Source organism: Artibeus jamaicensis, unplaced genomic scaffold (genome assembly GCF_021234435.1).
Source record: "Artibeus jamaicensis isolate MK-2021 breed Jamaican fruit bat unplaced genomic scaffold, CSHL_Jam_final contig_465, whole genome shotgun sequence".
NCBI lineage: Eukaryota > Metazoa > Chordata > Mammalia > Chiroptera > Phyllostomidae > Artibeus > Artibeus jamaicensis.
In genome coordinates this window covers 12,514,063-12,635,958 of record NW_026521843.1, presented here as the reverse complement: position 1 = coordinate 12,635,958, position 121,896 = coordinate 12,514,063, and the positions used below count along the sequence as shown (strand labels likewise).

Sequence of the window (121,896 nt, the reverse complement as noted above, 5' to 3'; positions counted from 1 at the left end):
GACCAAGGTGTTCCTACCGCCCAGTATGGGGTGGGGGGTTTGCTCTCCAGTGTGGACCGGGGTAGGGACGCCCCAACCTTGTTGGCTTTTTCTGTGTATCACGGAGGCGGGTGAGGAACGCTGGATGGATGACGTGGGGTACGGTTAGCCTTCCTGGGGTACCCGGGGAAGGCCCAGAGACCTGTAGCAGAGCCAGGAGCCAGGGTGGGAAGGACCACCCCCCACCGCACTCCCCCGCGCCCAGGGGCTCGGGCTCCAGGTCGGCAAAGAAACCTCCGCGGGTGAGAAGGCTCCCGAGAGAGCCCCGGCCCGAGTGCGGCAGGCCCGTGCCGGATGCTCGGCCCTTCCCAAAACCTCGGGGTCTCTTGCGGCAGGAAACGCACCACCCAACCTCGACGAGTCACCTCGGGGAGGTGGAGCCAGGTGGGTCGTCGCAGCTCCGTGACGGGCTGCAGGTCCGGGCTTCCAGGGAAGAGGACCTGACCCACGGGGTCGCGGGTGTCTGCGGGTGAAGAGCCTCGCCCCGGCCAATTTCGAGTCCGCGAGGGTGGGGTGTCGGTGCCCGGCGCGGGCGGGCGGGCCGGCCGACAGTCAGCTGCCGGGCCCATCGCCTACCTCCCCGCCCCCCGGCTTCCTGCGGAGGCTGCGGCCGCCATGTTGTAGTGGGGCTGAGGCGGCGCCGCGAAGCGCGAGCGGCCGTGACAGGCTGCGCAACAGGTTCGCAGTCGGCGGCCCGGTGACGATCCCGGCGGCGGCCGAGCAGGGTCTCCCGACGTCCGCCCGCACCCGCGCTGCCGGGGCCGAGGGGCGCGGGGTCGCGCCGTGACGTGTTGGAGGCGCGGCGGAGGCGCCAGGTGGGTGCAGCGGCGGCCAGCAGGCTGCGGCGCGCGGGGCAGGTGCGGGCGCAGTCGCTCCGGCCGCGGAGGGCTCGTCGGGCGGGGATGGGCGCGGGCGGCGCGTGGACGCGTCCGCCGGAGCCGGGGCTGCCCCCGAGCTAGGCCCCTGGCGGGTTTGGCGGCGCCGGGCGGAAACCTCCGGCTCCCGGTTCCTGCCCTCAGATTCCTTCCTCCGCCGCGGGGCCGGGGCCGGGCTGCCCCTTCTCGGAGCCGAGCCCCCACCGCGGCCTCTCCTGGCAGGTGCGGACGCCGCGGAGGGTCGGGGGCGGGGCATGGCCCCCTCGCCTTTGGGGTGACGGCAGGACAGATCTCTTCGGGGCGCCCGCACGCTTGCTCGGGGACCCATTTTCTTTTCCCGGGATTAACACTTGGCAGTGCTTGGTGCGGAATCAGGAGAGCCGCATCCCGGTGCGTCAAAGTCGCCAGAGTCCGGAGAGGCCAGCGGGTGGATGCTCGGCGTCCACCGCTCGCCTTAAACCAAAGTTGGGAAATGTTACAATTTGACGTCAGCGTTATTGACTTTAGGGTATACAGGAAGCACGGAGAGATGCAGCCTCTTAGACCACAATAAAGTTTACTGCGAATTATTATTTTTGAAAAGACACCTGCATGTGCGTGGGGAATGGGTAAACCGAGGCTGAAACTACAGATGGCTTTGCATTCTGTGAAAAGATGCTGTGCTTTATCGTTAAGTGATTGCTTATGGCTGTTGTGCTGCATTTGAGGCTTGTGTTCATTTTGGAATAGGAACATTTTTAATAGCGGTAATCACTTTATGATAAGAATTAAGGTGAAGATAAAAAAGGATTGCTTTACTAAATGGTGTAGTTTGTTACTAGTGTTTACATGCTCACCCAGAAATAGGTGAGGTGCTTTTTTTAGTCATCTTAATTTAGGGAGCATAGACTCTGTAGGTTAAGCTCCTTAAGCCTCTTACGAAATTTTTTTGCCTCTCTCCCTGTGCAGGTTTCCTGTATTGTTAATCAGTGACAAAGCCTAAACGCGATGTAGAAACGTCACCTTTGCATAAATTAATAATGACGTCCCTCAGAATTTAAAGATGGTAGCAACTCTGCACATCTTTAGGTTTTTGGGCTGTGCCTATGATTCCCTTGTAATTTCTCCCCCCCCCCCCCAGCTTTATTGAGATAATGACTGACATAGAGCCGTTGAAATTTAAAAAGTGAGTAAGGTGGAAGTTGTTTAAAAGCTTCGTTTAAGAGCAAGCAGAATTTCATGTTTTTGAAGGATACGGGGGAAAAATGTGCAAGGCTGCTGTTTTAACGTAATGATAATGAGCAGCATTAATTACTCTTTAATCCGTGTAAGTAAGTATTCCTTTTGCTCACTTTCATAATGAAAGGCACAGTTGTCTGAGAAAACTTGACCTGCGCTGCATTATTGAGCAGGGAGGTGCTATTGTTAGTTCAGCTTATCTCAAGGCTATCATCCTGATCTGTCTTAAATCTGAGGAAATGTGTTAGGCATGCTCTGGGATTGGAATTACCCTTTAAAATGTTACATTTTCACAAAAGTAGAACAGTATAAAGAACCACGAAACACCCATCACCCAAACTCAGCAGCTTTCCACATTTTCTTTGTGCCTCTTCTTTCCCTCCTTTCTTATCTTGACTGTTCGGTCATTTCACCCTATATACTCAATGTCCCTTTCTTTTAAAAAGTGGAAAATTTCTTACATAAGTTTAGGATTTTTAATTTTTAATGTATCTTTAAAGTTTCACAAATTCCCACCTCTCTAGTAAGACAGAACGTGTATTGGCCATCTCCTTGAATGACTTTCTTCAGTATTGAAATATGTTTGCCATGCCTGTCATTTATTTTACATATGCTTTATATGTATGTATTTAAGAGCTATTTACCATGCATGTCACTTACCTCATACTAATTCCTGTGCTGTTTACGGAGTCATTTAAAGCTCACAGGGACTGTGAGTAGTTATTTTCCTCCCATCACACAGATAAGTGAAATGTTAACCTGCAGGGTAACTGATGACTCCAGGTCTCTGAGCCAGGTTTCAAACCAAGATCCTTCCAACTTCAGCACCTGTGCAGTTATCTGGCCCACTCATCTTAGTTCAGAAGTTCTTTTTAAAAGAACCTCTTTGGGGATTCAAGAAATATTTGTTGAGTAAATGAAGTACCTATTAGTCCATTGATAGGTACTTAGCATTTTTATATACTATATTTACTTATAAAGCATTTATACTAACAGTTTCAGAAATAATTCAGAGTAATTACATTACTAAAATGTGATATTTATTACCATCTAACTGCATTTGCTCGTTTATTTTTATTCTGATCTTTTTTAATACCTTATTTATGAAAAACTTTGTGGAATAACTGTTTTTGGGAAAAGGCTAAGAAAAAGGCAGACTCTTTTAGTGTACAAATTGTTGAAGCCAGGATTCCAAGTATGAAGTAGGAAGAGGTTTAGAATTGTGTAAATGAGTAGATCTAGAAATTGAGTAGATCTAGAAATGAAGATGCCGGAGAGATGATGTATTTTTTACTTGAGTTGACTCTATACCATCCTATAACTGCAGAGCACAGAGACTGATCTTAGAGCCCTGTGGGCCCAGAGTGTGCCTGTAGGTATTCTCGAGAAGGAGGAACTGAACTGGCCTCAAGGATCTGAAGGCAGAGAGGAAGTGGGGGAGGAGGGGAGGAAACAGAGCAAAAATAGGACAGTGAATGCATCAAAAAATAATGTATTTTTACAACGCCAAGAGGACAGCATATTTCATTTGCAAATGCGTAGTATTATTTTGAGAAATTCACTTCAAAGTAATTTCTCAGCTATATCAAGACACTGAATGATTTATGTACTTGTGGAGGTATTCGGAGTGGTTATGGTAGACATGTAGGGATGTATTACCAGATGGTAGACATTTAACTTGTTTCATTTAAGCAACTGTTTTATATTTTCTAGATCATTTTCTTTGCTCATGCTTATTCATTTTAGGAAAGTATATGCGGTTTAATAAAATTTTATCTTCATCATTACTATAGTAGATAAGGGTACAGACTTTCAAGCTCCCAGATCCAACGCCAAATGGTCATACAATCCTTATTTTAATTCTATATGCTTGTTTCCTCATATGTGAAGTGGAGATGATAGTAATAGTACTTAGGTCATAGTATTATTGTACATAATATGAAGCGCTCACTCAGCACAGTGACTACCGCTTAATATATTACTTAAGAAATAATACCTATTATTATTCCAACTTACTTCAGTGACATATTTCAAACTAAAGTAGCCTACTTCTTTTTTTCGATCTTTTTAACTTAGTGAAAAATAAAGAAATTAGGTTTTTTGCCATTATATTGTAATCTTAGCTTCAAAACAATCCATATTGTTTTGAAAAGAGTAGAAGAACTGACCCACAGTCTTTTTTAAAATATTTTATTGATTATGCTATTACAATTGTCTTGATTTTTTTTCCCCATTTGCCCCCCCTCCACCTGGCAACCCCCCTCTCACTCGGGCAATACCCATACTCTTGTTGATGTCCAAGGGTCATACATGTAAGTTTTTTGGCTACTCCCTTTCTTATACTGTACTTTACATCCCCATGGCTGTTCTATAACTACCTATTTCTTATTCCCCTCTCTTTTCACTCATTCTCCCACACCTCCCTCCTATCTCATTTTGGCATTTTAATTATGATGTGTCTTGGAATGGGCCTCTTTGCATCCATCTTTTGGGACTCTGTGCTTCCTCGACTTGCATGTCTGTTTCTTTCATCAAAATAAGAAACTTTTCTTGAATTATTTTTTCAAATAGATTTCCAGTTTTTTATCTTTCTCTTCCCCTTCTGGCACCCCTATGAAGCGAATGTTGGGTTGCTTAAAGTTGTCTCACAGGTTGCTTACACTGTCTTCATTTTTAGGGATTCTCTTTTCTTCTTGTTCTGATTGGTGGGTTTTTTTGCTTCCTTGTGTTCTAAATTATTGATTTGATTCTCAGCTTCATCCACTGTACTGTTGTTTCCCTGTAGTTTGTTCTTTATTTCAGTTAGTGTATCCTTTGTTTCTGACTGGATCTTTTTTATGCTGTTGAGGTCCTCACTAAGTTCCTTGAGCTTCCTTATAAACAGTTTTGAACTCTGCATCTGATAGATTGCTTGTATCCATTTCATTTAGCCCTTTTTCTGGAGTTTTGACCTTTTCTTGCATTTGGGGCGTGTTTCTTTATCTCCTTATTTTAACAGCCTCCCTGTGTTTGCTTCTATTTATTAGGCAGAGCTGCTTTGACTCTGTGTCTTGGTAGTGTGGTCTAATGTGTCCTGTATGGTCCAGTGGCACAGCTTCCCCTGTCACCCAAGCTGTGTACTTGAGGTGCACCCTTTCTGTGGGCTGAGTATTCCCTCCTCTTGTAGTTGAGCCTTGGTTGCTGTTGGCAGATCAGTGGGAGGTATTTACTCAGGCCATTCAGCTGCAAGGACTGGTTGAGACCACTGACCACCAACCTCCAACCTCTGCCTTCCATGGAGGATCAGCTGTGCAGGGACAGGGTGGGGGTATTTCTATGTGTTCTGTAGCTATCCACTCGGTCGCTAGCCCTGGGGTTTTCCAAGTGTTTCAGGCCCAATTCAGCCAGGGCCACCCTGCCTGGGTTATAAAGCAATCCGAGATGGCTGCTACTTGTGCTGGACTTAAAAATTCCCAGGGGAAGTCAAATTGTGGATCTAGGCTGGCTGCTGCTAGTGCAGCTGCTGCTTGCAGGCCAGCTGCTACTTGTTGGAGAGGATTTAGGAAGTTTTGAAGCAGGAATCGAAACTCACCATTCATATGGAAAAGCAGCTTGGGTGGGCCCATAAGTTGGGTGAGGTCTCTGGGGATTTCCAAGGCAGGTCAAACAGTGTTAGCCAGGTGGATGGAGTTTCAGGTATGGCACCAGTCTGCAGGTTCAGTGTGGAAGTGGTTTCTCTAATTCCATAGTTCACAGACTTCAGTTCAACTTGATTTCTGTTGGTTCTAAGTGCCAGTGGTTCTATACTTTAGTTGTAATTTTGTTGTGGTTATGCAAGGCTTATGCAAGGCAGACATGGCTTATGTCAGCCTATGCCACCATCTTCACTGGAATTCCTTCTGACCCTCAATATTATCTCTGAACAAAGAATCTGACTTTTAATTCCCCCTAATTTGGGGGTGGAGGCACCAAAAACAGCCTAAAAAAAAAGAAAAGCTCTCTCTCTTAAAAAGAAACAAACAAAAGCACAAAACAGAACCTACAGTTTTGGATTATTTCTTCAAAGTCTTAGAATCCAGGTGCTTAAGTAACTTCCACTTATTGGGGAGAGTTCTTGCCTAGTGTGAGGTTGATAATGGGAAAGAATGGTCTGCAGCGTCAATTTTCAGATCCTGCATAGATAATGACTTAGCAGGACCAGATCCGACACTGGATTGGCTGTAGTTTGGAGGACACTGAGAATTGTTGCTTTATCATTTCTTCTTGGTTAAACAGGTTGGCATAGTTATTTGGACCCTTCTTACCACCCTACTCCTTCACACTTGACCACAGAAATATAAGAATTAAGTAGGTCAAGTTAATACATCTCACAACTTATGTAACATTTAGTGAGTATAAAATACTTTCAGTGAATATAAGTGAGAATTTCAAGATTAGTGAAATTTGCGGAGAATGATGCAGACTGGGAATGCTTGTGTAGCAGCATTCATTCTCTGTGTGCGGTAGGTGCTGAAAACCTAATGGGAGAAAGGAGGCACTTTTCTCACGTCATTGGCATGTTCATCTCTTGGTTATTTCTAAGAATTCCTTACATGTTAAGAATAGTGACTCTTTGCCATATAGGTGTAAATATTTTTCCAAGTTTGTTTTTTAGTTTTGTTTATAGATTTTTATAGTACTTCCTATGTATAGCACTATTTGAATTCATTGTATTTATTAACTCATTTAATTTTTAAAAATTCTTATGAATAGGCATTTTTTTTAGCTCCATTTACAAAGTCCTTTGACATTGTCTTTTATGTTCTCAAACAGCTTTTTCCTCTGTGTTTGTCCATTCTTGCTCTCAGGTCTTGAAAATCTTTTTTCTCTTCCTAGCCCACCAGTTTGTACATACCTATTTAGTTCTTCGTTACTCAGTGTAGGAGTCATTTCCTCTGGAATTTCTCAGCTAACAACTGTCTAGTTGACTAAGACAAAGCTAAGTGCCCATCTTCTGTCCTTTATATCTATAGCAATTATGGAATTTTAAGTTAGGTCTGACTTCTCTTTTGTATTTCCTGCTTTAATACTTTTTTTAAAAAGATACTTATTTTTTAGAGAAAGGGGAAAGGAGGGAAAAAGAGAGGGAGAGAAACATTGACGTTCAAGAGAAAGGTCAATCAATTGCCTCTTGCAGGCCCCTAGCCGGGCACCTGGCCCTCAACTCGGACATGTGCCCTGACTGGGGATCGAACTGGTGGCCCTTTGGTTCTCAGGCCGGCACTGAATCCACTGAGCCATACCAGCCAGAGCAGATGTTACACATCTAATGACTCGGTACATATTTGTTGATTTGAATGAAAGGTGTTCATGGTGATATCAAGAAAATAATCAGCTTTCCAAGTGTGTAGTAAAATAGGGACACTTACACTAAGGAAGTAACATTGGAACTGGGCTTTGAAGGCCAGTGGGAAAGGAGGCACAAAGGGAGGGGCCTAGAGACTAAAACTGAGTAAAAACAGACATGGAAATTTCATTCTAGGAACAGTATGTTATTTAGAGTGGTTTTGGGGATTGTTAATCTTGCCTCTGGGAAAATCCTGATGAAATAAATCCCTCTTTCTTCCCCAGTGTACCTTTTCTAGTGTTCAGAAAAATCTTAATTTTCCTTCTAAGATCTCTCCTTATGAAACAGGGCTCAATTTCTCATCTCACTTCTCCCTTTTCCAATTTAATGGGGGAAGTTGGAGTGTCCTGATGTAATCTTGATAAGATTCTAAAATGCCCAGGGAACTTTGGTAAACTGGAAGCCTTAGGGGAAAGAATAAACCCTGAAGCTTTTGTCTTTGAAGACTTCAGGTTGCATTCACACCTGTCCCTGACTGTTAACACATTCGATTAGACCTCAACTACTTTTCTCTCCAGCCTTCATTATGTTTGTGTTCTAGCTGTGATAAAAGACATCATTCTCATAATTTACTGGTTTAATTTTGAGGTATACTGATTGCTGGTCTTAAAGAAGAATGGATAAACCCTTTATATATTAACAGTATAATTTATTTGTCATTTAAAGTATTTTTCCAAATTCTTTTCCTCTTTAACTTTATTTCTCATTATGTAACATAATTTTTTTCATTATGACAATAATATATACTGATTGAAGAAACTTTGTAAAATCGGGGGGAGGGGAGGAAAAATTCATTCTAAGTCCAACAACCAAAGACACATGTTGGCATCTCCTACCCACCTGTCTTTTCATTTTGTTATTACCTATAAATTACTGTACATGTTTTCCAATACAACATTATAGCTAGGAACATGGCTTTTGCTGTCCGATTAGGACTTTAGTTCCAGTTTAGCCTTAATTAGCTTTGTGAATATAACAATCTCACTAAGCTTTAGTTTTCTCTTCTTTAAAAAGTAGAGGTTTTATAATAATGTTTATCTATAGGGTTGTTATGAGGAGATAATATACAATATGTCTAATGTGACCCTTTCATAATAAATTCTCCACAGAAGTAACAATAATAATCAAGGGCCCTTTTCTTTTGGTTGGGTTATCGAGGGTGGCTGCTCTGACTGTGGGTGGAGGGATGGGGTGGGTCAGGGGCACTGTTACTTTCTTTATTGAAATAATTAAAATTCAATTTCAAAAACCATTTCTTAACATTCTCAAAGGCACTGTGAAAATTTGTATAGTGAGTGCTCCTTTAAAATGTTACTTGTTTTGGTCCAGCCTCATAGTTGCTGAGGGGCCCTGGGCCATCGACCCTTCTAAAATGGCCCTGAGATTGATGAAAACAATGATAAAATAGAAAGGCCTGAGTGTAGGGCTTGGCATTTGATAAGTATTCAGTAATTGTTGGCTGCTGTTTTTATTTTCATAATGCTAAGTACATATATATATATATTATTTTTTTAAAGATTTTATTTTTATTTTTAGAGGGAAAGGGAGGACAAAAGAGGAGGGGAACATCAGTGTGTGTTTGCCTCTCACGCCCCCCACTGGGGACCTGGTTGGCAACCCAGGCATGTGCCCTGACTGGGAATCAAACCAGTGACCCTTTGTTTCGCAGGCCAGCACTTGACTGAGTGTGTTCACTGTGGTGAGCCTCTCCAGCCTGGGCAGCACATATTATATAAATCATATATTTCAAATTATAAGAACTTAACCAGTTTCCATGTTATTACATGGTCTCGCTGAACTTGTTTTAAAAAGGTTTATGGAAGTATAATTTATATATCATATATTTAGGTGGCAGCATAATACTTGGCTCAGTTCATTCTCCCATTATTGGACTCATTATTTCCACTTTTTATAATAATAATAATTATAGTGAATATCTTAATAAACAAGGCATTTCCCATTTATTATTATTTCCCTGTGACAGATTATAGTGAATATCTTAATAAACAAGGCATTTCCCATTTATTATTATTGTTTCCCTGTGACAGATTCCCAGAAGTGAGATTATTGACGTACAGGATGTGGATATTGGTAGGATTCTACATTTTTCTATCGCCTTCTGAAGAGCTGTGCTCGTGTGCACTCCCCTGAGCTGCGTCTGCAGCGCCCACGTCCTCTCGCCTTCGCAGCCAAGGCTTGTATTTTTAAAAAAATCAGTGTATAAGGAGAAGGAAAATAAAACATCATTTGCATTTTCTTGATTATTAGTGATATTAATATTTATTAACCAGTATTATTTCTTCTTTGAGAAAGTGTCTGTCTATTTGAGGTCTTAGTGTTTTCATTATCTATTTTAATACCTCTCTGTACATTAAAAATATTGGCCATCATAGTTGTTGTGGTTTTCCCCCATTTGTTTACTTTTGAATCTTGTTTTCAACAGAAGTTTAAAATATTCATTTAGTTTAGTCTGTTTATTTTTTTCCTTTGTGTTTTCTTGAATGGCTTCAGAACTTAGAAAGTTATCTTTCTTTCAAAGGGATATTTTATTTGAAGGTGAAGCATCTACAGTGGAACCTTGGTTCTCCACTTAATTCATTCCAAAAAACTGTTAGAGAAATAATTTGTTGACAACTGAATCTCCTTTGTTTGTTGTCTGTGAGAATGTTTGACTAATCACCCAGGTATCAAAGGGTTGTCGGGTAGAAAATCGAGACCCAAAGTTTTTTTGTTAGACAACAAAGACATTTTTTTCTGAGAACCAAATTGCTTGAGAACCAAGATGTTCAAGAACTGAGGTTTGATTGCATATGAAATTTTTACTTCTGTACTTCTTATATAAATTAAGTAAATAATTTTGCTTACTACTAAGTCTTGATATGAGACAGAAGAGAACAGGCTAAATAGCCAGTGCCCCCCACCCTTCCCTGACAACAGCATGGGCTGACTCACAAGCTATTCTTAGGCTTTTTTCCCCATTTGTGTGGTGAATTGTCTTGGTCGGAGCCGTTGACTGATTCTTCTAAAATTGGTTTAATTTAAATCTTCAGTATAATTGGAGCACTAACTGCCCTCTTGGTTTATTAGTTGATTCTTTGTAAGCTAAACTTAATGTTTATAAAAATCCAGACTTATAATTTTTTTAGACATCTTAAACCGAAGCTGCAAAATTACAGAACTAGAAGAACTAAGTTTGGAGAGAAGAGTTATCTTCTTTAAAGCTTTTAAGTCTGGACGTGCTGTGTGAATTTGGGGCCCTAGGCCTCTAGGTAGAATAATAGTAACCTTTGTCACAAATATTGATTAAATAAAAATATGCCTTCTTTTTAGCAGTAATTATACAGCTATAGGTTGTTGTCCCAACTTCAGTGAAGTCAAGTTAACTGTTTTAGTTGAAAAGAATGTTGAAATAATAGCAGTGATAGCCATCATATGAGCATCTTTGAAGTGCCAGATGCTTTACATACCTGATATCTCAGCCTTAAAACAACCTGGCATTTGGGTACAACTGTCCACATTTATAGGTTAGGAAATTAAAGCTAAGTCATGTGGAAGTTCACAAGGCTAAGGAGTAATTTGCACTGAGATTCAAACTCTAGTTGGCGATCTGTTTTCAGAGTTCATGGTCTATCAGCCTGCTTGTCCTCAGTGCAGTCGAATGAATGCTAATCTCTCAGAGTCAAAGGGTTTGTGTTTGTTAAAGGATATTTTAGTGCCTGGCTGAGTGTTAGGTATATGAGAGTGAGACATTCACAGGACCACACAGTGTAACAGAGGTGGGCAGGCATGAAAACAAATGTTATAGTACTAGGTGATAAATAGTTTAATGGAGATAAATATACATTGAAATGGGAATGTGGCAAAGGAAGCTTTTGTAGGTAGAAGTGTCACTGAGAAGCAAGTAATCCCACAGGTTCACAGGTGGAATGATAAGATGGGGAGAAAAGGTATTCCAATGCTGTAAAAGTAGGCAGTGGGTAGACCCTAAAACATCTTGTATGCCATGTGAAGGATTAGATTTTTAAAATAACAACTGTTTCGAAATACAATTCATGTAACATTAAATTCACCCTTTTAAAGTTTACAATTTTGTAATATTAGTTAATTAACATAATTGTATAACCATTACCATTATCTAAATTTAGAACACTTTCATCATCTCAAAGAATGCCCTCCACATGCATTAGCAGCCACTCTCTCTCCCCAAGCACCCCTAATTCTAGGCAACCACTAATCTACTTTCTGTCTCTTAATTTGCCCATTGTAGACACTTCATAGAAATGGGAACATGCAATATGTAGATATATTTTTGTGTGACTGGCTTCTTTCACTTACTATAATGTTTTTGGTGTGCATTCCTGTTGTAGCATGTATCAGTAATTCATTCCTTTTTTAAGGCCAAATAATATTCTATTGTATGGAGGTACCACATTTTGTTTAGCCATTTGACAGACATTTGGGTTTCTACTTTTTTTTTACTATTATAAGTAGTACTGCCGTGAGCACTTATGTATTAGTTTTTGCATACCTAACAGTGTGGTATTGCTGAGTTATATGGTTAACATTTTGTTTAACATTTAACATTTTGAGGAATTGCCAAATTGTTTTCCAAAGCCGTTGAACCATTTTACATTCCCACCAGCAATGTATTAGGGGTCCAGTGAAGGAGGTTAGCTTTTACACTGTTAGTGGATTATTACATAGAATCATAGATGAAAATGTTTGAAATCATTGGATTAGATTGTTGCTTCCTAGTATGGTTCAAGATATGTGCTAGGTCAGGAGACTTCCCCCAATGAATGAAACCAAAATGCAAGTCATTTTCTCAATTCTTAGGGGCTATTGCTATTCCATTCCCATAGTCTTCAATTTTTATGTATTGGGTTGGCCAAAAGTCCATATTTTTTCCATAAAATAAAAGACACATTTTTCATTTTCACCAATAACTTTATTGACTTTGAATATGTTGGCCAGCTCCTGTGTGTTATAACATTGATTGTTCTCAATTAATGTCTCTATTTGATCGTTATCAACATCAGCTGGTCTACCTGACCATGGACCATTGTCCATGAGAAATCTGCAGCACAAAACTTCGCAAAAACACCTTTGACACATTTGATCAGCCACAGCACCTCCTCCATACACTGCACAAATCTTTTTTTTGCATTTCAGTTGTGTTTTTATCTTTCTTCAAATAATAAAGCATTGTATGCCGAAAGTATTGCATATTCCATCTTCAGTATTAAAATGGCTACACAAAAATTCATCAATTTTGATATTTTTTAAAATGCATGCTGATATGTCAGCTGTCACAATACAATCTAACAAAATCGTTTTAAATGAAGTTAAAAACAATCAACCACTACTAGAGCCATTGTATGGAAAAAACCCAGTGAACTTTTTGGCCAACCCAGTATTAGTACGGGCTACTTAGTGATAATCTGAGTTATGAAGGATTACTGAAATTCAGTATTCATTATTAGCAAGTACTAACCTAAAATTAGCAAATTTCTAGAGCTTACTGAAAGCACTGATTTAGTTTCCTTTTAATACATTTGTTAGATATACATTGCTTTGGAAGATTTGAAAAATTCCTGCTCTGCATGCTCACATTCATATGGATACTGTTTTCAGTGTACTATTGATGATCTTGTCTTGAGTTTGATATGGTTCCAGTTGCTGCTGTGCTTGAATTAATGCAATGTTAGAATTAATGTTAAGTTTAATTTTGTTGATGGTTTTGCTTTTGTGTAATTAGTGTTGCATTGCTATAATTCTTTATCATAGAGTTATTTTTCGGCTGGAAAATAGAAGTAGGTAGGGGTAGGTTGGCCCTCTGGTTCCACTCTGGTGGGCCATGGTTAGACTAGTTTGAGAATGAATGGATTACATAACTGGAAAAGATTCTTTCCCAGTCCAGTATCTTATACGTTTCTGAAAATGGGAATTGTATATTAAAGTTAAGGATCGTAAGTACAGCAGACATGAGTCCTCTGAAAGTCCACAGATTAACTTTGGAGGTCTGAAACCTTTGAAATTGTATACCACATTTTGTGCATTTGTATTTTTTCCAAAGAGAGCAAACTGTAGGTTTGCTAGATTTTTTTTTTTTTAAAGAAGTCCACAACCCCTCAAAATTAAAGCATTCAGATTGGCGAAGAGAATTTGTGATTTGAAGTGTTTGGGGACTCCTCTGTGGCTAGGTGTCGCTGCTCAGTGGTGGGCACTGCCTGGGTACATTGTTGGTTTTCGTGTGACCAGTTGTTCCATGTTAGACCGTCTCTCTCTATTCTTTCCTGGTAATTTTTCTCCCTGTCAAAACTTGGAGTTGGCTTTTAAAAATTGCCTTTCCACATTTATTATTTCATATTAACTTATTCAAATGTCTGGGAAGTTCTACTTATGAGCATTGTTTTTTGCAGGAGTGAAAGTATGCTTTACTTCCAGTAATTGAAATGTGGTGTTTTTTTTTGTTTTTTGGGTTTTTTTTTAAACAACTTTAAATTGGCCTGAGAGAATAGAAATGGATGAATGCTTTTCTGTTTATTGGCTATTAATTTGATTTTCTTTCCTCTGCTCTCTCATTCTGTTGTGTTTTGGTTGGTTGAGGCTGCCAATTACGAGTCACAGACAGGAGCTCTGCAGGCCCTGCTGGAGCATGGCATCAGTTTGGATGTCAGTTTGTTTAGGCCTCCGTGGTGGGGAGTAGGTGGAGGGAGGGTACTTTTCCTCTGTAGTTTTTTATTTTATTTATTTATTTTCAGAGAACGGGGAAGGGAGGGAGAGAAACATCAATGTGCCAGAGTAACATCAGTCATTTGCCTCACACACCCCCAACTGGGGACCTGGGTTGTGCTGGCCCACAACCCAGCCACCTGTCCTGACCAGGAGTCAAACCCGTGACCTTTTGGTTCGCAACCAGAGCCCTCTGCAGTTTTTATTATTGGGTATAGCATGGCTGTATTTAAGATAAGATTGGTCATTTCAGTTTACTGTTTTTGGTAAAATAGACTTGTTATTTAGTATTGTTCATACTAGACTAAAAAATTGACAAGGGCAAGGCTCTGGGTGATACTTGTTTTTGGGTTAAAAGAGTCTGTTTTCAGCCCTGCCCTTTGGACTGTTGTTTGGGCCCAAGGAAAAGAGAGAAAGCAGGGTTGTGAAGAAAAGGTGTACTTTCTCAACTCCTTTTTCTTCTGCTTCCAAACTTATGGATATCTTCATGCATCCTACTGCCTTTCCTGTTGTGTGTTCAGAGCCAGAAATGTCTGTCCCTTTGTACTCTAGGACTAACTTGACTTTCTCTGGACCCTAACTTTCATTAGGTAATCTTTCCTTTTGCCTTTTGGAAATTAAATCTCTTCCTCTTCTAAAAATGGCCTTTTAACATTGCCTCTTTTCTGAGGCCTCTTGTCTCTCCTCTAACCCTTTCTTCCCCTTCTCTTAACAACATACTTCCAGAATCACCCCCACTTCACCTTCCACTCACTGCTTTATCTATTTCAATTAGACTTACCTAGCCAGGTCAGTGTACTGGAACTGTATTCACAACAGACTGCAAAAACTAATGGCTTACTCTTGACTTCTGTGACATTTGGCCGAACTGACCATCATCTCCTTAAAACACTTTTCTTACCTCTAGACCCTGATGTCTCTCCTTTTCCTCAATGTCTGTTCTGGTTGTTCTCTTTGTTTTCCTGCACATGCTTTCTGTGGATACTGTCATTCACTGACATGATTGCAACTATTCCCAATCCCTGATGACTACCAAATCTGGGTCTCTAGCTTGAGTGGAATTGATACCATCTTTTGAAGGTATCTACTTGGATGTTTTTGTAAGTACATCAGAGTAGTTATGCTCGAAAATGAACATTTTGTTGCTCACCCTCTCAAAACTAATATCCAAATCCCTACTCTCTTGGAGCTTCTGTCTTAGACCTTTCTGCAGTCACTCAAGACAGAAATTGTGATGCTCTTCTTCTATCTTCTGCATTTAGCTGATCAGAAAATCGTGTTCATTTTAACTCTGAAATGCCTGTATTCTTTATTGCCCAAGTTCAAATCCTCACCACCTGGATTATGCCAGTTATTTCATAACTGGTGTCCCTGTCTCCCAGCACTGAAACCCAGTTCATTTCCTATACTGTCTGTCAGAATTCTCTTCCTCTGCCTTTCAAAGACTGGGCTCTTTTGTTTCTCACATGTGCTTTTCCTGGATACTGTCATTCTTTAACAGATGACAGCTATTCCCAATCTCTGGTGACTAACAAATCTGGATCTCTAGCTCCAGCATATACTGTGCTTTAAATACTGGCTCTCCATGATTTGTACAGCGAAGTTCAGAATCAATAGTATGACGTTCTTTGTTTCTTAAATTGTGTGATCTTGGCAAGTTACTTCATTACTTTGGTTTTCCCTTTAATTGTTTTTAACATAGAGATGGAATTCAGTATGTTGTTTAACTCTTTGTTAAATCATTAGATGAAATTATTATAAAGAAGCCTCAATATATAAAACACAAAAACAGAGCTACTTTTATTAAAGTTGCTATCCCCTCCCAAACCTATATTCCTCCTCCCTACTCTGCTACTCTTGTATCTCCTTAGAATTTCTGGAACTCCAAGGAGTGTTAAGTTCTCTTTTAACACTTAAGATTGAGTTATTTGAAATCACATAACTTTCAAATCACACTGTCTTTGAATGGGAAAGGCTCTACTGTTATACTGGCTGTCATACATTTCTTCTTTTTACCTCAGATTCAGGCGCTTTTCCTTCCTTTGTGACAGTGCCTACCCACACACCTATACAATGTCTTTTGCTCCGAGGGCACATAGAATCCACTAATTTTGCCTCTGACCTCATTTTAGACAAGTCTTACACAGATATTACCTCCTTTGTGATAGGTATTGTACTTTGGTTTATCTGCCATTAGTGTTCTGTCTTTTGGGTTCTCGTAGCATTCTTCAGGTACTTATAATCACAGTTAGTGTATGATGAATAAATAGGTGAATGAAAGAAAGAATAGATGGGAAAGAGATAAGGGGGGTATGTATATTCTGTGAATTTGATCTTATTGTAGGAACTATAAAGAAGTAGGCAGTCTTGCTCCAATCATTCTCTCATGGAACTGACCTTGATCTCCTTGGGAATTAGATGAGGAAAGAACTTTTCCCAACTGATCAAGTCTGGAGAGTCGACCTGTGAATGTAGCATGTAGAGTGGAGAAGGGACTGAGGAAAGTTTTAAAAGGTAATGCCCTCAGGAACTTGATTATCTTGCTTTTGAATGTCAGACCTTCAGTCCCGGCTTATTTAAACTTAACCAACATTTAACCCACATGATTAGAAGTATAATTAAAAAACCCAGTTCTTCCCTCCCCCCACTATAAAGCTCTCAGAATTCAATGGGAAATAAACCTTTAGCTCTAAAAGTATACTGCAAAGGAAAAGAAAAACAACAAATTACAGAAGGGCCATGTTGCAAAGGACAATTTGGTCAAAAATCCATGGTTCTGATGCCTTCAGAGTTTCAAGGAGGAAGTTTGGAGCCTGCTTTGCTTTTTACATTTCTTTTCTCCCCCAATTGTTTATGCTGGTACAGTTATTCCCGCCTTTTTTCTCCCTTTTCCCACCTCCATGCAGCCCGTTTCTTCTCTCCCTCAGTTGGTCCCCTGTCATTGTCCTTGTCCATGGGTCGTGCACATGTGTTCTTTGGTTAATCCCTTCACCATTTTACATCCATTACCCACCCTCCCCTCCGGCAGCTGTCAGTCTGTTCCATGTATCTGTGCTTCTGTTTCTGTTGATACTTTGTTCATTACTTGATTGTGTTCATTAGATTCCACATATAGGTGAGATCATGTGGTATTTGTCTTTCCCTGACTTTGCTTACAGTATTTCACTCAGCATAATGTATGCCAGGTCCATCCATGCTGTCAAATGAAAACCACAGTGAGATAACACCTCACACCTGTCAGAATGGCTACCATCAATAAATCAACAGACAACCAGTTTCTTTTTTATATATTCAGTTCAACATTGCCTCTCTCCATGCTTCCCTTGCTTTGTTTACTGGGTCGTTTTCTTTTGTAACATCTCAACCATATCATTCATTTACCGAAGTCATTTGTTCAGCAAATATTTGTTGAGCATTTTCTCTGGGAGATCTGGTAGGCACTAGGCGTACAGGGGTAGGTAAAAATGGTTTCTGCCCCGTATAAGTAAACGGGCAAATATGTGAAATGTGAAATTGAAGTGCACTATAATAAAGGAAGTTACTGTGGGTTGAATACATTTACGGACATAGCTGGAGGCGGTAACTAAATACCTGGGAGGGCAGAAGCCTGTCAGAGGAGAGGTGACATTTGAATTGGGGGTTGAAGAATGATAAAGTGATGATGTGAGGAACAGGGGGGTGAAAAGAGCATCACTGTTTCCAAGGTTAGTGTACTTAAGACACCTGAACCAAGGGGAGGTGTCTAGATGTGAATGTAGATTGGAGTAAGGTTCTGAAGGGTGCCGTGTTTCATAGAAGCTTGGTTGTAACTTGTAATCAGTTGAGGAATTTAAGCAGAGGAGGGATATTAGTGGGTGTTTTGGAAGAAAAAACTAATAGTTTTATGGAAGGGTCTGTTAACCAAAAAATAAAAGGCCAAAATGAAAGTCGAAACATTATTTATTTATTTGAGCACAGAGTAACTTGTTCAGGAAGCATCGATGCAGGTAGAAGCCCAGATAATATTCGGATTAGGAGTCAAAGGAAAAAGGTATTTATGAGAAAGCGTAGGGGACCAATTACATCAATAGAAGGAAGGTATTTCTGTTGGTATAGATAAGCTAACATAGTGATGCTAATTCCAAACAATGTTTTTAATTTTCGGGTCCAGAGTCATCAATCTGGTAGTCAGAATATCTGCTTTCTTATCTTTTTTTAAAATTAAATTTTCCAATTACTGTTGACATATAATATTATATAAATTTCAGGTCTACAAGATAGTGATTAGACACTTAGATAACTTATGAAGTGATCATCCCAATAAATTTATACTCATCTGACACCATACATAGTCATTACAATATTATTGACTATATTTGCAGACAGTTCTTTGGGGCACAGTGTTGCTTGAGGCTGTCTCTGTCCGAAGGTTATTGTGCCCTGTTTTAATCTTCCATAGGTTTGGGGCGTCCTCCTGCCAGTCAGTTCCTCTGCGATGGCAGCTCTGGCAGCACTTCACAGCTCCACTGCGAAGTGACTCTATTATTGTTTCCCAGGTCTCAAAGCAGGAAGGACATTTAAGGAGGCTCCTGCCCTAGTTCACATCATGACCTTCTGAGTCGCAATCTTCTAGTGATAAGCCTCAAAATCTGTAGAATTAGTAAACGTCCCAAGTTACATGATCAGGGAAGTTGGGGAACTTTAAAAAAACAGGGCACTGGATGTAAGAGATGAGGTTTCTAGGACCAGTTCTGCTATGACTGTGAGGTCACACAAATTTCTTCCTTTTTACATCTTGAAAATTGAGGGCTTTTGATTAAATGATTACTGTAATTCTTTTATAATTCTGTGCTTCTATACAAGCAAAAAAATCTAACCTTAATTAAGCTGCTTTTTACCTATCATAGCTACATTTTTTTCTTTTTCTGGGTCTTACTGACCTTTTGAAGAGGATTTCCTACTCCTGTTATAGCATTTCTGCTTTTCTTTGCCTTAGTGTGATTATATTTCCCACATTCTCCAAATTTTGATTTACATTAAATCAAAGCAGTCTTTGCCTTATGCCTGCTTTCTACCATACATATCTTCTTGGTTTCTAAAAAGGTACCAATGCCAGTTCTCCATTAATTTACAATGTGCAGGCAAATCTTCACATAAATATTATAAAACCATAGGTAATTAACATAGTGGTTAAATTATATGATAGCTTCAAGCTGCCGAGATTGCCAATCTTTGCATGTTACCCCCCCCCAGGAGTAGAAAGGTATCTGTTGGATACTGACTTCAGTCACGCATGCCTAAAACAGGCATCAGGCATGTAACTCAGGAGACGCTTACCCTTTTCCTCCCCAAAAGGTTTACCTAGAGGTAAGAAATAATTAGCACTTCCTAATTTATGTGTGTGATTGATTTAGACCCAAAGGCTTGTTTTTCTCTACGCCTACAAATGTACCAACATTAGGTTGACCTGCTGCTTGCAGGAACCTGTGACCCACTCATCATTAATTATTATTCCCATTTAAGTGAGGAAGAGGCAGATAAAGCCCATGGCTTTAGAATTAAACAGATTTGGGATTGCATGCTGGCTTCATCACTTACCGAAGTTAGGCAAGTAATTGAACCTTTCAGTTCTTCAACTGTGAAATGAGTCCTATATCATCTACCTTGCTGGGATATGGTGAGGATTATTAATATTATCAAAGGGATCTAGCAGCATCTGGTACCTGGTAGACTGTAGTCTACAAGCTCCTGTGAGTGTGAAGCTCCTCCTTTGATAAAACCTAGAACATAATGGAGATGGAGACGGTTCCGGCCAAGATGAAGGCGTAGTCAGAAATACTTCACTTCTTCGTGCAACCAAGATAAGGATAACAACCAATTTAAAAACAAAGAACAACCATAACTGCCAGAAAATCATTTGCATGGAAGTCCGACAACCAGGGAGTTAAAGAAACATTTATCCAGACTGGTAGGAGGTTCTGAGATGGGCAGCCACAGCAAGGAGAATACACAGCGAGGTGGTGGATCACATGGGTGATCTCATGCAATTGTGCGTAGATAAGCCTGGGGCAACAACGGGGGAGAGAGACAAAAAAAATTCAAGGTTTCAGCACAGGAAACTAAAGGCTCAAAATCCCTGTTTGTAAAAGTTCTGTAGGGATTGTGGTGACAAGGGAAACTCCCACTCTCACACGAGAGTCATTTGGAGAGGCCCAAGGGTCCCAAAACATATACAAACCCACCCACCTGCAAGTCAACACCCGAAAGGGCACAGTCTGCTGGTAGGAAGCGAGGGAAGTGACAGAAAGTGGGACGAGAGCTGAGCAAGTGGCATTGTTCCCTCTCTGACCCATCCCCCACATACAGCAAAGAGACTGCCCCACTCAGGTAAGTACCTTAGGTTCCACCCCTTACTGTGTGCACTAAGACAAAGAAATATGGCCCAAATGAAAGAATAGATCAAAACTTTAGAAAGAGAACTAAATGACAAGGAGACAGACAACTTATTGATGCAGAGTTCAAAATACTGATAATCAAGATGCTCACATAATTGATTGAGCTTGGTCACAAAATGAAGGAAGAAATGAAAGATAAACAAAGTGAAATAAAGGCAAATATATAGGGAACCAACAGTGAAAGGAAGGATACTGGGGCTCAAATTAATGGTTTGAAATAAAAGGAAGAAATAAACATCCAACTGGAACAGAATGAAGAAACAAGAACTCAGAAAAATGAACAGAGGCTTAGGAACCTCTGGGACAACTTCAAATGCTCAAACATTTGAATCATAGGGGTACCAGAAGGAGAACAGGAAGAGCAAGAAATTGAAAACTTATTTGAAAAAATAATGAAGGAGAACTTCCCTAGTCTGGCAAAGGAAATATACTTTTAAGAAGTCCAGGAAGCTCAGAGAGTCTTAAAGAAGGTGGACCCACCCAGGGAAGCACACACCAATGCACATCATAATTAAGTTAGCTAAGATTAAAGATGAGAGAATCTTAAAAGCAGCAAGAGAAAAGGAGACAGTTACCTACAAAGGAGTGCCCGTAGACTATCAGCTGATTTCTCAAAAAAAAAACAAAAAAAACCAACCCAAAACAAAAAACAAAAAAAACCTTGCAGGCAAGAAGGGGCTGGAAAGAAGTATTCATGAAAGGCAAGGACCTACATTCAAGATTATTCTATGCAGCAAAGCTATCATTTAGAATGGAAGGGCAGATAAAGTGCTTCCCAGATAAAAAAAAGTTAAAGGAATTCATCATCACCAAGCCATAATTATATGAAATATTAAAGGGACTTATCTAAGAAACAGAAGATCAAAAACTATGAATAGTGAAATGACAAACTCAAAATTACCAACAACTAAACCTAAAAAACAATAAAAACCAAGCAAACAACTAGAACAGGAACAGAATCACAGAAATGGAGATTGGTTATCAGTGGGGAAGGGGAGGGGGAGAATTGTGGGGAAAGGTACACAGAATAAGAAGCATAATTGGTAGGCATATAATAGGGGAAGGTCAAGAATAGTATAGGAAATGGAGAAGCCAAAGAACTTACATGTACAACCCAAGGACATGAACTCGGTGTGGGGGGAGGCTGGTGGGTGGCAGTGGTGCAGGGAGGAGGGAGATAAAGGGGAGAAAAAATGGGGACAGCTGTAATAGCATAATCAATAACAAATTTTTTTTTAAATTTAGAACATAGTGGACTTCCAATGAATATTGAGCATGACACATAGTAAGGACTTAATAAATGCTAATTATTATTACACAAAGTGAAACAGTTTTACTTTTTTAAAAAGTGGAATATACTTGTTGCATTTTTCATCATTTCAATTGTTATTATTTCTCTGCAAGTAGATCAGTAGAATTGTTAAACGTGAGGTATGCTTTAGCGGGCCAGAGAGTTGATTTGATGTAAATGTAACAGGTATGAAACTATATGCTTTAAAAGTTTATTGGTCCCAACAAATTGTTACCATGGCCAGGTGTTACACCCATTCTTCCATGTGTCCCTGTTATCATAGGGTACCTGCATGGTGTGGTACATGGGTGACTGAATCCCATGTACCAGGTGAATAAGGTTCCGTAATACTAGTACCCTAGCTTCACTGAAGGGATTTGCCTTCTCTGCTCATTATTTGATTTGATTCATTCTTTGATTTTATTTCAGGATTATACCTGTGATTATTAAGCATCTATTATGTAGCATTCTGTTGTGTTTGCAGAATACATGATGACTAGCCAGAGGTCCTAGGTAGATATCTAAGAGTTTGTGACTATGGGATCCTATTTCTTCCTCTTCTTTTTTTAATCTTCACCTGAGGACATTTTTAATTGCTTTTTAGAGGGAGTGGAAAAGCGTGGGGAGGGAGGGAGGACGGGAGAAGGAGAGGGCAGGGAGGGGGAGAAGAGAGAGAGGGAGAAAGAGAACACTGGGGATCTAGCCTGCAACATTTTGGTGTATGGGACAACACTCCAGCCAACTGAGCCACACTGGCCGGGATCCTGTTTCTTATTTGTCTTTCATAAGTCTGTGCTTTTTCTCCAAGGGATCTTGGTATTTTATGCAGTTATAAAATGCATTGTAGATAATGCTTGGAGGATTTTCTCCCACATTTTAAAAGTATCTCTGTGTTACAGAGACCTAATATAATAGGAGCCCTTAGTACTGCATCTTCATAAGTAAATCGTTTCTTTGCAGGCATATAGCTTATTTTGGTTTAATGTTACTTATGATAATTTAAAATTGGGGAAGTAAAAGTGTTATGCTTATCTGTAGAATTTCTATACTTGAGGAAGTTGTAGTCATAACTTGCTTTATAAGGTTTCCTTCTGTGTTCACTGTCCTTTTTATTTCTTTAAGTTGGCAAGTCACAGTTCACCCAGTCTCACAAACTGGGAGAACTACAATTCTGGGAGTCATCTCTGATTCCTTTTACTCCATAATGCCCCGATCTAAACAGTCCCTGAGTTCTACCTGTTTGAAGCCATTCATTGTTTCTCCAGTTCAATCCATCTCTGTTTCTGCTGCCACTGTTGTAGAATAGGTGCCAGATAGTGTTCTCAGCTCTCCCCTAGCTGATCACCCTGCTTCAGGCTTGCCCCCTTTTCACAATGACTCTTTAGTGAAATATGACTTCTTTTCTGTCAGTCACAGGTTCAAGTCCAAGATTTTTAACATTACATTTATAGCTCATTCTTACCCTTTAAATCTCAACACAATATCTCCTCAAGGAGTTCCTGATCATCCTACCATGGTTTATATTGCCTTTGAGAAAAAAGTGAAGAAAACCATCTTGCACATAGGTGAAAGTTCCTCCTACTTTAGAAGAGTATGGAAACAGATTTAAAGCTCCATTGCAGTAAAGGTTACATTTAAAGAATGAATGTGCATTTTTAAAAAACTGTATTTTGTTCTTAAGATGCTATTTATTTTTTTTTAGAAAGTAAGGAAGGGAGAGAGAAAAGTGGAATATCAATGTGTGAGAGATACATCAGTCAGTTGCTTCTCACACACCCCCAACTGGGGACCTGGCCCACAACCCAGCAGTGTGCCCTGGCAGGGAATAGAACTGGTAACCTTTCTGTTCGCAGGCTGGTGCTCAGTCCACTGAGCCACACCAGCCAGATCAAGAATGTATACTTTGAGAGGAACAAGTGTAAAGGACACATGGACAAAAACTAACAACGGTGGAAATGGGAGGGAGGTGGGCAGCACTGTGGGAGGGGTGGGCTGGGATGGGAGTAAAAGAAAACTGTACTTGAACAATAATTGAATAGAAAAAAGAATGTATACTTTGAGAGGAGGATGATACACAGTGGTAACATACAGAAAAGCTGGGAATCGTAAAAAAGTTGGGAGTGCCAAAGCATTGTTGGAGGTTTGTTCATTCCTAGTGCCCAGTTCTTGCTTATTCCTGTTGTGTAGATAAATGTATCAAATTTAAACTTTCTGATAAACCTCCTTTTTATCAGAAAAAGGAGGTTTATCAGAAAAAGAAAGTTAAAGCTTACCCTTAAAACTTTCTAATCACAATTGAGCCCCTTTGCTCAATTTAGTAGGTGGTAGTTGGCTTTATAGGAAGAAAAGCTGCTGTTTGTTCTCTTGGGTTAAATTTCTCATTGTAGATGAATGAACTTTGGATTTATATACCAGTACAGTTTTTTTGTTGTTTTTTTTTTGCTGGTTTGTGTGACTCACTCTTGGTAGTTATACTGGTACGGTCATATTTTTTCTTGAGCACACGCAGTTCACGAAGATGTGCTCTGAAAACGCTTCTGGGCAGCTGATCAGCCACCTGCTTTGGTAACACCATCCACCACCATGTGCAACTCACTATGTCTCCTTTGATCAAATAGCTGGTGCAAACATTTTTCGTTAGGCTTCTAAAAATATTAATACTTAAATTATTTGGGCAAATGGATAAGCTACTGAGTAGTCTCTTAATATACTAATATTTTCCTACAATGTTATAATTCATGGTTTAAATTACTAAGTACATTACTGTAAATTTGCTAGGTCTTCACACTCCCTAATTTATCATTCCCTCGAGTTTCAAGGAAAACATTCTGAACTTACTCATAGTAAATGAACGAATTAGGGTTCAAAATTACATTGTGTTCTTCCTTTCTGGACACCCAGAAAGCCATTTATCAAAACCCTGTTATACACCAGGCATTGTACTGGATTATGTTCAATACTTTAAAAAATACTCTTGCAAAGTATTTTTACAGATGACAATGAGAGTCAAAAAAGATTAAGTAACTCTTTCATGGTTAGAACTAAGGAACTAGCATAGTTGGGATTTGAACCCAGAGCTATTAAATTTCTAGATTTTCTTCTCTTCAAGTGCAGAGCACTTGCCCAGCACATTTAATTATGTTTAAATGAAACACATATATTTTAATAGTTACTTCTAGGCCATTTTTATAAACCTGTGAAACTTGATTAAATAGTTATGCTACATTTATTTTGGATTTTTTTTGTTTGGGAGATTTTTTTTTAAAGAAGAGTATTGAAGATTTAATTGTTATTTACATTTAACTTACAAAGTTGATTTCTCTGAAATAAGTCATTGCCTAGTTGTAATAACTTTCCTCTTTTCCACATTAATTTCTACAAAATGAGTTCGTGCCAAGGGTTTCTTTATTCAGTATTTGCTATTAAATGTGACTGTTTTTCTTTTAAATGGTTCAGTTTAAAGGCAGAACCATTACCCAGCAAACTCTCCTACCCTTCCCCAAATGTCAGTTCTGCCCGTTCAGCAGCAGCAGAAGCTCTGCATTGTTTTCCGCTGGAAGTGTGAGCTGAAGGGACAGACATTCCCACTACTTGGCGGGTGCACTAAGCTGTGATCTGCCCTTGTTGTATTATTAATGGCACAATGTTTTTATGTTGCAGATGGCTGAAAGCTAGCAAGGAAAATTCAGGACCATGATGGCTCAGTTTCCCACAGCTATGAATGGTAAGCAGCTTTGTGCTTGAGGGAAGATAAAGAGGTTATGGGATTTGGGGGGGGGCGTTGTAGAGGTTATAAAATATTCTTTTGTGATATTTTTCTTTCAGCTTATAAATGCAAAATTTAAAAGTACTTTTGTTGAAAATATTTGGGCAGTTTATTTTAAAACATCGCGTATACTTCTGTTAGAATATTATGCAGTGAACCCTGCAAGTCAGTATTGGCGTGTTCCGCAGTATCATCTGAAATGTGTGTTTGCCTTTGAGAGGTAAGAATAACTTAAAGCCACGTTGCAATTGATGTATAAAACGGGAGGACAAAAAGCAGAGTGCTACAAGGTGAATATATTAAAAATGTTTTTAGTAGCATGGGGTGATTGTAAACTCATTAAGCCAATAAAGATTCATTTAGTAGTATGTATAAAAATTAGTTTTGTTTTTCTTTTACATAGGATTATGTATGTCAATACACATAATTGTTTAATAGGAATAATTTTAAAAGAAATTATTTAATTTCAATAATAAAATGTTTTTAAAGCTTTTTTCCCGATTCTAGTTTTAATTCATTTCTCAGATACAAATTAACCACTTAATAAGTATTAAGTTAATGTGTATGTCATTTAGAATTGAGAACATGTATTATATTATTAAATCATTAAAGAAATCTAGGGTGCTGAGTTGTTAATTTTGAGGTAAATTTTATTAGCTAATTATAAGTAAATATAAGGAAATAGTGAGTCCAGTTGATAATTCTTTAACATTAAAATTGAAAATGTTAAAGAACATTTTTAAAAAAGGGAAGAATGACCAATGATTCTACCACCTTGAGAAAGCAGTTCTCTTTTTAATCTTCACCCAAGGATATGTTCATTAAGTTTTAGAGAGATGGGGGGAGAGAGACACATCAGTTGGTTGGCTCTAGTGTGCTGCCGGACCAGGGGTTGAACCCCACAGTTTTTTGGTGTATAGGATGATGCTCCAACCAACTGACCTACCTGGCCAGGGCAGCAACTCTGTTTTAATGTCACCATGTATTTAGTCAATTACATCTTGTTTCAAACATGTTCTCAATCACTATGAAAATACATGTTGTATACCTAAAGTTTTAAAACTAGATCGACTTTATGAGATTTATAAGATTTTTGGAAAAATGAATGACTTGCATAAAAATAAATTCTGATGTGTGGTAGGATTCTGTCATTTAAAGATGAACTCGAGGTAAGGGTTTTGTTTGTTTACTTAAAAAAATTTTTTTTAATTTAATTGTTCAAGTACAGTTTCTGTCTTTTACTCCCAGCCCAGCCCATCCCCCAAGTTGTTTGTTTACTTTTTTGCCTTTTCAGAACCCTTATTTAAGGGTTAATGTGAGCATTGCTTCTATGTAGAAATAGTGTGGAATTATAAAGATGGGCAGTTTTTTAAAAATTAAATAATATTTTTTCTATAATGAGTGATAAACGTAGGTTTAGAATCTGGATAATAATTGTAGTAGTAATGTGTTCTACCTAAATTTGAGAATTACAAAGTAATATGCATTAAATACAGTTTAGTTATAAACTTCAACATGTTAAGTAGGTTTATAAATAAAGTGAACATAAAAGAAAGCAGTACAGCAGATCCTCAAATAATGTCTTCTCATTCAGTCTTACAGTGTTGAGGAGAAAATTAAAATGGGATCTGACTGGTGTGGCTCAGCGGGTTGGGCATCATCCCACAAACCGAATGGTCTCCAGTTCCATCCCCGGTCAGGGCACATGCCTGGGTTGGGCGCCAGGCCCCCAGTTGGGGGACATGCGAGAAGCAACCAATACATGACTCTCTCACATCATCGTTTCTCTCCATCTCTTATTCCCTCCCTTCCCCTTTCTCTATGAAATAAAAAGAAAAGAAAAGAAAATTGATTCCCACCCAAGACCACTCTTTGTGTGGAGTTTGCATGTTCTCCCCACGTTTGCCTGGGTTTTCCTTGGGGACTCCGGTTTCCTCCCACACCCCAAAGATGTGCATGGGAGCGCACTGGCGTGTGTAAATTGTCTGAGTGAGTGTGGGTGTGTGTGGCCCTGTGCTGGGGCGACTCCTGTTTGGGGCGGGTCCCACCTGTGCCCTGAGCTGCCAGGAGGGGCTCCAGCTACCTGGGCCCCTGAACAGGAATAAGTGGGTTGGAGAAGAAGTCTCTTACTTGTTTTTATTCATTAGAAATGAGTATTTTAAAAATTGTTCCAAATGTTGGATGATTAATTTAGGAGTAGTGTGTAGTGTATAGGAATAGAGGTAGAAATTTTTAAAAACTTTTGAAGAATTGATAGCAAATGTAGACTGTGATAACTTCCTACTTAATTTATAAAATAGCTAAAGATTAAACATAATCTTGTATATATCTAATTTAAGTTCAATTTCAAATTTTCAATTTTATTGAAAGAAGCATCCATGTATAGCACAAAACCTTCAAAAGCAGCATTTGTTCCTCCACTAAATCTTCAGTTACAGATTATGTACATTTTTTAATACCCAATACTTTTGGAACTTGCCTCTGAGTACCCTAGACCAAGCTGTTTGTCAAAATGCTTCTGACATATTCCTCCGATTTTGTCATTTCTGCTTTATCATCCCACAACTAACCAGACTTTTTAGACTTTGGTTCTTACAGAGCTGCATTGTCCAGTAGTAGCCACAAGCTACTTGTGGCTATTTCAGTTTCAATTAAATAAAGTTTAAAGTTCAGTTCCTTAGTCACATAGCACATTTTTTACCTTTATTGGTGACACTATTACAGATGTCCCCCTTTCCTCCCACTCTGCAACCTCCACCCAGCCCCTTCCCTCCCTCCCTTCCCTCTGGCCATCACACTGCTGTCCAAGTCTGTGGGTTATGGATGTGCAATCTTTGGCCAATCCCTTTACCTCCTTTCATCAGCCCCTCCTCCATGCTCCCCTCTGACAGCTCTCAGTCTGTTCCTTGTATCCATGCTTCTGTTTCTATTTTGTTTGTCAGTTTATTTTGTTCACTAGATTCCACATATAAATGACATGGTGTTTGTCTTTTTCTAACTGGCTTCTGTCAAGTGCTCAGAGCCACACTTGGCCAGCGGCTACTGTACTGGACAGTGCAGACACAGAACCCAGCACGGGTTTTTGTTTCCTCACCTGAAAACGAGGATACTGGTAGTACCTGATTTATAAAGCAATAAAGTCAGTGAGTTGCCGCATATAAAGTACCTGAAGGATTGATTGTCAGGGCTCAAGAAAGGCTAGTGTCATCCTTTGTCATCCTTTGTCGTTGTCGTCACATTGGATCATCGTGATCTTTCCAAAGACGGATAGTAGCAAACCAGTCTGTAGCCACACTACTTGCTGTACTAATCACAGGACTCGTGACAGGTTAATTGATTTATTTTATAGTAAACTGATAAACCAAGTAGGTTTTGGACTATGAATGAAGTATTTATTTAGAAAGTACATAGGTTTAGCTATTTTAGGTTCTTAGTTCTTTAGTACCTCTGTTTCTTTCCTTCTAAATCTAATCTTAAAACTTGTCTTTAAGAGTGGATGTTTACAGATTTTTTAAAAATCCAGTCATTTAGGGCTAATATACATTTATATATATATATATATATATATATATATATATATATATGGAATAAAATATTGGTTAATAAAATTATGTAAGTCACAGGTGTACAATTTTATAATATATTATGTTATATTGTATTGTGTGTTCACCACCTTAAGTCAGGTCTCCTTCTAAGTATTTGTTAAATCAAATCTGTCTTAGCATTTCAAATTATAGTGGGCACCTATATTTCTATGATATTCATTCTTGCAAACAACTTTGTAAGGGAGATTTTTATATAATGTGGCAGCAAATATATATGAGCTTAGACACCTAAACATACTTGGTTTCTTACTGACAGAAGGTGAGTCAACATGAGAAGGTCAGCAGTGAAGTGCAGGTGGTTATTACCCATGTTGAGTCTGTAGCGATTTGAAGACCCCCTCAGAGGGCTGATGTGGCCGCCTGTGCAGGGCAGACCATGCAAAGATTTGTGACTGACTTTTGTGTTTCCCCCGAGTCCTGATCTTGCTTCTCGTCTTGTTTTCTACTCGCTCTTTTATTCATTCACATGTCGATTCCTTAGTCACTTTTAAGTGTTTGCTCTGTGCTTCGTGCTCTGCTGGTTCTGAGGATGGAAAGATGAACACACAAGGCTCTTGCTCCCCAAGGGCTCTAGTCTAGCAGCACAGATGGACACAGAGCAATTATAGCACCTAAGTACTCTGTGGAAGCCTGGAGTAGCCTCTTGAGAATCTGGAGGAGGAAGCAATTAATTTGACCTGCAGGTGTTAGTGACCTCCTAGAGGAAGTGACATCTGCCCTGGGTCTTGAAAGATAAATTTGAAAGAGAAGGGGGGTGATGTGAATGCCAACCTGAGTAAAGGGAATGCAAGTCACCGGAGGTGAAAGAAGATGTTACGCTTATGGGATTTGGAAGGATTTATTTGTCTGGGATAGGGATGTATTACCAGCATTCCTTTTACCCTAGGTTTTTGTTTTGTATTGTTTTTTTCTCTTGTTAAATATTAAAAAAATTTATGTTAGAGGTAATGTCATAGTTAACATTTTTTTCACCTATTTGATATATAATCAGTGTTCAGAATTTTTTAAAGGTACATTATTCCAAAGGAAAATTTGGTTGCTTTGACATGTAAAGAGACCTATTTTTATATTTAAATATCAGTTTAGATGTGTCTCCTTTACATTTTGTTACTTATTTTCAAATGACAAAAGTAATATCAAAGTAATCAGGGAGGTAATGCAGGGTGGTAATTAAGGGCATGAATTTTGGAATTATATTGTAAAGTACAAGAAAATTCTAGCTACAGATTCGCTGCATGGTATTAGGCAAGTTATTTAACCACCCTACACTTCAGTTTTTCCATCTGTAATATGTGTAAAACCTAGTCCATGGGAGTTGTGAAAATGAAATGTGGTGATGTTAATATACTTAGCATGAATGCTGGCATAAAGTACTGTATTTTCCCATGTATAATACGTACTTTTTTGCCCAAATTTTTTAGGAAAAAATAAGGATGTGCATTATACATGGACAGTACCTCAAATACCTTGTATCTGTTCTTGTGTTAAAAATAAATAAATAAATAAATAAATAAATAAATAAATAAATAAATAAATAGAATTCAAAAATTAAAACAAAATTTTTTCCCTGAAACTTTGGGCAAAAAACATGGGTGCATATTATACATGGCAAAGTACAGTAATGCTCAGTGGATAGTAGTTGCTGCTTCTACAAAGTACTACTATTGCTCTGCTAATGTTGGACTTTAAAAATCAGTGACAGAGAAGAAGGTTGTTTATCTGAGATAAGCCAGTCAAGAGTTGAAAGAGCAGTATGGTAAAGGGGGTTAAAAAAATATATGTTTCCATTTGAGAGAAAGTGAGTTGGGTGAGACTAACTCATTTTAACAGGGTAGAGTTGAAGGATATATGTATCATCCTTAGGAGAAAGAGAATTTCCCAGGTACTGGACCATATGATTCATTTCAACAGCCACCAGTTGTTGCATTTGGACAGCACTGTTGGCTAGCTGTCCAGAGTTAGCTAGGAGGTAAAGATGGAGCAGAATATTCTGCAGAGGGACAGAGAGAAGAGGGGGCAGTGTGCAACCCTGGTTTGTATAGGACCGTGGTTTTCAACCATGCCTGCACCAAAAAAATTGCCTGGAGAGCTTTTTAAAATTAGGAAGTTTGTGCTTCATCACCCAGAAATTCTGATTTAATTGGTCTGCTGGAATAGCTTTTTCCCCCTAATTATCCCCAGGTGATTCAGTGCAGGGAGGGGGGGGTGAGGTGAATGCCTCTGGTGTAGGACATTGGCTAGTGAAGTATTGCCTGGGATTACATACACTATTCTTACTAGATAAGGACTAAAGGATGAAAAGGGCTCAAGACCTACCTAATTCACCACACTGGTAGCGTGCAGACTGGAGCAGAACCTCCACTGTACTTCTTTATTTCTTTATGCTCCGGTGTGCTGTTAACTGTCAAAGGAAGAGCGTGAAGGTGTATTTGGAGATGGTGGGAAGTTGAGAGACTGGTCTCATTTTTAGAGCAAGTGGAAGGGATTGTTAAAATCATCGTTTGCTTGTTTTTCATGGTTTGAGAGAACCTCAGAAATGCTCAGGCTTAAGCCATCCTCTGTGTTAATGCCTCTGCTGACAAGAAGAATACCCTCAAGGCAGTTGATTCCTCTTCAGTACAGCACTAAGTTTCTGACATGGTTGTCTTATTCCTAATTCCTGTAAGGATAGCAAGTAACCGTATTCTACATACCTTAAAAAATACTTAAAGTTGCTACCATGTCTTCTTTAATCTTTGATTCCTCTGGCTTAATACGTCAGATTTTTAACTGCCTCATAGAAAAATATTTCTAGACCCCTAATTCTCTTGACCACCTTTTTTTCTGGAGCTGCTTTGTTGTTCCCGCTGTTATGTTCACTCATGACAACACTAAGTCTTGTTTCAAGGTAGTGATTTAAATTCTTACTTTCTTTTTTCTGGATCCCATTTAAGTTATAAGAGAAAACCTTTTGTCTTTAATCTGAAGTAGCTTTAGGAAACAGAAAAGGCAGTCAGTGTACCAGAAACTTTGAAGAGTTACCAGAAGTTAAGGGAGCAGAGTAAACTGGATTCAGTGTAGGCATAGGAGGTCCGTGTCTAGACTGGCGTTTTCAGCAGAGCTCTAGAGTAAAGGAGGCCGAAGTTCAGAGTGGACTGTGGGACAGATGGCAAAGCAAAGGATTTCCTTGTGCCACCAATGCAGTTAGAACAGTTTTCCACAGAATTCAGTCTCAGACTTTGTAGATGCAAACAGGTCTCTAAATAAAGTGGGGGGTTTTACAGAGTGTAAAATGTTGTTACAGAAATCAGTTAAAGTTATTTAGAATGAAACCAAACAGCAGATGAGAGCTAGCATGTCAGTGTGGAATGACTGTGGCCACAGACTCGAGGGGAGTTTATACTTAACCTCAGGCTGTTTCCTCGAGGCACCTACTGGGTTCTTGCCAGAGGGACTGGGGACTACCACAGAGATCAGAACAGGCCCCCACCTCAGTGTTGCAGGCAGCTGTAGGGGAACAGGCACAAAATGCCATGCTTTTTTCTGCATCCTTCTCTTCTATTAAGCACAAGTCTTAAGCTACTGGGGGTCACTGGGAGGACATTAGCAAAGATCCCAAGGACACAAGCTGAGACACATTGTTCCTGGGGAAAGGGGAGAAGAAAAAGCTCTCTACCACTGAGGAGGGGAAGGGACCTTTTGGGCCTAAGATTCAATATTGATACCACACAGAGGTGCTGCTCCTGCTGCTGCTTGGGGGGTGGGCCTTCCCAAGACCGAGGAGGAGGAGACACAAGGAGGAGTTTGGATGCTACAGAATGGAGGGGCAGGAACGCAGAGAAATCCACACCCCCTGGGGCCCAGGTGCACAGGGCCTGCCTAAGACTGAGTGTGGATCAGGATCAAATGGAAGTCAAAGCCATCTGGTAAGGGATGGCAGGCTCAGCAGCCAGTTGAATTGAAGGTGCTACTAGCAGTTTAGGAGAAGTGCACCAGGACATTTTCCTTGGGGAAGAAGGCCCCAGGGCCAGTTCTGAAAGAGCACAGGTCCTTAAGGCCTCTTCCACTTATACCTCTTTATGTCTAAGGTGCTTCCTCCTCAGATACCTGGTTGTCGCCCTCTGCCACCACAGCATCTGCCACCATTTGGCTGGAGCCTCACTGTGACATGGAAGGGTTAGATGCAAGAGGGTCTAGGATAGTTTTGTACACCAAAGCAGAGTTAACTCTGAATGCTCTAGGTCCCATTTTAGCTGAGCTGCCTGGAACTGGAGGATGTTCCAACCAGGCCTCCCTGTACTTGTTATTAGGGGAAAGAAAGATGTGTCATGTCTAAGAATGGTCAAGGCAGAATCCTGAATTTTCATGAATAGGTCTGTATGTCCCCTATTGTCCCACCACCATCACCCTTTTAGTCTTCATCATTAGCCTGGAAACCCCTAAGAGGTGATGGTTTTTTGTTTCTGTGGATAGCACATTCAGTGGCCAAATTGTCTTCCTTTAAGAAATGTGGACCAGGAGGAGATGATGGAAGTAGAGTCAGACATCGGTGTGTTGTTGAGGAGCTTTTGTGATAAATGATACAATCAGTCTTAGTGCAGATAATTCAGAAAGCTGAAAACAAAGTACAGGTTAGTTTTAAGGACCACAATAATAATGTAGGCATCATTGACTGATTGGTAACCTGAAAAAGTGTCAACCATTTGAGGCACCACCAATAGCCTGAGAGAGGGTCAGAGATGTGATGTCAATCTGCCAAAGGGGGCAATGCCAGTGAGACTGCCCAAACCTCCCGCCCCTCCCCATACACATCCACACTCAAACAGGAATCACAAAGTGGCATCCTCTGCATTACACAGAGTAGAATTTAATCAGCAGCTTGATTTCAGTCTAAATCAGAGAATGGGCCCTTACCACGGGGAGCTACATTAGTGACTCACACCATTCAATTAGCAATTACAGTTTGTTTTCAGTTTGCAGCCCCAAAGAGGGTGCCTTTAATCTGTCAGTTATAATTTTCCAAGTGGCAAACCAAACAGATGGGCTGTTGGCCACAGCCCAACAGTTTGAGTCTGCCCACTGAACAGAATGACCGTGTCACCTTTTGGTCCTGCATAGCTCTGAGACTGAGCGGTCATAACAGCCCAGTGGACACTGTTGGCTTCAGCTTCTCTGAACCATGAGTGAACTAGTCCCAGGCAGTTTGGGGAACCTCACTGATTCGGTAGGATTGTTTCAGACAGTGGAGTAGGAATAGTTTCTCTTTAGAGAGCTAGCCGCCCCCGCCCTTTTAAAATGTAAAGCCAAGATGCCCTTGGGCCAGGCTGTCTGTATTCTTAACTATATGATTTCTATTTGACAGGCTGGGCCTCTGGATTCTTTTCATCTTTTTAGTGGCGGAATTCAAGTTCACATACTCCAAAATGGGACTTTAAAGTGGCAATCACTAGATCTCCATGAGTCAAGCATTGAGGCCCCAAAGGGCAGCTTCAGGTGGAGGCTGCTTCTCTTTAACAATGTCTCCAATTGGCAGAATCCTCAGTCACAAACATTGATCTTCAGTACCCAGAGTCAGTTTTGTTGGGCTGCACCAGCTAGTCCTGCTGATGAAGGTTTTTAGTTTAGTGGGGCTAATTTATTTATTTCGACAAAAGTACTACAGTTATGGAAATTGTTAACACAGTGGAAATAGAGTGATGGGCATATAGGGACTCTTTACTATCTTTGCAACTTTTCTGTAAATTATTCCAAATCTAAAATTATTCCAAATTTAGGAGGTTATTTTAAAAAGTACTAGATGGCTCTCCATAACTTACAGGGTAAAAGTCAGACTCTTGAGAATGGTATTTAAGACTCTTTACAGTTAATTCCTCCCACCTGTGTCTTACCACTCGCATGGCGCTCTAGCTGCCAGTCTACTCAGTGTACTTTCTTGACTTCTGCTGTGCCCCGTTGTGTGAAATGCCCCATTTTGTCTCTTCACCTGACAATTCAGACGAAGCTTCAAGGCTCTGCCTCAGTCTTACTTCTATTGTCTCACTCTTGATGCTTCTAACTCAGTGTTAGCACAGCTTTTATATACAGGGTGGGCAAAAGGAGGTTTACAGTTGTGAGTATGCAAAACAGTTTATTCGTGTACTATTTATTAATTACTGAGTTATTTATTTGTATTGCAACTGTAAACCTACATTAGCCATTTCCTGTGTATTTCTGCCTAGGATGCTTCACAGTTCAACATCTAAGTAAGAGTTCCTTGAGGATGGGAATAATATTTTACTCATCTTTTTATTTCCAGTGAGTAGTGTTCAGTAGCTTTCACTAGATGTTAATTGGATGAATGAATGAGAAGCCTTAGGGGTATGCTGTATTGTTCATGATAGAGCTTTACTCTTTGTAGTCACTCAGGTGTTATGTACTGTCATTGAAACGGACGTTTGTGACTCATATTTACATTTTAGAGTTTTATGTTGTAAGCATTCTCATACATACAGTATAATTTCTTTGTCTTCCATTTATGTTTTAGGAGGGCCAAACATGTGGGCTATTACTTCCGAAGAACGGACTAAGCATGACAAGCAATTTGATAACCTCAAGCCCTCAGGAGGTTACATAACAGGTTTGTGTTTATATTTTATTTGTGAATTATACTTTATTTTGTTTGCCATTGTACTTGTGTTATTAAATGATAGATTCATATCAAATGAACTATTGTCATTTGTGACAACATGGATGGATCTTGAGAGTATTATGCCACGTGAATTAAGTCAGAAAAGGATGAGAACCATATGATATCGCTTACATGCAAGTTCTAAAACAGAAGCAACAAACTCTTACTAATGACACAGCTGACAGCGTGAGCGTTGCCATGTTTCTGTCAACCTCCTTTGTCCCAAGTCACACAGGGACCATGTAGAGATCCCAGAAGGATGCTGGAGGGAACCCGCCATGTTTTAGTATGTGGTAAGCCAGCTCATTCTTTGTCCCGGAGGGAAACATTACCCTGTCCCTCAAGATGGCTCACTGCAAACCCAGTTCTGAGAAATGACCAGGTAGAGAGCAGTTAGTATCTTGCATTCTTGGCATGCACAGCTGGGTATATAGGGTTGTGAGAGACCTGTGGGTGGCTGTGCCTCTCAACATCTGGTGTTTTTTTACTTAGAACTTTTCTAGGGAATAGTGTTTTTAACTCTGAATTTTGTTAAGTAGAAATATTATCAATTAAGACTTCAATTATTGTGGAAAAATAAGATGAATAATGAAATCTTTTGTCACTGATTAATTTTATAACCAGTTGCAACTTTGTTTAAAACATCTAAGTCTTAATAAAATGTAAATAATTTTATATGTATATTTCTGCTTAATGTTTTAATGATTGAAGTTAAAGTTATAATAAATCAGTAACATAATTATTATTGCCTATTATTATTCACAGGCATTGGAGTAATTCCTTTTACTAATATGCTGCTTGATTTTTGTTTTTATGGCTTTCAGGCGACCAAGCACGCACATTTTTCCTACAGTCGGGCCTGCCAGCTCCTGTTTTAGCTGAAATATGGTAAAATTGTTTTGGAGATGATCCAAAATTATTGTATGTCTGGTTTTATTTTGTTTTTAATGCAGTTTAACATAAAATTGTTTTTACTTGTGGTCTCAAATTTTTGTTATTTTGTAGTTTTATTTATTTCATCACCTATAAACCCAAAATTATTCCTTCTATCCCGTTCCTACCTTAAATAAATTGTGCTTTATAATACTTATAGTGTAACTTTTTTTTAATGTATGCATGGTAAATATCAATCCCTACTTCATTTTCTATCCACTTGGAATATTCCCATGTGTGGCCAAGTGCCAGGCACATAGCAAGCATTCAATAAATACTTGAACAAATGAGTAAGTTTAGAAGAGTTATACTTTTAAATCATTTTTTTTCATTTACACTTGTGAAATTTATCCCAGAGGTCTCTAGATTCTATATAGAATGGCAGCATTTTATTAGCTGTATCTCTGGTCAGTATTTCTTAATGTGTAGGTTTCAGCTTTTTGAGGTACACACATAACATTTTAAAATGATAATCGACGTGTGAATGCTCCCTCATTGTTTTTATTTTATCATCATCCTCAAAAGTAATGTTGACCCGACATACAGTCTACCCACCCCATTGTCCTTTTAGGGCTTTGTCAGACCTCAACAAGGACGGGAAGATGGACCAGCAGGAGTTCTCCATAGCTATGAAGCTCATCAAACTAAAGCTGCAGGGCCAGCAGTTGCCTGTGGTTCTCCCTCCTATTATGAAACAACCTCCCATGTTCTCTCCGTTAATTTCTGCTCGTTTTGGTATGTATTTACGGATTTAATCACCTGCCTCTGACAGTTATTTAGTGATCAGAAAAAGATATGTCGGCATAAAATGACAGTTCCCAGACTCCAAGTTAATTTTCATGTCTGAAATAAGAAATATTAAATTTGCTGTCATAGCTAGGGTGCTGTGTATCCTAGTTTCCAGGGACAGTTCTCAGGTCTGTTGTCCTGGAATCTAATCTGGTTAGTGTGCCCTTTCATAATTCCCAGTTGGGTGAGAAACTATATGATGTCCTTTGTTATAGCTGGTCCTAAATATTAGTTTCCTCTATACTTTGTATGAGTAACAGAAAAAAATGTGAACAATTTAAACTCACTTGAAATAGTTTAATTTGGGGATAATTTGAAATTATACATAAGTATAATTATTTTTATAAAGAAATTTCTTTAAAGGTTAATTAGCCAGCTAAGTTTAGGGCTAAAAGTTGAAGACTTTGTGCTGATTAGTTTACATATTCATCAGAGATAACCAGTATTTCATTAATTTTCACTAACCGATTTCTTACTAATTGTATGTGAGAAGCACTCATTGAAATGGAGTGTCCAGTTAGACATCTCTGTATATCTGAAACATGTCCCTATATGCCAGATGATACTGACTTCTTTTGCTATTACAGTAAACACAAGAGATAAAATCAAAATCATTGTGTGACTGTATTTATATAATATAACGTACTTAGTTTTCAGCAGTTTACTTAGTGAATAAGAGTCGTTACTTTGTTCCTTTGAGTGAGGGCAGTTTGGCTGTGTGTGTGTGTGTGTGTGTTCAATAGCACTGTATAATCCTCACACAAAATCCCACATTTGATCTGGTACTACATTCTCTCTGAGGTACTAATATTTAATTGGAAAAGGCTGCTTGATTTTGTTCATGATGCTGGAAGAGAATTGTTAACTTCTTAGAGGCATTTCCTTAGTTCAGATAGGTCACAATATTGATATTAAAAGCAGTAGTTTACTTCCCTCACTGCTGGGTCAAGCTGCTTTTGTGAATTTTTTAAGACTAGTTTGCCCATGGTATTCCTATAAATATGGGGCATGCTCACTGTACTATAGTTTTCTGGCATGTGTTTTATGATAGGTTTACTAGCACTAGAAAACGTGGTCTGTTTTGTCTTTAGGAATGGGAAGCATGCCCAATCTGTCCGTTCCGCAGCCATTGCCTCCAGTCGCACCTATAGCAGCAGCCCTGTCCCCTGCGACTTCAGGGACCACCCTTCCTCCCTTAATGATGCCTGCTCCCCTCGTGCCTTCTGTTAGCACTTCATCATTACCAAATGGAACTGCCAGTCTCATCCAGCCTTTATCCATTCCTTATTCTTCTTCAAGTAAGTACTGTGTGTCTAATGAGTCAGTATTTCATATGAAGAAAGAAATCTTTATGTTCATGCTCTAATAGAGGCACGTTTTCTTCATAATTTGTGATCATTGTTTAGTGTGAACCTTTTTCATTTTTCTTTTCTTTTTTCCTTTTTTAGCATTGCCTCATACGTCATCTTACAGTATGATGATGGGAGGATTTGGTGGTGCTAGTATACAGAAAGCCCAGTCTCTGATTGATTTAGGGTCCAGTAGGTATGAATACTTAAAATTCCAACTTGTTGTGCTTTTAATAAGGAATATTTAACAAATGGCTATTTGTTTAAAGCTCTGAACTTATCCAGAGTTTACTTTATAATGACGTGATGTAAATTTATTATTCCTAAGTTAAAATAATTTTTTTAATGTTTAGAACTATTAAATGCCTGTGGTATTTTACTTTTGAAAAATGTTCCATGTATGCCCTGACTGGTGTGGTTCAGTGGGTTGGGCATCATCCTGTAAACTGCAAGGTCGCTGATTCCATTTCTGGTCAGGACACGTGCCTGGGTTGTGGGCCAGGTGCCCAGTTGGGGGGCCGTATGCAAGAGGCAACCATTGGATGTTTCTCTCACACTTCGATGGCCCTCTCTCTCTCTCTTCCTCCCTTCCCCTCTTTCTAAAAGTAAATAAATAAAATCTTTTAAAAAATGTTTTGTGTAAACTAAAAGTATTTTGCTATATTTTTAATCAGTTAATTTTTTTGCCCAGAACTACATGTTTTTCCTTTAAATAATATATGTTTCTTAAAACATCTTATAATCATTTTACATGATTAATTTCTTGAGCAAATTCTCCTGATCCTTTAATCCAAATTCTGAGTATCCTTTAATTTCAGAAAGCATTAGTGTTTACTCACTACCCCTTGTATAAATCACAATAATACTCTTTTATAAATTAAAAAATTTTTTCAGTTATAGGTAACTTTCAGTATTAGTTTCAGATGTACAGCACAGTGCTTACACAGCTTATGAAGTGATCCTCCTGACAAGTGCGGCAGCCCCTGCCACCATGTGTAGTTATTGCAGTATTATTGGCTATATCCCTGTGCTATACTTTGTATCCCTTGGACCAGTTTCTAACTGCCAATTTATTCTTCTTAACCTCTTCACCTTTTTTGCCCAGCCCCAAAACCCACCTCCCACCTGGCAACCGTCAGTTTGTTCTCTGTATAATGAATTTTTCTTTTTTGTTTGTTCCTTTATTCATTTTTTAGATTCCACATATAAGTGAAATCATATGGTATTTGTCTTTGTCTTATTTTACTTAGCATAATACCCTGTAGGTCCATCCATATTGTTGCAAATGGTAAGGTTTCATTCTTTTTTATGGCCTAGTAATATCCTGTTGTTTACATATACCACTTTTTCTTTATCTAGTTTTCCCCCAATAATGCTCTTTAAAGCACTGACCCAGAAAAATCTTTGTATCCTAGCTTAACTACTCACTGTGTAACCTTTTTTCCCCTCAATATTATTAAGCCATAGTTCACTGATATAAAAACTGAGACAGTAATATCTTTTAAGTTTATCAGGAGGATTAGAGGTAATTTTGAAAAGGCCCCAGCATAATAGGTTCCTGATACATGGGAGTTCTATACTTCATATGGTATTTGCTTTCCTAAGAATAAGAATAATTGCTTGAATTTTTAATATAAAATACAGCAGCAGTTACTATTGTATTTAGAAGGCATGATTCTTAATTTGTCTTATAAAGTTTAACTAAATGTATTTTATTTAGTAACATAAAATTTTTTAATAAATTTTATTACAGCTCAACTTCTTCAACTGCTTCACTCTCAGGGAACTCGCCCAAGACTGGGACCTCAGAGTGGGCAGTTCCTCAGCCTTCAAGATTAAAATATCGGCAGAAATTCAATAGTCTTGACAAAAGCATGAGTGGATACCTCTCAGGTAAGTGGCATACGGTACTTAAGAATGTGAGAGAGTTGAAGTTTTTTATGTGGGCTTTTGTTGAAGAACTTTGATTTGATTTTATGCTTTGTAGCTCATCTAAAATTTTACATCAGAAAAATTTGATAAGTGTTGGATAAATACAAATGTAAGTTACATTAGAGTTCAAAGGTGGATATACCATTATTTTCTTCAAAGTTCTTGCGAAAAAAATGAGCACACAGATATACACTGAAAGGACCTCGCCCTTGAGAAGGTCAAACCTCGTCCTCCAGGGTAGGGAGTAAATGGAGAACCTTGCCTGGCAAGAGGCAGTATGTTGGACTTGGCCTCACAGCTCAGTTCCCTGAGAATCCCCCTCCTCACAGGTCTTCTCTATCTGCTCTTCCTAAAACCTCACGTGAGCATCGCTCATCCTTTAATGCTTGAACCAAAAGGTACCCATAAAACTTGACCTTAGATCCCCATAGAATATTTGAGTCCATGCTAGAACAGACATTTGGACTTTACTAATTGAGGATAGTAAAGAGCATGTCAAGAGAGGATAATAGGCAAGTAGAACTCCTGCCTTCTAACTTTCCTCTCTCTTTACTCATCAATGAATTACAACTTAGGCAAAGTAAAATAAACGTTTAAAAATAATAGAGCTTTAAAATGCTAGGGAACATAGGATGGAATATATTAATACTAATGAGATCAGATAAAACAGCTTATAGGAGGAGAACATTTAAGCTCTATCATGAAAGAAAGAGTAAGGATTTGGACAGCTAGAGATTGAAGATGAGGGCATTTGAGGGTGACAGAAGAATCCTTAAGAGCAAAAAGTACATGGCATGTTTAGAGAATGAAAAGAAGTCTGTGAAACAGAAGTATAAGATCTCTAGTTGCTCAGTGGGTCAGGAAGCAATGAGGTTTTAGGAATTGTTGGACAGACAGAAATATGCAGCATTTTCTTTAAAGATACCTACCTACCTACCTACCTATGTGGTGAAACCTTTTTTTTTAAGCAAGGAAATAAGCACACAAAAATCAGGGGAACACAGCTTGAAAGCATTTAGTAATGATCTAGCTTTTAAGTTGGGTGTTAAGTTCATGGGCGACTTAGTCTACCTTCTAACTTACAAATATACTGTATTTTACGTGTATCAAATATTAATAACTAAAATTTTCTATAATTTTATGAAATTATGTGAAGCAAGGTATACTATATTTTTAAGTAACCCTTTTAAAAAACAAAATAAAACATTTAAACCTCTCTGAAATTGGAAGGTTCCCATCAGTAGTGTGTTAACTCTGTGTCATGGTTTTATTATCAGTGGTTTTTTTGTCTTAGTGTTATATAAAATAATGGTGTGTCTTATAATCGATGGCATCTTAGCTTCTGTGGAATATGGTATTCAAACATACTTAAGATTAATATAAGGTTGTGATTCTCATTCTTTGAAAAAATGAACTTTTGGGGCCTTATTTGGCATTAAAGAAGTTTCTTTATTCAAATTAACAAAAGTAGACTGAAGTCACATGTATAAAAATGTTCATGGCAGCTTTATTAAAAATATCCAAAAAAGAGCCCTAGCTGGTGTGGCTCAGTGGATTGAGTGCTGGCCTGCAAGCTGGAAGGTCACTGGTTTGATTGCCAGTCAGTGCACACACCTGGGTTACAGGCCAGGTCCCCAGTTTGGGGCATGCAGTAGGGAACCAGGCGATGTTATCTCTAGCACATCGACATTTCTCTCCATATCTTTCTTCTTCCCTTCATATCTTTCTGAAAATAAACAGATAAAGTCTTTTTTAAAGTATCAAAAAAAAAACTGGTCTAAATGTTCACCAACATGAGAATGATAAATTGTCATGTATTTTTATAACAATGCAGCAGTAAAAATGAATGAACTTCTGTTCCTTGCAACAAACAACATGGGTGCATTTCACAGATACTGTATTGAATGAAGGAAGCCTCACACACAAGATCCACACTGTTTAATTCATTTATGTGAGTCTGGAGAACAGAAAGCCCAGTTGGGAGTGATAGAAATCAGAGTGGTGTGGTTACACTGTTGGGAAGGGGCCCTTCCAAGACCCCTTGGGGTGCAGGAAACGTTCTGTATCTTGCTTGATACAGGTGTTGGCTGCATGTGTGCATACCATGTAGAAACCCATCCCGCAGTACACTTGCGATTAGTACATTGTATGTATGTGCTTCCAACATACATGTAAACAAAGGTGGGTTTGTGTTGGAATATGACAAAAATGATCTCCTAGTGTTACTTTTAAAGGTTGTGCAGTGTTTTATTTTTAGTGAATGTTACTATTCTTAGATCTATTAGAGTAAAGCTGTATATCCATAGTTAAGGGAAGGATTGGTGTTTTTTTTTAAAGAGAAGTTGCTTTCAGTGTCCCCAGGTATATGAGGACAGGGCTGACCTAGCCTTACATGTTATGCTTTATTCAGTGAATGTTGGTGGTCTAATTTTTTCCTTTTATTGTTCCTCTCCTCCTCCTAAATCTTATTCATGATCTATTTAAATTAATTCATTGACTCAAATATTTCTTGAGTCTCATATCTCCCAGACACTCTGTGAGGTACGAGACTGCAGAGAGAAAGAAGACATGGCCCATGTCTTTGAAGAGCCCATAGCAGTAGGTCACATAATCACAGAATTTGATTAGTGGCTTAAAGGTGTTGTCATTAATATAGATGAGAAAGTAACTAGCTCTGAGGATATAAAAAAGAGTTCCATGGAAGAGATGACATTGGAGCTGGATCTTAGAGGATAAATAGACTGCCAGGTAGAGAATGGAGGGTCTGGCATCATAGCCACAGGAGATAGGATGTCTAAAGGATCAGCAGACCAACGGTGTACCTGTTCAAGTGAGCTTTTCTTAGGAAAGCACTCTGCTGGCTCTCAGTAGCCCGTTGTCTTGTTCAGACTTTGCCTGCACACATTTAAACCTCCCACCAGTGTGCTTTTAACAATTTACACTCCTTCCCTCCTTCCTCCTGTTTGCTCTGTCACCTAATGCTAAGGGATCTGCTCTGCTGTCTTTGTCCAAGAGTGAAACGTTAGTGACTGAACCCTTTCTCATGCTTGAAATAGCCTTCCATTTCTCTGTATTAGAGGAATCTTTCCTTTAACACAAAAACATCCTCAAAGCTGACTGAGTAATAATTAGTTGGGTGATGCTCTGAGCTATCTCCAGTGTTTTTTCCTTATGTGATTTCTATTAAATGGCCAGCTTTTTTAAAAAGAAGAACGAAAGTTTTTAAGTGATGTAATATAAATATTCACTTGCATAGTACATGGTATATTTGTGTTTGTTCTACATAGGTAGCTTTGATTAAGCAGACCTGTGTTCAAAGCTCAGTGAAATATTGGGTTTACTGGTGTTCGTGCTACTTTTGTAGTGGGAGCTATTGCTGAGGAATATTTCGCAGAAGCACTGCTTGCTCCTTCTGTACAGAGGCATTAGGACCAGCCTCAACTCAGGCTGGGCCCAGAGCAGGGCCCGACTGCTCTAGTGCTCAGGGCTCAGTCAGCTGAGGGTGAGAGTTGCAGCAGCTGCTGCGCTGACTAGAGACCTTCTCCACGTGATTTCACCCATAATCAGAAAACCTCTTATTAGTGCACCGGGAGTGAACGCTCCTCTTGTGCAGACAGGGATTTTCTGTTCTGGAGTGTTTTCATTAAAGATTAGGAAGCCTGTAACAGAACATATTTTGGTTTGTCACTGATGGAGAGAAAAGTTGGACAGTTTACTGTACATAGTAAGCATCAAGTGAATGTTAACCATTATACTATTGGATGCCATCACATAAGTCCCCACTGCACCTTAGATAAACAACTTGGATTAAACTTTATTATTTTAGCAAATATTTATTGAGCATCTATGTACCAGGCATGGGGCATACATTAGTGAATAAAGCAGTCACAGTTTTTGTCTTTATAGAAGTTAGCATAATAGGGGAAATAGACAAACAGCTAATGAGTAAATGTTACATTACAGAATGTGATATGAGATATGAAGAAAATGAAAAGGAAATGATAGGGTGGACAGAGGAAGCCTTCTGAGAATGTCACATTAATTTGCGACTTAATGGGCGAGAAGGGCCCAGATGCATAGTCTCTTAGAATTGTAAGACTTGATGCCCTGGCTGGTGTGGCTCAGTGGATTGAGCATAGGCTGAGAACCAAAGGGTCGCTAGTTCAGTTCCCAGTCAGGGCACATGCCTGGGTTGCAGGCTAGGTCCCCAGTGGGTCCACGTGAGAGGCAACCACACATTGATGTTTCTCTCCCTCCCTTCCCCTCTTTCTAAAAATAAATAAAATCAATAAAATCTTTTTAAAAAAAGAATTGTAAGACAATGTTGGGTGTGACTATACAGGAGAGGGAGGGCTCAAGGATGACTCTTTGATTTGTGGCTTGATCCGCTCACTGAAGGGACAGTGATGCCACAGAAGGGAAGACAGGAAGAATGGTTTGGGTGAAGATTAGGAAGAAGCATATGGATGGGGTTTGAGAGAGTAGTTTTATACATATTTGGTTTCAGAATCTTTGTGAAATACGTAAGTAGATTTTTCAGTTGCACATAGAAGTCTACACTTGGAGGAGAGGTTTGGGCTGGGGGTATTATACCTTTGGGAATCACCAGCCTCTAGGTGCTATTTAAAGTCATAGGAATGGATATGAATAGACAGGAAAGAATGTCCAGGACAGGTCCTTGGGGATGCTAGCATTTTCAAATCGAGAGGAAGAGAAAGCAGTGATCAGAGAGCAAAGAGAAGGTCAGAAAATGCTAAGGGAGCTGTGCCTCCAGTGGCATTGGGTGTACCAGGAGTCCCTAGAACTTGGCTTCTCAGTGCTTTCTGAGCTGGTGGCTCAGTTCTTTGTGTCACTTTTGTACTGTGACCTTCCGAAAGGATGGGGGAGCATGTGGCTCCACTAATTCTAGATTTTAAGTTGCTCGTGGGCAGAGAAAGTATTTGTTTTGATTACGACTTTGATGTTAAAGTTCCCAGGATAGCAGCAGTGTCATTTTACAGGTACAGTTTAGTATTTTGTGTGACTTTAAAGAGTGTAAAGAATTTTCCTTTTTTAAAAATGTTTTTCCCACGCAATCAGGTTTTCAAGCTAGAAATGCCCTTCTTCAGTCAAATCTTTCTCAAACTCAGCTAGCTACTATTTGGTGAGTTTTCCTATTAATTATGATTTTTAACTATTTATCCTCTATTATAAGAAAGGTATTGTTTCTGTAAAAGTTTGTTCTCAAAGATATTCCATAGAAGTAACTATTTGAAAGTTAATGCAACTTTGGAAGCAAATGTAATTGTGCAAAATGTTATTATTCTTGAGAATTTGGCACTTAATTTTCTTACAAGTAAAACTAGTGTACTTTTATATAATGCCTTCTGTGGAGAATTAGAGACTGTCTCATTTTTAATGTAGAATTAAATGTGATTTAATAGGTGAATTAACCATGAAAAAAGACATAACACCTTTTCAGAAGGAGTAGTTTTCTTTCTGTTTAAAAGTTTCTTTCCTCTCTTTTGTGATATGAAATGAGGGATAAAAATTAGCCCAATTCTCTGTATCCCTATACATTTCACTAAAATATGTTACAGTAACTATATTCCTATCATTATTTTTGTCTTTAAAATTAAGAAATTGAATTCTTTTGAAACTGTGTTACTCCAAATTGAGATTTTCTTTCTCAGCTGTAAATTTTCACATTTTCTTTAGGACTCTGGCTGACATTGATGGTGATGGACAGCTAAAGGCTGAAGAGTTTATCCTCGCGATGCACCTCACTGACATGGCCAAAGCTGGACAGCCTTTGCCCCTGACGTTACCTCCTGAGCTGGTCCCTCCGTCTTTCCGGTGGGTGCCTCTGGGGGGGGAGGGAGATGGCAGACATTAGTATTACTTTGGGATTTCCACTGGTTTAGAGAGAGTTAAACATTTACATTGATATTTGATTTTGGAATTTAATGAATTATGCCAAAAAGGAATAGGTATTAGAAGTAGGTATGTTTTCATTGTGTTATTGATAAGAAAGCTGATGACTGAAGAGGTTTAGAATAAATTTACCCAAGTATAGCAAATGGCTGAACCTTGATTTGAATCCAAATCTTTCTGGTTTGACTCCATATACTGCTGTTCACTGTAATTATGTATGGACCATACTGTGTTTTAAATGTTTTAATATGGATAACAGTATTCTGAATATTAACCTGCTGTGGTCATTGGAAGTCTATATAGTCTAGTCTAAAAATTACCAGTCTAAAAATTTAGCATGTTGCTAAATTTGTTTGTTACTTGCTTTTCTTAGAGGAGGAAAGCAAATTGATTCCATTAATGGAACTCTGCCTTCGTATCAGAAAATACAAGAAGAAGAACCTCAGAAAAAATTACCAGGTAACATTGGGTGTCTGAGTTGTGTATGTATAGCGAGTTGTCTTAAATTTTACTTTGAAATGTAAATGAATATTTAGAATTTTTACATTTTAAATATTTTACATGCTATAAGAGAAGCTGTTTCATGAATGGGATGGACTTTGACCTTGATAAAATGGAAAGAAGTATATATGTGTATATATGGCAAGAAGAAGAGACAGTGTGTATATATGGCATAAGAGTATGTGTATTAGACATCTTAGTTTAAGTGTTCCCTCCACTTTAGGAGAAAATATTAGAGCAAGCTTTATAATGAAATCTTTAGCTTTAAAAAAGTTTAAATATTGGTTGAAAAAATACATGCGTAGATATTTTAAAATATTAAAAAAATAATGGCACATATCAAATAAAAAAAATACACAGCCAGCCAGCTTTGGTTGTCCTTGAAGAAAATGCTGAGAAAAAAGTTGAAAAGTATTTTTATTGGCAGGAATAGTTAAAATCACTTCTCTCTTGGGTGGATTCAGACTTACAAAATTTTTTTTCTAAAAATGACTATTCTTAGAACAGATATTTTACTATTTACATTTGAGTTAAAACTTTTCTTAGGAGAAGTATGCAAAGAGTAATAGCACTCAAATGATCACAAGACATGAGGATGTTGAAAATGGAGTGTGCAATGTGTGGGCTCTCCATGTGTAAGGATGCTTATAATTTACCTCATGTAGTTACATTTGAGGACAAGCGGAAAGCCAACTACGAGCGGGGAAACATGGAACTGGAGAAGCGACGCCAAGCCCTGATGGAGCAGCAACAGAGGGAGGCAGAACGGAAAGCCCAGAAAGAAAAGGAAGAGTGGGAACGAAAACAGAGAGAATTACAAGAGCAAGAATGGAAGAAACAACTGGAGTTGGAAAAACGCTTGGAGAAGCAGAGGGAATTGGAGCGACAGCGGGAGGAAGAACGGAGAAAAGAGATAGAAAGACGAGAGGTTATCTTTAAGTTATTTTATTTCCTAAGAAAGTCATTACATTTAATAAGTGGCTATGTTTCTTTCAATTTAAAAAATGGTTGGTTTTGTTGTGGCTTTTCCTCTGCCTCATACTTCTTGCTTGTCTTACACAAACCTGAATGTTGGCCGCGGGGAGTTTTCAAATGACACCCCAGAGGAGAATTGATTGCAGAGCAGAGTAAGGAGTTAGGGTTGGTAAGCCAGAGGAAGGGGTCAGTTTGATCAGATCATAAATGAACTTAAGCTTAGGATCCAGAGTTAAGTGAACAAGGAATTTTAGAGAGAGAGAGAGAGAGAGAGAGAGAGAGAGAGAGAGAGAGAGAGAGAGATGAGTCAAAGGTCTGGTGAGGAATTAAGAGGCTGGGCTTGTGCAGATCCTTGGGATAAATAGTGTTGTGAGGGGTTCCTAGGAGGGCTGGGTATGTTTAAAGGGCTGGGAATGGAGCCCCATAAATTACAGTAACACTGAAATATTATGAATAGAAGTTGTTTTCTTCCCTGGTAACCAGAGTAAAGGTGTAGGTATTCCTATTAACATAATATTTTTTTTAGGAAATTATCCTTTTGTTTAGTAAGAGAAAAGTAACTACAACAAGATGAGGGTCCTGTGAATCAATCAGTAAGTCTGATGGATGAAGTCACTTTTGTGGAAGTTCTTCAGTTTAGGCCCGTTGATAGAACTAGGTCTGCCCAGTGACCCATTGGCATTCCAGTCCTGCCTCACTTTTATTTTGTCATCCCGTCAGTGTTTGAATGATACAAAATTGTTCCTTTAGAAATTAACTTTAATTCATTATTTCAGGCAGCAAAACAGGAACTTGAAAGACAACGTCGTTTAGAGTGGGAGAGGATTCGTAGACAGGAGCTTCTCAATCAGAGGAATAGAGAACAGGAAGAAATTGTCAGGCTAAACTCTAAAAAGAAGAGTCTTCATCTCGAGTTGGAAGCACTGGTATGGCTAACGTTTAATAACTGTAATTTATCTGAGTGATGCTAGAATTACCTGTTGAAAAATGTCATTGTTTTTTAAATCTACCTCAAGAATACATTATGTTTTAATGTAATCAAACAGTTATATTTTCATACATGCTTTTTTAACTGGACAGTATAGTTTAAGAAAGGATAAGTGACTCAATGCTGAGAATCGTGTGGTCTCAGATCAGATGCTGATAAACCATGCCTTGTGGGCAAGATACTTCCCTTCTCTGGGCCTCACTTTGCCCATCTGTGAAATAAAACGTGCCCTCTCAGTACCTTTCTGTTTTCACGCTGGCCCCTGGAAGGCAGCCCGCGGAGGGAGGAGCTGAAGGTGGGAGCAGGGAGCCACGACGTCAGGGCAGCACCTGCTTTCCCCAGCTCTTCTGCACTTTGCAGCAGGGAGGTGACACATCTCTCTGCTTTCCTTTTCCTAGCCTTTTGTTTGAGATTTGCTTGGAAAAAAGGGTTCTACTGCTAAAAAGAAAAAATGATTTGAAACTGATGTCATAAATGATCTATAACAATTCCTTCCAGTTCTCTAGGACTGACAGTGAAGCTAATATTGGCCATTATACTTACTAATTTTTACACACCGGATGTCAGAGGGTCAGGTTGTTAAAAGACTTTGAAATGCAAGGCAAGAAGCTATAATGGGTCTGGGTAAGACATACAATTCTACTACAACCCTATAATTCCATAACGTAAAGGGTCTGCTCTGGCTGGTGTAGCTCAGTGGATTGAGCATGGACTGTGAACCAAGGAGTTGCCAGTTCTATTCCCAGTCACGGCACGTGCCTGGGTTGCAGGCCAGGTCCCCAGTACAGGGCGCGTGAGAACCACACATTGATATTTCTCTCCCTCTCCTTCCCTCCCCCTCTCTCTAAAAATGAATAAATAAAATCTTAAAAAAATGTATTCTAAAAAAAAAAAAGATAAAAGGTCTGGGTAAGGTGTACAATTTTACTGTGACCCCAGATTCCATAAGATATAAAGGGTCTGGGTAAGGCATGCTATTCTACTATGACCCTAAAATCCCAAAAGGCTCATCTGGTAGTACAGTAAGGTTTTGCAAAAATGCATGTGTAGCCATGTGGTAAGAGCCCAGTTCAGGTCTTACCTAATTATTTGGTGGATGACTCGAATTACATTTTTTAAATTATAACAATATTTTTAGTACAAAGGTACTATTTTATGCCTTCAAATGGATAAGAAAGCACACCACAATTATTAATCATGTCACAATGCCACAAAATAGGCCTAAAAAACTTGAACTTTTTTGTGTAGCTAATTTGGGTATCTGTCTAAAGTATCATCTTGTCTATATATTTTTCCTTAAAAATATAATGGGAAGAGACCTTAAGGTGGATGATTTTTCCCTCAAGAACCGGGGCAATGCACCAGGCAGTAGTGTCGACTATTGTGCAGAGTCTGAAAAGGACCGGGGCCTGTACTCCCACCTGCTGGGGAAGATAACGTGAGCTGTGGGATGGACTCAGCGTGTTCCCTTTGATTGTGTTCTCAAGTGAAATCTGGATTATCAGTGTTTTAAATCAGGGGTCTATTTCTCTTCCTCCACTGTAATAGTTTGCTAAGGCTGCCACAACAAAATACCGCAGACCAGGCGGCTTAAACAACAGATATTTATTTTCTCAAAGTCCAAGATCAAGGTGTTAGTGGGTTTGGTTTCCTTTCAGGCCTCTCTGCCTGCGGATGGCCACCTTCCTGCTGTGTCCTCACTTGGTCTTCCCTCTGCCTCTGCATCTCTGTTTGTGTCCAAATTTTCTCTTCTTATAAAGACACCAATCAGATTGGAATAGGGCCCATTCATATGACCTCATTTAACCCTTACTTGCTTCTTTAAAGGCACTGTCTCCAAATACAGTCACAGTGTAAGGCACTGGAGGTTAGGATATAACATGAATTTGGGGGGGCACAATTCCACCCATAACACCTCACCCTTCTTTTCAGCCTCTGCCCAGAATCTCTGATTTCAATTTTCCCCCTACTTCTCAGAAATAAGGGAGAAAGGAATATTATTATAGGAAAAGAGAATTGTAGCCAAAAGCCCTCCTGGACATTGTTTCATTAGAGGAAATTAGATAGCAGCATTGAGGGTAGAAATAGAAACTTAAAGAAAGTATGCTAAATGCCACATGCTAAATTTATTCCTTGTTCTTTGAGATTATCCATATTTTAATATTATGAATTAATGCTTCAGTACTGAACTCAGGAAAAATCTTTGCAAGCTGTATTTGTGCTTACTCATCCTACTATATGGGTTCTTGTGCTCTGAAAATGGTACATTTCTGCTAACAATTCTCTTAAGTCAAAAGATACAACTCAAAATCATATTCCACTTGGTTTTAGGTATTTATCTTAGACTGAGTATGAATGACATTCAAAAACTTAAGTAAAAATATTATTTCCCTGGTAACATTTTTTGTTGGCATTTTACCTTACCATATATTTGTATGCTCTTTGTCTAGAATGGCAAACATCAGCAGATCTCAGGCAGACTCCAAGATGTCCGACTCAGAAAACAAACTCAGAAGACTGAGTTGGAAGTTCTGGATAAGCAGTGTGACCTGGAAATCATGGAAATCCGGCAGCTCCAACAAGAGCTTCAGGTAAGTCCTTTGCTTCTGAATTATCCTTAAACATGAACCGTTATTAATAATTCTTCCGAATAGAGTGGTTTTTGTTTTGGGGTCAAGAATCCCTTTGAGTCTCTAACAGACCCGTCTTCCCAAAAGGATGTGAATATGCACAATCTTGTGTACAATACTAGGAAGCTTGTAGACCCCTAAAACTCTGGTAGACGTCCAGTTAATATTTATTCATAAATGGACATTTATCATTTTGTGTCTTAGGTTTTAAATAAATACATATATATACACACATGTTAAAATAAGGTTATTATTGCTACTACTCTTAGGAAATTTTTTTTCTTTTTCTTTTTTTTCAGTATTTTGTTGAGGATTTTAGTGTCTATGTTCATCAGTGATACTGGCCTGTAGTTTTCTTTCTCTGTTGCATCTTTATCTAGTTTTGGGATACTCTTAAGAAATTTTGAAATAGCATTATTCTTTTCAGAATTATGGTATGCTAAGTTTCAAGAGAATGTTGAATATGTCCCTTGGGGGCCTGGTAGTTCTTCTCTTGTGCATTTGGATCTAGTCCATGTGCTAGAGTTTGCAGAGTGGGGACTCTGGAAGCATTCTGTGTCTCTAGAGTCCTCTTACCACTTTTTCTCTGTATGTGGACTGGCAGTTAATCAGCTGTTTTTTCACTTTGTCACAGCAGATATAGGCAAAGGCCAAATAATATTTGCCGTCCTACTTAAACCTGCTTCCTCGGTCATCCCCGAGTTTTCAGTCCCTCTTTGATTTGTACTAATTGATTCTGGAGTGTCGTGGCCTGCTTACACATGCCTCGTAGCACAGACACCAGAGGCACCTCTTAGCCTGGCCCCCCTGTTGTCCATCAGTGTGCTGAGCATTGTAAGGCTTCCAGGTGAACCCCATGGACAGAGGCTTTCTTCACCACCCTTTAATTTTAGCCAGTCATTTATAAATGGATTTATGTTTAAATATTTGTGTGTTCAATCCTGTGTACTTCCATTCTAGTTTATTCATAAGTAGTGGGCAGTTTACAACTACATACTATTTTTATACTGAGTTTCAAGAGTAATTAAATCATGTTCTGAAGTTTGTAAAAAATGTGTAGACATTACAAAGTTAATTAAGCACTGTGTTTTTTTTCTATAAGGAATATCAAAATAAGCTTATCTATTTGGTACCTGAGAAGCAATTACTAAATGAAAGAATTAAAAACATGCAGCTCGGTAATACACCTGGTAAGTCTCTAAGGTTTGTTTTGCCTTTTATTCTCTCCTGACTGACTGTATCAATCATATTCTGTTACTTTTTAAGATAGCATAATTCTATTATAAATAATGTTTTTCATCTTTTGTTGAAAATTTCAAATTAATGTGAAAATATCACAGATGTTAGAGTATTATATTAATAAAATTAAATTTAAAAAGCATTAATTGTGGTATGTCTGTCTTCATAAGATTTTCATTAATATATTTCAAATATCAATCAAATAAAATGTTAGACTACAATTAAACAAGATCTAAGTTTGACTCTAGCTTAAGACTATATGTGCATTTTAGCCAAATCCTGCACGAATTACAAAGAACTGTTTGGGAGTAGACATTACTGTGTGGCTAAATCTGTGGGATTCTGGGGTGCTAGTGTACAGTAGTGGTAGGCCTAAGCAGAATGGTGTGCCCTTCCCAGATCTCTTATGTCATCTAACTCTGATTCACGTAAAGAATTTTACCAGCCTGCCCCTCTGATACCTGTGGAACAAAATATGCTAATTTGTGGGAATGTAACATTTTTCTTGATTCAAGTCCCAATGAGAAATGATTTTTAAAAATCTACATTGAATAGAATTGCCAATAACAATGTATCCGAAAGGTTTATTTAAAGGAAAGTCAATCTGCAAATGTGTTAGAACTAGCTACAGTATCCCAAATATCTTCCACTGAATATCTGATTGAGTATCTGTTAGTCTTTCCCCTCTAGGGCCCTTTATTACATTTTTGGCTGTTTAGATGTTCCAGTTAATAACATCCCTCTTTTTGCCCAAGTTCTCAACAAATTAAGAAATAAAGCAAAGGAAAAAGACATATGAGAGGCCAAAATATTACCTCATTCTTGATGAAGCTGATATAGGACAGCATGGCTTATCTGTGAGTGGAACAGCTACACCCGTAAAACACTGGCTGCACGAACACAGTGAAATGCAGGTTTCCTGTGGGCAGTTCAATCTCAATAAGGCAACAGCACAGACTCTGTGTGCCCAGTTCCCTATCTTGAGTTCACCAACTAATGAAGGGGGTGGAAAGAAGCTGGGAATAGTGTGCTGGTGAAGGACCCTTTACTGCATGAAAGAGACACCAGGAATAGAGAAGTTTGCTCTTTTGAACTGCTCTTTACTGCGTCTCCCACCTTGCAGTGCTACGATCTGTCCATGTCTTTTCTCAGACCTTCTTTCTTGCATGTGATTCTTTTCTTGGTTGTGCAAAGTGTATCTGCTCCCACCTCACCCTTCACCACCCCCCCATGGGCATTCCAGAGGCAGGGTGAGCTACCCCTCCAGATCTGTGCAGTGGCAGAAGGTGTATCAGTACTCTTGTCATTGTTAGTATTTGGATTGCGAATGGGTTATTAAAGATGTCTTATTGGGGACCTGGTAGAGCTACTCTTTCTCTGTATACTGTGATCCAGTTCAGCTTTTTATCTATTTCTATCTGTCTATTCCTCTAGTTCAGTTCAAAATACTCAGCTTTTGCTTGGAATTTGTAGAGTGCCCTGTATCTCTTAGATTCCTCTCTCCATACAGTTACTATTTAAGATTACCAACCATGTGCCAAGCACCATGATAGGCATTATTTCATACATTATTTTCTTTAATCTTTACAGCAGCCTTGTGAGGTGGTTGTTATTCCCATTGTGCAGCTTAGGAACAATGAGGATCAGAGAGATTAAATAGGTGCCCAAGATGGTGCAGTAGTAGTTGTGAAATTCTCATCTGTTTGACTCTGAAGCCCACTGTGCTACCATGTTGTCTCTCTCTCTTCCAGTTGCCTAACACAGTGCTCATAGACAAACACAGTATTCACATTCAGTATTGGTATGTCTATTAGTAGTGGTGTTCCTTTTGAGAAGTACTCAGAATGCAAATGAACTGTTATCTTTTATGTTGCTTATGTCTCAACTTAACTAGACTCTGAACTACTTGAGAGGATCCATGCATTAGCCTTCTCCTTTTCTTACCTACAGTTGAACATAGTGCGGTGCCTTGTACATAGTAGAAGTGCAGTTTAATGATTAAATATTTGTTGAAATACTGGAGAGCTATTAGAGCTATAAGAGAATTTGACAAGGTGCCTGGATTAAAAAATTCATATAAAATTTAATAACTTTATATATCAAAAGTATTTAATTAGAAAGTATAGTGGAAAAGGTCTTGTTTACATTAGCATTCTCATTGTTATGAATAAAGAAGAAATGTATATTTCTAAACATTTACTTATAAAAGATTTCTGAATAAGTAGGTACATATTGTGTTCTTGAATGAACTGGTTCAGAATTATAAAGATGTCAGTTCTCTACTAATTCGCCCATGTATTCGGTTCTACTCAGATTTCTTGAAGTGAAACTTTCAGATAATTCACAGATTCATGTGGAAGAGAGTGCAAGATTCGGCAAGACTGGAAAAGAAACATATTGGTGGGCGGAAGAGACTCTATCAGATATTAGAACATGTTATGAAAGCTGTAGCACCAAAAATAATGTGTTATTGTTCAGAAATAAAAACATAGAACAGTGTAACTGAATAGAGAATCAAGAAACAGACTTATGTATATGGCAATTTAGGATAAGGTAAATTTCATGTTTAAGAGGCAGTGGGAAAAGGATGGGCTTTCAATAATTACTATCATTTCAGTAAGTGATTTGGGGGATAGTCGATTCTCTAAAGGGAGTGGGAAGCTCTTTACCTCACTCTACGTACAGAAATAAATCCTGGATAAAATTAGAAGCTGAATGAATAAAATAATTCTAGAAAAAATGTAAAGAGAAAAAACAGTTGTATAATCTTGGTATCAGGAAAGTCTTCAGTATATAGAGCTATAAAGGAAAATATTTATATAGATTTGATAACATAAAAATGAAAAGCTTTTTCATGATGAAAGACATAATAATAGGAAATTTTTGAAATATACACCTAGTTATAATAAGAATTTAGAGTTTTACAAATCACAAATTAAGATAACCCAATAGGGAAAAAATGTGCAAAGTATGAAATGAGGCAATTCAAGATGATGGCCAACAAACACATAAGTAGATGTTACTCGATTTCAGTAGTTATCAAGAAAGTACATATTAAAGTGATACTTATTTTGCTTCCAATTAGCAAAAATGAAAAGAAATCAGTAATATCCGCTGCTTATGAAGGTGTACAGAAACAGGCCCTTTGTCATCATCGTATATGGGTACAGTTTTTTGGAAGGGCCATTGAGCAGTTTCTCAAATTTTAAAGTGTTCAAGTTCTTTAACATGGCAATTCTTTCATATCCTAGCCTTATAAAATGTTTTCAGATAAGCATTAAAATATATGTACACAGATATTTATTGTAGCATTTTTATGTAATAGTAGAAAGTTAGAAATGACCTGAATGCCGGTCAAAAAGGGAATAGTTGCATAAATTACAGAAGAGCCATACTGTCTGTGGCTTACCATGCAGCAGTGTTCAACAGTGAGCTAGACTTATATGTCTCTCTTGGTAAGATGTGTTATTAAATTTAAAACAAATTGCTGAGCAATGTAGACAATATGATCCCATTAAAATCCCATGGAAATTAATGTTGATTATGCACATATCTGCATGTAAGTGCCTGAGAGAGAAAGTAGCTGGGGGTCGAGGTGAAGGGAACTTTTTCACTTTTTACTGTATATGCTTCATTTTATTTTACATTAGCTTTTAAAAATATTTTTATAGTTTTATACCAAAATTAAAATATATATATAATAAAGTTTAAATATGTACTTAGAATGGTTGCTGTTTTGATTTACTGTAATGTAATCTGCATTATATATTTCCATCTAGTTTCTCCTTCCCTGCCTATTTACGAAAGGGTTATACAAAATGAGGCTCTCCGTTCTTACCTCCTTAAATAATATTACAAAATAATCCAGTTAGTAATATTTATTGAGTCCTTACTGTGAATATTCTCATATTCTTGGAAGCACTAAGAATAAATAAAAAGCTACTTTAATAGTAGTTGCTATTAATTGAGTATTTATTGTCAGCTAGATTCTGTACTGATGGCTTTATAGCTATCACCTCATAAATATAGGGTCCAGCACAAATAATGCCTCTGGTTTTTATTACAAAATTATAAGCATGTAATTCTGTAACATAACAATATCATACCCAAGCGCACCATGTGCCATTTTAGGTGAAATGTTCAAATTAAAACTATAAATTTTTACCCCCATGTTATTAACCTACCAGCCACACTCAAGCAGGTGTTACTTCTGCTGACCCTGTAGGTGATATGATCCCCACTGTATAGAGGCAGAGCTTGAGGACTGGGTTGGTGAAATGCCTCAGCCCAAGTGGAGCATCACTTCACATCCTGGTCCTTTCTGAATACTAAACCAACTTACACATCTATATGAAGATCTTCCTGGGGTCTGATTTATAAAAGGCAAAGACTGTTGAGTTTTTTCTGTTTAAGTGGATCAAAAGTTTGACCCACATTTTGCATGTATACCCTTGGTCTTTCTCTGGTTACACCAATTGACCAAACAGTAAGTGTCAACTGCTTGTGAAGACATAGGAATTTCTACCATATGTAAACTGTCTGATGTCTGTATTTCAGATTTAGGGGTCGATCTACTTCATAAAAAGTCATTAGAAAAGGAAGAATTATGCCAAAGACTTAAAGAACAATTAGATGCACTTGAAAAAGAAACTGCATCTAAGCTGTCAGAAATGGATTCATTTAACAATCAACTAAAGGTATTTATCTTCTATTATATTCATTTTTAGTTAGCTGCCTTCTTACATTCCTTATTTTGATGTAATAGGATGAATAACTGAAGTGGTTATTTTTATAAGTAGTGCATTTTCATAGTTTATTTACTAATTTGAGCTATACTAGAATTGCAAGGCTGTTTTTAATGTTCTCTGTAGATACAAACATTGTGTTGTATAACTAAATATCATTTACCATAGTTTTCAGCTTTTGATGACTGCTTTTATTGGCATTTATACATTTTAAGAACAATTGCCTTTGTTAGTATTAGACAACTGATCTCAGTCAGCATGATCTTAGGCAAAGTTCTATAATGGGGAATATGGCAAATTTGTAATAGTCCTGGTAGCAGAAGCTTTTCTAACATACTCAATTCTTTTTTCTTCTTTGTTACAATTTAATTTAATTAAGCCTTTGTGAAATAATGCAGTAATCACTGAAATCTAAAACATATTCTGACATTTTAAACTTTGCATGAAACTTAAGACCATGATTGACTATTTGCTGCAGTGCAGAGCAGAAATCCAAAATATATGCTGTACACTTATCATTCTGTGCAGAGTTAGTTATATACTGAAGCCATACCTATGAAAGAAGATATTAAAAGATAAAAGCAGACTGACAGCACATCATTCAAATTGGGAGTAGTCTTGTTATTCTTTTTCGAACAGCATAAAATTTTCAGAGCATAAAGTATTACATAACCTTTCAGACAGCTCTTTGACTTTTCTCCTGCTGGCTTTTTAGGATAACATTACACAAACTCCAGAATAAACAAATAAAGAAAAGAGACATGTGGGTTCAGTTAAGGAGGAGAAATTTGAGGTGCATAATGTTAATAATATGTTCACATAAGTATATATTAGTAGAAAAAAGTTTTGAACCCAGTAATTTGTCATTGGTGGACAGACAAACCAGACAAGTTAACTTCCCTACATTATTTTTTTATTTGTGCATAGTTTAATTGGCTTTTTATCTGCCTTATCTTACAGTGTGGGAATATGGATGACTCTGTTCTTCAGTGCCTTTTGTCTCTGCTAAGCTGTCTCAACAACCTCTTCCTCTTACTTAAGGTTATTTTCTAATATCTAGCTGATTTTCTTTGCGTTACTTTACTGTTTTCTTTTAAAAAAAAAGAAAGCCTAGACTATTCTTTGCATTTATCTGAGTATCTTTGTTGAAATAACATATACCTTATGGAGCTTTTTTTTTATTTTCTGCTTGCTTGAATGTCCCTCTGCTGTCTAACTGCCTGTTTGAGTCTAATGCCAGAAATCAGAATGGCTGCCCAACATAACCGTTCTCATGAAGAGGCCAGTACACTTAGAAGCATCACCTGGTTCCCTTACATTATCTCTGTGAGTTAACTGATTAGGTGATTACTGATTGAATTAAAAGGAAAGCTAAAAGCATATGAGATTAAATCATTTAGCCATATCACTAAAAATCATTGTTTAAAATAAAACTTTCATTCTCTGACATCTAAGGCAAAGTTATATCATGTATATACCACCTTGCTTCCTAATACTGCTACATGGGAAAATCTTAACCAGTAATGCATGGGCAGCTCTAGTTCCATCAAGCTGCCAGGCTTCATGCTTAGACACTCTTGTACTTCAGATAAAAATGTTTAAATCACATGTATAAATAAATGGCTCACTTTATCACATACAACATACAGAGCACTTAAAACATTCAGTGAATTCCCGTTTTAATATGCAGCGTGCCCCAAATTATTCAGGGCCGTTCTACTGTAACATTGATGAGGAACTTAACTCTTGTTTATAACAATTAGCCTATGTTAAAATTGGCTTTCTTATATGTAGTTTCGACCAAAAGTCAAAGACCCTGATGTTAGTGACAACTTCCTGTAGTTTAAAGAAGGGAACTTTACATTTACCACTTGCTGACCATGGTAAACTTTGACTGCACCTACTCGGGACCAAAATGGTTGGCGGTAGGCAGTAGCATGCTTGTGCACAGTGCAGACGGGGGTGTGAGCCGTAGCACTCATTTGTTGCAGAAGCTAAGATAAGGCAAATTGGAAAGACAGTGCCAACTTTCACATTATTGTTTTAGCATGAGTGACCAATTATCTGATTTTAGAACTTTTGCTACCGATTGCACAAAAATTTAAATCTAAGTTTCTTCACCTGTAAAATGGGGTTTGTGGATTATGCGTAAACACATAAATCTGATTCTTTCACTTAGCATTTGATTCTCCACAGGCCAGCAGATTATTCTTACCTCTTGTTTTACTTTCTTCCTTCTGCTTCCTGCCAGAAGCCTTTCCCTGCTTCCTGATACTTTCATCAGGGATGACTAGGAAACTAAAAGGTGGTGAGACACCTGTACTGTCAGAGTGGTCAGGAGATGTGTTCTGGTGTCAGTGGCTGTGATGTCACAGAGAGCAAGAATAGTCTTAATCATCCAGGTAAAGTGATACTGAGCAGTCAGTTCACGGAACAATGAAAAATACCCATTGAACCGCCAACAAGCAGACCTTCGAAGACCTTTCTGAAAGTGCCGTTTCAGTTGAGTGGTGAGCAGAAGCTGGAGTGCAGCAGATCAGGAATGGACAGGAAGGGCTGAGTGTGAACAACTCTTAGGAGGAGAGCGGAGACGGCATGAGGTCAAAGGAAAACTTTTGTTTTTGGAAGAAAGCCTTGAAGGACAAGGGTACAAAGTCCGGTTATGCGAGAAGAATAAGTCCTGGGATCTAGTGTGCAGCATGGGAACCATAATTAGAATATCGTATTGTATACCTGAAGTTTTCTAAGAGGATAGATCTTAAAGTTATTACCACTGAGAGAGAGGTACCTATGTGAGAAGATTGCTATTTTAATTAGATTGATTGTGGTGATCATTTCAAAGTGAAGATGTATATTAAAGCATCAAGTTATACTCCTTAAATATATGCGATCTCTCCAAAAAGTATCCAGCCATGTTATATGAAAAATAGAGACATTTATTGAACAAGATACAAGAAGCATTATACAAAGAGCAGTGACGCTTCAGTCCCCTTCAAAGTAGATACCTTGGAACCTCACACAGTTCTCCCAGCATCTCTGTTACTGTTCAAAACACTGCAAAAATCTTTTACCGGAATTGCCATCAGCTGCCCTGTATTTTCCTGAATTGCACTGATGATCTGAAATCTCTTCCCTTTCAAAGGTGATTTTAGTTTTGGGAAAAGCCAGGAGTTGCAGGATACCAAATCTGGGCTATAGGGGGGCTGAGTCACCTGGGTGATTTGATGTTTCACCAAAAACTACTTAAGAAGTGATGCACAAATGGGCGGGTTGTCGTGACAAAGCTGCCAGTCACCAATTACCCATAACTGTGGCCATTTTTGTCATACTGTATCTCTCAACTGATGAAGAACATTGAGGCAGTACTTATTAATTGTTTGGCCTAGAGGGGCGTACCCATGATGGATAACACCTTCCCAAATGAAAACCACAGTTACATAAGCTGGAAGTGCAAAGGCCACCCAGTGCATATGCTCACTCAATGGCATCTACTGCCTCTACTGACTAGTACAGTGAAGTTGTCATTGTTCGCGCATGTGCATTCCAGTCCACTCGCAGCTGCCAGGTTACATCATTGTCATGCAAACCGTTCTCATTATATTAACAGTGGCTGGATTTTTTCCAGACAGGCCTCATTTACAATTTGTATTTGTCAGTTATACCTCAATAAATTTGGAAGTAGGGAAGCAAAACTGGATCACCCTTGAAGATGGTATCAGCTTTCTGTGAGGCATGTGGCTACATGGTGAGGAGACAAGTTCTGTTAGGACAGAAGAATGGAAGGAGATGGTGAGGCAGCTGTATCCAACTCAGTGTCTTAATGGTGATCACCTGACTCAAGCCAAACGTTTTCACTGCCAAATTACCAGCACCTAGTGCATGGAGCATAGTGGGTGGCAGTAAATATATGTTTTGAATGTTCTCAGTCAGAAAATATGCAGCACTTGGTGTTACTGTGTAAAGTTTATGAGCCAAAAACAGAATTAGTCAAAAAACAGCAGAGAACCATATATTTCAAACTTTAGGAACACTTCTGATTCTGTGTAATTTATTCTTTTTAAGTAAAGGCTGTTTTTTTAATTCAAAAGGAAGGGAGGAAGGAAGACAGATTTGAGGAGAGGAGAAAGGGAAGGAGTAGGAAAGTGAGAAAGATTGAGTGAGATTGAGTGTAAAATGGTGGTTGATAGAGCAAAATCCCTAGGGAGCAGATTAAGATAATTTGAGCATAGATTGAAGGATTAGATAAAAAGAGTATTTCCAGTTTAACACATTGGGAAAAGATGGGTGTGAATGCAGCTGAATTTGTTGGTGGAGAGTGGGAAGTTGACAGCTTCAGGACTTAAAATCAGAAGCAGGTTGGACCATTACGGGAATCTTTCTTATGGAGTAACTCAAACTAGACTAGAAGAAGATGGGTGCAGATGCAGGAAATTTTATTGATTTTGAGATGGAAAGATGATTCTAGTCTCATGGTTTGATGAGGCACGGTTACTAGCTGGTAATGAGGAGAATGAATGGAAGATTAGGAAATTTTGGGAGAGAGAAGTAAACATTTCTGTGGGGGTGGAGTATACAAGCTTAGTGCAGGAAAACAAGGGTGTGCTGAGCATTTTTTAAACTACAGTCCTTAAAAAAAAGATGAGACATTTAATAGCATTATTCTATTAAGGAAATTCATGCAATATTGTATCTTCAGCAGTGAGGAACAGTGAAAAAAGTACTGGCTTAGGAATCTAAAGGAAGGTGTTCTGGTCTTATTCATTCCACTTGCTGGTTGTGTAACTTCATCATTTAACCTCCAAACTTTGCTTTTTTCATTTACAAAAGTGAGCTGGCAATGTCTGCTCTTCCTTCTCTGCAGAGTCTAGTGATGGCTCAGTGAGAGCATAAATATGGAAGTGCTTTGTGAGCCAGTGTGTGCTGTACACACATTTTGTTGTTCTCATCAGGGAAGAGATTATCGTGACTCTCTCAGATATCTTTAGTGTGTTGACTTTGGTTGATTGGGGAGGTACTTTTCCCTAGAGGGAAGGTAGTCTCTGTCAGCACCAAAGCTGTGGCTTCCTTCCATCTCCCCTGGGAGCCTCCGTTCTCCAAGGTGGGGTAAAACAGTAGGAGGTGTGGACTTGAAGAGCTGCTGGGCGACATTGGTAGTGAGTGTTTGTTTCTAAAGCTGTGGTTCGCAACCATTTTTGTGCCCTGGACTCTTCAACAGTTTGATAAACTCTCTGGATTCCTCAGAATAATGTTTTGAATGTGTAAAATGAAATACATAAGATTATAAAGAAAGTTAATTGTAAGAGTCACAAAATATTTGTAAAACAAATTTGTGCCCGGGCCAGTGTGGCTCAGTGGGTTGAGTCCCGGACTGCTAGCCAAAAGGTCGCCAGTTCCATTCCCAGTCAGGGCACATGCCTGGGTTGTGGGCCAGTTCCCAGGTTGCAGCGTGTGCAAGAGGCAGGCAGCCAATTGGTGTTCCTCTTACACATCAATGTTCCTTTCTCTCTCCTTCTCCCTTCCCCTCTAAAAAATAAAAATCTTTAAAAACAAATTTGTGAAATGGTAATTATGTACTTCTGTATTAATGAACTAAATAACAAGATCTGGTGACATATAATAATGTAATTTTGAACACAAGATGTACTATAATATGAAAATATCTGATTTCTTTTGGTGAAAAATATCACCAGTACAGCTGATATTACCATGGTTTGTTGCTTGTATTTAAAGTTGAAGAAAATGCTATGTGTCAGATAGAGGTTAGTGAAAGTAAAGATTCACTTTGTTCCCTGAATCCCATTAACAACAACAACTTGGGACTGTTGGTGGCCTTCCTGTGACGAGTGAAGACAAGGAGATTGGACTTGCGCGTTTCCACATCTGCTGTCAGTTACGGGGATTAGTCCGAGAAAATCTTCCACTGTGATTTGGGATTGTCTTTTCCTCTTCCATTTCTGTTAGATTATTTTTTAAAAAAATACATTTTGAGACTGTGTTATTAGGTGCACACAAATGCCCAAGGTCACAACACTAGTAAGTAAAAGAGCAGAAATTCAACCCAGATAAGTCAGGATTTGACATTAAATGGTTATATTAAGAGAACAAAACTGAAAATTTATGAATGTTCAATGTAAGAAGCTATAAAAGACTAACATAATCCAGCAAAAAAAGTAGAAGGAAATTCCTGAAACAGAAGACAGATATTTAATACAAAGAATCAAGAAAGCCAGAATTTGACTCTCTTAAAGACTAATAAAATTAACAAACCTTTGGCAAGACTGATTTTAAAAAGAGAGAAGAAATAAAGAAAATTGGAAGTGAAAAGGAAATATGACTAAGTATGTTGCAAATGTGAAAGAACAAGAGGATATTATGACAGATTTTTGCACATGAACGTAAAAATGTAGATAAAATGAACAAATTGCATTGCTGAAAATGACTCAAGACTGGCTCCCCAGAAGAGAATCCAGACCCTGAGTTTTTACTGAAGGAACGAGTAATCCCAGTCTCACACAGCTGTTTCACAGTGTAAAGAGAGTAGTCTCCACTCACCATATGGAGCTTGCCAGGTGTCACCATATCATTAACATAACAAGATCTGATAAGAGCCATAGGAAAAAGGATAACTATAGATTAGTTTAACAGATGCAGAAATAAAAAAACAAAATAAAAAAGTTTAATACAAAATTGTTATACAAAAGATAATCCCTTATGACCAATGACCAAGTTGGATTTATCTTAACTTAACCATGCAAAGATGATTTGATGTGTAAAAATCTTCATTGTAATTTGACATTGAACAGAATAAAGGAGGAAAATGGTATAATCCTCTCAGATGCAGAAAATGTATTTAATAAAATTTAACATCTATTTGTGATTTTAAAAGTTACTAGCATATTAGGAATAGAAGAGAACTTTCCGAAACTGAAAAAGACCATCTGTGAGTCTTTTAAGACTGAGCAGCTCTGTGTGTGGGCGCCAGTTGGTTTACTTGTTCTCAGTTAACTGATCCAGTTGACCAGGACCTCCCAGAAGCAGTGACTTAACCCAGAGGAGTGAGTCCGATGGTATGTATTAGAGGAAATGTCTTTGGCAAGCCTTGTGGTGCTCTTCAGATCTTATTAATATGCGTAGACTATTGTTTATGCACTGCTGTTTACCCAGTAAATACTAATTAAATGTCTCCAGTGTACCAGACCCTGTCTTGGGTGGGGACATCTTGATGAAAGACAGTCAGTCCTGTTGTCAAGAAACTCACTCCAGTCGAGGAGGCAGTGGTAGGTGTTTGGCTGTGATTGAGGAATGCACAGAATGCCTTGTGGAGTGCAAGGACGCCCATCAATTAAGACATTGAAGGGATGGAGCTGAAAAAGGAAGACTTGGAGCAGTATTTTAAAGGATAAGTTAGAGGGCTAACCTTGCAGCCATGTTAAGGTCAGATATTAAGTTGGCTCCTCTTTACTCTCCTTTTAATCCTACAGTTCTCATTTATGATTTCAGCCAGTAATCTTATGTGCCCTGTGCCATTGTGAGCACTTTACTGTATCAACCCATTCAATCCTCACGATACTATGAGGTGTGTCTTGTAGTTAGCCCCATTTTACAGATGAGAAAACGGTAACATAACTGTCCTGGGTTTACTCAACTAGTCCCTGACAGAGCCTCATTTGGACTTGGCAGCCTTGTTCCAGACCTCTGCTCCCAGAGTCCTTGTCACTAAACCACACCGCTTCGCTGTAGCTTTTACGCACATTCTTATTGTCAACAGAATCTAGAGGGAGGTGCAACAGAGAGCTGTGGAAGCTGGGGTGTGCTGAAACTTTCCTATGAATGCAGTATTTACTGGCTGGCTTAAGCTGCAAGTGTTGACCTCAGACATTTTAGACATAGTCTCAGGACACCACACCGTTAGATCAGCTCTACCATTTCAATCAAGTTAAAAGGGTTCACCTATAAAATACTTTATTTCCAAAAAAGAAGAGAGTTTGGGGTTTGGTGGGGGGTGGTTTGTTGATTGGTTGGTTATTGTGTGTAAGTAGGTGCCCAACATTTTTTACTAAAACATTCTGTCTAAATACTAAGTTCCCACCTTGGCCACGAAACTTGTTTTGATAACTTTAGGGTTTGATGGGATTTTGTGGGGGGGGTTCCCTCTTTTTGACTACAGCCCTTTTCTACTCTCTTGTTCACGGTTCTGTAGATTCAAGGTAAAAACCACTCAGTTCAAAAATAGTTAAGTTAAAGAGTTATCTAAAGAGTGCTCTAGGACCACTCACCAAGACAAGGGCAGTCAGTGCTGTTGGCCGGCGCAGTTCCTAGTCACTGAGGATGGAGACGGGAGATTCGGTCCCTCCGAGACTCCCTCTCTCTGCACCTCTGTTCCCAGTCTTTGCTTCTCCCTTTCCTGTGTTGATTTCTTTCCTGTCCCTGATGGCATCACTGGGTGGTGGCAGCTCCCGCTTTATCTTAATTTCAGTTTAATGAGTTTAGGGAGAAAGATTCCTTTCTCTCCTCTTCAGTAATCTGAATCCCAGGAAAGGATTTGGGCTCTTCTGGGATCATGTGCTTGTCCTTTGGACTGATCATTCTGCCAGAGAGGTGCAATGCTGTGATTAGAGCACTGAATTTGTCAGTCATCACAGCCACATTGAAGGGGGATTGGTTTCCCAAACAGGGAGGATGTTGTTAAAAGAGGAGGGGAAAAAGTGCTGAACAGATCATCACAAATTTCTGCTAAAGCACTTAGCTGTATCCCATATTTTGGCACTTTTCTCAGCTTTGAGATTGAGAAGTCTTTAAAAGCAAATACTGTATCTGGGAGTTAGATGGCTTGGATTGGATTCCTTGCAAGTCTTTACAGCACTTTGCATTGAATTAAATGCTCAATAAGCACTTGTTTATTTCAGTTCCTGTTTTGAATACTTTTCATTATCTTGACTCATTCTAGTTAGGGTTTTAGGTAGATATTATCTTTACAATTTTTAATTCTTAAAATTATTTACTAATTGTTCAAGATCTTGTTGGATTAAAGTTATGGGTACTTGATCAAACTATATAAGTGTCAAAAATACGACTGAATGAAATTCCTCTTAAATGTTATAGCAAGCAAATTGTTTTCCCATAGGTTTTTTTTTAGTTGTTGTTCAAGTACAGTTTTCTGTCTTTTACTCCCATCCTACCCCACCCACCCAGTACTCTCCCCCTCCCTCCTATTTCCACCCCCCTGTTTTTGTCCATGTGTATTTTATACTTGTTTCTGTAAACCCTTCCCCTTTTCTCCTGAAATTCCCTCCCCTCTCCCCCCTGGACACTGTCAGCCTGTTCTCTATTTCAGTGTCTTTGGTTATATTTTGCTTGCTTGTTTGTTTTGTTGTTTAGGTTTCTGTTAAAGGTGAGATTGTGTGGTATCTGTCTTTTACCGCCAGGCTTATTTCACTTAGCATAATGCTTTCCAGTTCCATCCATGCTGTTGCAAAGGGTAGGAGCCCCTTCTTTCTTTATGCTGCATAGAATTCCATTGTGTAAATGTACCATAGTTTTTTGATCTGTTCATTTACTGTTGGGCACCTAGGTTGCTTCCAGCACTTGGCTATTGTAAATTGTGCTGCTATGAACACTAGGGTGCATAGGTTCTTTTGGATCGGTATTTCAGGGTTCTTAGGATATAATCCTAGCAGTGGAATTTCTGGGTCAAAAGGCAGATCCATTTTTAGTTTTCTGAGAAAATTCCATAGTGTTTTCCATAGTGGTTGTACCAGCCTGCAGTCCCACCAACAGTGAACTAGGGTTCCCTTTTCTCCACAACCTCTCCAACACTTGTTTGTTGCTTTGTTTATGATGGCCATTCTGACTAGTGTGAAGTGGTATCTCATTGTGGCTTTAATTTGCATCTCTCTGATAGCTAGTGATATTGAGCATCTTTTCATGTGTCCTGGATCCTCTGTATGTCCTCCTTGGAGAAGTGTCTGTTCAAGTCCTTTGCCCATTTTAAAATTGGGTTGGTTGTCTTCTTAGAGTGGAGTCATGTAAGTTTTTTATATATTTTGGAGATTAAACCTTTGTCTGAGTTATCATTGGCAAATATGTTTTCCCAAACAGTTGGTTCTCCTTTTATTTTAATACTGTTTTCTTTAGCTGTGCAGAAGCTTTTTATTTGATGAGATCCCATTTGTTTAGTCTTTCCTTTATGTCCCTTGCTCTAGAGGACATATCAGTAAAAATGTTGCTGTGTGAAATATCAGATTTTCTTGCCTATGATATCCTCTAGGACTTTAATGGTGTTACGGCTTGTATTTAAGTCTTTTATCCACCTTGAATTTATTTTTGTGTATGGTGTAAGTTGGTGCTTGAGTTTCATTTTTTTTGCATGTAGATGTCCAGTTCTCCCAACACCATTTGTTGAAGAGGCTGTTTTTACTCCATTTCATGTTGCTGCCCCCTTTGTCGAATATTAATTGACCATAGAGACTTGGATTTATTTCTGGGCTCTCTGTTCTGTTCCACTGGTCCATGTGTCTGTTTTTATGCCAGCACCAGGCTGTTTTGATTACAGTGGCCTTGGAATACAGCTTGGTTTTCCCACAGTTTTAATACATTGTTTTTATATCGAAAATGAAGTACAAATTCAGAGAATTGACTTGTTAAGATTCCGTGTTCCTTACAAACAGATTAGTGCAAAAGTAGATGATTTTAACAGGTATTTGTCCTCAGTGGCTATGTGGTTTAAAAAATATATATTGTATTCTATTATTTTAAAATAATTTAATATTTTAAAACTTTTAACCTTTTTACTCTAGTTTAACTTGCTTTAAGATTTTTTACTTTTAATGCAAATGACACATCATATCAGAAAATTCTTAAATCAATGGCATAATTGACTTATTTTTATTTTCTCCTTAGGACCTGAGAAAAAGCTACAATACACAGCAGTTAGCCCTTGAACAACTTCATAAGATCAAGCATAACAAGTTGAAGGAAATTGAAAGGAAAAAGTCAGAGCTAATACAGAAAAAGAAACTAGAAGATGAGGCTATACGGTAATGGAACTGATAAATTTATTACACTGTGTTGCTATTGGAATTCTAACTTCGTGGCCTATATTATATCTCTAGTTTGACTAAAAAAATTTATCGGGAGTAAAGGATAAATAAAAGGATAACCTAAGATACTAATTAGATTCTAAATTTTAGAAAGTCAGTACTACTTTTAGGGACTGAATTTACAGTAACCAATTTTATGTTTCATTTGTGAAAAATCTGGACTTTGGAGTCAGACCTAAAAGATGAAAAAAACTAAATACTTAATTCTGTGGAGTGATAAGACTGAGTGTGGAATCCCATGTTGTGCAGTTCTGTTTCTGCCACGGAGATGTGTCCGTTGCCTTTGTTTACAGCAAAGAGGAGGAGGGCAGTGTGCTGTCTGAAGCCCAGAGCCATTCATTTAGAGCGGCAGTTGTCAACCTTTGTCATCTCACATCACAGATAAATTAAGTACTAAAATTCGGCACACCAAAAGTACAGATATTTTGCTGATCTGACCAAAACAATAAGTATAATTTTGATTTATTCATAATGGACAGCTATTGTTGTGCTGGCTGTTGTCATTTTTTATTTGATAGTCTAAAATACAGAGGTCAGTACTGCTGACTAATTGGTCAGGTATTACATGTTTCAAAAAATCTTGCAGCACATCAGTTGAAAATTGCTGGTTTAGAGGCTTTGCATTATTATTTTTCTGCTAGCAAGAGCCTGTTCCTAATATGTTTCTGTTTTTCTCAAGTTGTCTAGTGTCAAAAAGTAGTATAATTAACAAATATCAGTGAACCAGCATTCCTTTTCTTTGGAGTACAAGAGTGATATCTACAAAAGAGCTAATAGTTATTGGGAGGCAAGAAGGACACATTACCATATAGCAGGCCTCTTTTTCTCTCCCCTCCCCGCTTCGCCTCTCTTCTTCCTCACCCAAGGACATTTTTTCATTCCTTTGAGAGACACAGGAGGGGGGAGAGGATGGGAGAGAAAGAAACATCGATGCGAAAGAGAAGCATGAATTGGTTGCCTCCCATATGCACCCAAACCAGGGATCATAAGTGCCCTGACTGGGGAATGAACCCACAACCTAGGCATGTGCCCTGACCAGGAATTGAACCCTTAACCCCTAGGTTATGTGACAATGCTCCAACCAACTGAGCCACACTAGTCAGGGCCAGGCCTTGGCCTTTTTGCTTAATGGCTTCAGAATGGCCATTTCCAACACATTTTAATTTGAGTGGGCGATATAGTGTGTGATACAGGTAGACTCTGGGTTACTTTTACTCCTAGATTTCATATACGTAATTCTAGTAGGAAATTCAGACAGCTAAACAAATAGCTATACTACTCTTTACTCCAAGACCCCTACATTTGTGGCCCCTAACAAAAGGTGCTAGAATAATAGAGAAGTAGAGACAATGAAGTTCAAACTGTGAAGGCTCTTACTTGCCGCTTAGCTGTGCCTTGTAATATTACCCAAGGGAACCATGCAGTGGCCGAATTTTCTGTTGACACAAATGTCTTGTTACCACTTCATCGACGCTCGTAGTGTCTTTCAGGGCAACATACCACATTAGTAAATACACGTTTTCATTTCACTCATTATCCTCAGCCGTTATTCTACTTGTAATGGAGGAAAGAAATCAGAACAGAGCACATGTAGGGTCAATCCAAAGCTGGGTCTTAATACTACATCTTGTCTGTTTCCCTCTTGTCTCAAGCTATTAGTAATAGTCAGGTTTTCACCTTATAGATGTGACCTTTTTGCCCTTTGTCCAGCTTCTGAGGCATTTTTCAGTTCTGGATAAGTTTCTCATCCACTAACTCATACATAAGAAACTTTACCAAAATTTAATTTTATATTCTCTTAACTCTCTAGTGTTTTCTTTATCCCAGTAAATATGTGCCAACTACTCTGACAGTGGTGTTTATAATGCTGTGGGAATCCAAATAGAGGCTAAATTGGGTCATCCTAAGCTGGGGACAGTATCATGGAAAGTTACTTAGGAAGTGGGAAAGGGAATTTTGGTTGAAATCAAGAACTACAAGAGAAGCATGGCATTCAAGTTACAAAAAGTGCTGGGGAGCATTTTGTGAAGTGACAGAGGGTATAGGAGGATTTGCAATGGGTTGACAGGAAGCTGCTTAAAGTTATAGGATAATGAACCAGGAGTATTGGAGAATAAGACAGTTTGAGGATGAGGGGGAAGGGTTGGTGACTCAGTGAGTCTGCAGGTTTTGGAATTAATCCAGGATTTTTAAGTTCCTCCAAGGGATTATAGGCACAGAAACAGAATTCAGCCAAGTTTTCTATCTTGCTGGAGCATAAAAGGCCTGCAGGTCCCTGGGATGTTTCTAAGTTTTCAGTGCCCCATTAGTGTGTGCTGAGACTTGAAAATTTCCTAAATTTAGTGGTGACAGTTCTGTCTCCCAGTAATTTCATAAAAATATGTGCAAGGAAGAACTATAGTGAGCATTAGTTATAATACTAAAATAACAAAGTCAGCACAGATTACCTTGACCAGCTAGAAACCAAGCTGTAGGTTCATTAGAACTTATAGAAACATGTACACAAGCATGGACTTCTAGAGGAAAAATGCTCTGTTATCTCACAAGTGAAAAAGACTGAAGTGGTAAAATAAAAAGGTAGTCTCTCTGAGCCTTTCCTGTTCCCACAGCAATGACTAAACCCAGGCACAGGGGTCAGCTAGGACGATGGGAATAAGAGCTAAAGGCAGTCCTCATGCAGAATCTGCAGAGAAGGGAAGGAAATTGAGATACAATGTATAGATTTTTGTGGGGGGGAAGAATTCCATTTCAATTCTTTTCCTCTTTTGGAGGGGAGTGGCTTGGGAGGTTGGCTGGCAGGAAGGAGTTTGAGGGTGTGGGGAAATCGTCAGTCACACTCCTCAGCCATCTGCTTGTCCAAGGCTCCTCAGTTCATTGGTTTTCCCTTTCACTCTGTTTCTCCATATCCAGCTACTCATATCCCTTTGCTATGTAATAAATAGATAATTATATAAGATTATATATAATATGTATTGTATCTAAAAGAAATACTGTTTAAGTTTGACAGGAGCAAGATGTATTATGTTTTTATTTAAAAAAATTTTAGGACATTGTGCAAACTCTTTCTCTTTTAAATAAAGGAAAGCAAAGCAAGGAAAAGAAAATTTATGGAGAGAAAATCTTAGAAAGGAGGGAGAAGAAAAACAAAAGCGACTCCAGGAAGAAAAGACTCAAGAAAAAGTCCAAGAAGAGGAAAAGAAAACTGAGGCAAAACGATGTAAGGATAAAAATAAAAATAAAAGGTTTTATTTTTCTGAGACAGAGCAACAAAAGAAAAACAGATTCTGATGCAAAGCAAAAGAAGAACAACAGATGATTATCTTAGAATCAGAGAAAAAACTTCTAAATTAAACTTGGAAGAAAACTGTGTAGGCTCATTCAAAGAGACTGAGGGTAGAAACCCTAAAACAAGGTTGAGAAAAGAAAGTAGTCATCACTGTGAACAGACCAGGGCCATGGTTTTCATAATTGAAGTAAACAGTTTTAAATATTTTGTTCAGCCACTGTAACTAAACTGTTTATTTTAATGAAACAGTAAAATTTTAACTCTTCATACATTGAAATATTTTCAGAACATATACTGTTTTCGACATACCTCGGAGTCAATTCTTAAAATACTTTTTTATTCTTTAAAAAAGATTACATTTACTTTTAGAGAGAGGGGAAGGGAGAGAAATATCAACTGATTGCCTCTCACATGCTCCCCACTGGGGACCTGGCCCACAACCCAGGCATGTGCCCTGACAGGGAATTAATTGAACCGGCAACCTTTTGGTTAGGACAATGCCCAACCAACCCACTGAGCCACACCAGTCACAGCTGCTATTATTTTTATTATTATTATTACTATTATTATTATTTCTCTTTCAGATATACAAATAATTAAATCCTTAGCAGTTCAATGAGTGGGAAATTTTGTAAGCTACAGCATTTATTCTGTGAATGAACGAAGTAAAATATTTTTAGTCTTATCAAGTCTAGTGTATCTGTGAATTCTGCTGTTCTTTTGGAACCACCGTGACATGTACAGATCTTCCTTTGGTCCACCCTGTTTACTTGCTGATCTTCTTATGTGTGGCCTTCCTTTTTGTGCTCTTCTTCCCTGTTATATTCTCGACTTCACGGATCAAAGGAAGCCTCTTGCTCCTTAGTCTCCTTCCACTTTGCAGGGCTCAGCCTCCACCACTCCTGTAGATCCCCAGGCACGGTGAGCCCTGCAGGTTTTCTTTGTTTTACTGCCTCTGACTTTACAGCAGAGGAACGTCCATGTTTGCTTTGATAGTGACTCTGTGACGTCAAGATATTTAAATCCTAACAAGACTGTACAAATGGATTTTCATCACACTGTTTGATGCTTAATTTTTTCTTTTAGGTTTTAAGTGTTCTTTATTGAGTCAGAGCAAAGATGTGTACATGAAAGTAGCAAATAATGACAATTATCTTCTCCTTAGGTGAGCCAGCTAGTGATTTAGTGAATTACAGAGCTTTGTATCGCTTTGAAGCGAGGAACCATGATGAGATGAGTTTTAATTCTGGGGATATAATACAGGTAGGAAACAAAGTCTTTTTTCACATATGCTGGGTACAATGTAATGTCTTTGTTATCTTTAGTTTCACTTTTGTGATTTCAGTCACCCATGGTCAGCCATGGTCTAAAATTAGTAAATGGAAATTCCAGAAATAAACAATTCATAAGTTTTAAATTGTATGCCACTGTAAGCAGCACGATGAAATGGCACTGTGTCCTGACTGGGACATGAAGCTCCCTGTGGTCCATCATGTCCATGTTGTATACACTGCCACCCATTAGCCGCTTGGTGACCATCTTGGTCATCAGATCAGCTCTTGCAGTGTCTCGGTGGTTGTGTTCAAGTCCGAACTTGAACACAAGTTGTAAATGTGTGGCTTTCTAACCACTTTTAACCTTTTTTTTTGTTGTTTCCATAGGTTGATGAAAAAACCACAGGAGAACCTGGTTGGCTTTATGGTAGTTTCCAAGGAAATTTTGGCTGGTTTCCATGCAACTATGTAGAAAAAATGCCATTAAGTGAAAAATCTGTATCTCCTAAGAAGGCCTTACTTCCTCCTACAGTATCTTTATCTGCTACCTCACCTTCTTCTGAGTAAGTTTTTAGCTAACAGTGCAATTTATATAGCTCTGCAGATGCATGAATACCTAATATGTATTTACGTCCGCCTGCTACTTACTCATGTTTTAACCTGGACTGGACTCTCCAAGATTACCTCCTGTTCCAATTTTAATAGTGAAATTGATTAAAACATAGGTCAGTAGTTTGTTCATGAATTTTTTTCCCTCAAATTGTGTTTAAATATTATGTATATTATATAGAAATTGACACATTGGTAGTATTTCATTAGATTTTAAACAATTAAATATACTTATATCAAAGTGTTATATTTACAGATCACAGTCTTCAAATCAGCTGGCATCCATGGCTAATTATCAAAATGTATCTCTTTCAAACCTAACTGTTAATACATCATGGCAGAAAAAATCAGCTTTTACTCGCACTGTGTCCCCTGGTTCTGTGTCACCTATTCATGGACAGGTATGTGTCTATAACTCTGTGTGCTTTATTCTTTGACATTGCTGCTGCTTCATGTAAAATAGGAGGAAGATTTTTGTACAAAGGCATCATTTACTCATTTAACTAGCGTTTGTAGCATTCAGTTTTGTTCTTATCATTCACATGGGACATGAAGAAATTATTATTACTTAGAGGTTTTTCAACAGTTCATTCTCATAATATCAAGTTGATAGCAGCTAAGACTTCCACGCTCAAAATACCATTTTTACAATCGGAGTATGGTGTTCGTAATTTATAGTTGTCGTAAGTAGAGATTTGGGCTTGGAGGTTTTAGGGGGTTTTTGTTCATGTGTTTTTTTTCTTAAGTCATTTGTGTGGAAATCGTAGTGTATATATTTAGCTTCTGGTTTAGATGTAACCATTGCAAGCATTGTTACATTAACATTATTTTTAAGAATCGGAGACTTCATCAGTTTTCACTCAGATGATGTTTATTTCAGTTTCACTCAGTGTTTATTGTGCGAGTGTAGGTGCCAGTCATTTTATTGTGTGCTACAAATTTAATGGAAAAATCCCTGCCATTAAGAAGTCATAATCTCATGAAACAGACATATAAATAATGGTAAAGTATGAGAAGTAACAAAGGTATTTTACAACAAGAGTTGTTTATCATGTGGCTAGAGTGCAGGATTCCTGGAGAATGGGTTAAGAAGTGAAGTTAGAGCTAAAGGTTGAGGTTTATTTGTGAAACATGTAATACCATACTAAGCAACTTGGCGTTGGAAAGCCCCAAAAGGTTTTTAAGAGAAGAGTTAGATGTATGCTTTAGAAAGGTAACTCTGGCAGTAGTATAGAGGCCTGATTGGTGGAAGGAAGGAGAGGAAGCGGACCAGGTAAGGGAGGATATTACAGTAGCTGAGTAATAAGAGTTGGTGTAATGAATCAATGCCATAAAGGACAATGTACAGGGGAGGAGATAGATTTTAACAGCATTAGGGATTGACGTAAAATTGGTAGTTCATTGAATGTGGAAAGTAAGGAAGAAGTTGGAGTTACAGATCCCTCTTCAGGATCTTTAGTCTGAGTATCCGAAAGGGTGGAGATTATCATGCCTTGGGTAGTAGTCATTGTAGGAGAGGTGAGTGTGGTAGGTTCTAACCCTGATTGCTTTTCAGACTTGCACCTGTATTAAGGACATCCTGGTGGGAAAGCCCAGTGGGCAGTTTGATTTTCAAGTCTAGATAAAGTTACAGTTAAGATGTAGATTTGAGTAGTCAGAGGCATAAATAAAATTGTTTAGGGAAATGACGTGAAACAGGAAAGGAGCTGGACCAAAGGAGAGCCATCAGTCACCAGAGAGTGAGCCTCAGGAACCCCATGGATTTTAGTATGTCAGCTGTTCAGAGACCAGAGAAAATGAGATTTGGGTGAAGCTTTTGGCTTTGTTGTTATCAATGACCTTGTCAAGAGGAGGCTCAGTAGTATAATGGGTGCAGAACCTAAATTAGAATGGGTTGAGGGGTGAAGTTGGAAAGCAAGTTCAACACTGTTCTGTCTTTTAAGAAGTTTGGAAGAAATAAGTAGTAAACTAGAGAGATGGAAGATTCAAGAGAGGCACTTCACAGCATTACAAAATATTTTTAGAAAATGGGAGGGCATAACAGAAGATTAGAGCAGAGGTGAAGAGTTAGCCTTGTCAACCATCCAAAACCACTCCTTCTCTGAGAGAGGAGGGAAGGAAAGAAGAATGAGTAAGGATCCAGAGAGGACACAAAGCAGAAGAGTGAGGAGGCATAGCACAACCACATCCCATTCCTAGTCCAGTAAAGTGAATCCAGTGCAGCAAGGAGACATTGTAACCTGCAGGGGAGGAAGGGCTTGCTGCAACTCTTGCCCTTTTCATTTGTTCTGTTATACAGAGAGTAGCCAGTGTTCACCTTCCATAACAGTGATACTTAATGCCAAACTGCTTCCCGGAATGCTAGGTGTTCAGTCTTTAAATTAGCAGAAGGCTTCTTGACAGTTGTCTATTGCATATACTTTTCAGTCAGTAGATTAAGGTTACCTTAAGTCACCTTTGGTAATAAGACACCACCACACAACACTGGTCTGTTTGAACAGGGAGTATGTTACCTCCTAGGAAACAGAAACCATGGTTATTGTTGGTTTTTTAATTTTGTGGTTTTGTTTTCACAGGGACAGGTTGTAGAAAACCTAAAAGCACAGGCCCTTTGTTCCTGGACTGCAAAGAAAGATAACCACTTGAACTTCTCAAAACATGATATTATTACTGTCTTGGAGCAACAAGAAAATTGGTGGTTTGGGGAGGTCCATGGAGGAAGAGGGTGGTTTCCAAAATCTTATGTCAAAATCATCCCTGGGACTGAAGTCAAGCGGGAGGAGTAAGCATTTCTGTGTTTTCACGTGAGGTGTAGGTGTTGGCGTTTCCACCAGTGAGTGAGTGAGTGTATGACTGGCTGTGCAGGAAAATGAGAAGTTTACGTTTGAGTTTGAACACCAGAGAGGTCGGTCATTCCTAGAGTGGAAAAGGGCGTTCAGGTGTCTGTCCCAGCTTTAGAGTATCATGTACTCCAGTTATTTCAGATTCTGGAAGTTTTCAAAGTTTAAAATTGTAGATTTGTGGCTTTCTTTGTACCATCAAGTCACTTGGCAAGGTTACTTTTCATTTCCTTTGGAGCATTTCTCTCCTGTTTTTACTTTAAATTGTCAGTATTTAAATAAACCTTTACTGAGGGCCCCTCTTTGCCAGAGTGGGGCATTCCTGATCTGGGCCCCCAGGGCTCCTGGAAGACCTCCCCGTCTTATTACTCAACACACGGTGTTGTGGTTATTTACTTACTTTCTTACATGCCCTTATTCGGTCATAAACTCCATGAGGAAGGGTCTACATCTTTTTCTTTAATTTGTTTTATTAAGTTTTTCATGCCTGATGTGATCTTTTTTTTTTTTGGTTGGAATCATTTTTAATATTTAAATACAAAAGTGAGCTCTGACTAGTATAATCTTAATGCATAGTCGCTGCTCAGTCATATCAACTCAGTGATTAAGGAGCAAACAAATGCCCTTTTAAATGAACAAAAAGCAGAAACTAAATAAGGTGTCTGGCCTTTAGTTCCCAGTCTGTTGGGGAGTCAGGTCATCAGATTTCTATAATACAAAGAAATAAGTACTCCAGTATAGCCACGATGAACTATCTCTTGTGTTTTACGTGTCAGTATAGAAAAGCAATCTGATTTAATGAAAAGGGACTGGTCTTTGGAATTCAAAAGGCTCGAGGTCCAATTCTGCTATTTTTGCCATGCTCTATGGAATAACCTACTTAATCTTCAGTTCTTTTAGTTAATTGAATGACAAGAATACACTAAACCTTTTTAGTAGTCTTTTAAAACCTTTGCTGAGATTCCATGTATCAGTTTTTTGTTCAAATGCAGAAATTCACTTTTCAGACTGACGTGGAATTTTAGATTTAGAAGTGTGTAAACAATAATAGTAACAATAATTACACGTGTATGCTGGCCCTTTATAGGAGTTAGCTTATTTAAATTCCATAGTATTTTACAGAGAAGAAAACTTAAGCACAAAGACCCAAGTTGAAATTCTTTGTAAAGAGCATTTCTGACTTTTCACGCAGTTACTGACCTTGTCTAAAAGATAAGGCATGTAACCTAAAAACCTACAGTAATGGAGAGTTAGCACTAAAAAGGAAATCCATTCAGTGGTCACCATAAGTTACAGTAAGTAGGTCCCCTCTGCCTGGAAAACGGCCTCCCTGTGTAATCTACTCACGAGTCCTGGGCAGCCTTGTACATCCTGCACATGTCTGATTCTTAACTCAGCAGTTTTTCCAGATTTTTTAGAACAGCTTCCTGGGTTAAATTAGAAATTTAGTGCTATTATTTTTTATTGTCTGATGTTGCCCAATAATATAACATAACACAACATAACATAACATAAATTTTTAATGTAGTATGCTCTAAACAAATAATAAAATTTCTGTATTACCCGTTTTTCCTTCCACTGAGCCACGTGTGCTTTACCAGGTAACTGCCCACTTACTGATGCGTTTGTGTCAGGTTCCTTTAGAAAGGCAAAATGATTGCGTATTTGAGAAACTATTGATAGTCGTGTTGAAATTACTTTAATCTATTAGAAAATTTAGAAGTTTGATATTGGGCAGTCCTTAATCCCAAAGATTTTGTGTATGAGAATATTTATAGCTTGTGTACTGAGTCAGTATTTAGGCTAATTTTAGAAAGAATGAGCTGTTAAACACCTGCTGTATTCATCTGGCACCTTTTTGGTTTTTGGTAGTTGGTGTCCTTTTTTGTTTCATCGTTGTTTTTTTTTTTTAATCTGTTTGTGTGTTTATTTGGCAGGCCAGAAGCTTTGTATGCAGCTGTAAACAAGAAACCTACCTCTGCAGCCTATACAGTTGGAGAGGGTGAGCTTTTGACAGTTTGTAAATTAGATGGGAGTCAAATTAGCTACTGACCAATTGTCTGACTTCCCGCAGTTGTCATTCTCTCTGCTTCTGTGTCTTCAGTGGTAAAGTGAGGTTAGGAGAACCTGCCCCTTGCCCATTTCACAAGAATATTGAGGATATAGAAAAAATATGACTGAATGTACTTGGCACTTTTCAAAAATAAGTACTGTAAAAAGTCACCATACACTGCCTTGACAAATAAGATCAGAAATAAAAAGTATTGCAATAAGATAGCACGAAGGTTTTTGTTTTTCTGCTATTATATATCCAGATTATAGATGTTTAGAATATAGAAAAATTTTAGTACATTTAGTTATTTACCAATTGCATTTTAATTGCAGTGTACCATATAAATCATTAAATAGTATTTGAAAGCAAAAGATACTTTATCATAAATATTACAAAGAAAAATATTTATAGTCCTTAGTGTTGTTTGACTAATCAATTATTTTGATCTTGTTAATGTGCTGAAAAATGAAAGATCGTCTACCTTTTTGGCAGACATTTTTTCATTAATAGTTACATACAGGGTGGGGCAGAAGTAGGTTTACAGTTGTAAGTACGTGAGACAGTTTATTTTGTATTATTATTAATTAATTATTGTGTTATTTTTCCATACGAAGTACTGTAAACTACTTCTGCCCCACCCTGTAGGCTTATGAATAAACTAATTATATATGTTCAGTATATAATTAGATAATAGTTGAAGTACATTTTATGTTTATATTGCTGAAGAAAATCAGTTTAATGCTAAATTAAACCATTTATTCAGTATCCACTACCATTAGAGATTTCATTCTGCAGCCTCAGATATTTAGGGATGAATAAAACACAACCTCCAGGTTCACAGAACAATGGGGAAAATGGGAATAAATTCTGTAGTGAGTGAACAAAAACACAATTTGAGCAGGACCCATGAACCCACAGAGGTGGCAGTGTTGAGTCCTGTTCAACAGTGAGCAGTGGCTTGCTCAGCAACAAAGGAAGAAGCAGCTCTGTGGAGAGCAGGGATGGCAGGAGCCAAGGCAGCACCGCTGTGAGAGGTCCGGGAGCTCCAGGTCGCCCACGAGGCTGCAGCCCCACGTTGGCTGTGGAATGAGTGTTGTGAGATGAGCCTAGGAAGGCAGTGAGGAGGGAGCGTTTTGGAAAGGACCTTGCTTGTGGCAGCAGACCTAAACCTTGTCATCATTTTTATTTGGTTAAATCAGCTAAACTGAGTAATACTGGAAATGTGAATAATAAATAGGTTCTAGATAGTGTTTCTGGTCATCTCCAGGTTATGATATACATACAGATCAAATTCCATGCTGACACATTAAAACTCAAATGAAAGAGAAAGGTCCCTAAAACCTGGGTGTTGACTGCTTTTCCTAAAGTACAATCACAGGAACCCAGCCCAAAGCCAGTATTAAAGCACAGACATTTCAGTTGAGGTCAGTCATTATGAAATAGTTATCAGGCATCTGCTCCATGCCACACACTGGGCTAGGAGCGGCTCCTCAGGATGGAATTTGGCCTCTCATACTGATGTTGGGTGAATATTGGGGGTTTTGATGACTGTGTATGTAAAAAATTGAAGAGAAAACAACTAATTAAAATACATTTTGTGTAAGAAGTTGAAAACTTTTTGTATTTTGAGACTCTATAAAATGGAGATACTGATAAGTTTTTATAGTTTGGGGGTTATTCTCTCTGATATGATGGTTGATGCAATTTTTAAAAATCTCACAATAAAGCTTTATATAAAATCAAATAATCTTTTTCTAAGAAATTACTAAATAATTGCTTCATTCTTTTTTTCGATTGATACATCTCTTTGTATTAAGTTTCCTTAAGTCATAAGATCTGTTTATCCTGAATTTACTCAGGATCTTAGAAATTAACATTTTTTTTTTTTACCTTCTTCAATCTTACAACCAAAATTAGTTCCTTTTTGTTTTGTTTCCTACAGAGTATATTGCACTTTATCCGTATTCGAGTGTAGAACCTGGAGATCTGACCTTCTCAGAAGGTGAAGAGATACTGGTGACGCAGAAAGACGGAGAATGGTGGACAGGAAGTATTGGAGACAGGACTGGAATTTTTCCGTCAAATTACGTCAAACCCAAAGATCAAGAGGTAGAGTTACTTTGGTATAGAAACAGAATCGTTCCATTCTTCTGTGTCAAGGTTCATACCTAAAGCAGAGCTCCAGTAAAATAGAACTTACTAGTGATCCTGTTAGAGAGATCGGGGCGGAGAAGTTCATGAAATTCTGAAAACAAGAGCCATAGGGTAGGGCTGGACCTCAGAACTGAAATTAGGGAAGGTTCCGGACTCGGGGAGGCTCCCAGGGAGCCACCCTGAAGGAGCATGTAAACCTTTAAGGCCCTGACATTAATGTGACTCGGCCTGTGTTCTGAGTTCCCGCTGCTTTTTGTCCCGCCAGTAGGGCGGGTCACTGCAGCACTTAGGGTTTTCGGTTTCAGGAACGTCTTACATTCTTAAAAATGACTGGGGACTCCAAAGGGGGTTGGGGGGAGGGGCTATATCAAGTGATACTTTCTGTACTAGAAATTAAAACTGAAATTCTAAAAATATTCTTAACTTATTTAAAAATAGCAAAATTAAACTCATTGCACGATAACTTAAATAACTTGCTTCCCATGAAAAAATTACTATCTTTTTTCAAAAAAGTTTGTAAAAAGAGTGGCATTGTTTTATGTTTTTGAAAACCTCTTTAATGCTTGGCTTAATTGAAGATAGCTAGATTTTCATATCTGTTTCTCTATTTAGTCTGTTGTGATACATTCTTTCAGTTGAAATATGTGAAGAAAATTCAGCCTCTCATATGGTAAAACAGAGAAGCATATTAAAAACATTTTCAGGTAACTGTGGATATTATTCCCTGATATTCCTGCAGTAAAACTTGCCAAGTGTTCAGTTGTTTTATAAGTTTGTTGCAACATGGAATCTGAAGGCTTATCAGTGAACATTTCTTATTGTTACATTAAAATTCACTGGATTTTAATGCACTGACTGGATCTTTTCCTTTGCATTGTGTAATAACATCATTCATTGGGCGTTTAGGAAATACTGAATCACTGAGTTATACAAACAGTCCCTGCACTGACACATTTCATTACATAATATAAAAAAAGTTGTCAACATCACCACTGATCTCTTAGAAAAATCTTTTAAGTCAAGCTCAAGGTGGTAGATAGAAGTTTTCCAAAATTTTAGTTTTCCCTTCAAAGCTTGAATTTCATCATTGGCAAAAATCCATCAGCTACTTTTCTTAAAGTAACAAGCTTATTCATTTTTTGGGATCTGCTAAATCCCAACTCTGAATAATTTGTCATTCATTCTTTTTTTCAAATAAAAACGTTGTTCTATGAAAAAGCTAATTTAGCTTGCAATTTAATCACGTGTGCTTTTCTTTGAGTCAACCTTCATACTTCAATATGCAGCAGAAACACTTTAAGCACACTTCATTTATGTCACACAGAATTTTTAACAGATGTATACTTAAGGATTAAGATTTAATAGATCTTTTACTGCTAGACCAAGGAGACTCTTAAGTGAAACTGGCCTTGTTTGTTTTGCTCAGAGCACATGGCTGTCAAGAACACTGTAATACCAGTACAATTTGGCATTGCTGCCGTGATTCCTAAGGCATCAGCAAATAATGCCTTTGTATATTGTGAAAACAGCTTTTGTCTCCCAGATTCCTGAAACGGGGCTCAAGGACTCCCCCCCCCCCCCCCCCCCGGAACCCACCAACCACACAAACCTCAGTGGAAAACTGCTGAGACTCTGGGTTGACTTCTGGCTGCACCACTCAGAGGCCAGGTGCCTTAGACAGGTCACTGCACCTTCCTGTGCCTGATTTCTTCTTTGTAAAATAGGGACAATTGTAATTAATGTAGTAGTGTTTATTGTGAAAATTCTCAGTGAATTTAAATATATAATCTCTAATGACAGTGCCAATTACATAGTAAGTGCTCAAAAAGTGTTAGCTCTTGACTACCATCCACTCTGCTTCAGTACTGGTACTACATCTGTGTCCGTGAACAGAAAAAATGTCCAACTCTTCCCATTTCTTATTCACATTTCCTAAAAAGAGGAAATGTGGTTAGCCCAACTTAGCCTGTAAAATCAAACAGGTTGTAGTTGCTGGTGTAAGGATTTTTTGTTCTCAGGTCAGGTTTGGGGGAAACATTGCAAAAAATTTTTTTTAAGAAAAACTGCCTCCTATGCAGCAAAACACAAATGCCTGAACATGGGTTCTATGTGGTGCTGACCTCATCAATAAATGGGGTGTATTTGGCTCAGACAGTGACATTGAACATTCAGGAGAGATTCAGAAATGAGCTCTTCCTGCGGGTGCCAGCCTCAGTCACTGGTGTCTGTTGTACTCCGTTAGCAGATCAGGTCTCTCTGCAAGTGTTGGATTTTTAACTTTTTGGTTAATACCATGCTGATTGTCACTTTGCTCTTCATTTAAAGAAAGAAGAATCTTGGGAATTAGATATTTCTAATTCCTAGTAAGCTTTGTACTCTTACATCCGGATTTTGGGAAGATGATAAAACAGTGTATCTTTTCCTTACAGAGTTTTGGGAGTGCCAGCAAATCTGGAACATCAAGCAAGAAACCTGGTATGTATAGTAAAGAAGTCAGGAAATTACTGAAGTGTTTCATAATCTTGAATTCATAGTTTCTTCTTTTCTTTTCAGAGATTGCTCAAGTAACTTCAGCATATGTGGCTTCTGGTTCTGAACAACTTAGCCTTGCACCAGGGCAGTTAATACTAATTTTAAAGAAAAACACAAGTGGATGGTGGCAAGGGGAGTTACAGGTAATAATCTTGACATAGCATCTATCAATTTTTTATAGTATTGCATGCACATTAAAAATAAAACTAAAATTTCAGATCACCTGTAATCATACCACATGGAGGTAATCTGTATTAGCATTTTAGCGTGTAATGTTTCTCACTAGTCTTTTCACTGTTTATTTTGAGCACAGTTGGAATGATATTAGTAACAGTATGAAGAGTATCTCTCTATCTCTCTCTAAAGATGTAACTGTTTTTCAATAATACCTGCCTTAATAAACCTCAGACAGCTCCATAAAGGAAAGTGTAGTGTCTTCTTCGCCTGGGATGACCCCAGGCTCACAGTGTAGCCTCTGGGAGAAAACTACATGATCCAGGCTGTGTACTGAGGAAGTGCTGCCCGCTGTGTCATCCGACATGGTCTGTGTGTTTGCAACATAGTGCAAGGAAAGGAAGTGCAAGCAGACGTGAGGCTGGGTTTGGTCCCTAAAGTGTTAACAGAGACAGTTATTGGAAATGTTTTGATATAGTTTTTTTCTCTCTACTAAAATTTCTTTGCTTTTTAAAACTAAGCAGTATTTTAGCATTAAAAGATGATGAGAGGGGCCCTGACCAGGTGGCTTGGTTGGTTGGAGCATCGTCCTGTACACTAAAAGTGGCTGGTTCAATTCCCAGTCAGGGTGCATACCTAGGCTGCATGTTTGATCCCCTTTTGGAGCATGTACAAAAGGCAGCCAATCGAGGCTTTCTTTTTTTTTTTTAGTATTTATTTATTTATTTATATTTAGGGGGGAAGGAGAAAGGGAGAGAAACATCAATGTATGGTTGCCTCTCACATGTTCTCTACTGGGAACTGGCCTGCAGGGAATTGGCTTGCAACCCAGGCATGTGCCCTGACTGGGAGTTGAACTGCGATCCTCTGGTTCGGAGGCCTGCGCTCAATCCACTGAGCTATACCAGCCAGGGCTTGAGGTTTTCTTTTTCACATCGAGGTTCCTGTCCCTCTGACTCTCCCCCTGCCTTCCTCTCTCTCTCAAATCAGTGAACATATCCTCAGGTGAGGATTTTTAAAAAAAGATCAGAGCTACAATAGCTGTATTTTTATGTAAGATTGATGATACACGATTGTAATAAAGAGGGTAAATATAGCTTTATTCTCACAAATCAGACTTAAAACTCCTAAAGAACAGTAGATGTTCAAAACTCAGTATCTTCTTGAATAACCCCCTGAAATTGCACCTTCTCATTTGCTTTGAAGATGGACCTACCAAAGTGGGAAACATGACTCTTTACAAGTTCTATCAGTGGTCTCCTGATTAACACATAAAGCCCCAGGAGGTGTTTATGGTGCCATTTGAAGTGTTGACTTGAGCTTATTAGAACTCTTAAAAAAGAAGAAGAACTCTAGAAAAGTTTTCTTAGTTTATAAATATTATTTGTGTAAAATATGTAAGTAACTATGAGCCTGAAAATCTCCAAATAGATTTCGACAAATAGTGTTTTCAGCCGCACTTTGAGATGCACATTGAGTCTTCCAGCTTGATACTGACCTGGAAGGCCCATGCAGAATTTAGGGTTCCCCAAGACCAGCCTTACTTCTGACACCAATTGAAAGTTTGGAGGTCCCCAAGACCACTTTCAAGTTCAATAATTTGCTAGAAGGACTCACAGGACTTGTTGAAAGCTAGAGTGGTCCCCTCTTCTCCGAGGGCGATATGTCCTGAGACCCCCAGTGGGTGCCTGAAACTGCAGATGGTACTGAACCCTGTATGTACTATTTTTTCCTTTACGTGTATGTCTATTATAGTGTTTAATTGATAAATTAGGCATAGTAAGAGATTAACAACAATTACTACATCATAGTAAAATAGAACAAGTTTAGTAGTACACTGTAATAAAAGTTATGTGAATGTGGTCTCTGTCGGGATGTACTCACCCTTTTCATTTAAAGGAAGCACTACAGTTTCTCTTTGGTGTAGCTGAGTTGCCTGCCTCACTGCTCTTGTGTGTCGTGGCCCTTGTGAATTCAGATAAGGGTGTTTGAACACAGTGAGATGTCATGGCAGTGAATGTGGTAGGCTGGATGGCTACTAACCCACAGGCAGGTGGTGTAGGCAGTGTGGATACACTGGACGAGGGGTGACTCACGTCTAGGGTGTGGCGGAGGGGACGCTGTGAGGTTTCATCATGCACTCAGAACAGTACGCAACCTAAAACTTAGGAATTGCTTGTTTCTGGAATTTTTTATTGAATGTTTTCAGACTGCAATTGACTGGGTAACAAACTAGAACAAGAAATTGTGGATTAAGGGGGACTGCTGTATTATACTCATGGTTGCAGTTTATGACAGCAAAAGAATTTAAATCCAAACCAGCCAATGGGCCAGATGTGTGGGGCAGGATGGGGGGCTCCAAACAGCACTGCCAGCTGTCATCTCCCACTGGGGCCACGAGCAGCGCTCGCCTCCCCAAGATCACCCACAGATGATCGCCAAGCAAAGGAGCTCACTTGACCTTGGCGTCCAGCGTTTTGTCGGGGCTCCATCACATAGACACGGTTGGCTGCTTATATGGCTGAACGCAGTCTCCAGTCTCCTGACAGTTCAGTTCATGCTACGGGACCCAGAGCACCCACCGTAAACCACGTTGTTAGCCTCTCTTCCCTGGTCAGGGCCCCCAAGTAAACTAAGACACTCACCAGTCACAACATTCCAGAGGTGTACAGATGACCTCCCAGGAGCCAAAGACAAACCAGATCGTTCTTGAGCTAGGTTAAATTCCCTACTACCCAGGGTTTTTCTCATTTTTAGTCTAGGTCTCACAAATTGCTTTTAATCTGATCTTTCATACTCGTTTTGCTCATTTTACAGGCCAGAGGCAAAAAAAGACAGAAAGGATGGTTCCCTGCCAGCCACGTTAAACTTTTGGGTCCGAGCAGTGAAAGAACGACGCCCGCCTTCCATCCTGGTATGGAGTGGGTCCGCTTGTGTTTCGTCACGGAGGGTTTTCGTTAGCATCCACCGACTTTTCAGATCTGCTGACTCTGAGAAATACTGAATACTGTCCTTTCTATGCTGCTGCCTAAGAGTGTGGTGTAATGAGAGCTTCTCTTCTAAAACGTTCTATGTAGAAACAGCGACTGTACAGTGATACATGAACCTCTTTAGTCCTTAAATTTCTCAACGTGAAATTACTATACCATCAGACTTAAAGCGTAGCAGTTCAGTTAGACTTTTAACTGTAGTTTGGAAGTTCTAGTTTTTGTAAAATGGAATGGGAGAAGGAGGGTGAGAGAGAGCAGATGAAAAGAAAAATTTAGGCTAATTTAACATTTAATATTAGAGTAAATTGGGGGGGATTTTGACATGTGACCTTTGTAGGGATAATTAATTTGTTAAATGTTATTTTGTTCTTTTCCTTGTAGTGTGTCAGGTGATTGCCATGTATGACTATGTAGCAAATAATGAGGATGAGCTAAACTTCTCCAAGGGACAAGTCATCAATGTTTTGAACAAGGATGATCCTGACTGGTGGCAGGGAGAAATCAATGGGGTGACTGGTCTCTTCCCTTCCAACTATGTTAAGATGACGACAGACTCAGATCCAAGCCAACAGTGTAAGTAATGCGACCCTGTCTGCCTCTCAGCCAGTGCCCAGGCTTTAATGGGCTGCACTGCGTTTATTCCTGCTCTGGGCCGGGCACTGAACTCCACACTCGTAGCAAATGTGTACCAGGGTTTAAAGTAAGAACACGCAGGAGGGAACTTTTTACAAGTTCAAAAATTATATAGCTTTATTTAAAATAATTTTTTCCTAGCTTCAGATCTTACTATTAGACTATGTCTGAATTTTTTAAATCCTTTTATGGATTCTTCAGTATAACAGCAGCCAGTACTGCAATTTCCCTTTGCCACAGTCCTTGTTGGAGTGCAGTGGTGTCTTTTAGCTTAATAGAGAGTGCATAGTAAGTATCCTATATTTACCTATTAAAAAGTAGCCCTTTAGTGTATAAGTGCTATTAATTTTGCCACCTTTTCATTTATTTCCCACATATTTACACATCATCCAGGTTACAAAAAATTGAACTGTTTAAATTTTTTTTTAATTCTTATTAGGTGATTATTTAAATGGCTACCTCATGCCACAAGAGATATATGAATCGAGATCTGATTCACTATTTTTAGAATGAGGATCCAGATCTCTAAGTGTGATATCTGGTATTACAAAAAATTATCTCTTGGTAGTTACCTAGCCTTTGCATTCATTAATAGTCACTTTTTCCTAATCTTTTGATTTTTTTACAAAACACATCGTACTTTATATTTTTAAACCCTTTTTTAATTTTTTTTATATCAGTGTATGGTTGCTTCTGGTGTGTCCCCTGCTGGGAACTGGCCTGCAACCCAGGCATGTGCCCTGATTGGGAATCAAACCGTGATCTTTTGGTTCGTAGGCCCATGCTCAATCCACTGAGCCACACCAGCCAGGGCTCATAATTTATATTTTTATCATTCTTATGAAATTATCTAATAGATTTAGCCTTTCATTTTAATTTAGTTTTTGAGAACATATAAATGGTAACCCAAAGCCGAGATATGCTTATGATTCAGTGCAAGTATTGTGAATTTATTTTATACTATAATTTTGAAATATTTGTGCATTATTTTTACTTTGGAGCTTGTAAAGGTAGTTCTCACCCTGGGAGAAGACTGTCCTTTAGGGAACACAACTAAATTTCTGAATTCGTAGGTGGGAGGAGCCCAGCTTCTTATGGTTTGAACATTTCCAAATATCGCAGGGTCTCGGGAAATGGTATAGAAAATTGTAACAACCTGGGTTACCTAAATGAGTGACCATTTAGAGCCCCGCTGGTGGTTCGGCAGTTCTCAGTCCTTCCCAGTTTGCCTGACTAGTGAGGGACACCTGAGGTGCCTCTCCTGCATCGGAGAGGGGAGGACACTTCTCAGACCCGCTGGGTCTGCAAGGTCTAAAGGAGTAAAATGAACTGGAGGTACTCGGTATGTCAGTGCATGTGGCTTTCGTCGTGTCTGCGATGAAAAGCCATGGTTTTCCAGATTTGTTGTTGTTCATCTTATTTTTCTGTGGTGGAGCACTTTCTCCAATAAGCCTTCTCTAAGAAATGAAGAACAAATTTTAAAAAGCTGTTCTGAAGGGAGAACAGCTAGGCGTGTATGAGTCAGTAAAAACTGGTTAAATTTTAGGTTACCATTGTGTTTCTTTGGCCCTTAGAAGTATTATTTTCATTGTCTTACTTAATTAGGACACAGTCGTGTGCCGTATGATGATATCTGGGTGGAGAATAGACCCGCACATGGTGGTGGTGGTGTCGGTGGTGGTGCACAGGGAGGGCCACCCGGTGCTCAGTGGACTGCCCGGCTGGGTCTGGGTTGTGCGCCCTGGTGTCCGCTCCTGAGGGCCAGACCACCCCCGTTGCAGACGCTTCTCAGGACCGAGCCCCACTGTTAAGCGGCGCATGACTGTATTTTTCACGGGTCAAGAAGGGAAATCGTTCAAATTTGTTTAGTTGATGTTGCATGTTATCAGTTAAATTTTTTCTCACCCACTTAATTTGCTTTATGTTCATTTTATTCCTCGTTTTTCTTTTTGTAGGACCCAGTGTTGCCTTCCAGTGGGAAAGCACCCCAGAGACCCACTATCCACGTTTGACTAGCGTGCGGGCGGGCGGGCAGCCCTGGTCAGATCCCTCCTGCCCCGCTCGTTAACTTCGTTCGAGTGTTAGAGCCACTTGTGGTTATTTCCTTGTGTTCTCATTTACAGTTAAAATTTATTTGTAACAAGTTGAAGGATAGTGGGTCTTTGTGTGGCTTTCCCTGCTGTTCACTCTGGCATCCTTTAGTATTTTTCTTCTTTTTTAATTTGGTTAATTGTAGGTCATTAGCATGCACCTTGAGTTTTTCCTCACATGGTGGGAATTCAAACACACAAAGACCCACTATTTGCACAAACTATTTTTCCTGGGGTGGAATGGGCTGTTGTGCTTTCTAATGTTGCTGCAACTTGTGTATTGATTACAGAATTCAGATAAAATTTGCTAATGTTTTGCTCTCATGTTTGATCTAATTCTAATCATGGTGGGCTCTTACTTGGTTCAATGTGTGATTTGTCCCAAATATGTACTGTTTACTTTGTTACTTTCTAATATGCCACTCTTCAGTATTTAAATTTGTTTAAGGCCAAGAACTGGAAATAACCTTTCATCTATTTTCTGTGTGTTTTGGGGTGGGAGCAGTAACACTTCCGGGGAGCTTATCTTAGCTCATAGACGAGGAGAGTGACGAGCCCCGCCAGTGTGTGCAGAGTCGGGTGCGTTCCATCGGCCTGAGCTGCCCAGGAACGTGCGCTGGGCCGTGGTGGCTCTCAGCCCCTCGTGTGCTCTGGGCCGACGGAGGTGCTGCACCATGTCCTGCAGCAGGCAGTTATTACTTCTTCATTGATGGCCCCAAAATCATTTACTTGTGGGGAATGAAGGGCTCCCGTCATTGACCACAAGACACGAAAGCTTCCGTAGTTTAGGCAGAGCCTTTATATCTACAGTACATTTTAAGGTCAAAATTCATGTTTATCTATTTTAATTAGGCGACCACATATCCCAAGTCACAAAAGAACACTGGTTGACATTCTTCTTAGTGTTTTTAGTAAAGATCAGAAGGAATCCTTGAAGAGTTTAAATGCCCCTGAAGCAGGCACACAGGCTTTATCTAGTCAAGAATGAACCTGAGTGAAGGAGACATGCGTGAGTTAGTGTCTCTCTGTGTCCATGCAGCTGCTGAGGGCCAGAGGACTGCCTTCACGCCCAGTCTTCTCTGGCTACTGTTTGTTCCTCAACCACACGGCTACTTTGGCGTAAGATTTTACTTTTTCTTGGATGGAAATACTTTAAAGATGGTAAACATTATTGAAAACTAACGAATGTGAGATTACTTAGCTGAAACAAAAAGGAATTTTAGTGGGCAGTGTTAGACTGTTTTGGAAAATCACTGAGTTTATGCAATTTCAGATGTTTACAAATCGCAGTGCAATCTACTGTTTATGAATGTCAGAGTATTACCAGGAAGAGCGTGCACACGGTCAGTCCTACTTCCTCACGGAGTTCTCTGAGAAGAGTGAAACGTTTCTGTATTTTTGAGTTTAAGTTAAAAGCATATTTTTGTGCAATATTTATGTTAATGTGCCTATACATTATGAATTATTTCACTCATACATTGCCTAAATCATGACTTTACAACACTTGAGAAAGAATCAACAGTTTAGTTAGAACCTCACCAAGTTCAAATGTCTGTCTGTGTTCCAAAGTCCTGCACATTACTGGGGTGTGTGGCAACATGTATGTGTGCTCCCTGGGGCAGGGATTTGTAGTTATCAGGCCACTGCAATTGCTAGCATTTGGCATCATTACGATACTTTTGTAAAATGACATTCATTGGAAAGCAATAATATCACTCTATAGGTGGAGTAACAGACTTGCCTGCGTCACCAAAGGGGACAGTACAAATGCTGAGTCCTCGTGAACTCAGCTGATCTCCCGCATTTTACAGATTACTTGGTCCTGCCTTGTCACGTTCTGAACTTCTGCTTTTGCGCCCATTAGTTGGGTTCAGATTAAGGACAGTTCCTTTAAGTCCATTATAAACTATGAAGTCAGAAATCAGAACACTGCTAATTAGCCACATGATTTGGTATAACACTTTCTCTTTATAATTACTTCTTTTGCATTTGGACTTACTAATGTACTGGTAAATTATTTCAAAGGTATTTTATAGTGCAAATCATCACTTTTACACTGATACAGATTATTAAGAATGACATTCAGGTAGAGTTTAGCATCTGTACTCAATTTGAAAAGAGTGTACTCATCAGGTGCCTATGGACTAAATCCCATGACACATCTTAGCCAAATGGTGGTCTGAAAAACATATTTACTGTATTTATGGAAATACCTCTCCTTGTGTAGGTATTTTGTTACATATTCAAGAAAAAGCTAAAAATACAATAGGGTGACATATAATAACCTGACCTTCTTAAAAGAGCATGCAGTCCTTTGCAGTACCTCACGTTCAGCCATGTATTTCCTCATTCAGTATGAGGCAGCTTTCAACTTGCTTAGAAAGCAACATCAAAAGGAAGGAGTTTATAAGGAACATAGAATTTTAAAATGGGAACACCGCTGAAAAAATCTGGGCCCTGTAGGTGGTAAAGTTTATTTAAAAATTATAAGATCTAATAATCCTTTTTAAAGTATGTGATTAAATCTGATGGTTTTTCCAGCAGTGAAAAAAAAAATCAATTCTAAAACCAAAGCTGATCTTTTAGAAAATTTGAGAATTTAAATCCACCCTACTCGTTGTAGAGTTTCCTCTAAAACTTTATCTTAGAGTGTCCTTTTAAAAATAACAGGACTAGCAAAACAATGTAACTGCTATTTTAGTGCTTTAAAAGGCAGTGTGAGCAATGATAGTTTAAAGAAAGTGGGGGGGGGTGGAAAAGTAGAGAAAGAAATGCCAATTCCAGTCAAAGCTTTATTTGCCAAATTTCTTAGAAGGAATTTTACCAAGTTAAAAATTCTTGTAAATAGAATCTGTAATGGAAATTCTGAGAGACTTTTGCCTAACGTGGCATTGTTGGATGCTGCTGTGATGCTACTGTAATGTAATAAATTATTAAATTGTTGCAAAGTGCTGTTTTTGCCTTAAAATTTTATTTTGTGTGTCTTGAGAACTATAGTATTAAAGGTATTGGGATTTGTGCAAATGCTGGGCACGCTTGGCATGAGGTAATCTGTTTTTATTTTTACAAAATTGTAATATAACTATGCAAGTGTGTTTATTAAAAGGACACAAATGACATTATTTGTATTGTGTATTTCTTTGGAAGCATCCTTTAAAACTGAATTTTGATCGTTTATATATAGTCATGAGTGAATTTCTTTGGAATTTCTCTTGTTCCTCAATGCAGTCTCTGGGCACAGGCCAGTGAACATTTTATATCACAGTGGGCCAAAGAAATTCTTAAGAGGTCAAGACTGAAATTGTCTGATCCTAGATCATCGTCGTGTATTTCAAAACCAAAAGAAATTTTGATTGGAAAATGCGATTTAAGATAATAATAGACTATTCTGTTACTTACAATTTTACTCCAACTTTTTGGAGTAAAGAACTTACAAGTTCATAGTCATCGCAGATGTAATTTAGACATTTTTAGTACAAAGTTCAAGTCTGTGCAAAAGCCATTGCACTGTGTGCATGGGGGCACCAGAGGTAGACACAGTGTTCACCGAAGCGATCGCATTGCTGGTTTCATTTGCCTCTAGTGAAAAAGTACAGATTACAGTCAACCCATCTGTTTATGTCTGGCACAAATAATCCCTCCCATAAAGACCCTCTCCTGCTCTGGAAGGCTGTTCCACTAAGGGGGGGAGGCGTTTGCGTGAGGCTGTGTGCCGACGAGGACCGTGTGCCGAGAGGACAGCAGTGGGTGTCAGGTGGTGGGCTCAATCTCAGGGAGTGCCTAGTGCTGTGAGGGGGCCAGGCACATAAGCAGATAATTATAAAGCACACTAAGCACAGTGCACCAGGAGAATACAGAAGAAATGCCTAATTCAGCCTTGGATTGGTGGCTTAGGAAGACTTCCTGGGGCACGCAACTGCCACTCCCCATGTAGGAGTAAGTCAGATTGGAAGGTAGGACGGTGGGGCGTGTGACAAAGACAAACAGCACAGGAGGAGGGAGGAGCGATCGCAAGCAGTTCATTATTGCTGACTCGAGGGGAAGTGCAAAGCCAGGAACAGTGAAAGTTGAGGCTCAGCGATTCTGTAGTGTGGCTGCTCTGTGTAATCACCTGGGAAACTTAAGAAGGTATTGATGCTTGAGTCTTGATGTAAATGGCCTAAAATGTGTCCTAGGCATGGGAAATTTTTTTTAGAGCTCTTCACCCATTTTGAAATTGAGTAATTTGTCTTCATAATCACTTTTTAAAAATTTCCTTTAAAGAACAATAAATTATGAAAGATGTGCTTAAGAGAGATGTCTTAATGCTGGTGTCAAAAGGAAAAATTCCTTAAAGAGACTGATAAAATCAAAGAGCGTAGTCAAGTGAGCATAGTCCAAGGGCTGCTTTGCATCCTGGCTTTACAAACCCCCTCTGAGCCTCAGCTTCATCTGTGTAGTAAGGATAGTGATCCACACATTGCAGATGAGACTTGGACTTCTTAAAGCACTCGTTCAATGTGTAATACGTAGATACTAGAAATAGCAGCTAACAATTACTAAGCATGGGCTGTGCACCGAGCCGTAGACTCAGCACTCGAGGTGTGAGTCTGGGTTAGTAATTGGTGGAATCTGGATGCCACCCCAAAGCTTGTGCTCTTAGCCATCCGCATGGCCAGGAGCTGCTGTTACCCCAGATCACAAAAGCAGGACAATCACCCCTTAATTCCAAGATAAGGTTGAGAAGAGAGTCAAGAGAATTAACTGCTTTAAATGAATCCAGGCTGTTCAAGCTACATTTCAAGGTACTGGGAAGACCTGTTACCAATGATCATGTCAGCCACTGTGAAATCAGAGTCAGGCAATGCTATGGAGTCAGTCTGTCCTGAACTCAGCAGTTTGGGGCATAGTGTCTAATTATGTAGTCATAAGCAAGTTGAAAATATGGGCTGTATGATGATACTATTAGGGGTGGAGCAGGCTGTTTGGTAATACAGAGAAAAAATATATACATGCTTGTGAAAAGCCTGTGTCACTGCAGAATAGTACTGTAGTGACAGGTGCACCGATGCGCAGCACTGAAGTGTACGGAACAGCAGATTCGAAATTGGCTGTTAGATACAAGCTACTGATCACATGTCGGACAGAGGAGAGGGGCACGTAAGGGCTAGTTATATGCCCCTCTCAGAGTAAGGGCCCTTCTGGCTTTTTCAGAGCTTTTGGGCTGTTTGGCATCCCGAATATTGATACCAAAGCTTTATTTCCTTTACAATTCAGTAAAAGCAAGCGTAAGACCAGGTTAAGTTTGGACACGTTACTGTCCATGGTTTGCCTCCAATAGGATTGCAGTGGAAGCACCATTTGAAATGGCCTGGCATTTCGAAGTGTCAGTCTTGTCTCAAGAGACCTGGATTTAGGGATTTAGTAATTCTAAACTCTACAGTAAGTCACTTCACCACCAATTTTCAGATTCTCCGTGAATTTATACAGTAACCCCAAAGTTGTATCAGTTATTTGTAGGATTGATCAAAGGTTGTAAATTGTCACAGATACGTCAGCAGCAGTTACATTTGTTAGAACTGAAAGTTCTGCATTGGGTGACCATGAAGAAACTACTCTTTCATGACATACCTTTGCAATACTCCATGTTCTGAATACTCCAAACAGCACGTGAATTCCCTCTGCAGAGTCAACAATTAGACTCTGGCAGATGAGAAGGAGGCGCACATACCAGCTTGAACTAACTGTTTTCCGAGGCCACGCCTTCACTTCTGTCTACCAGTGGGAAGTTTTTGCTGTCTCTTAGGCTAATGATGTTTCACCATAGATTTAAAAATAAAAATAAAACCAATAAAATGTGTTTTATCCACTTGCATTTATCAGCAGAGTTGCTTTGGGAAGTTGTAGAATACTTGTATTTTCTGATAGCCAAGTAATATGCTTTCTGTTGGCCCACAGCATTAGAATACAATGTGTACTTCTTCCCTTTTTTATGCTTAAATAAGCAACCTAACACTTGACGATGGTGAACTTGACAGGCATCGAAAAAGACACAACAGTTTAAAAAATTTGTTCAAGAATTACTTCTATTTCCAAAACAAAATCACAAACACCTATGGCTTCGTGGTGGCAGCATGCTACCCGGTGCGTACTTAGCATTCAGCAAATATTTGCCACGTGGCTAAAAGGCTATTCTTCCATAAAATAAGATGGCCAGCGATTTTCTAGTGCCTTGATAAAACTTCAGTATTAAAGGCAGCCCTCAGAAAATGCAGTTTAGTCATCTGGATTTACTACTCAAACATTGTCTTCTCCCTGAGCTTGTAAACAGCAAGACTGAAAACCACTGTGTGATTATCCGGCTGCTCGGTTTGGGGCACAGAGAACTGCGTGACTCAGTGGCAGTGCTGGGCGGGCCAGGGCTTTTTGGGGCTTTCCGATACAACCGGAACAAGCAAGCGCTGTTTGGACTGGTCACCACACATCGTCTTCTGTCCTTTCCCTTTGGGAATCTTCGCAGGCCTCTCCTCTCCCGTCTTACACGTTCTACCCGCCTCTTGCTCTTGCTTGCACTCCAGAACATTTGTTCCCACCCATAGTGGGACGGGTTTCCACAACCATTATACCTTATTCATAATTCGTCTCTCAGTCTCCACATGCTAACACCAAGGCTGGGGTCTTGTGGCCCAGCCTACCACGATTTATTTTTCTGGAACTTTGACCTGATAATGCCCATGATCTCCCATTTTTCTTACTTTCCCATTCTTCCTATCTACCAGAAATAAGTTAACTAGGAAGTTCTCATTATTTGCACTGCCTATAGTTAATATCACATTCTATAAATACTATAAATACTGACACCTATCATGTGTCAGACATGGGGATACAATGGAGTATAAAATAGACCAAAATGTCTGCCTCTTAGAGCCAACAGTTGAGTAGGGTGAGACAGAAAACAAAAGAATGAGTGTGTAGGGTCTTAAAAAAATACAGCTGGTTAAAGAGTGCTGGGGTGGGTCCAGAAGGATTTCAATTTTAAACAGGCTACTCCGATAAAGTCTCTTTGAAAGGGTGACCTGTGAGCAAAGACGTGAAGGTGAAGGACCTGAAATGTACCTGGAGAAAGCCAAGTGTGTATCTGGAAGGTCATTCTGGGCAGGGGAACCAGCACCTGCAGAGGCCTCAGGCAGAAACAAGCCTGACATGCTTGAGGACAGACGAGTAACCAGAGAGATGGCGAAGCCTGTTTAGGTTCTTGTGGGCTGATGGGTAAGAACTTTGGCTTTTGCTTGGAGAAAGAAGAATCCATTAAAGGTTTTGATCAAAGCAGTGACGTGATCTGATGTTTCAGCAGGATAGCTCTGGCTTGCTAAATTAAAGGGGGAAAGAGTCAAAAGCAAGGTGACCCGCTAACTGGCCAATTCACTAATCCAGGTTAAAGATGGTGACAGCTTGGATTGGAGTGATGGTGGTAGACATGGTAGAAAGTGGTGGTAGAAAGTGGTCAGATTATGGGTATATTCTGAAGACAGAGCCAACAATGGGATCAAGTGTAGGCATGAGAAGAGGGAAAGTATCGAGGATGTCTCCAAAGATCTTACTCTGAGCAGTCAGAGAGATGGATTGCCATCACCTGAGATGGAACATAATGAAGGAGGAACAGGTTGGGGGATGGTGATTAGGGCTTTGGTTTTGGATACTTCACCTTCACCCAGCTTTTAGACACCCACCTGGAGATCCTGAGTGGGTAGTGTTCAGAAGATGCAGTGGAATTCAAAGAGCTAGTCCAGCCAGAGTATAAATTTGGGAATTTATCAGCACTCTTTGGAGGGTACGTGGTAAAACCGTGAGGCTGGACAAGAACACCAAGGCTGTGAGTCAGAAGAGTTCCCAGGACTGAACGAACCTTGGGGTTTCAGCATTACGTCTGGGAGAGGAAGGAAAACCAGAAAAGAAGACGGAAAAGGACTGAGCAGTGAGGTGGGAGGGTGGGAGGCAAGGTGGAGACCCAGGAGCCCGGGGCAGAAGGGTTGTGCGAAGAGCGGGGAGCAATGGGCCCTGGCAAGTGGTGGCGATAGGTCAAGTAAGGTGGGGCACCTCCCGCCAAAGGAGGGTGCTTCCTGGGGCTTTTAGGGAGCTCTTCTTTAAAATATTGGAAAGTAATTTTATGAATAATTTTCCAGATACAGTCAATAAATGTTTTTACATAATAATATTGATTCTTTGATATTTGTTGAAGTTAATTGTACGGGTATTGAAAATGCATAATCTTGTATGTGTGTTCATTGTATTAGGCCTGTTAAAAGTGTTCAAATCTTTCACATTCTTTCTGATTGTCATTGAGAGAGATATATTAAAAGCTACCACTTTAATGATAGGCTTTTCAGGTTTTTCTTTTATTCTTTTTTTCCTCATTTTTTGGGAGATAATTCTGTCAGTTTTTATTTTACACTTTGAGGCTCTCCTGTAATCTGCAAACGAGGCTAGAATTATTGTAACTTTCTGGATTATTTATATTATTTATATCATCTTATACATGAAAGCCTATTTTGTCTTTTGCTAATAAAGCCTCTCCTGCTGCTCTTTTATATATTGTATTTGTATAGCTTTTCCTGGCCTCTGTAACTTTTCTATAACTTTATATATTAGGTGTCTTTGTAAACAACATCTAGCTGAATTTTTTTGTCCAATTTAGAATCTCTCTTTTAACTGACAGATTTAAGCTAGTTATATTTATTAAAACTATTCAATACTTTTATCTATATCTGCCTTATTGTATATTTTGTTTACTATGCATTTTCTTTGCTTCTTTTTAAACAATTAACTTTGAACTTATACCCATCAACCTAGTCTTTCTTATAGTTACTTTATACTGTTAGTAATTGGGTTTTTTTTGTTTTTTGAATAGATTTTATTTATTTATTTTTAGAGAGAGGGGAAGGAGAAGGGGAAAGAAACATCAGTCTGTGGTTGCCTCTCACATGGCCCACACTGGGGACCTGTCCTGCAACCCAGGCATGTGCCTGACTAGGAATCAAACCAGTGACCCTCTGGTTCACAGCCCACGCTCAATCCACTGAGCTACATCAGCCAGGGCTGTTAATAATTGTTTTGATTTTTCCTATATTTGCTAGTTTTTTTGCTCACCATTCCTTTTTCTTTTTTTACCACTTCTTACATCTCTTTTTTTCTTACTCAATTTCCCAAAATACAGCTCTTAATAGTTTCTTTATCCAGATCAGGGGTAAGTGCTCTCAAATGTTGCCTAAAAATGTCTTTATTTCTCCCTCACCCTTGATAGTATAATTAGGATTCTAGTTTGACAGTTATTTTTTCTCAGTACCCCCTATTGTCGGCTTGAGTTATGTGCACCCAGTCTGGTTGGTATTCTGTGTAGTTATTCTGCTTTTTCTTCCTGTTTTAATTATTTTTTTTCTCCTTGGTGCTTTGCAGTGTAGGTAAGAATTCCTCCTCCCCCTTGGGAGGAGGCGTCATTGAATCTATGGAGTTCTAGCTTTCATCAATTTTAGAAAGTTCTCAACCATTGTAATTCTTTCTATTCTCCCATTATCTCTTCCCATTATTTCTATTCTCCACTCCTAGGTGCCCATTAGATTTTGTCGTGCCTTGTTATTCTGTCTTTCATATCTTTTAACCTCCATTTTATGTTTTCTATCTTTTTGTCTTTCTGCAGCCTAAGTAATTTCCTCAACTCTGTTTTTGGATTTTCTAATTCTTCAGATGTTTGATCTGCTGTTTAATCCATTAATTTATTATTCCCATGATAATATTTGCCATTTTTATTCATTTCTTTTTCAAATCTGCCAATTCTTTTTATCAGCTTTACTTAGGATTTCAAGTCCTTCATATATGTCTTACATTGTTTTAAACCCATATATTTTATATTTTTTGTTTTATATTTTGTACTATAGCATATGTTCTTGGGGTTCTAATCCTTATTTTTTATTGTAGATTGTTTATTGTTTTTTTGTTTGTAATTTTGTACTTTTAACTCACTTTTAGTGAGACTTGGTTTTTCTGTGGAAATCCTGTGGGACCAAGACTAGGGGAGTGACTCTCCAGAGCAATTGTGTATTTTCTTTCACAAAGTAAAGTACCTAAGGGTATCCCCAGTCAGGGACCAATTTTTGTGTGTCAGCAAAAATCCCCAGTCTGAGATGTGGAAAGAGGAGAAACTTTACTGAGGTGAACAATTTGCAAACTGGGGAAATGCAGCCTCCAGTAGAAACTGAAACTGTACTTCACTAAGACAGTGGAATCTGCTTTTTTATACAGAAAATTCCCCCCCTAGTTCCTGATTGGCCCACTTTTATGCAAATGAGGAATCCAAATACCACAGTTCTGATATGGTTCTGATTGGTTGGAATTGTGCATTCCGATTGGTCATTATGTAGCAGCTCTGATTGGTCAGTATAGATGCAAGTGACAGTATAGCCACACAGTTCTCATTGGAAGGGGAAGGTCTTGGCCCACTGATTAAAAGAAGATACTGGGTACTTCTGTAGAACAGCTGATTCAGACAACAAGAACAGAGTACAGGAAGCTGAAGGTTCAGTCTATAGTTTATTCCTGAAATGCAGTGGGGGTAAGTAGCCTCTGTCAGCAGTGGCCATTAGTAGCCTCTAGTTTTGAATCTGTGCCCAATTAACCATGAGCTGTCCTTGAAAGGTACATTTCTTCTTGAGGTCCGCGTATGTTAATTCATCAGCTGAGGAATTCTTGAATTCCAAACTTGTGTCAGATGCATACCCAGCATTTCTATTCTTTACCTAGCAGAGACTAAAAGTTTTCTTATCATCTCACTGCTCTGGGAAAAAATATTTTTTTTTCCCTAGTCTGCCCTGTAGTCTCAAGTCTCCTTCCAGAGCCTCCTCCCATTGGCCAAACCCAGGCAGACGCCAACTAAAATAGGAGCTCACAAAAGCAGCCTGCCGCTCACTGGCCTTCTTGCAGGAGCAGAGCAGGGAAAGGGGAGAAGTGGGTCTGGGGACAACACAGCAGTCCACCGCTTGACGAGTGTTTCCTGGCCTCTGTGATCAAAACACTGCCAAGTGGGATAAAATAGAACTATGTTAGACACAGTCCCTAACTCCAGTGGGAAAGACAGGCATGCTAGCTAGGTACAGATGAACTATATAATACAAGTTACATTATGCGAAGTGTGAAAATCCCGGCACAAACCAGTACCATGGCAACACAGAGGAGAGGCAGTCTGGGGGTAAGTGGGACAGAGGATGAGAACAGTTTCCCAAAGGAGGATCACGTGAGCCGCATTGCAAAAGGTTAGTCAGACGGCTGATGCAGAGGAGAGGCCGTCAACGGTGTGTACAGCATATCACGAGGACTGGGCTCGGGCTGAGGTGGCTGGCAGGTGGGCTGCAGGGTCTGGATGACGGAGACTCTGCTACTGAGCGAGAGCTTCGTTCTGCAACTAACCGGAGCCACTGCACATTCTGTTGGGTGTGAGCGCAATAAAACAATAAAATATATAGCAGCTGGCTGGAGTTGTTGAATGGAAATATAATTTAAGTCAGACATGCAGCCTCAAATGTAATTTAAAATGTCCCAGCAGCAACACTAAAAAAAGTCAAGAAATATTAATAAAATTAATGGTTTTTTTCTCAACCCAGTATTATCCAAAATATTAGCATTTCTTTTTTTAAAGTGTTTTAAAATTTATTATTTGTATTTTCTTTTTTATTATTTTCTAAATTACAGTTTATATTTATATTATTTTGTATTAGTTCAAGTTACAGCATAGTGGTTAGACAGGCATGTACTTTATAAAGTGTTCCCCCAGTATTTCCAGTACCCACCTGGCCCTGTACATGGTAATTATGATATTATTGACTGTGTTTCCTGTGCTGTATTTTATATCCCTGTGTCTATTTTGTGACTACCAATCTGTGCTTCTCGAGCCCATATTAGCATTTCAATATATAATCAATAGGATTATGAATACGTTATCTTACACTGTGCTAGATCTTTGCACTCAGTTTTCATACTTGGTGTGTTACACTCACAGCACTTCTCTGTGTCAACGGCCACGGTTCGAATACTCAGTAGTCATGTGTTGCCATGGCCCCATATTGGGCAGTGCAGAGGGCAAAGGGGGTGCTCCATCCCCCCCTCAATTCTCAGAAGATGCACTTTCCCCTCCTCCAGAAAGAGAGTTCTGTGGTCAAATAAGTGGTAGGAACTCTAGGTTCATCAAATTAAATGCTTCTTTAGAGCAGAATTTCTTGGAGCCTAACATGCTAATGTGCACTGCGACCCTTCGTGAGAAATACAGTCTGTGGCATTGTCCCAGTTTACGTGACTTCACAGGTCAGAAATGCAGGAACACATTGTAGTGTTTGCTGGTAGGGGCAGCAAGAGGCCTGGAGGCAGGCGGAGGCAGAACTTTAGAGGGAAACATGGGGGTGACGAGTGTCACAAAAGCCAGGACAGGAGACTCCTCACGTAATCAGGAGTGGAGTGAATGGAGAAGGACGCAGGCTCTAAAGGGGCCACCGGGTTTGGCAACGCCAGGGTCATTGTTACCTTCTCAAGAGCAGTGTCAGTGGAGTCGCCGACAGAAGCCAAAATGCCTACGTTGGTGACGTGACAAGGGAGAGGGAGGGGACCAACCACGAGTGTAGACCCCCGTGGAGACATTTGGCAGCGACGCCAGAGAAGAGGGGGCTGGAGGAAGGAGCAGGACTGGAGGAAGCGTGTGTGTTTATTTTAAATCATGGGTGGGCAGGGCCCTGCGCCATGTGCCTCGGCTGTTGTAAGGACGGCTGGGCCCTGCAGGGGAGGGCCAGTTCCAGATGCTGGTTTAGGGAGACGTGGACACGGCCTCATCCCTAGTCACAGTCAGGGGTGGGTGAGCAAGGACGTGAAGGGCAGGAAGTAAAAGGGGCATTTCACCCCGACATCAGAGGTAAGAACATCTCACAGTGAAGGTAGGCGATCAGGATAGAAATGAACAGAGAATGAAAGCTTCCAAACCATTATAATGAAATGCAAAAGGGTCAGCAGGGGTGGTGTACAAGGACTGTCCCCACATTCATCCTGACAAGGCTAATGTCACATATGTTCCAGCCTTAGAAATGATAAACTGTCGAGACTTTTCCTATTATTCCAAGATGCAGAGCAGATAGAAGCCGATGCTTGTGGGGTTTAATGTGTTGTCGTTTCCCAAAGCTTGACACAGTGTCCAGGTGGTACACAGTGCGGTGGCGTGCAAAACAGCCCCCCCGAAGGCTCACGTTATTTCGGTGGTTGTTTGTCTCAGTGACCCACTGCTGGCTCGTGACCTGTGGTTCCCAGAACACTGGTCTCCAGCGTGGGATCATTTCACCGTTTCAATTTCTTTGAAGGCGTCTTGAGATGGGGAGACTGGCCTAGACTCTCCACAAACTCAGCAGAGTTCTGATCTCTCTGAGACCATTTTGTAAAATCGTTAATTCTGTTGTTAACTATTTGTAAAGGAAATTGGGGCCCCATTCCCGGGTTCCAGGTGTGGCTAACTCGCCGCTTCAGAACATCGAGTGGTCACTGAGCCAGCTGTCCACAGGCACACCGTCCACGGAAGTCCCAGGGCTCTGCAAAGAGCTGGGTGGCTCACTGAGGGCGGCATCTGGAAACCCAGCGCACCTGCCGACAGATGTCTGTTTTCTGCGAAGGGGACTCAAACAATATTTTGAAATTCTACCCTGTTTTTCCATAGGGTGTGCTGATCTCCAGACCCTGGACACCATGCAGCCGATGGAGAGGAAGAGGCAGGGCTACATTCACGAGCTGATTCAGACGGAGGAGCGGTACATGGACGATCTTCAGCTCGTCGTGGAGGTGAGAGGTGCCACTCGCTCCCCGGCCCCAGGCGTGGACGGGGGGGCCTCCAAGGGCGGTTTCACCTTCGATATTCGACTTCATGAGGAGTGACAGGGGTGCTCCCCCTCTTAAACTGCTCTCTCTGCCCTTGGAGAGGGCTGGAAGCCGGGAGATCCGAGGTCAGCGCCTTTTCCCGTTGGAAGTGGTATGGGCCTCGTCTAAGGAAGGACAGGGGTGTGGAGTATGTGGACAGGTGCGAAAGCAAACTCTTCTACTTCTCATTTTGCCTGCCTTTATGTACACTGCCATTTTGACTCCTGACATCTTCATAAACTTTGATGTTATCAGGGGAATTAATAAGCAGAGGAGTGTTCACCTAACATGTGTATCACTTTGGAGAACCCACTAGGACCATATTGTGGAATATTCCCCCACTATCATCTATGTGCCGGTCATGTTTGTGCCTGTGGATGTCACCGGTGACCTCTGAGCTGACAGCAGCCGTAGGGATGGTTCTGGTTCTGTGAGGTCATCTATGTCTGAGTGAACGGAATTGGACTTTGTGAAGTTATGTCGTACCTTTGTTTCCGTGGCTCTTGGTTCCCACTGTGTGTGTCGGGGCCTCAGATGAGAAGCCCAGTCAAATAAACCACCTGAGTAGAACAGGTGACCTCCCCATAGGCCTAACAGGAGCAATAGATACCTGGCCATGACCTTGGTAGCAGCATGGAGCAGGGGCTGCGTCCTTCAGCATCTGCCCCCCAGCAAGGCCTACCCTGCAGTCACTCTGCATCCCCGACCTTCCTTCGGCACCCCCTGCACTTAGCCTGGCCTCTGCAGGCAGCCCTCCCGTCAGGGCGGAAGGAGTTCGGTGGGTGTGTGTCCTGCAGGAGCAGCCCCCATCTTTTTGCTCACCCCTTCAAGGGGCAGCCCTACCGCTGGTCGGATTGCAGCCCTGAGGGCCATACGTGGGCGTGCAGGCGCCCCCGCCCCGCCTCAGACCCATCATTGAACCACTAGGCCTTGGTTACTCCTGCCCCGCCCACTTCATGTATGCTGTGAGGGGCAAGGAGTCAGGTTGGGGTCAGGGATTTGGGATGAAAAGCACCGTTCACGGGCAGAGCCTTCCCGTCACTGTTCCCATGGAGGTTCCCAGGGGGCCCGCCCATCCTTCCCCTCCACTTACCTCCTGTGCGCAGAGCAGGTTCATAGGCTGGACAAGCAGCAACAGGAGTGAACTGGTCCTTCAGGAGCAGCCCCAGGGCAGGTGGACCACCCGTCCAGGGCTGCCTCAGAGGCCGTCATGACCTCTTCAGTCTGACTCTGGACCTGCAGCGGTTTGGAGAGGTGCGGTTCATAGCACTTCGTCCTCCATTCTTAGACTCCTGTCCAGCTCGGTTCAGTCAAGAGTAACTGAAAACGGATGTGAAGCACTGTGCTCGACAACAGAGACAGAATGCTCCTGCCCTCCAAGAGGTCATGGTCAGGTGGCTGGACAGACAGACAGTTGTGGAACAGTGTGGTGAGGGTTGGGAGAGGAAGGGGACCCCCCAGGCCAGGACTGGGAGGGAGGCCAGGAAGGACTTTCCTGGGTAGGCGTCAGCTGAGACCTGAAGGCAAGGACGAGTTTTCTGTGCCAAGAAGAAGACATAGAAGTCGGAAGGCACGTGCAAAGGGAATTGGGGTCCTGCAAGTCCGGTGTGGCTGGAGCGTCCCCTGCTTGAGGACCAGGCTGGTGAGGTTGGCAGGGGGCAGGGAGTGTTCTTCTTCCCGTGTGGCCAATAGCGAGTACCATGCCTTTTGTATTTCACAAAGATCAGACGTGAGAAGAGTTGTCTGAAATACGTCACTATTTCCTGAAAGTCACGCTCCGGTTATTTAGTGGGAACTTGGCCTGAGCACCTGGAAGAGTCGAGCTTCAGTTCTAGTTCTTCCAGACTGCAGTTTGCGACCTTGAGCAGATCGCTCTCTCAGCCTTTACTTCTTCATGGGTCCACTGGGAATAGGAACTCCTGACTCAGCTTGACGTGTGCCATCTGCGAAGTTCATTGAGAACCTCCCACACGCATGGGCACACACAGCACATGTGTGCATGCCAGTGCTTTGTCAGTCCGTTAAGTGCTATGGAATACCGCTGTGGGTGCTGCTACTTCCCTTTGAGTCAGCCGACCTCTGAACTCCACACCTGCTTGGCAGGCAGCCTGGGGGGTAACATAAATGGTCGCTCTTTCTTTTGCTGAACTCCCCACACTCTGCTTCCGGAACCCGGAGGCGCTCACGCAGCCTGACAGCAGCCATCTCCCCCCAGTTCCGCAAGCTCTTCCGAGTGTAGGCGTTTGCACCCAACCTTCACAACACCCCAGGATGTAGTGTGAGACTCCCCTGTCCTTGATGCGACCCCTGGGTTCAGGCCTTAGAATCAGCCTGGCCAGGAGCCCGAAGAGCAATAAGTAGGGACATTACTCAATTAAAAGGTAATCATCATGAATATGTTTATTTAAAAAACCATGACCCTTAGAAGTTTCAGCGTCTTTAGACCACAGAGGTTGCGTAGTTATACTTAAGCTAACTTACTTCTTTTGTGGTTCGAATTTAGGTTTTTCAGAAGCGGATGGCTGAGTCAGGCTCTCTCACTGAAGGAGAAATGGGCTTGATCTTTGTGAACTGGAAGGAGCTCATCATGTCTAACACGAAGCTGCTGAAGTGAGTGGGGAGCCTGGCCTGTCCTGGCAGCGCCCCTGCCCCCTGCCCCCTGGCCCACCCCACCCCGCCACACAGCCCCCCACTCACTGAGACTTTCACACACAACTCCCCGCAGAGCTCCTTGGCAAAGGAGCCTTCAACTGTTTTCTGCTTCCTGTGGCTTTTCGCTTTTTATATATTGTATGAAATGCCCTGTAACTGTAAAATACCAAATTATTGAAGTAAAGAAATATAACAAAATACTTTGATTAAAACAAAGGAATTCCATCATTAAGCAAACACTGTATCAAGATGTACTTGACTCTGTACTTGGGAGAGTCAGAGAGGAGGGGCAGCTCCTGGCCCAGACATAACTGGCCAGTGTGGCAGCCTCCTCACCCGTGTGCAATTCCGTTCCCTGTGCTGGGAGGGGGCGTCCGCAGTTGCCGCTCTGCCCCCTCCCTCCCCGGGGCTCTCCTGGGCAGAGGCCCCCGCCACCTCGAGCCCAGCCCCTGTGGGCTCCACTCCCTTTTTCCTTACAGAGTGTGGAAATTTTCTTTCATCTTGGTTCAGCTGAGAACAAGGCAGAATTTGTCAAACGAAACTTTGTTGAGAAACCAAGCTGACACCAAAACAGTTCCAAAGGCGTAGAAATTACCTAGAAGAAACACCCCAGTGTATCCACCACATTTTCTTATTCTCTGTTACCATTTCATCCAGGTCGGCTTGGCCAGGAGCGCTTTGTGGCCAAGCTGCCTCCTCCTTCTGACTGTTCTTACGTAACTGTAACTCGCTGGTTATCACTGGCGTTAGGCCCCACAGGCCGTCCACTTGGAAACAGAAAGTGAGCGAGTGTGTTGGTTGCAGGGCCTTGCGGGTGCGGAAGAAGACCGGGGGCGAGAAGATGCCGGTGCAGATGATCGGGGACATCCTGGCTGCCGAGCTGTCCCACATGCAGGCTTACATCCGGTTCTGCAGCTGCCAGCTCAACGGCGCGGCGCTGCTGCAGCAGAAGACGGATGAAGACTCGGACTTCAAAGAATTCTTAAAGGTAACTCCGCTCTGGGATCACGGGCAGGCCAGCCTCGTTCCGAGCCCGAAGGCAGAGGCTGCGAGGGCACGGTGGGCACCGCAGGGACCCGCCCGCTGTCCCCAGCAGTTTCCAGAGGAAACACAGACGTGGCAGAGAGTTTTCTGACTGCTTTGTGTTGCCTTTCGCGTTGATTTTTCTTGGCACTGGGAGCATGGTTTTGTCTATCTTAATATAGCAGAATGTTTTCTTAAGGTTGATTACATAAATCAGCTGCTTTATACTACCCCCCCAAAAAATCCAGAATGTCACTTTCTTAATTTTGTAAATCGTGTTTATTTCATACCCATCGTATTCCAGAAAGAATGTAAAATAGCTTACCTAAGTACATCACATGTAACAAGATAAAATAAAACTTAAAAAGCGTGGGAGAGTATTGAATCAAATGAGACAAAAGGAAGTGAGGGCAGGGGAAAATGGTGGCACAGGGAATTAGGAGATTCCGACAACGCACCTTTCTAGCCTGTGCACACACTAGAAGTGTATGCAGATGACAGCAAACCTTCAGGAGGAAGGTGCGCTGTTCTCGGGAAGACAGCGCGCGTAGCGCCGCGAGTCAGCAACATCCTTACAACAGTGCGGCGGGGCGTCCTGTGACGGATCCTTAAAGCGGAAGGTCTCGCTTTGAAAAGTCCTTTTCATTCACGTTGTTTAGTAATAGAAATGTGTTAAAAGGTTGAGGGAAATGAAAGTAAAATCTGTTTTCTTGCTTTTTTTACATTTCTTCTTGGTTTTTTCAGTGCACAGGGTACTGCGTATTGGGATCTGTTACACAGCCGCAGCTGTACCTTGTGGAAGAATGCCTAATTTTAATATTTTTATTATCACAAAAGAACAGAAAAATAATTAAGCATAAAATAGAAGATGTATAGACTGAGGATAAAAGTTCCAAAAGGAGCCCTGGCTGGTGCAGCTCAGTGAATTAAGTGCCAGCCTGTGAACCGAAGGGTTGCTGGTATGATTCCCAGTCAGTGCACAGGCCTGTGTTGCTGGCCAGGTCCTTAGTCGGGGGATGTGCAAGAAGCAACCACATATTGATGTTTCTCTCCCTCTTTTTCTTTCTCCCTTTCCCTCTAAAAATAAATAAAATAAAATTTTTTTTTAAAAATCTACTAAAAGGAAAATGGAGGAAGTAATAAAGATAAAAACAGAAAAGATATTAATATATTCAAGAACAGGTACATTGAAAAGAACTAGAAAAGCACAACTTAGGTAAATCTAGTAAAAAAAGAGTAAAAACAACAGACATAAAGGCATATTTTAAGTATAAGGATGTATGATTCAAAAATATATGCTAATATTGAAAACATTAACAAAATTTTTAGTTTTCTATTAAAATTTGAAAACTGGTTCAATAAGAATAAAAAATCTGAACATACTGTTAACCAATGAAAAAAACTGAGTAACTTACCCCAAGAGAGGAGTTGAGTTCACTTAAAGGGTTTAATAGAGAACTCTTTCCACCTATAAAGGAATAGGTAATTCCATATTATACAAACTGTTACAGGTCACAGACAAAATAGAAAACCTACCTGATTATTTGTATAAGGCAAAAGTGGCCCAGACCCAAGGCCTGTTTTTCTATTTGTATTTAATTACAAATACAATCATGAAAAAAAGTTATAACTCAATATCTCTTACAAATATAGTTGTTAAAATATTTTTAAGATTTTATTTATTTTTAGAGAGAGGGGAAGGGAGGGCGAGAGAGGAAGAGAAACATCAGTGTACGAGAGAAACATCAATTGGTTGCCTCTCATAGGCCCCCAACCAGGGACCTGGCCCACAACCCAGGCCTGTGCCCTGACCCAGAATCAAATGGTGACCATCATGGGATGGTGTTCAACCCACAGAGTCATACCAGTCAGGGCTAGCTGTTAAAATCCTAATTAAAACATCAGTGAATAAAATTAAGCATTATGTGAAAAGAAGAGTCTATCACAACCAAATAGGTTCATCCCGGGAGACAAGATAGCAAGACAATGTCACACTTAGAACAAGACAGGCCTCAGGATCGGCGTGGCTTGGAACCCCAGCCCCATCCACTGTCCCGTGTGTGACCAGGGCCAGTTATGCAGCATTTGGTGCCGTTAGCGCCTTCATCTGTGACTGGGAGGTGGTGAGGCAATACTTTTCAAGTACATTAGCACAGAGACTAGCATATAGTGAGCATTCAATAAATTATATATATATATATATAAATACACACACACACACACACACACACACACAGTGCTGAGGAGAGAACTCTCCAGTTGGTGATACGGGGTTGCCTAGAAATGAACTAGAAGAAACAAACAAACCAAGATCATAGAAACAAGCATTGATCAGATTAGATAAATGTAGAATTGGGAGTACATGTGAATATTTTTAAATGATCAATAGTAAAATTAAAAATAGGACATACACCTTCTAAAGCTCAACAAAAGACTAAAATTCTTTTTCAAACAGCAGTAACAATCGCAATGTAACTAGGACATCAGTGGAATCACTGGGGTCGGAGTATCAAAACCAAATAAACAGTTTATAGTCTCATATTGAATTGTAGAGGATTGGTCACATTAAAAAGCAAAATGTGACCATAATCTGTGTTCTAAAATGTGACTTCTTAAAAAGACCCAGAAAATATACAAATAAAAACCATGAAGATTCTTGTTATAGCACCATTTATAGATACATCTAAAAACAAAAGGAGGGAGCAGTTTTCGTATCTCAGAGTGGGAAATGATTAGAGAAATTCTAGAACAGTGACTTGTCAGCCATGAAAACCGATCACGCTGTGGTCATGGCCCCTCTGCTCAGGTTTGCTCGGTACCAGGAGGAGACCCACGTGAGGCGTTGCACGTGGCCTCCTGGAGCTAACAGGCTGGGGGCAGGGCATGGAAACACCTCAACCCCGATGCCTCTGCCCGTGCGAGCCCCGTCCAGGTGAGGCGTTGCGATGGAGGTCGCCATGGGTCATCACGGGCTCCAGAAGGGTCTCTGAAAGGCAGGGAAGGCAGCAGGCAAGGGGAGAGACAAGAGAAGGCGTCATCTGAGTCTCCGGTGATAAGTATGAATTAGTCGAAGAGCAAAAGAAAGAAGGACCAGAACTAGCAAAGGTTATACACACATTCATTACCTGACACATAGTAGGTGCTCAATAAATGGTAGCACTTGTTACTAACCAGGTAGGGACAATGGGCAGGTAGAGGTGGGGCAATCAACACCTACTTAGAAGACAGATTGGTGTCAGTGGTGACTCCCAGGTGTGGGGGGAAGGTGAGGGGGTGTAGAATGGTGCTTCCAGCTCCGACAGGCATCAAGGTAGAAAGGAAGGCTCTTGTGAGAGGAGACAACTTCATTTCGGGGCGTGTTGAGGTGTCTTTGGAACATCAGGTGAGAGGGAGAGTACTGTGGCAAGTGCAGAGCTACAGGGAGGGTCTGGCCTCCCCACAGACTGGCCTCAGCAGTGGGGCATCTGGGGAGCACCAGCAGCTGAAAGCAGGTGGAGGAGAAGGACCAGGCGCACACTGAGAGGCCAGGCCTGGGGAGACTGGGAGGGTGGCTCTGGAAGCAGAGGGGGCAGTGGCTGTGGTCGCACAATCTGTGCGATGCCTGTAAGAAAGAACCGAGACTCATTGCTGGGCTTGGCACCTGAGCTGAGTGAGACATTCCTGCTGCTAATCCAAACGTATCATTTTGGATCCTGGGTTTTAAAAGGAAATTAGAAATCCAAAAGGTCAGGCGTGCAGCTGCGTTTCCTCTGTTTTCACCGTGGCTGTGACTTCCCCACGAGCCTCTTGGTTGTTTTGCAGAAGCTGGCGTCCGACCCTCGGTGCAAAGGCATGCCCCTGTCCAGCTTCCTGCTGAAGCCCATGCAGCGGATCACCCGCTACCCGCTCCTCATCCGAAGTGTGAGTGCCCCGCTGGGACGGTCAAGCAGGCCCCTTTGAGGTCCACGGAGGCTGCGAGCCAGCGAGCCTCCGAGCAAACCAGCCGCCCTGCCCCGTGGTCCGACTCCGCTGTGTGATGGGCCGGGGTCCAGGTGTGACGTTTGTCTTGAGCACAGAGTCCACCATTAGCAAAACCTTGGGCTCCGGTCTTTCTGCTGAGACCTAAATTTGTTCACCAACCGAACACCTTTACCTAGATGTCCCAGGAGTGTCCAGCCCAGCCTGTCCCCACCTCAACATGCTGACTAAGCAACCCTTGTAAACTCCACCTGTCTGTCTGATGTAAGCATGTGGGCCTCTGAGCCAGCACAGTGTCTCAGGAGAAAGGCGCACGTTACAAAGGGTCGTTCCACAAGCAGTGGTTGATGTGATGTTACTCATCCGGCAAAGAACAGTACAGATAATAAAGCTGTTGTTCTTATTGATTACCCCTTGACCACTGATTGCGCTTCAAACCTTGTTACCTCATCACGGGCCCTCCCAGGTTGCAGAGCGCACATCATGGTCCCCAGACCACACTGACGCAGTACACGCGAATCCACGCACAGGCCCTCCCCTGAACTGCTTGGGGCCCGAGGAGTTTCTGAACTCTGGGGGGTCATGCCGGCACTGCACGCTACACAGCACCCCAAAAAAGCCTGGCAGCACCTCTGCCCAGGCACGTCAGTATTCCCACAGTGAATGTGTGAATCATCATTATAAGTACAATGAATAAATGTATCTCTTCGGTTAAGGCCAGGTTTTGCCACCAAGTGAGTATTGGGGAAAGCCTTTGGCCACTCGGGGCTTTTCCACACTTGGAACTACGAGAAAGAACCATGGATTCGCGTGACGAGAGAGGCCCAATGGGGGTCATCTGTCGAGGGGCCTGCTCGCTCCTGGCCTCTGCTCTTTTCCATTTGTAACTTTAGTTTGAAGTCACTCGGGATGAACTGAATGTGTTTTTCTGCACCAGACCATTAACTGTATCGTCCTCTTCCTATAGCAGGGGATTCATTGTTTGTGGCAGATTTTTCACAAGGTTCAATGACCCCCAAAAAGTGACGAACCCTTTCTATTCAGCAAACTCACACATTTTTCAAAGTTGCAGCCAGTTTATAGTGCAGGGTTTGCTGTAAAGGCTGGTGGCTTCAATTATTGGGGGGAAAGAGGGGGTGCCCTTTAACTTGTGGCCTGTTACCAAGGCCAAGCCAGAGAGCCACCCGAGACCTGCAGATCTGAGGGCACGTGATCCACACGGCACATGGCACTCTCTCTTATAACGGTGTCACTGTCTCTCCAAGAACTCCTGGGACTGTGACCTTCTCCAGGGCAAACGGCCGACTTGCTCGCTGTGTAGTTCCCAGTGCCCGCGTGGCACCCAGCACACCTAGGCAGCCACAGGGCCCCTGGGTGGGCGGGTGGCAGGCACGATACATCCCACCTGACCCAGCACTCTCTTCCAGATCCTGGAGAACACCCCCGAGAGTCACGTAGACCATTCCTCCTTGAAACTGGCCCTGGAGCGGGCAGAGGAGCTGTGCTCTCAAGTTAACGAAGGGGTTCGGGAGAAGGAGAACTCAGACCGGCTGGAGTGGATCCAGGCACACGTCCAGTGCGAAGGCCTCGCAGAGGTGAGGCCCGTGGTGCTGAGCTGGCCAGGGCACCGGGCGCAGGCCTGCCCTCGAGTGGGCCAGCTGAACCTCAGCTCAGCCCTGTGCACGCCCCACTGCATGCCTCCTCGGGCTGCTTTTTCTGCACGCCGACCACTTAACGGTTCCTTTCTCTTTAAGCAACTAATTTTCAACTCGCTCACCAACTGCCTGGGGCCCCGGAAGCTGCTGCACAGCGGGAAACTGTACAAGGCCAAGAGCAACAAGGAGCTGCACGGGTTCCTCTTCAATGACTTCCTGCTCCTCACCCACATGGTCAAGCAGTTCACAGTCTCCTCGGGCTCCGAGAAGCTCTTCAGCTCCAAGTCCAACGCTCAGTTCAAAATGTACAAGATGGTGAGTCGTGCTCCTGACCGAAGCCCCAGCAGGGTGGCGAGCTTCCTCCTTCACCCTCAGGGCCTTCTTCCTGGCCTGAACCTGTCCCGTCCTCATGGGGCACTGCTCCCCTTTGCAGATGGCTCACGCTCCCTCCGTCACACCCCAGGGAAGAAGCCCTGTGTGACTGGGCCTGGCTGCCCCTGGGACAGCCACCAGGGGACTCCAGCTTTGGAGTCTGGCGTCCACGTGGGCAAACATGACACATGGTCCCTGTGATAAGTGCCAGGTGTCAGCGTGTCGGGGAGAGGGCCTGTCACGTGAGCAGCCAGGGCTGCTCAGAGCATGTCCTCAGTTCAAAGACACCCAGTCCACCCCAGACGGCTGCTTCGACAAAATGCGGGCGGTTTCTTTTCCCCAAAATCAAAGACTCTAGAAGTGACACCTGTCTCCCCTTCTCCACCACGCCCTTCAGAACAGAGCTCTTGGGGGTGGGTGTCCTGCCCCATTTAACAGCCTGTGCTTCGGCCCCGACTCTTTCAGCCCATTTTCCTGAATGAGGTCTTGGTGAAACTGCCCACAGACCCCTCCAGTGACGAGCCCGTCTTCCACATTTCCCACATCGACCGGGTCTACACCCTCCGGACAGACAACATTAACGAGAGGTCAGTCCTGGCCACGTGTGGCCTGCTCTGAAGTCGAGGAGAAAAGCTGGGTGGTCCCCTCTGCTGTTAGACGGTCTCCGGTCTGTGCCCAAGCCCTGCTCACTCTGCACCCTCCTATAGCCAGGCCTCCATCATAAGGTTACACCTGCTGGGTTACTGCAGCCACCTCCTCACCTGGCCCCCCACTTCTAGGCCCTCCTCGCGACCTCCCCACAGGGCAGACCCCGCAGTGCACCCCCACTGGAGTCCCTCAGCCAACGGCCCCTGCTCCTCTGGGCTCGGAGGCCCTCCTTGTGCCCTTCTGGTGCCGCTCCATCGCCTCACCCCCCCCAGGACCCACCCCCTTGGCGTGCCCCACTGCCCTCCCCACCTCTGCCCCGTCAGTCCAGAATCCTGTGGGGCGTGGCCCAGGCCACAGGGGCAGCACAGCCCAGGGTGCGCGCAGCCTGTCACTCTGCTCAGCTGCCGCAGGCACAGCAAGCTGCACCTTCCCTCTCTCATACCGGTACCGTGCCAGGGCCTGCTGTTTTCTAGGCGGTCAAGAGCTGTCTAGAAATTCTCAGCTCAGCCCTCAATTAACACGCGAATGTCGGAGTCAAGTGTATGTTCAGTCTGTGATAGGAAACGTGGTCGGGCCACACGCAGCCACAGGGAGAAGAGGGAGTGCAGAGCCCCGGGGCCCTGGTGGAACCTGTGAGGGGCGGGGGCCAGCTGCCAAGGGCCGCGCTCTGCTTCTCCTCCAGGACTGCCTGGGTCCAGAAGATCAAGGCCGCTTCTGAGCAATACATCGACACGGAGAAGAAGAAACGGGAGAAGGCCTATCAAGGTAGTCGGCCGTGCCCTGGGCAGTGGGAACCAGCCGCCAGGGGGCCTGGGAGCAGGGGCGGGGTTGGGTCTTACCCTCCGGACTGGGCGGCGCCTGCAGTGACCTGTGGGTGGGCAGTGAGAGACCGGACTGCTGGGGACCGGACCGCACAGCTCAGCCGCTGCTGCCTCCTCCGCCCCGAAGCTGCTCCAGGCCTCCTGGGGCCCTCCCGGGGGGGCCCTCGCCCCCACCCACGACAAGCGGGGTCACCCAGTGGGAGCTGGACCTCCCTTCTCTGTGGCGAAGTCTGTCCCCTCTCCCCCGACACTTTCTTCACTGCTGTTTCCGGGCAGGGGAGCCCTTCTAACGCACAGCCACCCCACCTCCGCGCTGTCCCTTTGCTCCATGAGCCTCCTCTGTGGCTTGTCTCCCTCCTGCTCTCATCAGCCCTCGGCCCCTCCTCTCCCGCCCCAGGTTCCCCTGCAGAATCTACCCCCTCCCTCTCCCGTGACACTAGGTCCTGGACCTTAAGTCCCCCCCAGCTCCTCCTCAGCAGCCTGTCACTCGGCTCACTGTCCCCATCAGTCCATGCAGAAGGCTCGCTCGCACGACACCCGTGACCCAGCCAACAGCTTGCGCCCTTCCCTCCGAGAGCTCCCCGCACCCGATGGCGGGAAGTGGAGGGTCCTCCCTCGCCCTGGCCGCAAGGATACCCCTGAGGGTGCTCCCACCCCCAGACCTTCTGCCCTCTTCCCCCTCCTCACCCTCCTTCCTCCCGGTGCACCCTGAGTGCGGCTCTCCCCGCCCCCCGTCGCATCCCAGGCCCACGGGTCTCGGCAGAGCTGACTTCTCCGGCCCACGCCGTGCACACCCGTCTGCTCCGCTTCTCCTGGGTGTCTGCGGGCGTCGCGAGGTGGCATCCGCGTGGGCTGTGTCAGCCTCCCCGCGGGAGTAGATCCTCCCGAGAGTCTCCGCGCCCGGCTGTACTGTTGTCCGCAGCCACCAGGACCGGAAACCTGCCGTCCGCTCCCTCCACCGTTCTCTCTCCCACCCGCCCGGTCCCCCCTTTCCCAGTGGCACAGCCCCGTGAAGGCCCGGGAGTCCCCCACCCAGGCCACAGCACGAGGACCCCCGTGGCCCGTCACTCCTCCCCTTTGTCTCTGGAGTCTTCTTTCTGCAGGGCTGCTCTCAGCATCTCTGTCCCTCCTTGGACATCTTCCCTGTTGCCTCCCAAATCAAGGACAAAGCTCTTACCCCCGACGCAGGGCCCTCGCCACTGCCCACTTGAACCGCTGCCCTGGGAGCCCACCCCCGCCCCAGGCGGCCGTCCCGTCCCATCCACGTGTGTGTGCGTGTGCGTGTGTGTGCGTGCGTGTGTGTGTGTGTGTGTTCGTGTTCGTTCCTGGCCGCTGTAGTTGCAGCGCTTCGCGTGTTTTTTTATTCAGGTTTCCCTTATTTGTTATATGCTCCTGAAAGGTATGTGTGACTCCGCTTTTGCTAATTAAATCCTGTTTTAATGGTATGTCAAAGGCTTGCTGTTGGAAAATCAATGATTGAATCATTTATGAAGCATACAGTGATCTCTTAATTGGTCAGAGATGTAATCGAAGTTTTTCCCCATCAGTTTTGCTTAACATCAGTACCTGTGCAGCGCGTTTCCAGGTGTTTAATTCTGTAGACGTTGATTGGCTACTTACTCTGTGTGGGGCGGTGCTAGTCTCCGCCTGGCTGGCAAAGCGGAACTGGGCCCCGCCCTGGACAGGTGGGCCCGGTGAGAGGCGGGCCCTCCCCAGGGGAATGTCCTACCTGCCCCGAGCTTTGTAAAACCAGTAGCTCAGTCAGCGCCCTTTTTGCTAGTTTTCAAACCCCTGAGGGCAAAACCTGCTTAACTAACTTCATGTTTACCAAGGTAATCGTGAGTTCTCGGACTCCTGTCTCTCCGTACGCAAAGCATTCCTGAGCAGCTCCTGGGGTAAATGCAGCTAAGTGAGACTGCTCTGTGAGCTGCAGCGTTCGCATGCGAGTGGAAGTAGGGTCAGTGCTTCAGAAAACACACTGCGGTGTCCGGCGCGGGAGTTTTGACCCCGCCACTTGTAGCAGCTCCGTGACGTGAGCATGTGTCGGGCCTGCTAAGCCTCAGCTTTCTCCTGCACGGAGACGGCAGTTAGAAAGGGGTGCCTTGTAGGGTAGCCGGGCGGTTTAAATAACACAGGTAAAGGACTTGCACACGTCTAACACAAAGTAAGTGTCCAGGAAATGTTCGTAAGTGTCCAATACGTGCTGAGCAAATATAACGGACTACAATTTTGTTCATGTTACCATGTGCCAGGCAGCCGAGGGGTGGATGCACGGATGAACAAACAGTCTGCCCTCCGACGGCTCCTCCTAGCAGAGGGGACCGGCACAGCACAGAACGTCGGGCCCAGTGGGCAGCCGAGTGCTCAGAAGCCCAGGATAATGGCTGCGCAGAGGAGGGGAGGGGTCTGGGAGGCGAGGTGTGGGGTTGGACCTGCAGCTTGAAGGACCAGTCAGATGCTGACAGGCGGAGAAGCAGGGGACGTGGCCTGGGCAAAGACAGAGCAGCCAGACGTGGGTCTGTGGGGCCTGGGCAGTTGCGGATGAGGCCGGGCAGTGTCCAGGTGGGCCAGACACTGGCAGCGTGAGTGGGAACAGCTCGGCATCATCACAGCACCAGCCGTCTGCGTCTCAGAGGAGAAATGAACGTGACCCGACTTCCTGTTTTGTAGCTCGCTCTCAGAAGACGTCAGGCATCGGGCGACTGATGGTGCATGTCATTGAAGCCACGGAATTAAAAGCCTGTAAACCAAACGGTAAATGTTTCCTTCATTCAGCTGGCGCGGTGACGGCCCTGCTGTTTGCTGACCTTTCTTCTGAGCACTAAACGATGGGATGCTTTAATAAGGCCTGTTTCCCATGCCACCAAAGTGGTTGGTGGGCCAGTATCACTACTGTTTTCCCACTGAGCACTGGCGCCTCCTCCCGCCGCGCTTCTGAGTGGGGAAGCCACACCGACCTCTGCCCAGGCTTTGGGGTGGCAGTTGGGCGTTGGCACCCACCGGGTCGCTCCCCAGGTCGCTCCCTGGCTCATGCACGCTTGGCCCTGGGGCCGTGGCACCCTCGGGCAGACGTGGGCCCTCAGGCAGCGCATCGGTGTGGATCCTGCCCCAGCTCAAGGAAGGCCCTGCTGTCACTCGTCTCACCCCCACGTCCCACACGTGTCCTTGGTCTGTTCTCGTTCAGGGAAGAGCAATCCGTACTGCGAGGTCAGCATGGGCTCCCAGAGCTACACCACCAGGACGCTCCCGGACACCCTGAACCCCAAGTGGAATTTCAACTGCCAGTTCGTCGTTAAGGATCTTTACCAAGACGTGCTGTGTCTCACCATGTTCGACCGAGACCAGTTTTCGCCAGACGGTAGAGTATAACACCTCCGGGACCTGCGCTTTCCGCAGCACGGCAGAGGCGGGGTGGAGAGGCAGGGTGCTCAGCCCCATTCCCGCCCCACAGCCCGGAAGGGAGGTGACGCTGGCTCGATGTCGCCACACCGCCCACAGGCAGCTGGTGGGGAGAGCACAGCCTCGGGCGCGTTCCGCTCTCTGACCCCTGCCACCGCCCACGTAGGTCACAGAAACACTGTACTCCAGGGGTGAGATGTCCCCTGGCCAGAGCCGGGAACTCCAAATAGGCAGTCACCCCCACTCGAATCTGCTGTCACACACGCCTCCTCCGTGCAGTGTCCACCAGCCATTAACCAAAATAAGTCACTTGGTTTGGATTTGAACAGTTTCATGAAGGAGAAGACTTTTGACCCTCACGTTTATTCTCCAGATTTCCTGGGTCGTACTGAAATTCCGGTGGCAAAAATTCGAACAGAACAGGAAAGCAAAGGCCCCACAACCCGCCGACTCCTGCTGCACGAGGCGCCCACCGGCGAGGTCTGGGTCCGCCTTGACCTGCAGCTCTTTGAGCAAAAGACTCTGCTGTAGGGGCCTCGGCCCGACCGCCAGGCTGCCGCCGCCGCGCCCGCCGTATCACTGCGCACTAACTCGACCGCCAGCGTTCTATGCAGACATGACATTTCCTAGAAATAAACCAAAACCCGTAGCACAGTGCCTTGGGTTAGTGTTAACATGTGCGCCTGTGTTTAGATGCCAGGGTTTCCATTTTCAGGGCTATAAAAAGTATTATGTGGAAATGAGGCATCGGACCACCAGACATGACCACTTGGCTGAATGTGTCCAGTGCGGGTGGCTTTGGTGATGCTGTAACCATTCCATGCCCTGTGACCTCCACTGGGTCACGGCTTCTCAGGATGTACAGACTGGGGCGCGATGCTGCAGCCTCAGCGCCGGAACAGCCCGGTTCCGAAGCAGCGTCTCCTCATGCACTGAGTGAAAACCAGGAACTTGATCATTGTATTCCCGGTTAGATTTTACCATTCTCTGCTTAGACAGCGTAGTTTGAAATCTAAGGGAGAAAGCTTAATTTACTTTAAATACTGTGAACTCTAATGATGTGGGAAATATTTTTCAACTTTAATTTTCTGAAATATAAATTATTTATGTAAATTCCTTGTTTTTGCATATTTCATAGGACATGCATCTTTAAGCTCTATCGTTGCCAATATGTACAGAAAGAATAAAAATAAAAGTTTATGGATGTAACATCTCTCAGAACTCCACTGATTTACTTCCTACATGAAAGGTTGCTTATAATGGAACCAAATGTCCCTCCTGCGGACAGTGGGAGAACCCCAGGACCAGACAGGAGGGAGAGCCACTGACCTGCTCTGTGACTCTGGGACCTGCACCCACTGTGCCTGGGGCCCAGTTTCTTTGATGGCCACACAGGACGACCCCTGTCGGGGCGAGAGGCCTCCTGCCAGCCTCGAGGAGTGGAAACCTCAGGGGCGACTTAGGAGTGAAGAAGACCCACAGGTGTTCAGCAGCAGCAGCAGCCTCTGCAGGTGCAGGGGCACCCGCTCCCCCCACACCCTTCCCCAGGTGGCCCATCAGAGCCACACCCTCACCTGTCAGAGCTGCTTGCTCAGCCTCCACTTTTTAATCCTCCCTCAAGGATATTTTTTATTGATTTTAGAGAGAGGAAGGGAGGGAGAGAGACAGAGGCATCAATGTGAAAGAGAAACATCGATCACTTGCCTCTGTGCGCGCCCCACCAGGGGATCGAAACCGCACAGCCTTCTGGTGTGCGGACGGCACTCCAGCCAGAGGAGCCACCCGCCAGGGCTCAGCCTCAGTTTTGAAGTATGAAATTTGTTTTAAAAGTTGGAAACGATAAGGTCAAATACACTAAATCCCTGGGTCAGCGAGTACCACTGGGGAAATGTCTGCCTTCTGGAGAGGATCACACAGGCCGCAGGGGCCTGGCTTCTCAAGGAGAAGGTTCCTCTCAAGGAGCCGGAGGGACAGGACCGTGACCACTGGGCCAAGAGCCGGAAATGTAACTCAGAACGTCCAAATTTTCAAAGCCCATCCCTTCATCACTCCAGGTGTTGGCCCTAGGCACTGCTGGTTAAATCGTAGACAGAAAAGAAATGTGCCCCAGTGTCGAAGGAAGGGACACCACTCACTCTCTGAACCCAAGACAAGTAAATACACCGCTTACGTCAGGGCACCTTTGGCCGGTCGGCACAGCCCTGCAACCAAAGTGAACTGCTGATCTGCAGGGTTCTGGAAAGGAAGCTTCTTGTTGGTTATGGAGTCGGGCGGGTTGGCATGTAGGTAAGGGGGAAGTGGTCCCAGGGTGAACTAAGCCTCTGCAACAGTTAGAGGCTTTTTCATTCAGTTTAGGAGAAACTTAAGTTTGGTGGTTACAATCCCCACCGAAGCGCAGCCCTGCCCTCTAGTGGCCACCGCGTGCAGTGCCATTGGGGAAACCTTGGACAACAATTCAGGAAACAATTTTTTTCATTATACAAGTTGCCTGGCTACATTGTAAACAAATGTGAAAACATCAAATAAAAGGATAAAAAGTACATCATCTGAATATTCTGGACACTACTTGCTCTTCCAGTCTTAGGCCTGTGTGACACCTGATGCGTCAACTCAATCACGTTTCTGCAGAGCCCACTGTGTCCCAGGCACTGTTCTGGGCGCTTGGGGGCTGTGAAGGAAAGAGATAAAAATCACGGTGTTTGTGCCACTTACCTTCGGCTGCCGGCACTCTATTCATCCTGGTGGCTTCACTTTTATCATAACCTGTGTTGCCACAAACCCGTCATAAAAGTCACTGCGATTTTTACTGTCTCCACGTCCCTGGCTACGGATGCCTGAGTGCCCCGGGCCTGCAAAGCCAGGGTCCGTGGCTTCTACCCAAATGCCTTGCCTCCTTCGCTGGCCAGTGACCACCTGCGGACCTCACAGTCCAGTGACTGGGGAGGCAGCAGCGACAGAGGCAGGCAGAGCCTCCTGTGGGAAGGCAGCGTGAGACGCGTCATCACAAAAATAATTCCAACTCCGTCGTCATACACGGAAGTATCAAGCAGGCGCCCGCCTTCACCTGACTTCACCCGAGGGGCCCACTTCCCCGGGGGGGTCTCCTTTGAACTCAGAACTCAAGGAGCGATCGGGCTGGGCCGGCAAAGGGCGGGCAGAGGGCAGGTGTGGCACCCGGAGCCCAGGCCGCACAGGACTTTGCAGGCCGGTTAGGAGCGTGGGTTTATTTCAGGGCAACCAGAAGCCCCTGCAAGGGTTGAACATTTTGAGCAAGACTGGCCTTTTAGAAAGATCCCCTGTAACAAACATGACCTGGGAGAAGAGCCCATTCCTAAGAGTAACACAAAGTCCAAGCTAATTGAAAGCCACTTATCAAGAAATATATAATATGTATCTAAAGAAAAGCTGTAGACTTTACTGACTGGCAGAAAAGAAGACTCGAATAAATGGAGACATTTTGTCTTGAGTGAATATGTGAAGCTTCCTTGTATTTATCTGTTTGTCACATATATATAATGAAGTCTTCTGAATTGTGGGGCCCCTGTTTTACACTTTCCCACCTCCCAGTACCTCCCTCTCACCCCACAACACATAGAGTGCGATTAAATTAACTTTGAGCCCTGACCTGTGTGGCTCAGCTGATTGGGCGTCTTTCTGCAAAGTGAAAGGCCGCTGGCAGGTTCGATTCCTGGTCAGGGCACATGCGGGCGTTGGGGGTTTGTTTGGTTCTCTCTCACGTCAGTGTTTCTCTCCCTC

General features: G+C 41.3%; 1 protein-coding gene across 4 annotated transcripts; it reads left to right on the top strand.

Annotated features, from left to right (window-relative positions):
* Positions 1 to 404: 404 nt before the first annotated feature.
* On the top strand, positions 405 to 119,349 carry ITSN2 (intersectin 2). Of its 4 annotated transcripts, none has more exons than XM_053666851.1 (40): positions 405 to 423; positions 25,618 to 25,681; positions 35,831 to 35,923; positions 36,799 to 36,862; positions 37,479 to 37,642; positions 38,788 to 38,994; positions 39,145 to 39,241; positions 40,799 to 40,938; positions 46,057 to 46,120; positions 46,675 to 46,812; positions 47,264 to 47,349; positions 48,057 to 48,319; positions 49,143 to 49,292; positions 51,805 to 51,945; positions 53,087 to 53,174; positions 57,781 to 57,920; positions 58,929 to 59,009; positions 68,868 to 69,004; positions 72,148 to 72,284; positions 73,519 to 73,616; positions 74,015 to 74,190; positions 74,493 to 74,637; positions 76,813 to 77,018; positions 79,014 to 79,078; positions 81,072 to 81,238; positions 83,713 to 83,758; positions 83,837 to 83,958; positions 86,807 to 86,903; positions 87,361 to 87,552; positions 103,417 to 103,538; positions 106,117 to 106,223; positions 107,070 to 107,253; positions 111,090 to 111,188; positions 112,673 to 112,840; positions 113,000 to 113,215; positions 113,738 to 113,859; positions 114,603 to 114,685; positions 117,412 to 117,495; positions 117,926 to 118,099; positions 118,514 to 119,349. In XM_053666851.1, the coding sequence occupies exons 2-40, from the start codon at positions 25,651 to 25,653 to the stop codon at positions 118,669 to 118,671; spliced, it is 5,052 nt and encodes a 1,683-aa protein (XP_053522826.1). In that variant the 5' UTR covers positions 405 to 423; positions 25,618 to 25,650; the 3' UTR covers positions 118,672 to 119,349. The 4 variants fall into 4 exon arrangements, with proteins under 4 accessions (XP_053522826.1, XP_037002644.2, XP_037002641.2 ...); XM_037146749.2 differs by lacking the exon at positions 405 to 423 and adding an exon at positions 764 to 854; XM_037146746.2 differs by lacking the exons at positions 405 to 423; positions 58,929 to 59,009 and adding an exon at positions 764 to 854.
* The last annotated feature ends 2,547 nt before the right edge of the window (positions 119,350 to 121,896 follow it).

What these genes read in the sequence shown, in the direction of transcription:
- ITSN2 (XM_053666851.1), top strand. Translation starts at nt 25,651, where the DNA reads ATGATGGCTCAGTTTCCCACAGCTATGAATG. An exon ending in ACTTCAAAGAATTCTTAAAG is followed by an intron (nt 107,254 to 111,089) that starts GTAACTCCGCTC and finishes GTTGTTTTGCAG; the next exon opens with AAGCTGGCGTCCGACCCTCG. An exon ending in ACCCGCTCCTCATCCGAAGT is followed by an intron (nt 111,189 to 112,672) that starts GTGAGTGCCCCG and finishes ACTCTCTTCCAG; the next exon opens with ATCCTGGAGAACACCCCCGA.